The 144,179-nt window shown below is 41.4% G+C and overlaps 2 protein-coding genes across 3 annotated transcripts; both read left to right on the forward strand.

Moving 5' to 3' along the window:
* The first annotated feature begins 495 nt into the window (after positions 1-495).
* On the forward strand, positions 496-90,748 carry LOC148014563 (dihydroflavonol 4-reductase/flavanone protein). Of its 2 annotated transcripts, XM_087667068.1 has the most exons (9): positions 497-813; positions 41,764-41,857; positions 41,956-42,068; positions 67,463-67,588; positions 72,950-73,070; positions 73,212-73,296; positions 78,696-78,809; positions 89,722-89,761; positions 89,958-90,745. In XM_087667068.1, exons 1-9 carry the CDS (start codon positions 646-648, stop codon positions 90,108-90,110), a joined length of 1,014 nt encoding a protein of 337 aa, XP_087523194.1. In that variant the 5' UTR covers positions 497-645; the 3' UTR covers positions 90,111-90,745. The 2 variants fall into 2 exon arrangements, with proteins under 2 accessions (XP_087523195.1, XP_087523194.1); XM_087667069.1 differs by lacking the exon at positions 67,463-67,588 and having other exon boundaries at positions 496-813; positions 89,958-90,748.
* On the forward strand, positions 67,598-72,937 carry LOC148014564 (uncharacterized). Its single transcript, XM_087667070.1, has 2 exons — positions 67,598-70,582; positions 70,701-72,937. Exons 1-2 carry the CDS (start codon positions 69,998-70,000, stop codon positions 71,064-71,066), a joined length of 951 nt encoding a protein of 316 aa, XP_087523196.1. The 5' UTR covers positions 67,598-69,997; the 3' UTR covers positions 71,067-72,937.
* Positions 90,749-144,179: the final 53,431 nt, after the last annotated feature.

The following is a 144,179-nucleotide window of genomic DNA, read 5'->3' on the forward strand; positions in this document are numbered from 1 at the left end:
GGTCTATAGATTCACTGCCGTTATCCCTCAAGCGGAGCAATGTTGCTATGCAACAACTTAGGATAAGTATTTTGAGAGGTCTGATGGTAACATAACCTCTGTGTGTGTGTGTGTGTGCATCTCGCACGCACATGTGTGCACACAAAATGAGATCATTATAAGCAATCTAAGTAGCCATAGGCTAAGGATGGTTACATACCAAGCCATACCCCTTGCCCAACCTTCTAAATACAGGGGTGCAACAGTACGCGTTAAGTTTTGAGCTGTGAACAAATTTGGACAGGCAGTAGCCCCTGCCCGAGTGAGAAATCTGCTCCCAAGGTGCATAAGACAAAGAATATCCTTAATGAAAAAGTGAAACACATCGTATGGTGTTTGAACTCCCAACATTTGTGTCAAAGCCAATTGGCATAACTTATAAGAACTAAACCATCATAACCTTTTTGATAGTCTTTGGCCGTTTCTATATGTATTGAACTTGTGCCCAGCTTATTAGTTCTTTCAAGTGGGCGGCTGGCGGTGTGTAACCACTCTCAGTAATCGAATAACGATACACGAGAAGGATGTGCAAGAGCATAACGAAAAGGTCACATAGAAGGGAGTAGATCGAGAACTTCGAAGAACAGCAGGGGAGAGAGAGAGGCCATGTCGAGAGATACTCAGGCACTGAAGAAAGCGGCCGCCCTCGCGTATGATTACGACAGTGACCCGCGCTGGGCCGAGTACTGGTCCAACATCCTCATCCCTGCCGACCGCGCCGCCAATCCTGACGTTGTACGGCACTACAAGTTCAAGTACTATCAACGTAAAGTCGTACGTATCGTTCCCTCCCTTCCTTGCCTTACCTGAGCAGGCTTGCCGGAATCACAACAAGACACGGCTTCATCTTCTTTTAGTTTATGTGTTACTTCGTCAAGAGCTCGTACCAATTGCGTTTGAAGTGTAGCACCTTGAATCAAGAAAGGCATGACTCTTTCGTTGCATTAGCAGCTGCCATAGTATGCTGATCTTCGCATTATGATCAATTCAGAAAGAGTATGGGGTCTTTTTGCTATAATGCCTCTGATTGTTTGCATGACGCCGATTCGGAAAGGATATGAGATGCTATAAATTTGTCGCTCCCCTTTAGAGATTCATAATCTGCAGCTGGATGTATGTCCAACCATGTTTTGCTTCATGCAATATGTTTATTTTATGAAGAGAGGATATGATGTGCTGATCGCATTTGCAGCTGGGGTGCAAGGATACTTGTCTCTACAATTATTTTGTATTGAATGCTATGGTCTAATTTTAACATGTGAGAACTTGGTATTGGTTTTCCTGCTGTAATTTGCAGCCGAATGTAGTAGTAGGAGTGTGGTTTGATGGTTGTTCTTTGACCCTTGGTCTTCAGGGTGAAATTTGTTAGTAAGAGCAATGTGGAGACTAATGCTGCTGTGCAACAAGGCACATAGACCGTTCAGATCCTTGAAACCTTAAATATCTGAAGGAAAGGAGAAATGAGATGGATTCTATCCCACAACCTTGCAAATACCGAAGTCTATTTTCAGTGCAGCATCCTGTTATTGTACAACATGGAAATGAATTCCAGCTGAAAGTAGAAGTATTTGCTGTTTCAAGAGATGCTCTGTAGTCCCATATGAGGCAAAAGACAAAGCAGACAAAACAGCTTGTCTGTCAAGAAAGACACTTGAAAGTGGTTTAGCATTTCCACATCCATTTGTCCTTTATAAAAAGGACACTTCCAACCTACTCAATTGTCCTAACCTCCATTCGTCTCAAATGATTGTTTTGGATTCTATGACCCACCCATCTCATTGACATGAGCCTGTATATAGAAGTAGAGTGCATAGGCAGCAATATTGCGGTTGCCCCACAATTACAAGTCCATGAAACATAAAATTGTTTGAATCTTAAATCTTGATCCATATGTGTATAAAAAACTTATTATCGGAGCCTAGTTGACAAGGTTATTGTAATCGCTAGAATGTGAAAAATACTAATTTATTAGTTTCTAAAATATTTTGTTAGCACTTTTGCAACAAAAATCCACTAAGCTATTCTTTCTTATTTGTTTTGCCTCGTAGCACTTTTGAATTCATTGTCTACTCTTGAAAATGTTACTGAGAGTGTGTGCTTTTGAGTTAGGTCTAGGGCTTGGGTTGGCTAACTAGATGGTGGGTCCAAATCCAAGACTTTGGTTGGATTAGTCTTGTTTCAAGCCTATATATGCATGAAGATTGTACACATTTTTATGTTACTTCATTGTATTTCTTAGAAATTTATATGCTATCCTATAAAGCACTATTGGGGTTGCTTCCATCAGGTGCTCATGGTGAGTCCTCTTTGTTAGAAGTCGTCATATCACAGGTTTACAGGCGCCCACAACCTAATTTATGGGCACTCTCTTTATTCTTTATCTGGTAATTGGCTATCCTATTTTGTGGTAGAAGAACTTCTTCATTTTTGTCTATAAAAGCAGGGAATGTAGCCACAGTTCATTATATATTCATTCATGTACTAGGAGGTTCTTGGTGTGGAGAGAGGAAGCTTGTGGAGTGTGAGCTAGCACTCAACCATTGTACTCTTGTCATAGTGGATTCCTATTCCTGGTTACATCTTGCTCATTGTCTCTTTCATCGATCTTGTGTCTTTCATTACTTCACTGTTTGTTTTGCTATTCTAACATGGTATCAAATGTTTAGGTTTGCTTGAAGGAGTTCTTATCATTTGTACACATGGATGTGGGACCACTCGTGTGTGTGACTATTGGCCGCTTCCATTGGATTGGCCTTGTGTTTTGTGATTGGCATAGGTGTTGATTTGACATGCACGTGCTGATTTAGCTGTTGCATATTTTGACCCTTGATGTAGCTAGGACTATTGATGTTGATGCTTATTTGCTACTGTTGATTCTGTTTGTTGCTGCTGTTATTATCCCAAATAATTTGGATTTGGTGGCAAACTCCTAGCCTATTGACTCACCAACTTTTTGATACTATTGACCTATGTATTGTTGTTGCTGTGATGCGACTTGTCTATCAATGTGATATGGTAGAGTAGTTGACTACCGTACTTGCCCATAATGCATTTGCGATCGATGATTGTCCTCTTTGTTGCAACTCTATGACTGGTGCTTTGCCGTTTAATGTAGTGTGCCATTGATGTTACCAAGGGTGGTTGTTTGACTGTATTGCTACTGTTGCCACCATATTTGTTTTGTCACGTGTGCGTTTTTGTTGTTGACATATATCATTTGATTGTCTTGCGTTGACATGCAGCATTAACACTAAACGAGTTGCGTTGACATTGGCTTGTTGCTATTGTAAGAAATCTTTTGTATTTTAATTGTTATAAAGACATATTGACTCAATGATTCCAAATTAATTTGATGCTCATGTACTTTGAAAGGTGATTAGTATTATTTAAGTGTTTCGAAATATGATTAAATGTTCATTTTTCTATTTAAGGGTGGTCAATGGCCAGAATATCTTATAATTTTACTTAGATTGTTATTGATGAGATGCCCAAGAGAAATTAAAAGTGAAGTCAAGCAGTTAGATAGAGCAGAAATCTTAGAGATCTAAGACTTTTACATTTAGATAGTCACATTGACTAAAAGTTCATATAGTGTGTGGTTTTAGAAAGTAAAACTAGATGCTCATGACGAAAGAAATAAACCATGAACCGGTGAACCTATATAATGAAGCTCTCCAGTCGCCAAATTTGGCGACTAGGAGGTTACTATTTTTAGAAGTTGCTCAAATGGAAATTTTGTTCGTTTCAAAGGTCGGAATTTCGCAAGAGATAATTTTGTCTTTAGCAACTATGTTAAATTCTCAACATTTTGAGAGATTTTTAGAGCAGAAGGTTTATAAGCTTCTTTCTGTAGGAAAGTGACATGCGGCATCTAGAAGAGGACATGTGTCATTGTGAAGAGACAAGTGTCCCTATGCTTATCATTTTCAACAAACACTTGTCATATGTAGCCTTTACTTTTTACTTTTGAGCACCTAAGCCTCACACCTCTCTCTTCATTTGGAATAAGCTCTCATATTGAAATTTGAGCTATATGCTTTGTACTCTCTTATCTATCTCTTATCCAAGAAGGAGTTTCTACTTAGCTTGATCTGATTCAACTTCCAAGCACTAAAGAGGAAAATCAGCTTGCTGCTCAGGGTTTGCGGAAATTAGGATTTGAAATTCCTAACTTTTAGAATTGTAGCAAATTAGGCTTTTTGTAAATGTTTAGGCAGTTGGTGTCTGTGGTTTTGTTTCAATAAATTCTTGTAAATGGAGAGAGGCCAATTCTCCTCTCAACGTGGTGTCAACTCTTCTCTCTCTCTCTCTCTCTCTCTCTCTCTCTATCATCTAATTTTCATGGTGATATGTGATCGAGTTGGTTAAGTTCAAAGTATTGTCATTCTTATGTTCTTCCTAGCGCTTGCACTATTCATGTGATGTCTTATCGTGCGTGTTTACTAGTGTGGTTGCATACGTGTCCTCTTTGGCTGTTTGCTTTTATCATGTCTCTTAAGGTCGATTCCTTCTTTAATGGTGGTTTATATGTGGTGTCTATGTGATTTGTTTTTACCTTGCCTTTGTCACACGTTTAAAGATTTTTGTAGGCTTCTCACACTCCCTTTGCTACTCTCTCCCGATTGAGGTAACACGCAAGTACTCTTTTCTCTCATTTCACTTCATTATGATCGTACATGTTTCTTGTGATTGCAAGATCTACTATCCTAATGTATCTTATGGAGTTGTGGTTGAGTGTTCATGTGCTCATGAGTGCTTTTCAGAGAAGGTGTTGGATTGCTTCCGTCTTAGGAGGATGAATCTTTGCCTCCATCACAATGTGGCACAATAGCGGTCATAGTGTTACATATGAAGAGAAGGAAGATGCAAAAGACATGTCATTGCTTAGTGTGGTGGATCTCATGGTCATGCTTAGCGGAGCATGAGACTGCATACATGTTTATATCATCGTGGTTCACTCGATACCTACTGATGGCTTGAGTAGATGGTTCTTCTTTGCTTTAGTGATATTTCACGCCTGCATATGCTTCTAGCTAGAAGAGGCGAGTGTGTGGATAGAGAGAGGGCATATTGATGCTCTTTTGTTATTGGTGTATTTAATGTGTGTCGTCAAGTTCACATTTTTTGGCGATTCACACCTTTGTTAGAGTGAAGCAATGCGGAAGTGAATGACCAAGACAAAGAGTGAACACATACACACACACACAGAGAATTGTAGAAAATCTGCAGTGAAGAATGTTGTATAAGGATACAGTGTTGGAGTGCGCGGGTAGCGGAAGCGTGAAGATTTGCAGTAGAGAAGTGAGCAGGCGAGTGAGAGTGAGAGTCCGAGAGAGTACGAGCTGATTTCGGTGTACCAACAATGTGTTGGTACACAAAGAATAAAATGTATTTATACTTAGGGCCCCGTAAGGGTGCATTCACATGTACAACATAACAATACACGTGTAAAATACACGGAGGTGAATAAAGGACCTTTACATCCCAACAACCTCCCACTTAAAGGTCTAGAGTGAACCTTTAACCAACTCCCACTAGTTGTATGCAATGCTCATGCTGAGCCTTGCCTAGACTTTTAGTGAGAACATCTGCAGGGTTGCCTTGTGTTTTGATCTTGGTCAATGTGATTAGACCATCTTCCAGAATCTGTCTGATAAAGTGATATCGCACATCAATATGCTTTGTGCATGAATGATACATGGCATTTTTAGCCAGATCCACAGCACTCTGGCTATCACATCTCAACACTGGAGTACTCATAGACACGTCGAGATCCTCTGCAGTCTGCTCAACCATATAGCTTCCTTAGAAGCTTCAGTAGTTGATATGTATTCAGCTTCAGTAGTACTCAGTGCTACGATGTTCTGCAACCTGGAGCACCAAGAGACGGCCCCTCTAGCAAACTGTAAAGACATACCCGCTAGTGGACCTGCGAGTGTCTAAGTCACCTGCCATGTCTGCATCACAATAACCCTGCAGATTAAGTGGACCTTGCCCATAGCAAATACATTTTCTTTGTGTACCCTTTAGATATCTAAGAATACACTTGACAGCCTCCCAATGTGGTTTGCCAGGATTTGACATAAACCTGCTGACAGCTCCCACTGCATGAACAATGTCTGGACGAGTAGCCACCATAGCATACATAAGAGAGCCACAAGCTGATGCATAAGGGACTCCCTTCATAGCATTGGCTTCCATGTCATCTTTTGGGCTGTTGGCTTTACTAAGCTTAAGGTATGGAGGTAAGGGTACTCCGAGAGGCTTAGCTTCAGCCATGTTAAATCTGTCTAGTACCTTTTCAATGTACTTTTCTTGAGATAAGAATAGCAATTTCTGCGTTCTATCCCTATGAATCCTCATGCCCAATATATGCTATGCATTCCCCAAATCTTTCATGGAAAAAGCTGATTTCAGCTGATCTTTGAGAGCATCCAAGCTAGTCTTTCTCTTGTCAGAGTGCAGCGGTGCGGAAGCGTAGGACTGAGAGAGTACGTAGAGAGAGAGAAGAGAGAGAAAGAGAGTGGAAGATGATCTGCTGTATAAAGTGTGCTGTATACAAAGATATGCAGATATATACACAGGCGCAGTGCACTGGACTGCGTGTCTCCACCTTGACGATGCAACCTGCTGTTCATCTCGAAGTCCGCTACAGTTTGCACGATCTCCTATCTGAAATCTGCGAACAGAGACGGAATCTGCGCGAGCCTCCAGCCTGTATTCTGCGAGCAGAAGAATGTGGGCAGACTGCTGAAAACTCGGCTGTAAATAGCCAAAATTTGGGCGCCAAATAACTGCCTGTTGGCTGCACTGCATTAAATGCAGCCGACTGTACGGAAGTAGGTCGGATTGCCACGTGGCAGTCCGACTGTACAGTCCGACTGGACTGTGGACTGTGCAGTCTGACAAGGGCGATTGATCTCTAACACCCCCTCTCAGAGCTTGGGCGGGGCAAAAGCCTGAGGGATCTGGTATGTCTTCGAAGGAGAGCTTGGGGAAGCGCCTTCGTAAACAAATCTGCAAGATTGTCCTCCTTCTTGCAGTACTCCACAGTGATGGTCTCATCCAGAAGCTTCTCTCTGATAAAGTGGTACTGGATCTCTACGTGCTTCGACCGGGCATGAAAAACAGGTTTCCGTGCTAAGGCAATGCAACTCTCATTGTCGCATTGTAGCAAAGTAGGACGAGTTTGGGGGCAGCCAAGCTCCTCCAACAATCTCCGAAGCCACATAGCCTCACATGTGGAAGACGCGGCCTGATACTCCGCCTCGGTAAGACGAAAGGGCTACCGTGGGCTGCTTCTTGCTACTCCATGAGATAAGACCTGCACCCAAGGTAAAACAGTAACCTGTAGTAGACCGCCTGTGGTCCATATCACCGGCCCAATCCGAGTCGCTCCAACCTGCAAGTACAAGATATGAACCACCTGTGCGTGCTGGATAATGAATCCCTAACTCAGATGTCTCCCTCAAATACCGAAGTATCCTCTGGGCAGCCTGCCAATGCACCATCTGAGGTTCACTCATGAACCCTGCCAAAAGCCCAACAGCAAAACAAAGATCAACACGAGTGTTGAGGAGTCAAATCAATGATCCAATCAACTGACGATAGCGGGAAGCATCTGCCATAGAAGAAGCTGAATGTGAAGTGGCCTTCCAGTGCGGATCCATAGGAGTAGAAAGGGTCCGACAATCCTCCATCGCAAAAGAAACCAAGAGCTCCTGTACATATATCTGCTGAGAGATGAAGATCCCCCTCTGAGACAGATAAATCTCATGGCCCAAGAAGAAATGGAGTAGACCCAAATCCGTCATCTCGAATGTCCGATGTAAAGCTGCCTTCGTCTCTTGGACCTTCTGTGCATGAGTACTTGTGACAATCAAATCATCAACATACAACACAAAAAGCACACAACCAGCCTCGGAAGTGTGTACATAAAGCTGCGGATCGGCCTTGGAATGCCGATATCCCAACTGTGACTGAAGAAACGAATCAATCTTCTCGTTCCATGCATGCGGAGCCTGCTTGAGGCCATACAAGGCCTTCTTCAACCTGTAGACTTTCCCATCTGAAGATCCAAAGCCAGGAGGCTGCTCGACATAGATCTCCTCCTTCAAATCACCATTGAGGAAGGCCGACTTCACATCCAACTGGTAGACAGGCCATCTCTTATGGCCAGCCAAGGCAAAAACAGCTTGAATAGTCGCCATACGAGCAGTGGGGGCAAAAGTGTCATGACAATCAATCCCTGGGCGCAGTGCAAAACCTTCAGCAACAAGGCGAGCCTTGTGCTTGTCCAAAGAACCATCACTAAGGTACTTGGTCTTGAAGACCCATTTGACGCGAATCACCTTCTTATTCGGGGGGTGAGGCACGAGTAACCAAGTGCCATTTCTCTCAACAGCCTCCAACTCGGCTTCCATAGTTTTCTTCCATGGTGCGGACTGTAAAGCCTCCTTCACGGAGGTGGGCTCTCGATCCTGTATAACACGGGTCATCAAACAATAGTTAGAGCAAATAAGCTTCGAAGAATGTGCCTGGTGCCGCCGTGACCGCCGCGGACCATCCTACGGTCCCCACTCCTCAGGGACCCCCTCGATCCCTGAATCACGGAGTGTGACACGGGCCCGACGAGGAGGAGGCCAGACCTCTCCTCGTCGTTCTCCATCAGCTGAAGACTCGGGGATATCCACCGGTGGTAACTCCTCGGGGGTGACCGGTGGAACAGTAGACTCTGTATCAGAAACAGAATCAGAATCAAAAGGCGCGGGCTCCAAAGGAACTGTCGCGGGAGCCCAACTCTCCCCTGGATCTCCAAGAACGGGATGCTCCTCACCCGCTGCTATGGTCGGAACCTCCATAAACCGCACATCTCAATTGGTGTACACATCCCGCTTAACGGGATTATACAAACGATAGTCTTGGGACTGGGAGCTGTAGCCAACAAATACGTGTCTTCGGGAAGTTGCTTTAAATTTATCACGATGAGCCTTGGGAATGTGAACATAGGCATCATACCCAAAAACCCTAAAATAAGAAACATCGGGCTTAGTTCCAAAGTAAGCCTCAAAAGGTGTCATCCCATCAACGGCTGAAGTGGGGGATTGGTTAAGGATGTGGACTGCAGTAGCCACAGCCTCGGCCCACATAAACTGAGGTGTCTGTCGGTGCTCCATCATGTTGCACGCCATCTCGATCACACTTCGGTTCTTCCGTTCAAGAATGCCATTTTCTTGAGGAGTGTTGGTATTAGCAAACTCCTGGTGAATACCTTTATCTGCACAAAAACGAGCAAACTCATTAGAAACAAACTCACCACCCTTGTCGGATCGCAAGGTCTTCAATCTCCGGCCTGATCGGTTCTCCTCAAAGAGAAGCCAATCCTTGAAGTGGTAGAAAGCCAAGAAAGAGACCCATGTCATCCTGCTGTAGTCATCTACGATCAACATGAAGTGGTAGAAAGAGAAGCCAATCCTTGAAGTGGTAGAAAGCTTTCTACCACTTCAACGCCAAGAAAGAGACCCATGTCATCCTGCTGTAGTCATCTACGATCAACATGAAGTACGAGCTTCCTCTCAAGGACTCGTTCCTTATAGGGCCACAGATCCGTAGATACAAGCTCCATCGGTGAAGTAGACCGCCGCGAAGCTGTGGTGGGAATCGCATCCCTATGTTGTTTCCCACGAATGCAGGAGATGCATGGCTGCTGGCTCACTACTATGTCCGGCAATCCTCGAACCAGCTGTCCACGTGATGCCCTCTGAAGATAATCATAGTTGAGGTGACCAAACCGAGCATGCCATAGCTCTGACTGTATCTGAGAGGTAAGAAGAAGAGTAGAGAGGGCGGTAGAAGACTTCAATTTGTAGATGCCGTTCTCCTCATATCCAGATGAGAGAAGCTTCCTAGACCCATGATCAAGGACTCGCATTGAATCACTGTCAAACTTCACCAAAAGTCCAAGGGAAGAAATCTTATGAACTGACAGTAGATGATACCCTAATCCTGGTACATGCAAGACCTCTGAGGTATGGATACCACCACGTCCATCTGGAATAAGCTGCATCTCACCCCGTCCTGCAATAGACACCGAAGAGCTATCTCCAATGAGAATCTGCCCACGCAAAGGTCATAGCTGGGCAACACCATCTGATGAAGGAGTCATGTGTCGGGAGGCACCACTGTTAACGATCCACTCGCGAGCCTGGGGAGTTGTCATCGGAGCATCAGAAGCATTCAATGTAGAGTCCTCAATGACAGCTAGATGAAGAAACGCAGCTGATGAGGGTGCAGCCACCGCTCCAGAATCCTTTGTGCCCTTCTTGTTGGTGTCCTTCTTGTCTTTGTCAGGGCAATCCTTCTTCCGATGGCCGGTCTTTCCACAAATATGGCATGTGGAGTCTTTGTCCTTGTCCTTGTTCTTCTTTGACTTGTTATCCCCCTTCTTCTTCTTTTGGTCCTTTCCCTTCTTCTGAGAGGCTTGACCTGTCAATGCCTCCCACTTGGAAGCATTCTGTCCCTTCAATTGTTCCTCTTGGTCCAAGACCATAGGAACCAACTCTTTCCATGGAAGAGTGGACTCTTGCCCCGAAGCAATGAGGGCGGAGTAGAAAGCACCGAATCGTGGTGGCAACTGGGACAAGAGTGTGATCGCCATGTCTTCGAAGAAAATCGGCTTCCCCGCATTCTGAACCTGCATCTGAAGCTGTCTAAGCTTGTTGATGTGCTTTCGCAACGAAGAAGACTTGTTCACGGACAAGGTCCGCATCTGCACCTCCAAAGAAACCCGCTTCATAAGGGTCATCCGGTTATACATCTGATCAAGCTCCAGCTATATCTCTCGAGCCACCGTCAAGTGCTCAATGTGAGCTATCACGGCTGTAGTACAAGACAGAAAAAGAAAGGAACGAATCCTGGCATTCAGTTTGTCCCAGTGAGGTTGTGCCTTGGCCAACTCCGCACGTGAAAGGTGAGAAGGATCGAAGCTTGCACACGAGCTATGGCGGGAGAGCAAGAGCAAGAAAGAGAGACAAGAAATGGGAACTCCAACAGTCACAATGTGTGACCGGGCCTTCCTTTATTTACTAGTCACTAAAAAATGAATGTAAAGAATAAAGTGACGTGACGGGCGCCCACCACCTGTAGTGTGCAGTGGTGGGTACTGTCAGTGTAGTAATACACGGGGCGGCACGGCAGAGGTGCCTTTACCCCAACCACCTCCCACTTAAAGGCGAATCTGCCCCAGTGAGAGAGAGAGAGAGAAGAAAAAGACAGTACAACTGTACATAGGTACAAGGGATGAGGAAAGGCAACATCTCATCCAACGCCCATCAATCTCCTGAGGAAGGCAAAGTGCTCAGTAGTGAGGCTTTTCGTGAGCAGATCTGTAGGATTCTCGTCAGTGGAGATCTTGACAAGGTCAACAGACTTGTCCTCCACGATACTACGTATGAAGTGATACCTCATCTCAATGTGTTTTGTCTTCGCATGGAAGACCGGATTCTTAGCCAACTGAATGGCACTCATAGAATCTGAATGCAGTGTAGGTATAGCATCAATCCCAAGGTCAGCAACTAGACGGTCTAGCCATATGGCCTCCTTGCAAGCCTCAGTGGCTGCAACATACTCGGCCTCAGTGGTAGACAAAGCCGTACACTTCTGAACCCTGGACATCCAAGAGACAGCACCTCCAGCATAGGTGAATACATAGCCAGAAGTGGACTTTCTACTATTTGCATGTCCTGCATAATCGGAGTCAGTGTACCCCACGACCCCTGTATCCTGAATGCCATAGCAAATACACATATCTGTTGTGTCCTTCAGGTACTTCATGATACCCTTCACTGCATCCCAATGTTTCCTACCAGATGTATCCATATAGCGTGCCACAACACTAACTGCAAAGGCAATATCTGGACGAGTGGCTATCATGGCATACATCAAACTACCCACGGCTGAAGCATAAGGGATCTGGGCCATCTCGGCCCCTCTGCTCATCTGTCTGCAGACAATCGGCCTGTGATACCTTCACATAAGAAGGCAATGGACAACCAATAGGCTTTATGTCCTGCATGCGGAAGCGCTCAAGGACTTTATGAATATACTCCCTCTGTGACAAGTAGAGGAGTCCCTGATGCCTGTCGCATCTAATGCGCATACCAAGTATGTGAGAGGCCTGTCCCAAATCCTTCATCTCAAAGCTCTTTTTCAGCTGAGATTTAAGAGCATCTAACTCATCATGAGCTTTCCTTGCTATCAGCATATCATCCACATAGAGTACCAAAATAAGCAATGAACCATCACGGGCTTTCTTCGTGTAAAGACACGGATCCATAGCACTCCTGTTGTAGCCCTGTGACTGCATACGGGCATCAAATAGCACAACCGGAATGGAGTATAAGCAACAAATGCTTCAAGCCATAAAGACTTTTCTTCAACTTGCACACTAGGTGCTCCCTGCCAGGTTTTGCAAAGCCCTTAGGCTGCTCCATATAGATCTCATCATGCAAGTCTCCATGTAAGAAAGCCGTCTTGACATCCATCTGATATAGATCTAAGTCAAGCTGAGCAACCAAAGCCAAGACCAAGCGCAGGGTGGTCATCTTAACCACAGGAGAAAAGACCTCATCAAAGTCTACACCATGCTCCTGCTTAAAACCCTTTGCTACCAATCTAGCCTTGTATGCCGGCTTGGGGTGTCCAGGGATACTTTTCAGCTTGTACACCCACTTGCATGGCAAAGCCTTTTTGCCCTTAGGCAAGGCAACCAAATCCCAAGTCTCATTCTTATGCAAGGAGTCGATCTCAGACTGCATAGCCCTCTCCCAGGAGTGACTGTCACCCCTACGCATAGCCTCATCATAAGTGAAAGGCTCTCTTGCATCTGTAATTAAAATATAATGCATAGAGGGCTGAAATCTATCAGGTGGACATCTATCTCTAGCAGACCGTCTCACTGCAGGCGCTGCTGCTTGCCCAGCTGCCTGTCCAACACCCTGACCATGAGCATCTGCTGCAGCTGTAGGCTGTCCAACTGGCTGTGCAGGAGCTTTAGGCTCCTCCTGAAAGATCACTTTGCGGATCTCAACCACTTTCTCAGGCTGCCTGTGCATCTTGTCTTCATGGAAGACTACATCATGGCTGCGTACTATTTTCCGCGCCTGCGGATCCCATAGGCGATAGCCCATCTCTCCTGAATCACCATAACCAAGAAAGATGCATTTAATGCTCTTTGAATCCAACTTACTCCTCTTGTCCTTGGGCACATGGCAGAATGCCTCACATCCAAAGACACGGAGATGCGCATAAGAGGGTGGCTTACCAGCCCAAGACTGCACCTAACCAAGGCAGGGAATAGGGGAAAAACCAAGGCCAATGAAGATGTTCAGCAACAAATCAATGATGCACGAGGACCAAGGACTAAGAAAAACCTTGAAATGGATTACAAGGAGTATCCTCATGACATTGGAAGCCTCAATGCTCTTAATGACACTCTATGCAGGCATGAGACAAGGCATAATCAAAGACATGAGGCTATTTTGGAAAGACAGGAGGCTATACTTGCAAGCATAGAAACAAACACAGAAAATCATGCTGAGATGATGAAGAAAATGTGTCAAATGAGAGCCATCATGGACACACTTAATGCCAATTTCTCTAAGTAGTTGGAGATTCAAATGAAGGGAAAAGAGCAAGAAGATCGGTCACATGTACATGCTAAAAGAACCACCTTCCCATCAGTTAATGCAAATTCTTAGGGCATTTTAGGAATGTTAGAATATCAAGCTCCCGTTACTCTTTAGTCAGTATATCTTTACGTGTGTGACTGACATTATCTGGATACAGTTGTACATGTGTGTGATATTCAATAAGTCAGTGTAGTCAATGACTTAACCATAGTTAGCCTTGGTTAATCATACCTATGTGTGTAAGTCTCCTTCAGTTTAGTATGATGAAAGAATAATGGAAGAAGAACAACAATGAGCTGTGACTCATCTTATGCTCCACTCTGTCTCTCTCCATCTCTTCCAACATGGTATTGGATCTTGAACGCCTCAAGCTTGAAGGCTTGGCAGTGGCCATTTGACATCAAGGCATCAGATCTGAAGCTTTCTCTGCAACCTGGAAATCCAACCCACTAGAAGGCGATCAGTTTATGACATGCATTGCCGTACTAACTGCCTCAGCCCAAAAGCTTTGTGGTAGGCCTGCATGGCTAAGCATAGAGCGGACACGCTCTCGAATAGTCCTGTTCATGCGCTCAGCCAAACCATTCTGGGCGGGGGTGTAAGGGGCGGTCAACTGACGCTTAATACCCCTGTCATCACAAAACTGCTCAAAAGCACGTGAGACATATTTTCCCCCATTGTCAGTCCTAAGGCATTTCAACCTATACCCAGACTGGTTCTCAACAAGAGCAAGCCAACGTTGAAAGACTGCCAAGACATCGGACTTTTGCTTTATGGGATAAGCCCACACTTTCCTAGAAAAATCATCAATGAAGTTAACAAAGTACTTCGCGCTACCCATAGACATACACGGCATGGGCCCACAAACATCTGAATGCAACAAAGCCAAGGGCTCACTCATGCATGGCCTACCCGATTTCTTATGCGTAGACCTATTCTGCTTACCATAAAGACAATGATCACACGAGTCAAAACGTGCATAGTCCAAAGGCGGAAGATACTGCAAACAAGATAACATTTTCATTCCCTTCAAAGACATATGCCCCAAACGGGCATGCCAAAGTGATACATGTGGGATAGAGCCCACTGCCAAAACATGGTCTACAGAAGACCTAGATACAACAAGAGGATAGAGGCTGCCAGCCTTGGCGCCTCTAGCAAGCACAAGTCTGCCTTTGGTAATCTTCCAGGCAGAATCCCCAAAACAGACATGAAACCCTGCATCATCCAACTGTCCTGTAGACATAAGATTGCACGTAAGCGCATGTACATGACGTACATCCCTGAGCAAAAAGGAACTGCCAGTGGAAAACTGCAACTGAATATCTCCACAGCCCACAATATCAAGAGACCTGTCATCTCTAAGTCTGACTGATCCAGATACAGTACGGTAAGAGTGAAACCACTCATAGTAAGGCGTCACATGGAAGGACGCACCTGAATCCAATAACCAGCACTGTGCATACATGCTAGGTCGTCTCAGTCAAGTGTGAAGCATCAGAAGAACTAGCTGCAAGTATGAACTCATCACTACCATCGGAATCCTCGGTCTGCATGACATTAATTTCTTCAATCTTGACGCTGGACTTCGCAGGTACTATGCTGCGATCAGAGGACTTCTCTTGCACTTTCTCTTTGCCCTTATCCTTGCGCTTCTCATTGCGCAACTCATGACACTGTGGTCTGATATGCAGGCTGCTCCCCACTCAACCGAAGTGGCTTAATCTGAGATTTCTGCACCAAGACCTGCCAAATTTGACTCTTCCAATAAGAGTAGTTGGTACCATCCAACTTTGTGATGTTAAATATGGCATTATCAGTCGAAGAGGATGCCATAATGCAGGCTGGAAATGCACAGACAATGTAAAACTACTGGCTGTTTTACTGCAGAAAATGCCCAAAATCCACTGAAATGAGCTCCAAATGGCGAGAAAAGTGTGCCAAAAGATGCTGCCCACTTAGTACTAGGTGCGGTACACCAAATCAGGATATTTCAGCATAAAAAATACTGCTCAGTCTACCAATAAATGCTTGCTGTAATAAATTTCAGAATTGCAATAATGAGAGCAAACTGTCCCAAAACTGGATCTAATGTCAACTAAACAATGCTAGGTCCAAAGCCGGCATAAAGAGGACAAAGCAAAGCCAAATGACAGTGAAAATACATGAGCATAACATCGAGAGATGTCAAATAGCATCTGCCAGTAAGAGACACACTCGAGACAATCTAGGCAAAATATAGAACCAACTGCCAAAACCTGACACAAATAGGTGCCTGCTCAAAAGAAAGCGGATCCAAAATTGAGACTCAGCTCATAAGCATCCTGTGAACCAAGACATATACTCAATGCAACATCCAATTGTCGGAATATAATCCCAAAGTCTCAATACATCCATAATTGCTCAATGACATAGATTGCTCCAATAGCATGTAATCCCTGCTCAAGGTCAAGTAAGCATGCAAGATGCTCCCACTGGCACAAAAGGCGTACAATCGAGTTAAGGGCTCAAGCAACCCAAGACAAAGTACCAGTGACAAGTGACCAAGTCAATGCGTCATACGCTTCCCAAGAGCATGACATACATGAAGCAACTGATGTAGCAACCACTAAGCAAGATATAATCCCAATGGCAAGATCTCTGTCAAGTCAATACATCCAGTAGCAATCCAAAGTCAATATCCCTGTGAGTCAGAAGTGCTCAAAACATCCAAATCGGAGCTCCAAAATATCTGTCAAGCATGGACGAACTAAGAGGCATCAACCACGAACCAAAGCATGTAATGCATAGAGCTTATCCGTCAAGTACAGACAATAGGCATAAGCGGCCCAAATGCCAGTCAAGTCAACCAAACTGCCAATGACAAACCAATAACAATGGAGCAAATGCGATGGTCAAAAGCATTCCGGAATCACAATCATGAGTTCGAATTCGATCCCCAAAGTGTAATACATCATGACATAACCCATAGCATACATTCGGTATCGATAGAGAAGCAATACATGTGACAAATGAGCTTCAGCCCGCTCATGTACAGCAGCTCTAGACAGTCCAAAACTGTCAATTTCCAGCCCAAAAACAATGCGAAATCATGGGCAAATCGAATGCATACATTCCCAAGACATTAGGCATCATGTAGACCGCATACGGGCATCAAACAAGGTAACCGGAGTAGAGTATAAGCATCAAATGCCAATGCCAAGTGTGGCTGCCCTGTTTCCAGCACTGTATAACAGTAAATAACAGTCCCAAATCAGCCAATATTTCAGGCCAAAATCATGGCATAATCATGTGCATACATTCCCAAGGCACTAGGCATCATGTAGACCGCATACGGGCATCAAATATGAAGTCTATAGCCCTCTTGATCAAGGTAGAGAGCAAGAAGCAATGGCCAAGTGTGGAGCTGAAGTAGACGAGTGCTAACAGCCTGGAAAAAAATGGTGCAATCTGCCCTGTTGGTGCTGAACTTGCTGCTGCTCCACATGGGCTGAAAATGGGGTAATGGGAGGCTCAAGAAGGGCCTATCAAAGTCCTATGACAAGCCTCTTTGAGCCTTGATAGGTGTAAGGCACAATATGAGGAGAATAAGCTTCAAGGGTTTGAAGCCATGGCTGCCCTTGTTGTTTGCAACCTGTAGACTGAAATAAAACCCTGAAAGAATGATCAAATACCTTAATATCAATGCCTTGAAGGTGCCTCAATAGGCCGTGAAGGTGCTCGGGAAGTCGGGGAGTGACGGGGGCTCGGGGAGATTGGATATGGCTGCCGGGATGGAGATCCAATGTGTGAAGGGAGTCGATGTGAATGTAGAGAAGCATCGAGTTGAGCTCGAGCAAGAGGAAGCCAAGCTCTGATACCAGTTGAAAGGTGAGAAGGATCGAAGCTTGCACACGAGCTATGGCGGGAGAGCAAGAGCAAGAAAGAGAGAGACAAGAAATGGGAACTCCAACAGTCACAATGTGTGATCAGGCCTCCCTTTATTTACTAGTCACTAAAAAATGAATGTAAAGAATAAAGTGATGTGACGGGCGTCCGCCACCTGCAGTGCAGTGGCGGGTACTGTCAGTGTAGTAATACACGGGGCAGCACGGCGGAGGCGCCTTTACCCCAACAGCACGAGCATCGGAAGAGAGTTTGGACTCATCTCTCACCGAGGGCCGGTCGATCTCCTATACAAGCTCCGCCAAATCGTAGGACTCAAGGATGGCCATCATCATCACGCGCCAGATGCGGTAGTTGTCGCCATCGAGCTTCTGATTTGCGGGAAGAGCTCGTAAGACAGGCACCTTCCGGTCCATAATCGTCCGGAACTCCAAGTCAATCTCTGTAGACATCTTCACCCGCCGCCGGAGGCGATGAAAAAGCAAAACCTACACTTGAAAGCTGAAAACTCAAACTTCCTCCCCGTCAAACAGCAGTAAACAGCAGCAAATTCACAACCTGGACTCCTTTCCCGCGCGCCCATGCTCGCTTCAGCCTTGTTCCGAGGCGCAGCCCTCCTGCCTGCCCTCAAACGCTGAAAACGCAGCCTTGTGTCGCGATAGAAACTCATCTTCAGGTTGGTTCTGCACTCAGTTTGCCCTTCTACACTGCTCTGATACCATGTCAGAGTGCAGCGGTGCGGAAGCGTAGGACTGAGAGAGTACGCAGAGAGAGAGAGGAGAGAGAGAGAGTGGAAGATGAAGATCTGCTGTATAAAGTGTGCTGTATACAAAGATATGCAGATATATACACAGGCGCAGTGCGCTGGACTGCGTGTCTCCACCTCGACGATGCAACTTGCTGTTCACCTCGAAGTCCGTTGCAGTCTGCACGATCTCCTGTCTGAAATCTACGAACAGAGACGGAATTTGCGCGAGCCTCCAGCTTGTAATCTGCGAGTAGAAGAAGGTGGGCAGACTGCTGAAAACTCAGCTATAAATAGCCAAAATCTGGGCGCCAAATAATTGCCTGTCGACTGCATTAAATGCAGCCGACTGTACGGAAGCAGGTCGGACTGCCACGTGGCAGTCCGACTGTACAGTCCGACTGGACTGTGGATTGTGCAGTCCAACCAGGGCGACTGATCTCTAACATCTCTTCCCAGCTAGCAACATATCATCCACATACAAAACAAGTATGATAGGGCTGCCATCTGTATCCTTTTTCATATACAAACAATGATCTGCATGGCTGCGTGTAAACCCATGAGAGCATAAAAGTGTCAAACTTTTTGTACCACTGCCATGGTGCTTGTTTCAGCCCATATAAGCTGCGTTTTAGTTTACACACCAACTGCTCTTTTCCAGGAACTACAAAACCCTCGGGCCGTTTCATGTAGATCTCCTCATCAATGTCACCATGCAGAAAAGCTGTTTTCACATCCATTTGGTACAGCTCTAAATCCAATACAACAGTGAGGGCAAAAAGCACACGTAGTGTGGTCATCTTCACGATAGGTGAGAAGACCTCCTGGAAGTCAATCCCTTCCTTCTGTGCATACCCTTTGGCAACCAATCTTGCCTTGTACTTGGGTTTCCCATCAACTGTCTTTACTTTGTAAACCCATTTGTTTGGAAGAGGCTTTCTTCCTTTGGGCAACGACACAAGATCCCAAGTATCATTAGCATACAGAGATTTAATCTCTTCTTGCATAGCTAGCTCCCACTTATCGCTGAATTTGCATGACTTGGCCTCTTTATATGTCAGAGGCTCACCCTCATCAGTAAGCATCACATAATGCAAAGAGGGGTCATACCTATGTGGCTGCCTTCTTAGGCGTGTAGACCTGCGTACCCAATGATCTACATTCTCAGAAATCGGATTTACATCTGGAGGCATGTTATTTTCAGCATTTATTGGCTGCTGTAAGCCATTTTCAGCATGCTGTTCATGCTGTACAGCACCTTCATTTTCATTTCCAGCACCTGCATTTTCATAATCAGCAAGTCTATCTTGCTGTCCATGACCTCCCTGTGCTTCTATTTGCTGTCCATCATCATCTGGCTCAAAGATAACTGGCTGATCATTAGTTTCAGCTTGTCGTACAACACCATGAGGCTCATCATTTGAAGTAATAGGTGGCTGCAAATTCTGAAATTTGACCTTTTTCATGTCTTCATCAGAGGCTAAAGTACTTTTCAGCAACTTTGTCTCATTAAACACAACATTACGGCTGCGAACAATTTTCTTAGACTGAGGTAGCCACACTCTATATTCAAATTCACCCTCATCACCATAGCCCATGAAAATGCCTTTGGTGGATTTCGGGTCAAGTTTATTCCTTAGCTCATTTCTAACATGCACAAAAGTATCACAGCCAAATATTCGTAAATGGTCATATGAGGCCGGTTTGCCAGACCAAACCTCCTCAGGGATGCCATTTTTAAGGACCTGTTTGGAGAGCGGTTGCAAATGTGAACCGCGGTTTTAAGTGCCTCTCCCCAAAATTCATGAGGGAGATTAGCAGTGGACAGCATGCACGGCACTCTCTCACATAGGGTCCTATTGTATCTTTCAGCCACACCATTTGAAGAAGGGCTGTAAGGGGCTGTAAGCTCTCTCTTGATCCCATGCAAGTCACAAAAGGACTTAAATTCATTAGATGTGAACTCACCCCCATTATCAGTTCTCAAGCATTTCAACTTTCTACCCTGTCTGAGTGGTCACGAATGCACGAAAAGTTTTAAAAACAGCAAACACTTCACTTTTCTTTTTCAACAAATAAACCCAAATCTTCCTGGAACAATCATTAATAAAAGAGGCAAAGTATGTAGCACCACCCAACGATTTCACAGGCATGCTACATACATCAGAATGCACTAAGTCCAAGACATTTGACTTACGGGAGACACCAGAGTAAAATGAATTTTTCATTTGCTTTCCAAACTGACAGTCATTACAAAAATCAAGTTTAGAGCCTTTTCCATCAACCCTCTTCAAAGAGGTAAGGACATCAAGTCCTTTCTGGCTCATATGGCCTAATCTCTTATGCCATAACTCCAAATGACAGCCAATTTCAGCAACTGCAAGAAACTTGCTATTCAAGGCTTTACAGTGCAGACAATACAAAGTGCCCTTCTTGGTTCCTTTAGCAATCAGCATGGAACCCCTTTTTAATTTCCACAAACCACCGCCAAACAGTGTGGTGTAACCATCCAAGTCAAGCTGTCCAACAGATAGTAAACTCTTCTTGATGCTAGGCACATATTTGACATCTTTTAACACAAGTTCTTGCCCATTATCCAAAGACAAGTGTATGGTGCCAATTCCATCAATGCTGCAAGCATGATTATTTCCAAGGTAAACCTTGTCATAACAGCCTGCATCAAAAGTAGCAAAGCACTCCAAGCATGGAGTCACATGAAAAGAGGCACCAGAGTCTACAATCCAAGTCTGAGTGACACCATCATCAACTGACAAAAGTGCATCAATCACATCAGCCTTGGTGATCTGCATATTCTGCATGTGACATACAAGGGCATCATAATCCACTGCACATAATACATCAGCCTCTGCATCCGAGAGCTCCTCTATGGCAACACTGGAGGCCACATTGGCCTTTTCCTTGCCTTTGCCTGCCTCAGATGCATCTGTCTTTTCCTCTTTCTTTTTTTTGTTTCCTGCATTCTTCTTTCTCTCTTGTTTCTTCTTGTAATACCTGCAATCAGGCTTCTTGTGGCCCTTCCGACCACATGTAACATCACTCTTTTCTTTTCCTTTGCTCTTGCTCCTGCTTCTCTGTCCAGCATTTGCATTTTTCTTTTCAGCCTTGCCTCTAACATTATAAGCTGAGTTGCTGCCTTCTCCACTAGACTTACGTCTAATTTCTTCATTCAAGATCGAACCCCTCACACCATCATACGTGAGATTGGGGTTATTATTGAGAGAAATAACAAAAGGCTCCCAAGAGTTAGGCAATGTCATGATCAAAAAGATCGCCCTCAACTTATCATCAAAATCCAAATTAGCATCCTTGAGCTGCTTTAAAATACCAGTAAATGCACTCAAGTGCTTAGCTGCAGGCTTGGACTCATCCAGTTGCATATCCACTAACTTGCGCATTAAATGTATCTGATTAACAGGTGTGGTGATCTCATAGGTAGTTTTCAACTTCTCCCATATTGCATGACCAGTGTCTAAACCCTTAATGTCTGTCAAAATGTCATCAGTGACATCCATCTTTATATAAGCCACAACCTTTGTATTGACTTTGGCCCAATCTGCCTCAGACATTTGTGCGGGTTTATCCTTCTGCAAAGCATCCTCACAATCCTTTAAGAACAATATGCCCTCCATACGATCTTTCCAAAGATCAAAACCCTGACCATCAAACCGTTTGATTTCCATCAAACTCTTAATGTCAGAACTGGAAGAAGTTGCAGCCATTTTTATCACAAGTACAAGTGTAAATGCACTGAACTGCAAGAGCACAAAGCTAAATCAGCAAATACACTGCTGTTCTTGCATAAGCAGCAATAATCCTCTGCTGTTTTTACATAAACTAGCCACTGCACAGGCAAATAATGCAGAAATTTATCAAATTCTGCACAAAATCCCAAATTTCCAGGTTCAAATGTGTGCAAATGTCAGCCAAACTGACTCAGCTGAGCAAAATTACATCAATACATGAAAAGCCCCAAATTTTATTGGTCCAATGCCAAGAAATTTTACTAGGATGAGCAAAATTCCAACAAATTTGGCAAAATCCCCAATTTATTTGAGGTCAATGCGCACAATGTCTGCAATTTCTGACACAGACGCCACTGTCAAGCATAAACAACGTCAAATCTGGGAAAAGCCCCAAATTTCCAGGCTCAAAATTGCACAAATTTGCAAACTGTGCCTGCGCGCATGAACCGGGGCTTGTGTAAGTGTGAAAAATCACACAAAATATTAAATAAATTGTTGTGACCTGGTTTTGCAGGTGAAATCTGACTGCCGCCTGTTTGCGTGAGCTGTCGCTTGACGATTTTGACCTGCCGCCTACAAGAAAACTGTCGCCTCAGCTGTTGCTTCACTTTCGTGACCTGCCGCCTGCAGGGAAACTGTCGCCTGCACTCCTGTGAGCTGTCGCTTGTAGTCGCCTGGTCAGACACGACCTGTGTGAGCTGTCGCTTGCAGTCGCCTGGTCAGACACGACCTGCTGTCGCCTGGTTAGACACAACCTGTGGATTTCGCGCAAGCGAACACTGGCGATGTCTCGTGCGGGCTCCGAGGAGCGTGAGCACCTTAGCCGAAGCTCTGATACCAGTTGTTGAAGTGCGCAGGTAGCGGAAGGGTGAAGATTTGTAGCAGAGAAGTGAGCAAGTGAGTGAGAGTGAGAGTCCGAGAGAGTACGAGCTGATTTGGGTGTACCAACAAAGCGTTGGTACACAAAGAATAAAATGTATTTATACTTAGGGCCTGTAAGGGTGCATTCACATGTACAACATAACAATACACGTGTAAAATACACGGAGGTGAATAAAGGACCTTTACATCCCAACATATAGAAATATACACGGGTGTAGAGAGAGTGTCTTTGTATGTCTCCACCTTGAAGATCTCATTCTTCGTCATCCCCAAGTGTAGTCTCCACGGTGTCGAAGCGTTTGGGGTCGAAAGTCTACCACGGGGTAAGAGATAGTAGGGTGAAGGGAGATTCAGGGAGAGGAGTAGACGAAAGAGAAGGGGTTTAAATAAATAGAAGATATAGAAGAATACTCATAGAGGTGAAGCCTATCGATTTATTTCTGCATCTTGAGAAGATAAATCCCTTGTAGACAAAAAATGTTCATCAAATAGTAGCTTCTTGTCTACTGCCTAGACCACCAATCTGATGCTTCTGTTGGCTCCAAAAGGGGGGTAAAATACTAGGACGCTTGGTCAGAATTCTCCTAGATCACTCCTTATTCTCCCAGTATGGAGTGCTGTTTGCTGCCTGTAAACTGGATTGCGCGTCTCGCGATTTCGCCAATCCTTCTTTTTGCATAAAATCTCCTAGAAATGGTTGAAAGCCACTTGCTTTTTTTTTACATGTTATCCTATTCTAGAAGTTGTCTATAGCTTTTGATATTTGCAAGAGATAATATCTAAAAGATCAAAAATAGGCTAAACTTGTCCAAAATTCTAGTATTTTTGAACCATCCATTCTACGGATAGTGGCACTAATGACTAATATGGCATTGACTCTCTAGATCAATAAGAAAGCCGAGTGACGATACACTCTAGAGGTTTTCACACAGTGTCCGCGTAGTGGCACAACATCCATCCCCTCTTAACTTGCACATCCTTTGGCATGTGCCATAGTCTTATGGATCTGCAGTGTTAGAAAAAGTATGCTCTACCATGCCAATGCCTTCATCTTCCATATTCTCATTTTCATGCTCAGTATCCAACTCCTTCAATTCATATGCTGAAGACTCCCTACATTTAAACTTTAAAGAGCTTGATATGCTTTCCAACCACTAGAATCCTTAGAGCCGTCCCATCCATCTCATTTAATGCATAGATAGCATTGTCAAAAACAAACCTTACCACATATGGACCAAACCACCGCTTTGCCATCTTTCGACTGACACTATACTGATTTTCCAAGCTGCTGTCATAAACCAACACCCAGTCCCCTTCTTGTATAGCTCATGGTCGAAGTCTGCGTCGCTTGTCAAACCTCTTTTTGTTCTTGATCCTTGTAGTCTTCAGCTTTTTCATGGCTGTCTCAATGTCTTCAAGCCTTCTTTCTAACTGTCTAATGCGTAGGACTAGCAACTCTTCTCTATTCAAACCCTCTTCCCATGGTAGAACACTCCAAGTAGCAATAGTCTCCTCAATAGGCGTGATTGGCTGTTGTCCATATATTGATTCAGTAGGCATATAACTTGTAACTGCACTATGAGTGGTTCTATCAGCCCATAAAGCAAAGGGTAATATTCTTGGCCACTCTTTCATCCTGCCTTTGCATGACTTTGCTAATGCCTTAATGATGATAGGCTGATGACCTCTTTTACTTTTGCTATTTGCTTCAAGATTATAGGCTGAAGTTAAAGCCAGCTTAATACCCAATCGTGAAAAGAAGTCATGAGCCTCATCCACATCCAATTCTCCTCTATCTGCAACCACTTTACCAACACAACCATACCTGCAAAAGACTTCTTCCAATAAGAACCTGCAAACTGCTTGAGTAGTCTTTGTTCTAAGAGCTCGACCTTTCACTTGATTTGTCAAGTCTTCTTGTTCAAGCACGAGATATCTTATATTCCATAAACCTATAGGCATGGTAACCAAATCAACTATCCATTTGTAATGCATAGACAATGGATAGGTCGATTGCAACCCATCTCTATGCTTTACCATGGAATACATTTGACAGTCACTGTATAATTCCACATAATGCTCCACATCTTTATACATGTTCTGCCACCAATACTTCTCTTTGATCTTGCCAAATGTGCCCCAAACTCCTCTATGTCCAGCCCATAAACTTTCATGAAACTCTTGCATCACCTAATGCTGAGAAGCCCTATCTCCCTGTTGGGTTGTAAAGTCCCTTCGTCTCCGTGTAAATTGCCTTACGGGTGTGAACACACCCTTATTGTACCTTGTACCCTAATATATAAATACATTCTTTTATTCTTTGTGTACCATCACGATCAGGTACACCTATCTCTACGTTCACTCTCTCTAACTCTCAGCTGTGCAGCTCAGGTCTTACTCTCGCACTCCATTGCGCACTCTCCCCCCTTCAAACTGGTATCAGAGCATAGAGTGTACGCTTCCCAAGGTCAAAGGCAGCTCGTGAACAGGACCAGGAGGTCGGTCCAGCGTGACCAGCGTGGACCAGCAAGAGCAAGTAGATGTGGGGCAGGCAGTCGATGGGACTGCAGACTGACGGGCGCTAGGTGTAACTCACCAGCGTATAGGAACTGCACGTGACAAAGACCAGAGAGACGGACACTGTGGTGCTTAAAGTTGAGCGAGCAAACGACAACCAGTGTGGGTGAGATCAGGCAATTGACGAGATTGCTAGGCGACAGCTTTGCGATAGTCGACAAGCGACTTGGACAAGTCACAGGTGACAGACCTAGTCGAGAGATGGGCGACAAGGCGGCAGGGTTCTAGGAACGTGATTGACGGGTCACACGTTTGGCACGCGGGGTTGGACGACGGATAGACGTAGTCTGACGGGCAGGTCAACGGACCTTGTCACTTCATTTTTCCTTAAGGTCACAAATTCATTTTTTTTCAAAATTCTCCTTGAATTTCCCCTTGGCCTGATGGGGGTTCACATGCATAAGCATAGAGTTCAGATTTGTGCATATTTATGCCTAGAAATTTGGGGATTTTCAAATTGAGTGTTGTTCATGCAAAATTGAGGCATCAGTGTCAGAAATTGCAGACATTGTGCGCGTTTGGATTGGGGATTTCGCCAAATTTACTGAAATTTTACTCATTTGAGTGAAATTTTTTAACATTGGACCCATAAAATTTGGGGCTTTTGCTGTATTGGTGAAATTTTGTTCAATTGAGTCAAATTGGTTGACATTCATGCACACTTGGACCCGGAAATTTTGGGGCTTTTGCAAAATTTTGTGAAATTTTGCTAAATTTGCCAATTTTATGCTTTCGGGAACATGTATTAATGCAATTGGGCAGATTTGATAATGAAATTTTGGGGCTTTTGCTGAAATCTGTGGATTTTGGCAAAGTCAATGCGTGAAATGCACTTTGGGAATATTGTTGAAGCAATCTTGTGGTTATAAGTAGAGTGATTTGAGCATTTTTTATCTCCCGCTTGTGCGATTTTGGAGAAATTGCAGAGATTTCTTGGTGTTTTGGGTATCAAAAGATGATACGAGCACATATGATTATTCATGTTGCAGCAGTCTTAGTGATCATTTGTAGATGTGGGATTGGTGTAGATGTATTTTTGGTGATATTGCTGAAGTCGGAGTTATCTGGCAGTGATGTATGCATTTAATGTATGCTGAAATTGCAGTCATACTACTGAAAGTCATTCGTTCTACTGCTGTACATGTACTTGGATTAAATCTTGCTATTATTTGCTGAAAAATTGGGTTGTAATCAGCTGAATATCAAGCTCATTTTTGCTGTCATAAATTGCAGCATTGAAACTCTGGTTTGTTGCTGAAAAATGGCTGCAAATGCTTCTACTAGCAACGACACTAAATCCCTCTTTGAAATCAAGAGGTTTGATGGCACTGACTTTGACTTGTGGAAGGATAGGATGCAAGGCATTTTGTTTCTCAAGGACTGTGAAGATGCTCTCTTGGAGACTAAGCCTGCAGCTATGACAGATGTGGATTGGGCTAGACTTAGTAAGAAGGCTATTGCATACATTAAGAAGGTAGTATCTGATGATGTACTTATAGACATCAAGCGACTTGTTATGCTATATGGAAAAAGCTTAAGGATACTTATGAAAATACAACTCCTGTGAATCAAGTGCATCTTATACGTAAACTTGTGAACATGGAGTTGGATGAGTCTAAGCCAGCATTTGAGCATTTGAGTGCTTTCACAGGGGTTTTGAGTCAGTTTTGCAAGATTCTGGTTTGGCGGCTTTCGATGACAAATTGAAAGCTATTTTCTTATTCATGACTTTGCGTGACAGCTAGGAATCTTTGGTTGTGTCACTTAGTAACAATCCTGCTTTGACTTTTAATGGCGTAAGAGGTTCAATCCTTAATGAAGAAATCAAAAGAAAGTCTAGTGGTGAAAGCAGTGGCTTAGCTTACTATGTGAGAGGCAGGTTTGAAAAGAGGGGTGATGCAGCCAGTAAGGGGAAAAGCAGAAGCAAAAGCAAGGGCAAATAACATGATGTCACATGTTATTAATGTGGGCATAAAGGGCATAAAAAGCCTGATTGTTGGTACTTCAAGAAAGAGCAAGAAAGAAAGAAATAGCAGGGCAAGAAAAAGAAGGATGATAATAAAGCCCGATTGCCGGTACTTAAAGAAAGAGCAAGAAAGAAAGAAACAACAAGGTAAGAAAAAGAAGGATGATAAGAAAGATGATGACAGCTCTTTCTCAAAAGAAGCTGCAAAGGCAAATGTTGTATCTAGTGTGGTGATTAAAGAGCTTCTTGACATTGAAGAGATACTTGTTGTAGCCTCATGTAATGATGTAGATATTATGGCAGCAATAGGTGATATGCACATCACCAAAAAAGGAGGTAATTGATGCCTTAGTTTCAGCTCATGATGGGTTGTCACAATCACGGATAGTGGACAGCAGTGTCTCTTTTCATGTTACTCCCTGTTTAGAGTCATTTTCTGAATACATTGTAGGTTGTCTAGGCAAGGTTTATTTGGGTAATAACTATGCATGTGAGATAGAGGGTGTTGGCACCATTCACTTGGCTCTTGAAAATGGCCAAGAGCTGATTTTGCAGGATGTCAAATTTGTACCTGGCATAAAGAAAAGTCTACTATCAGTTGGGCAGCTTGATGCTAAAGGGTATTTTACTATCTTTGGTGGTGGATCTTGGAAGGTCTATAAGGGCTCTATGCTGATTGTTAAAGGCAGCAAAAGGGGGACTTTATATTACTTGCATTGTAAAGCATTACCTGGCAAGTTCTTGGCCGTGGTTGAAGTCCATTCACAGATGGAGCTTTGGCATAAAAGACTTGGTTATATGAGCTAGAAAGGCCTTTAGGTTCTCTCCTCTTTAGGGAGATTTGATGTAAAAAGATCTAGTCTCGAATTTTGTAATGATTGCTTATATGGAAAACATGTGAAGTCTTCTTATTACTTTGCATTACCTGGCAAGTTCTTGGCCGTGGTTGAAGTCCATTCACAGATGGAGCTTTGGCATAAAAGACTTGGTTATATGAGCTAGAAAGGCCTTTAGGTTCTCTCCTCTTTAGGGAGATTTGATGTAAAAAGCTCTAGTCTCGAATTTTGTAATGATTGCTTATATGGAAAACATGTGAAGTCTTCTTATTACTTTGGTGTCATTAAGAAGTCTAATGCTCTTGACTTAGTACACTCTGATGTGTGCACTATGCTTGTTAATTCGTATGGGGGTGCATGGTACTTTGTTACTTTTATTGATGATTTCAGTAGAAAGTCATGGGTGTATATACTTAAGAGCAAAAAGGAAGTGGTGGATGCTTTTAAAAAGTTTCATGCTTTTGTTACCACACAAAAAGAGCTTAAGTTGAAAGCCGTAAGAACAGATAATGGGGGTGAGTATGTCTCAAATGAATTTAACAAATTTTGTGAGATGCATGGCATTAAGAGAGAGTTGACAGCCCCTTATAATCCTGCATCAAATGGCATGGCTGAAAGATTTAATCGCACACTTTGTGAGAGAGTTAGATGTATGTTGTCCACAGCTAATCTCCCGAAGCAGTGTTGGGGAGAGACTCTTAAAACTGCAGTTCATATATGTAATTGCTCTCCCAGTTGTGCATTGGAAAATGGCATTCCTGAAGAGATTTGGTATGGCAAACTGTTTCATATGACCATTTGCGTGTCTTTGGTTGTGATGTCTTTGTGCATGTACCTATAGAATAGAGGACCAAACTAGATATGAAATCCATCAAGGGCATCTTCATGGGATATGGAGATGAGGGAGAGATGGGTTATAGAGTTTAGCTTCCTCTGGGCAGGAAGATAGTACGCAGGTGAGATGTAGTATTTAATGAGGCAAAGTTGCTGAAAAATGCTACATATAGTGATCTTGACAAAAAGAAGGTCAAATTTCAGCATGAACAGCCAGCCATTCAGCAGCCATTAGCTGAAAATTCTGTCCCTTTTGATGCTGAAAATGAGTAGCAACCTATTGTGCTACAGCCAGAAGATCATGGACAGCAAATAGATGCACAGGATTAAATAGGACAGCAAGAAGAACATGCCGAAAACAGATTACAGCAGCAAGAAATTGCTGAAAATCAGCCACTTGGTGATGGTGTGCATATTCCTCAAGATGTAGGCCCAGTGCCTGATAATATAGATCATTGGGTAAGAAGGTCTACATGTGTTAGAAGGCAGCCACAGAGGTTTCAGCCATCTTTGGATTGCATTTTGTTGACTGATGAGGGTGAGCCTCTGACATTTAAAGAGGCACAGCATGTGAAAACAAGAGAGTGGGAGCTTGCTATGCAGAAAGAGATGAAGTCTCTAGATGCAAATAACACATGAGAGCTTGTACCTTTGCCCAAGGATAGGAAAGCTATTTCTAATAAATGGCTTTACAAAAGGAAATGTATTGATGGGAAGCCCAAGTACAAGGTATGACTCGTTGCTAAGGGCTATACACAGAAGGAAGGCATAGACTTCCAAGAGGTCTTTTCACCAGTGGTGAAGATGACTACGCTCCGTGTTTTGTTTGCTCTCATTGCATCCTTGGATTTAGAGTTGGATCAGATGGATGTGAAGACTGCTTTTCTTCATGGTGACTTGGATGAAGAGCTGTACATGACGCAACTAGAAGGATTTGCTATTCCAAGTAAAGAGCATTTGGTTTGTAAGTTGAAACGCAACTTATATGGGCGAAGAAACGCTTGGCTGCTCGGTTATGGCGACTACATGGTCACGCACACTAGATACATGCAAAGGATACAATGTATCACTTTTGGACCCCTTGGCAACAATGTGAGAGTCCTTACAGATTTTTCATTTGCTATCCCAAAGGTGGTGTGATAGCCTTCATCATCTAGTTGCCCTGTGCTTATTAAGTTTTTCTTGAGCTGAGGTACATGTCTCATATTATGCAAAACAAACACCAAGCTATGCTGAAATTCCAGTTTCACACTACTAATGCCTGCAATTGTATATGCATAGTTATCCCCCAAGTGGACAACACCATGTACACCACCATTGTAGTTAGAGAACCACTCATGATGTGGTGTGATATGAAAGGATGCACCTGAATCAAGTATCCAAGTTGCATATCATTCTCAAAATCTGCAATCAATGCATGTGCACTCAAAGAAGAAGCAAGAAGTACATCACCATCATTGCCATTATCATGAGTGACTACATTAACCTCTTCTATTTTCACATTGCTCTTCTTTGCAGGCTGGTTGTCCTTTTTTTCAACCTTGTTGTCTTCAGTGTTTTTGTTATTGCCTTTCTCTTTCCTCAATTGAAAACAGTCCCGTTTGTAGTGCTCTTTTTCGCCACAACGATGGCTACTCCACATTTTTGCCACGAGACTTGTTGCGTGCTCTATTTTTAGAATTGCTCTTTTGCTGAAATTTACTTCTAGCGTGCAATGCATTAGAAGTTTTGTTTGCTGAATTATTTTGCTTGTTGAGTCCTTCCATCAACAAAGAACTCTCCACATCTGAATATAACAACTGAGCATTCGAGTTACTCAAAGCTGTCCTGAAAGTATCCCAACTTTCAAGCACAATGCACAGCAAGAAAGTAGCCTTGAACTCATCATCAATATGAAAATCCAAAGCAATCAGTTGATTGAAAATTGAGTTTGCTGATTGCACTTTTCTGAGCATACAATTCTTCAAGCCTTTGCCACAACGCATATGTTGAATTCAGCTTCTCAATGTTAAAGAGCAAGTTGTTTGACACTGAGAGCTCAATGTTAGAGTATGCAAGCTCATCCAAGTCATCCCACTCGTCTTGTTCCATGTCTGCTGGTTTTAATTCCCTTTGTTTTGATGGGCTTCTCTTTTTTCTTCGACACCAAGACATTGTAGCATTGGTTTTGCCATATTGCAAAATTATGTGCACCCTCAAGCTTCTTGATGTGCAAAAGATTGTTGCTGTCATTTTTTTCAGCCATAATTTGTAGTACTAAATTAACTAACCAATAACCGAAGGCAAGCCCAAATGTTACATAAGTAGCCACGGTACACTAAAGTACCAACCAACAGTGAAAATCCCAAGATTGTAGAGATTTCAGATATGCAAATAGATTTTCAAAAAATAAAATGTATCTTACTCCACTCCTTAGGCAATTATTGACATATTTAGGTACCAAGGTACCGATTACATGTGAAATCCCCAAAATTTCATTGCAATTTTTGTACCAAAGGCATTCCTGGCTACAAATTTAACATTTTTGGTCGAAAGCCCTAAATTATTAGAGGGTAATCCGTCTAGATTGCATCAATATATGTACCCAGGTGCATGTACCAAAGATTTTCAGCACAAATTGAAGGGATTTTTCAAAAGCCCCAAATTTCTTGGGTTCAAAGTGCACAAATTTTAGTGAAATTGAAGAAATTCCACTAAAATGTGAAAAGCCCCAAAATTTTTCGTGAAGATGTGCACCAAATGTGCAATTTCTAAGTTGGATTGTCTTATCTTGTGGTGAAGTTCCCAAATTAGAGAAAAGCCCCAGTTTTCTTGGGCAAAAATTCACGTTGTGCCTGTGCGTTGTCGTGATGTTGCACGTCCACCACTGCAAAGTCACTTTGAAGTCTCCTAATTCTGTCACTTTTCTTTTGTGCTTAAAAGCTGTTGGTGTTACAAAAGATCTTTTACATGCTGAAACAATCAAATGGGGTTTGGAAAGAGCTACTTTGGTTGGCAATATACTTGTGGACAATTTAAGCTTGTGCCTTATTACAAGGGAGAAATTACAGTCTTTGATGTTTCACTTGCTTCCATTGAAGTAGTTGTTAGTTATGACAATGTTGTTATCACTGAGCCGTTTTAGGTAACTGGGATATGTGTTGGTGGCCGAGTTGTAGACAATCAAGGCTCAGAAGCCTCACTATAAATTTAGTACATTACATTGAGTGTTTTGGCCTCTAAAGTATTAAAGCAAACAAAGGAAGTCACGCCAGTATCAGTTGATGGCAATGATAGCAAGGCAAATTTGCTAACTGGCTTGCTATCATGTGCATCTAAAAGCCAAGGTGGCAATGCAGTTGCGAATACAATAAAGAGCTATTTGTATGAGCCTGATATAATCACAAGAAGAGCTGTTATGGATAGAGGGTCAACTAAGCAGTTTCAACAATCTAAAAGGAGAGAGAGATCAAAAGATTACAGAGTTGTCTATTTTGGACCACAAATATAAGTCAGGTGAGAAGTTTAAAGCAAATCACATCAGGAACCTTGTGAGTACAATAATGCTATTGCAACAATGGAGAGCATTTCTATTGCCTATTATCCAAAGCCATGCAACTAGAGCTACAGAATTGTGCGAGCTTCGATCTAAAAGCATTACACCTTGCTCGTGAGTACAGCCTGTAGGAATCGTTGAAGGATACTTAGCTTGATGGTTTCTTGGTTAAGATGAGAGCAGCAGTGTCGGTTTGCCATAGTAAACAGTCATGCCCACTATGAGGACACTAATTTGAGGCTTGCTTTAGTGAAGACAAAAAAGCAACGAAGTTTACTGTCAATGTGTTTGCATGTGGTCTTTTTCACAATAAGCTAGTAGTTTGGTACAACAAGTTCAAGTGTTGAAATGAAACAAACTTCGCTTATTCTTATTATGATTGATCACACAAACAACCGCATGGAATTTGTCGTTATCAGAGATGTTGTAGGGCTTCGCTGTAGCAAAAGAGAGAGAGAAGACATGGCTAGCTAACCTCTCGTCACTATGTAGAGCGCATATGGAGATGGCATGATAGAGTTTACATCCCTTCCTAATTGCTCCAATGACCCCGACGAGTGCCCCCCCCCCCCCCCCCCCCCCCCCCCCCCCCCAACCACCCCCTCCCTCCCTTGGAGCATGACCTTTTCTTTGATTGTGACGATGGTGACGAAAGGACTGCAAGGAGGTTGCCTAGAACAAGGCCGTCCCCCTTGTTGCCGGCTGCTCCGAGGAATAGGCCACGACGATCCTGCAAGAGGTGCAGTTGTTGAAGGGGCTCAATTACGAGGGCATCATAAGGCTTTACTGTGCTTGGGTTGATCAGGAAACCAGAGACACCAACTTCATCATTGAGCTCTGCTCCTCAACCCTGCTCAGGTACCGCATGAAGCACAAGCATGTGAGCCGAAAGGCACTGGAGAGCTGGGGTACCGGCTGCGCCATGTCTCGTATTTCCTCGTGTTCCTGGTAGAGGCACTTGTCGCGCCGACCAGTGAGACTTCAGCAATATATGTAGAGGTGGGAGGATATTTACCTCGACCAAGATTTGGGCGCTGATGGCACCGTGAGATCAGCATCAACCAGAAGAGGTTGACTCTTTGGAAACATGAGCGTACAATGGCGGCTTAATCGACGACACTATTAATATTTGACTAAGCAATGTGGCGGCCTGATTGAACTAAAGGTAATAATGACAGATCGATGATCATCATCATCATCGCAACCAAAAGCTGCTTGCAAATCATATGGATGAGAGCATTCATTGCTGCCAATTTGTGTTCATAAGCTTCTGTATTGACAGAGGCTTTAGAGGCAGTTGCAGGAGCCAAGGTTCGAGCTATATGTGGATTGCAGTCGTGATGACGAAGTTGACGGACAAGTCGGCGATTGTTTTGAAAAGTCTTCAAATTTAACCGTAAGATAAAAGCTTTTAAGCTTTTAGGCTTTAAATGCTATAAGGAGAAAAGCAAAGCTGTAATGTGCTAAACTTTTGAAAAAGCTAAAAACTCTAAAGCTTAAAGCTTTTTGAATACCCAACACAAGAGAAAAACTATAAAAGGGAGGCACTAGAGGAGCCTTGCCTTGTCCTCCTTGATCTCTTCATGAAGACCACACATGAGTAGGCTTGAGGTTGAGTTTGTATCCCTCGCCTTCTTCGAAGAGCACCATTGAATTTTGGAGAGAAGGCTTGAGGTCGAGCTTTAAGCCCCTCAACTATATTGAAGTTTCCGTCATCGCGAGTTGCTATGAAGATTGGCTTGAGTTCGAGCTTGATGCTCCTCGCCTTCCTTGAAGATTTTTCCACAAATCACAACATTCCACCTTCTTGAGTTCTCTCTCAGTTCGAGATTTCGACTTTGTCTTTTCCAAAACTTTTATGCTCAAATCCGAAAGTCTTTTGAGTATCTTGTCTATATTTTTAATCAAGAATTTGTTTTCCTCATTCAAAAATTCTTTTGAATAAGTTTTATTTCGTTACATTCTCCCGTCTCAAAGTGTCCTTGAGGCGAGCGACTTCATGAATCCCCAGGCAAATCCTGTGCGATAGCGTGTGAATGTCCGGCAAAGGAATGACAGAAATTAAGGAAAAATTTTGAAGAGAAAGAAAAAAATGAGATGAGCCTGTCTTGGCGTTGACCAAGGCCCCACGTCGGTTCTGACGCTTGGCGGCATACAATATGCTCGTTGCTTGCCGATCGTCGCGGGTTTGACCCTTGTGATGCCTACGACTTGCCGCATGCAACCTGTTGTGCCCGCATGCAACTTGTTTGTCGTGCCTGTCTATGGTGTACTTGACTCGCCCTGATTGTCGCACGCTTTGATTGTCGTTTGTCACGTTAGGTGTGTCACCTCACGCCAGCTACCTCACACTAGTCACTTGCTTTGATGCGAGTTTGTTAGAGCATGTTGGATCGAGACTGAGTGAGCTGAGGGTGAGAGTGTCAGATATCAAGCAAAGAGTAGAGAGCAGTAGAGATAAGAAGTGTAAGCACGACACAATGGGTATATCGAACAATAATGAAAGTACCACTTTTTTGGTTTAGATAGTATATAAAGTACAAGAGTGTAAGGGTCTGTTCACACCTGAACATTGAAGAAAAGCACAGTAAGAATGCCGTGGACCATCCTGTGGCTGCCACTCCTATTAGGAACCCCCTCAATCCTTGCATCATGAAGAGTGTCACGAGCCCAACAAGGAGGTTGGTTCTCGCCCCATTACTCTCGATCTGTTGAAGTTTTTTGGAAGGTCCACGAACGAGTGGGTAGAATTGGTAAATGTGGTGGTTGAGAACCGAGCTCCTCATGTAAAGAAGAGTCCTCAAGAGGCATAGGCTCTAGAGGAATAGTCACTGGCGCCCAACTATCACCGGGATCTCCAAGAATAGGGTGTACCACATCTCCCTTTGAAGCTCGACTTCCACAAACCTAACATCACCGCTCGTGTAGACATCCCACTTAACAGGATCATACAATTGGTAGCCTTGAGATTGTGAGCTATAGCGGACAAACACTTGTCGTTTGGAATGTTGTGGCTTTGGGATGTGAACATAGGTATCACACCCAAAACCCTGAAATAAGAAACATCTAGCTTAGACCCAAAGTATGCCTCATAAGGAGTCATACCAACAACAGTAGAACTAGGGGAAGGATGTGAATTGCAGTAGCCACAGCCTCAGCGCATAGACATTGAGATGTCTAATGATGCTTCATCATGGTACGGGCCATCTTGATCACACAATGATTCTTCCGCTCCAATATGCCATTCTCCTGAGGGGTGTTTGTATTGACAAACTCTTAGTGAATACCATGATTTGCACAAAAACGAGCAAGCTCATTAGAAACAAATTCTTTACCCTTATCCGATCGTAAGGTCTTCAGTTTGCGGCCCGATCAGTTCTTCTCAAAGAGCAACCAATCCTTAAAGTCGGAGAAAGCCTTCGACTTCAACTTTAGAAAATAAGCCCATGTTATCCTGTTGTAATCATCTATGATTAGTATGAAGCACAAGCTCCCTCGAAGGGACTTTGCCCATATTGGTCCACAAAGATTGGTAGAAACAAGCTCCAAGGGTGTTGAAGACCTTCTCAAAGCCTTGCTGGGAACAACATCACGAGTCTGCTTTCCATAAATGCAAGATACACAAGGTTGCTGGCTCATCACAATGTTTGGCAAACCTCGAACAAGCTGTCTCTTTAATGCCTTCCGAAGGTAATCATAATTGAGGTGGCCAAATTGAGCATGCCAAAGCTCGGAGCGAGTTTGGGAGGTAATAAGAAGAGAAGTCAAGGTAGAAGAAGTCCACAACTTGTAGACTCCATTCTCCTTATAATGTGAAGAAAGAACCTGTCTCGATCCATGAACAAGAATCCAAAAAGAATCCACATCAAATTTGACCAAGAGGCCAAGGGTACAAATCTTGTGCACTGAAAGGAGATGGTATCCCAAGCCCGGTACATAAAGCACCTCAGATATATAGGCACCACATCGCCCATCTGGAATAAGATGCATGTCTCCCCGTCCCTATATAGGAATAGACGAATTGTCATCAATGAGAATTTGGCCATGCGAAGGCCACAAATGAGTAGCACCTGCTAAAGGAGTCATGTGCGGAGAGGTATCACTATCAACAATCCACTCTCGAGTATATGGGGCCGTCAACATAGCATTCGAAGCCATGAGGGTCGAATCCTCAACTACCTCCAAGTGAAGGAAAGCAACTGATGAGGGAGCAGCCATTGCTCCGGAATCCTTTGAAGATTTCTTCTTCTTCTCCTTGTTGGGGCAATCCTTCTTCTAGTGACTGGTTTTGCCATAAATGTGATAGGTGGACTGCTTGTCTTTGTCCTTCTTGGTTTTGTCCTCCTCCTTCTTTTGGTCCTTCCCCTTCTTTTGAGAGTATTGACCAACCAAAGCCTCAGATTTAGAAGCATTGGTTCCTTTCAATTGATCCTCTTGGTCCAAGACCATAGGAACCAACTCTTTCCACTGAAGAGTATTAGACCGCCTTGAAGCAATCAAGGCAGAATAAAAACCATTGAAACGAGGCGATAACTGAGAAAAAAGAGTTATCGCCACGTCTTTTGAAGTGATCACCTTCCTTGCGTTTTATACCTGCATTTGAAGCTACCTCAACTTGTTAAGATGCTCCCTCATAGAAGATGACTTGTTGACACTCATGGTCCACATCTGCACTTCCAAAGAAACTTGCTTCATGACGGTCATATGATTGTGCATCTGATCAAGCTCCAACCATATCTTCCAGGCCACCATCAAATGCTCAATATGAGAGAGAACAACTGTGGTACATGAAAGAAATAAAAACGAGTGGATGCGAGCATTGAGTTTATTCCAATGTGCTTGAGCCTTTGCCAACTCCACTTATCACTGGAAGAGAGTTTGGACTCGTCTCACGAAGAAGGATGATGAATAGCCTCTATAACAAGCTCTGCTAAATCATAGGACCCCAAAATGGCAAGCATCATGACCTGCCAGATGCGGCGATTCTCGCCATGGAGCTTTTGATTTGATGTAAGAGCCGGTAAGACGGGCACCTTCCAGTCCATGATCACCTGAAACTCTGTCTTGGCCTTCGAAGACATCTTCACCTTCAATGCCTGCACAAAACACAAAAGGTAGTCTCTCTGACTGTGAAAATATAGTGTGCTAGGGCTCTTGACCGCTCTTCCTTTTCCTTCTTCACTCGCTAGAGGCAATGAAAAGGTCAAATCTGCACTTGAAGGCCCAAAACTCAGCCTTCTTTCTTCTTTAATAGCAACAGCTTCAACAAATCTTCTCCTTGCTCGCATGCCCACGCTTGGCTCAGCCTTGTTCTGATGCATAGCCCTTCTGCTTGCCCTTGAACGTTGAAAATGCACCCTTGTGTCGCATTGAAATCTCCTCTTCAGATGAGTCCACCCTAGGTTATCCTTCAATCCTCTGATACCATGTCAAAGTGAAGCAATGCAGAAGTGAATAACCAAGACAAAGAGTGAACAGAGAGAGAAGAGAGAGCGAGAAAGAGACAATGAAACACAGAAAATCTGCAGTGAAGAATGTTGTATAAGGATGCATAAATATACACAGGTTCGGAAAGGATGTTTGCGTATGTCTTTACCTCCAAGATCTTAGTCTCTGTTAGCCCTGAGGGCAGTCTCCACAGTCTGCAGCTTGAAAACTGGGAGTACAACTAAGAAAGACTGCAAAAACCAGGGCCAATAAACAGGCCAGCTGAAAATGCCAAAAAATACTAGGTTCAAGTGGTATTGGCCGACCACCAGCCTGAAAAACTGCTGTCGCTTAACACGTCAACTGCCATGTGGCACTCCTACTGCACCTGTCGCCTGTTGTACCTGCTATTCTTGCTGCTCCTACTACTCTTACTTGTCCAAGGAATGTTTAGCTCTAACAACCTTGGACTAGTGTGTCCAGCACCAAGTTCATGTTGGGATGAGTGACATGATATGTTTGTATGGTCTCGCATGAGGAGACTTGAAGGGCACGTTGATGCTCTAGTGGAGGAATCTTGGTGTCATGGCGAGCTACCCATGGAGCTTGTGGTGTTACAAGAGGTGCAAGGTGGCTAGCTCGACTACTTTGCTTTCAAAGAGGGCTTATGGCATTTGAACTTCTTCTTCAAGGCGCTTTTTTACTAAGGCGCAACTAGCGGAGTGCACGCTGCTAGAGTATCCATGGTGCATCTTGGGTATTGTTGTCCATTGCTTGTTCACCTGTGCTTTGTGAAACCAGCCTTCCTTCTTGGATAGGGTGGTTTAACCTGATCAAGCACTTAATTACAGCAATTAGCAAATGAACATAAACTGAAATGCTCACTTTACCTTCATAGACTTGGACAGTGGACACCCTGTTGGCCCCAAAATTGGCACCCCTTTCGGTATTTCTTTAATTTCAATTGCTAATGGATAAATTACAAGCCAAGATTTCATGATCTCCTTGGCTGATTCAAAAGCCCCTTGCTGTTCCAATAATCAGCAAAGCATTTGGGTAAATTGCCCCTTGATTTTCACCCAGGACTAGCTCTAATAGAACCCCAACTGGTCAAACACTGCCCCAAATTCACAATAGATGGGTTGGCATCTGAAATCCTTACAATTCCATGAATTTTCGGTGCTGATTTCAGTGTACAATGCCTTCGACTGATGGCACGGGTCCCAAGGTGGCTGCTAAACCCTAATTACTATTGTAATTTAGGGTTTACAGCAGTAAACTCTTTGCTGTCCACCAAATTTGGCTGTACTCTGCTACCAATGGCTGAGAATTACTGAGAATGCTTGAGCATAGATTGGAGGAGATGAGAGAATGCTGTAGAGAGAGAGAAAATCAGCTGAAATGTATCTTTTGATTTGTAGCTTTGATGACAAATTTGATGGCACCAACAACTTTAAAAGGGGGGTAAAACACTAGCTCGGTTGGCGAGCCCTCCTCTCCTACCGCCGCCTCTCTTGAGGCGGAAGAGAAAACTTGCTGCCCCCTGTCCTGTCGCGGCATGCGATCAGTCGTCATCGCCTCTCAGAGCCCAATCTGATCACCTCCTCTCCCTCCACCAAGCTCAGAATGGCTGCAATTCAGCTTCCACCACCCTCCAACAGCCTTTTCCCTAGTTGCATGGGAAAGTTTTGCCAAGTGGCAGCCTTCCTAATGCATTTTCAGCCATTAAATTAAATTTTCAAAATTAATTAATTCTGAAAATTAATTTCAGCCCTTTTGACCCTGCCCAAAATCAAACATGCCCATCTGTAATGAAATTGGCTAGGCCATTTGCAACTTGGAGTGGTTCCCAACCTCTGTTGACCCTTAGACTAGCATTAATTAATTAATCAATGCTAGTCCCTAGTGTCACCACTGACACTTAATGGCCAAACAATTGTCCTAGGGTCCAACCTGGCACCAACTGACCACCAAAACCCAGTTGGCATAACTTAACACAACTTTTGCCTTTTTAACACCCACTGCATCCTCGGGGTCCTTGGCCCGTTCCCATGAAATAACTGCCATGTGCATCACATGTGCTAAACAACCTTGCACATTTGATTAATAACTTAATCAAATGTTACTAGCAAGATTAAAGCATCTCAAAATTTCACGTCCCGGTGACACTTTGAGAGAGGGTGTTAGAAGCGGTCATATCACATGTTCATAGGCGCCCACGGCCTAATTTATGGGCACTCTCTTTATATCCATTCATGTACTTGCAAGTTCTTGGAGAGGAGAGAGGGAGCTTGTGGAGTGTGTGAGCTAGCGCTCAACCATTGTACTCTTGTCATAGTGGATCCCCACTCTTGGTTACATCTTGCGCATTGTCTTTTTCATTGATCTTGTGTCTTTCATTATTCTTCTGCGTGTTTTGCTCTTCTAACATCTCAACTTTCATCCATATGACTCTCGAGTCTTATCGCACTTATAGCCTATATAAAGGCATCCCTATTGGGCTCCCTACATATTGTGTGCTATACACATTTTTCCCTTGCTCTTGGTTGGTGCTCCACTATTGGATTTAGGTATTTGTGAGCGTTCTTCATTGCACACTTTGGGCTAAATTTTGCATGATCCTCATCATTATTTAGCTGCTTTCCATTTGCCCTCCTTGCTCTTTTTCATGCTTTACATTGTCTTGTTACCAACTAAGTGCATGATCTTGTGAGGTAGTAGACATATGCTTTCTCTTTTAGTCTCAACCTCTCTTGAGCCCACCACAACTTCCAACAGCACCAAGGTCTAGATCTTGCCTAGGCAAGATCGGAGATGAGGTGTGACTCGTGAGAATGGGTTTATAGAGAAAACGCAGAGTATGAACCATGATCAACACAATGAACTCAAACAAAGTGCAAATGAAGCTGGAAGTAGAATGAACGTCAAATGTTGAATGAATAATGAATGAGGGAGGAGGAGATACAAGTTTAGGCTCAAGGAGCTGAGGCTGTCCAATAGGCACTCCCTTTTGTGGGGGAGCCTTATTATTATCAATTAATTATTTGGATTGGGGTGTTTGCAGTGACATGCTGCAATTAAGCTTTCTTGACAGTACTTGCCTCTATTTCCATTTGTTTCCAAAACAGTCCTAAGCACTCCTATCATTCAAGTTAAATGCACATTTGAAGTTGTCTATCATGGCAAAAACTTTCAGCACAATAAGTATGATTCTTCATAATGATTGCAGATAAATATGTATAGAATAGATGTGAAGTGTCAATTTCTTAAACAACAGAAAAGAACAGAAAAGAAAAGAAAAAAATCAGGAGTAATATGCACAGGTGTAAAGAGGAATAAAATCCTTAGGCCATAACAGTGAAAGATAAGGGAAGCAAAAGATATGAAAGATTCACCTTGTCTGTCTGATGAAGCCCTAGTTTCATCCACACTCAAGTAGACTAGAGCCAACCAGGCATATTCATAGGTCGCATATGGCAACCTAGAGACCCTCTCAAGAATTTTCCAGTTTCCATATAGGTGGCAGATTTGCAAATGCTCACCTTATTTATTCTATCATAGACTGATTAGTGTATGTTATTGCAGGATCCTGACTTTCATGTTGAACCTTTGTCTTCAACATCCTCGACTTCAGCATCACCATCTGCAAGTTCATCATACAGGGGACCTGTGCAGTCAGGTAAGTGTGCAAACATGTCAGAGTGACCACATGGAGTCTGATTGAGTTGTGATGTGTTTCCTGTTGATTATACATCCTCTTATGGGTTTTTCCAACAGGTGAGCGAGCAAATGGCACAGCCAGTACCACACGCTCTGTACCACGTGAAGCTGCCAGGAATACTTCTTATAGGATGGATCAGCAGTCAATTGAGTTTCTTGGAAACGCTTTGGTAACTTTGTTAAAGCATAGATGAATTTGGTGCATGCTTGTGTTGGTAATGTTTTAGTGAAGCTGCTACTGATACCGTTGTAGATCATTTGGCACAATGTGTAGTTGTGTGTAAGCTCTAGTTTGAAGTGATGGTAACTGGTGGCGAAAAGAAGATGGCTTGTTTGTGCTAAATCATGGATTGGTGATGGCTGTCATTGCACTCAAATGTTGTTTGTTCACAATAATGTGCTGCTAATACTCTCCGCCCTTTAAATGCCAATTGTCTTGTCTTAAAAGACAATTTTGTTGTTGCAAGTATCTTTTGAAAAATCATGTAGAGGAAGGTGTGTGAGTTTGTTTTGTTGGATACAAAGCCCTTTCTGTTGGATCCTCAAAGTGAACATCTTACTCTTGTCAAGTATTGGCTGATTGGTCTTCATGTTTAAGAGCAAGTTCAGTATTTGCTAATGCACCATGTTGTATACTTTTTAGAATCCACTATGATGTTTCCATTTTTTTGATGGGTGTAGGCCAAATGTAACCTTAGATCTATCCTAGTCATAGCTTATAGACTCTATTCACAAAAATATAGTTCTCAGGGACACCTTTCAAGCAAGTTCTTGGGCTGTGCAGAAATAGAAGCAATAGTATTCATAAGATTTGTTTTGCAAAATGATTTGTTGATCGATATAGAGATGCAAAGGAGTGGACAGCGTATGAACATGGAAGAGAGGGAAGGAAGAAGTGAGGAAAAATTAGAATTTCTTGGGGAAAGAAAAAGAAGCGAGGAAAAATGACAATTGATTGGAGCAGGTCCAACTTGTAGACCTGAAAAGTGGAAATATGGCTATTGAGCTGGTTGGCCATAAAAAGGTTTCGACATGTTGGGAATAAAGGGTCATTGTGCCTTTTATTGTGTTCGGGTGTGAATGCACCCTTACACTTTGTACTTTATATATATTCAAAACCTAAAATGTGGTACACTAGTCATTGTGCCGAACATCAAGTGTCTGGCTCACTCTCTCACTCTCTACTGCTCTCAACTCTCTGCATCTGCACTCTTAGCTTAGCTCGTGACCATACCTTCACAACAAACTGGTATCAGAGCTAGGTTGTGCACGTTTCCCAAAGCTAGTGACAGGCATCAGGCCGCGTGACAGGTGAGCAGGAACTTCAGGCATCAGTTGTCAGTGTTTGATACGTGCAGAAGAGGCAGGTGGACTAGACAGGCATCAGCCGTCAGTGTTTGACACGTGCAGAAGAGACAAACAGACAAGATGGGCGGCAGGTCGCAAACGCTGCAAGCAACCAGGCTGCAGGCGATCAGGTTGTAGGTGACACGCTGCATGCTGCAGGCGACCAGGCCTATGTGACACGACGACAAGGCTCCGGACGTGACGGGCAGACACGTGACAACTAGACGGGCTACCTCACGTGGCAGGCGGCGACCTGTCGGACAGGTCACACTGGTCACGAACTTGACGTGTTAGTTATCATTCTTTTTTCTTTTCCTTAACTTCTGCAGTCATTTTATCGAGTGTTCACATGCAAAGGGACAAAGTCAAAATTTGCCCAAGAAAATTGGGTCTTTTCTCGGATCTAGGTATTTTAATGTAGAAGTGGACAATCTGACTCAGATTTTGTGAAATCAGTACACAATTGCCTGTGAACAAAGTTAAATTTTGCCCAAGAAAATTGGGGCTTTTCCCGGATTTGGGGATTTTAATGCAAAAGTGGACAATCGGACTCAGAAATTGCGAAATCAGTGCACAATTGCCCATGAAATTTTGGGATTTTTTCACATTTCGGTGAAATTTCTTCAATTTTAGTGAAATTTGTGCACACCGGATCTGAAAAATTTGGGCCTTTTGTAGAATTTCATCAATTTGTGCAAGAATTGTCTGGTATATGCATTTGGGTACTTAAATTGATGCAATTTGAACAGATTATCTTCTTAAAATTTAGGGCTTTTGACCCAAATTGTCAAATTTGTGCTTGGGAATGCCTTTGGAGCAGAAATTGCAGTGAAATTTTGGGGATTTCACATGTAATTGGTGGCTTGGACTCTAATTGTGTCAGAAATTGCTTGAAGAGTGCAGCAAACGAATTTGGGGAGGGGGAGTTCCCCAAGAAGCATGGTCGGGCAAGCCACCTTCGTATGCACACTTGAAAATGTTTGGTTGCGAGGCATTTGTGCACACACGTAAGGAAGAACACAGCAAACTTAAGCCAAAGTCGTGTAAATGTATTTTTCTAGGATATGGTGATGAAGGTGAAATGGGGTATAGATTATGGGATCCCGAGGAAAGAAAAGTAGTATGCATCAATGATGTCATCTTCCAGGAAGATCGCATGCACAAACATCCTGAAAGAATAGAGGAAGTCAAAAGGGTTGTATTGCGGGAGGATGTACCAATAGGATAGCAAAAAATGCTTGTTAGACAGCAGCAAATACCTGCTGAAAACGTCTCTAAAAATGCAAGGAATGATGCTGTAAATGATTAGCAAGATCTTGCCCATGATGTCCCACAAATTCAGCAAGAACATGTGCACCTGGAACAACTTGAACCAGTTATTCAGTAAGCTGTACCTGCAGAATAGGAAGCTGTTAATGCAGATTTATAGGCTAAACAACCAGCAAATATTGACCTCTGGGTCCGTAGGTTGACCAGAGTGCAAAAACAACCAAGTAGATTTGTTCATGGAGTAAACTATGTGGCTGATTATGTCATGTTAACAGATTGTGGTGAACTGTCATGCTTCCAGGAAGTAATGGACAGACAAGATGGTAAGAAATGGCAAAAAGCAATGCTATCAGAGATGGAATCTCTCATGAAGAATGACACTTGGGATTTGGTGCTTTTGCCAAAAGGACAAAAAGTGCTACCTTGCAAATGGGTTTACAAAATGAAAGTCACTTCTGGTTCTTTGCCCAAGTATAAGGCATGCTTGGTTGCTAAAGGGTACAAGCAAGAACATGGAATTGATTTTGATGAAATCTTTTCTCTTGTAGTCAAAATGACTACTTTGCGAACCATCTTGGGCTTGGTTGCATTTGAGGACATGGAACTCATACAGATGGATGTAAAGACTGCCTTCTTACACGGTGATCTACATGAGGAAATCTATATGCAGCAGCCTGATGGTTATGTTGCAAAGGAAAAAGAGCACATGGTATGTAAACTCAGCAAAAGTTTATATGGGCTGAAGTAGGCAAAACCTAAAATGTGATACACTAGTCATTGTACCGAACATCAAGTGTTAGACTCACTCTCTCACTCTCTATTGCTCTCAACTCTTCGTATTTGCACTCTTAGCTTAGCTTGCGACCATACCTTCACAACACGACAAAAGACAAGGTCATAAAGGGACTAGAATAAATGCTAGAAAAGTGCCTAGACATGAAAGGCATCAATTAATTAATTAATGCCTAGTTTCTAAAGTCACCACTGACATTAATGGCCAATAAAATCTTTGAGGCCAAAATTTGTTACAAGATACTAGGTGTTGCTTGATAAATATAACTTGTTACAACTTTTGCCAGTGGTAACTGATATCTCAAGCTTGTGGGTCCCACATTATGAAATAATTATATTGCAGCTCACATGTACAACTCACATTTATACATTTAATTAACTTTTAATCCAATGCTAAGCAAAGCATTAAAATTCCATGTCCTCATAACAACGATTGTCATGAGATAGGGCAAGTCGTTGGCAAGAAATTTTGAGCAGTGTGGTGGACAGAGAATGCATGGGTTGTTAGGTGATTTTTAGGGGTAGGCAACTGACATGTTATGGAAAGAGTGTCAAGAATTGACAAGTAGAGGGCGAGAAGATTGAAGTAAGCATGAGTAGGCTACACAAGATGGGAAGCTTGATGGATAGACTCCGCAAGTAGATTTCCAATGCAGATAGACCACAAACAGTAGTAGCTAAGTTCGAGGCTCGAGGGCAATTGAAACAATAGCGGCTTGTGAGCAAAGTGGCAGTGATGTCCTTGGACATCTAGATGGGCACTAATAGCATTGGTCACGGTGGTTACGAAAGGTGCGGGCAAAATAGGTTTAGTGATGGGAGGGGTATAATTGCCGTGTTCACCTTATGGGTGGTGTTCCGAAGTGGAGGATGTAAAGAAAGCTTAGGGAAACCATAAGACCACTTTGAGAGGATATGAAGAAGCATCAGGGTTTGCAAAAGAGAAGTGGAATGCATGGCAAATATGAACAATGAATGAACTTAGAGATCATGGAATGAATGAAGCGATGAATGATGCACAATGATGATACAATGGGGGCCTCAAGCTTCTGTGTTTTTGAGACTGGGGCTAAGATGTGAACTTCAGAGTTTGGAGTTGATGGAGTGGCTTAGGATGGCTGCACCGTCCTTGTTGATCAAGCCAAGACATGGAAACCCTAAGATGCTTTCGAAGTAGAGAGTGTAAAGAATGGATGGGAAAACCTTGAGACCACTTCAAGAGAACACGAAGAAGCAGCAAGATTTGTAGTAGAGAAGCAAAATCTATAGCAAAGATGAATAGTGAATGAACTTAGAGGTTAGAGAATGAATGAAATGATGAACGATATATAGTGATGATATAATGGAGGCCTCAAGCTATTGTGTCTTTGGGACTAGAGTCTAGGGCTAAGGCGTGAACCTTGGAGTCTGCTGTCATGGGGACTTGGATTTTTAATGCTTAGCTTTGGCTTTATTAAGTTGTGCACATGTGAGGTGCACATGTGAAGTGCAAGCTAGTTAAGTCATCATGACAGTCTAAGAAACCCAAGTGACATTGGCTAAAGTTGTGTAAAGTTCTGTTGGACAGGTACTTGTGGGTGCCTGTTGTCAGTTTGGGTCTGGTGGTGACAAATGAGGACCATGTATTAATTGATTAATTAATACTAGTCCTAAGCCAATTGATATTTGGAACAATTAGATGTTCCATGGGGGTTAGAATAGTAATGTGAATGGGCACTAGTGACAAGTTTTTCTTGGGTAGGGACAAAGTATAAATTTATTTATTTTCAAAAATGAAAATTTGAAAATTAATGAATTGAAGTTGGAAATTACATTTAGAAGATTGCAAAGTGGGAAACTTTTCCATGCAAGGCTGAGAAAGGGATGTTGGGGCTGGCTGAGGCTGATTCCGACTGTTTTGGAGTTGTGGAGATTGAGAGAGACAAAAGAGAGGTTGTTGAATCAGGTACCAGCTGACAAGGGCTTTTCTAGCTAGCACAGAGCAGCCCAAGGCCAGGTGACAGCAAAGAGAAGTCCTCTGGCTGTAGGTGATTGCATTTTTGGCCCATCCTGGCAAAAAGCATTGGGAAGCAATGAAGGGTATCATGAGATACTATAAGGGCACAAAGGATTTGTGTATCTGCTTTGGTAAGCAGAAGTCATCTGTTGTTGGGTTCACAGATGCAAACTATGCTGGCCACCCTGACTGCAGAAAGTCTACTTCAAGATATGTGTTCACGTTCATAGGTGGAGTAGTCTCTTGGATATCTAGGCTGTAAAAGTGTCGCGCATTGTCTACTACAGAGGTAGAGTATGTGGCTGCCACTGAGGGATGCAAAGAGGCTTTATGGCTCTCACATCCTGTGAGGGAGCTTGGTATTACAGAGGCTCCTATCCTCCAATGTGACAAGCAGAGTGCTATCATGCTAGCATGGAATCCTGTCTTTCACGCAAAGACAAAGCATGTACAGGTGAAGTATCATTTTATTAGGGATGTACTTGATAGCAAGAGCATTGAGCTTGTCAAGGTACATACAGATGATAACCCTGCAGACCTTCTCATAAAGGGTCTTCAAGCAGAGCAATTTGCTCATTGCCGCTAGATGATGGGGGTTGGAGAGAGTATGTGTATTTTGGCTTTGTACATACATAGAGTTAGTTGATTCTTTTCTCTACCTTTAGGCACATTGCCTTTAGGTGGGAGGTTGTTTGGAATGAAGGCAAATCGTGGCTTTTACAGTGTTCAGGTGTGAACGTACCCTTACACTCTTGTACTTTATATATTATCTAAGCCTAAAGTGGTACACCCGTCATTGTACCAAATACTGATTGTGTCGTGTACTCACTTCTTCAACTCACTCTTCTTTTTGCGCTCGGTCTGTATTGTATTCTATCTCGATCCTAGCAAGTGCTTTCAGCTTGACCTCCACTCTCTCATTGTTCCTCTTTGACTAGAGAACATGTGAGGAGTGCCACCCTACTACTAAAGCACAACATCCTTGCTCTATGCAAATGCATATGTTGGAGGAGGAGAAAAGTCATAGTAAAGGAGTCAAGGATGGAAATGCACTTACAATAGCATATGGCTACCCAAGGATTAAACATGTACCATGTTGTAGGAGTTGTATCATTAACATCCTCTCTCTATGCAACTACATGTGTTGGAGGAGGAGGAAAGTCATAGTAAAGGAGTCAAGAATGGAAATGCACTTGCAATAGCATATGGCTATCCAAGGATTAAACATGTACCATGTTGTAGGAGTTGTATCAGTTCTCTTTGTTATGGAAGCCACCATGGCACAAATTCTTTGACATTGAACTAAAAACATCTAAAGTTGGGCCAAGGAGTTAAAATGCAACATAGTAGCAATTTGTCCACCAACGAAATAGAACTATCCATGTTAATAAAGAACCAAATGACTCTATCTAAAGTCATCAGCATCATTAATGCTTTTGCATGATCATTATCAAGTAAAGTGGATAATACATCAGGTGATTGAGCAGCAATGCAAGACTGTGCAATTCATCTCATGTAAAGAGGTACTCATCTATAGATAACAAATGTTACTGTATGTCAAAGCACAAGTTGATGAAAGAACTTAGTAGCCATGAATATGGTGCATCTATAGTTGACCACTCTCTAAGTGAAAAAAGATAAATGTGCATAGATGCATTCTTGGAAGAACAAAATGCCAATGCATGGGAAAATGCAAGATGTCATGCTCAAGAAAACTATAATGCAATTGTGGCACTTGGACAGTGTCCTCGCAAGGGATTTATTCACTTGTCGAGGTGTCCTTTTACAATCATAATCATCTTGATGATATGGATAATGATACAAAGTATAATAATAATAATGTCCATGAAGTGAAATGTAATCAAAGCCCTGTAAACACCAAGAGAAGAAAGCCGTCCCCTCTCACCCTTGGACAGGGGGAAGGGAAAGCTAAGAGGGAATCCGTTCTTCCCATTAGGGTGAAGTAGTAGGAGAGGGAGCACCCATGCTGATCTTGGGTGGTAAGTACTAAAGGACCGTTGAGCTTGGTCAAAATGTTTGCAAAGCTATTTGATGATGGCACAAACTCTAGGTAGTTGGCGCCTAGCTCAACCTACCCTTTGGTGAAATTGTAGTGCAGTCGTATGTGCTTCATCTTCATACTTATGATGAGACTACTAGCAAGTGTAATGCCACTTTTGTGCCTTTTGTTATTGCAAAATATTATAGTCAAAATGTCACATGGAAATTGAATTGCCACTAGTAAGCTTCTTAGGTAGACAACCTCAGTGGTGCCATCATAAAGCGCCTTGTACTTTGCTTCGATAGTGGAGACAACCATCATCTCCTATTAATGGTTGGACCAAACAATGGGAGTCGTATCTAGGGAGAAGATATGACTGCCATGGGAGCACCAGGTGTTGGGATGGCATGCCTAAGCATAATTAGTAAAACCTTTCAAAATTGCTAAGCTGATTGAAGGGCGTATTCATAGTTGTCAGGTACGAAAGGTATGATACGATACGGTACAATAAAATACGATACTAATTGGTATCTTCTGATTTTGTAAGGTATGGCATGATATTAGTACGAAAAAAAATTAAGATGATTTTTTAAATAATAAAAATCATAAATCATTAAATGATAGATCATAGAATACATGTTTAAAGTGGAAATAGCCATTTCATTACAAAATAAGATGAATATATGAGGGTGACCATTGCGGTTGCACGGGCTACGCTGCTACGCAAAACATGCGAGACAACTACAGTCTAGTATATTCGATACAAGAAAAAAAGAGACCTATGTCATATAAATCTATGATGAGGCATCACTATCATCATCATTAGAACCATCTGAGTGCTTATCAAGAAAGTTTAAAGATGACTCCTCGGTATCCGATGATGAGACACACTCATACTCATCCTCACTGATGAGGTTGCCATCATCATCAAATGATGGCTCCCTAGGTGGCGGCTGTGTTGGCAAGGGGGGGATGCCATCATGAGGCACAGGATGTGAGCTATTAGAGCCCCGCCTTACACATGTCTGCAAGCCAATCGAACCACCTCTTTTTGATGATGGAGGGTGTCAAATGACCATGCCCCTACTACCACCTACTTGAACTCCTCGCCCACAAGCACGCTGAGTGTGAGTGTCATGAGTATTTGTTGTTATAAGCTCTCTATAGAGATATGCAAAAATCATCTCCTCCTCCTCGTCCATCTCCTTATGTATACTCGGAAGAGTATCGCCCATCAACTTGAATGTATCAACATTCACCTACACAATGCAGCGATGCATGTAAGATTGATCATTGTAAATGCTAAAGTCTAAATTATAAAGTATAAAGTTTAAACTTCAAAGTTCAAAGTTTAAAAGTTAAAACAACAAATTTTAAATGTTATGGTTACGTGTTTAAACTTTACCTGCTTCGGACTACCCATGCTCATCATAGCCCTCATCATGCATAAGTTAGTGTGGTAATAGACTAGCTGCTCTAACTGTCGTGTGCTAAGCCGATTACGAATCTTTGTGTGAATGAGAGAATAGGCACTCTAGTTTCTCTCACATGTACTCGAAGAGCAATCCTGGGCAAGGACCCTCATGGCTAAGGGCTGAAGGGTCACCAATGCGTGTAACCGGCCTGTTCATTGGGAAGGGCGGTAGTGTACAACCAAAATATATAAATGCTTTCACCCAATTCACAGCCGCCCACTTTACCTGAACTTAAGACACAGAAATAAGAAGAAATATAGGAAGCTAGAATGCTCCTGTTGCCACACAGACACCCTGTTGGCCCCTAAGTTAGGCACCCCTTGTGGTATTTCTTTATCTTTAGAAAGAGAGAAAGTACAATGGGCTGTCTTTCACCTATTCTGGGTGAAATTTGGCAGCATAACAGTACAATTACTGACCCAAAACAAGCCGACCAGGAGGGGAAACTCTGCCCAAGTCTGAATCTTCTGGTTGGAGTGCAGAATTGACCATTTCAGCCTGCTGTATTTACTGGCTCAGACCTGTTCTGAAACCTGTTTTCAACTCATACTGTTCCCTATACTGTTCAGCCCACTGTAATTACTGGTTTAGACTTGTTCTGAAACCTGTTTTCAGCTCATATTGTTTCCTGCACTGTTCTGCATCATCTGTGCCAAGTGCCCCTTGATTCTGACATCAATTGGGCTTTGAAATGCCCTCTGAACAGTCCAGAATCAGTTCTGGTTTAGTGCTGTTTCAGGCACTTGCTAGGTGAGGTTACCACCCTCACCTGTTCCTGCTTGTGGGCAGCAAACAACTGCTCCTGTTCTTGGAGAAAGGAGGCTCTTGCCTCATGCAAAAATAGCATATTCCACACAGCTGTACCTGGATTAGAAGAAAGGCCCTTGATTCTGTAGCATAACCATATTGTCAAGGAGAGAAAGAGAGAGAGTGGGAAGCAAGCTCAGCCCTCTGTGTACCATAGACAAGGTAGACCAGCTCTCAAGAGCTCTCCATCTGCAGCTGTTCATCACAAATGAGCCCCTAACCATAAAAAAACTGCACGCCAGCCCTCTTTAAAGAGGTAAGTGTACCAATTTGTGCCAAGTGGTAGCACTGGACGATATTTCCCGTTCCAGCCTTCCGGTCTAAAATTCTCCATGCTCGGTGCAGAATTTGACCTCGGCATAGACCAAAGGATTGATCCTCGTGCAAAAACGAAGATAATGACGCGAACAAATTCTGGGGTCCAAAAATAGTAGCTCCCTAAATTTTAGAAGTTGCTTCCATTGCATCCCCACTAGTTTTCTGACCATCTTTGCTAACCATGGCTACATTCAAATTTGCAATGTAGCTCAACTGAAAGTGAATTTTCACTGATGACCCTACATGGACTAATCTCTTGAAGATTTGTCCATCTTCACTTTGAACTAGTCTCTTCCAGGCTAGTTCTTCAACACACTTGTCCATATACACTTTCATAAGTCTCTTCCAAGCTTGTAAATCTACAGTGCCATTAGTCTCTTCCAGACTTGTACTGGACCTTAACTGTCTAGTCTTGACTCACTGGACATTCTTGTCTGTTTCACATACTGGCCATACAACTCAGGCGTTTAGATTTCAAGAGGGATCATTGCAAAAAGAAAAACCAAATAAAATATGTAATAAAGGCAACTCAGGCTTTTAGATTTCAAGAGGAATCATTCCAAAAAGAAAAACCAAATAAAATATGTAATAAAGAAATCAACAAAAAGGTAATAGTTGTCTCAGTCTTGTGACAATGCGTATCCAAAGTTTTGCCACCAAAATAAAGGCTTCATAGGTGACTCTCTCCTCCAACAAGTGGGAGAAGCAAAAGACACATGCCCTCTCTAATCAGCATAGTATCCTAGCTCCTCTAGCACTACATTGTGGTCATCCACAGGGACCATACGAGTCAAATAAGCAAGACGGTCTAAACAGAACTCTCTATCATCCATGACCGCCAGTGACTTGTAGGCCGGATGTATCAATGCGGCAAAACCATGGATGGGCTTATGCATCCACACCCATCTCCTCTCTGCTATCTCTAAAACATGTGCACGTTGTGTCTCTGTGATCACTGTATAAGCACATGCCTCCGTCAATGCCGCTCTAAAGAAGTGAACGAGAAGGCCTATGGTGGACCCCTCGCAACATCACTCATATGTAACACTCTATAAAAGGGAGTCATGACAATGACAATGGCACAAAATTTTTGCCAAAACTGCTCATTAAGGCCCAAGCGTTGCATGCTTTGGCCTCCTCTCTCTCATGCTCATCCCACTCATTCCATAGAGTGGACACCACTATTTGGCGTAAGGCCGGACTGCACCTCATAAAGGCGCTCATGCAATAATCACATGTAAGCAAAGCGAGTTGAAGAAGGCTTCTTCAACTTCAGTGTGCTATGCTCACGATGCATCGCAAGCACCTTTATCTTTACCGTCAAGAATGTGACAATTGATGTAGTTTTGCGGACCACCCTCTTCACCCACTTGAGCTTCCCAATGTCCTCCATGAGCAAGTCCAAACAATGACTTGTACATGGAGTCCACACAATTGTAGGGAACTCGGCCTCAAGCAAACGGCCCATACGCTGACAATTCCATGCATTGTCGGTAACAACTTGAACCAGATTTGAGGGGCCCACCTACAACCACAATTTACAAATTACAAGTTATGTATAAATCAAATTTCAATTATGAATCATGATATTATCATAATGAAAGAAAGTGAAACAAATTAAAAATGCAAATTGCAACGTATACCGCAATGATAGTTTGTCGAATGTGGCGCTGGATGAATCCGCCCGTCATTTTTCTCCCCCTCTCGCCGGTATCTACGGCTCGCAAAAAGTAAGTGCCGAGTGAACATGAGACGAGTATGTTGATGATGCCCCGTTTCTTACGATCACTCCATCCATGAGTGAGAATGGAGCAACCATATTTTATCCATGTGGCCCGAATAGGATCAAGGGCTCTATCAATCCTCTCCTTCTCTTCATCAATCTTTCTCGTCCTCATGTGGTTGTATGTGACACTGGTCCATCCTTCACATGGACCCCATTGGCAATGGCTTTTACCATATTCTTCCATTGCTCTTGCTTTAGGACATTGAATCCACATTGGATACTTCCTTGTTAGTAGGCATAGGTGTTGGTGTCGATAAGCCACTTCCTCCTCCTCTTGTGGATCCTCCTCTCATCTTGGCGAAAATCTCCTCCGCAATGTTTTGTGGGATCTCCTTGCATGGAGCAACTTGCCGTGAAGAAGCGGAGTTGCACCACTTGTATAGCACTTTCTGCAATACTTGCATGTCCAATGGTGGGAGTTGAACTTCTTTGTGTCCCTCTTCACATGGATCACATGCAAATTGAAGGCCTCGTGCTAGTCATGGTGCCGATGACGGATAAAGAGGCCTGAGAGAGAGAGAGAGAGAGAGAGAGAGAGAGAGAGAGAGAGAGAGAGAGATGCTTGAGTCTTGACTCTTGAAAGTTGAGTGAGAGACTTGAGTGGCCCGAGGGTTGGGGTAAAAGTTGAAAGAGCAAGAGTGAGAGAGAGGGGATGGGAGATGAGAATGGTAAATGATTTGATAGGTTATGGGATAGAGGGGATGGGAGATGAGATTTGAGAATGGCAAATGCTTCGATAGGGTGTAGGAAAAGGGGATGTGAGGCGGGATTCGAGAATGACAAATCACAAGTCCATTCAAGAATCAAGATCCAAGAGAGCAAGATGAGAATGCCAAGTCACAAGTGCTTGTTGAATTGGTGTGGGAGCATTGAGGAGAGGAGCACCTTTTGTAGATGAGAGAAGGGTCAAAGTTCAAACAGTCAAAGAGGGGTCAACGGTCAAAGAGAGGGCTGCTAGCTAGAAGGAATCCAAAGAGGGTTGGGGTGGGGAGTGCATGGCTGGAAAAGGGGGTGGGGTGAGGTATCCAAGGCTTCCCACCCCCCAAAAAGTGCCATGCAGGCAAGTGGAGGCGCAGAAAACGTGTGACTCGAGATCGATGACGCGCAGGCGATGTGTTCCTAATAGGCCCAAAATCTCGTTCAAATTCGTACGGATATGTACCGTACAAAGTTGTCCGTACGACATACGAAGGCAACTATGGGCGTATTTTTGTTGAGGTATAAAGATCTCATTTGTAGATCTAACAAGCCCCATGCCCAAAAAATAGAACTAACCGAGGTTAGTCATCTCAAATATGGTCCAAAGTTGGGCCTTTAAATTTGCAATAGTAATAGAATCTAAGTTGTAAGAAATAAGTCATCTACGCACAAAAAGATATAGCTAATCCCCTTTGAAGTAGTCTTCACATGCAAATTTGGGTTACATGCGGTGGAATGGTAACCATGAGTCTTGAAGAACTCATCTATCCTATAGAGCTATGAATGCGGTGCTTGCTTCAGCCCACAAAGAGCTTTCTACAAGCAAGAGACCTCATTCTAACGGTTCGAATGAGAAAACTTGGGAGGCTCCTCCATAGATTTCTCATCCTAACAACCATTTAGAAAGGCACTTTTGCCATCTATTTAATAGTGGAAAATTGTGGTGAGAGGGTAGTGCAACTAATAGGGAAAATGATGTTAACCGTGCAGTTGGAGCAAAGTCTCAGAGATAAGCAATGCGGAAGCGGACCATGACCAAGAGTGAACAAAGAGAGAATAGAGAGAGTAAGACAGTGAAACACAGAAAATCTGCAGTGAAGAATACTGTATAAGGATACAGAATTATACACAGGTGCAAAGAGAATATGCGCGTATGTCTCCGCCTTGAGGACCTTGATCTCCGTCAGCCCCGAGTGCTGTCTCCGTCACCATGAGGCTGAAATCTGTCAAATACAAGTGTGGAAGTCTGCTGGAAACTCAGCCTTATAAAGGCTAAAAAGAATGCCTGAACAATACCCGAAATAACCGGGTCGACTGCATTTAATGCAGTCGACTGCAGTCGGACAGTCCGAATGCAGCCATGTGGGAAAACTGCCATGTGGGACTGTTGACGTGGCAAGAGATGACTCTCAACACCCCCTCTTAGATTCCGGGCAAGGCAGCAGACAGAGGGATTTGGAATGTCGATGAAGTAAAGCCTGGGGTAGTGCCTTCGTAAACTTATCTGCAAGATTGTCTTCAGTCTTATAGTACTCCACATCAATGGTCGCATCCAGAAGCTTCTCCTTGATGAAGTGATATTGGATCTCTATGTGCTTCGTCCGGGCATGGAATACGGGATTTTGTGCCAAGGCAATGCAATTCTCATTGTTGCACAGCAAAATAGTTGGACGAGTCTGGGGGCAGCCAAGCTCCTCCAACAATCGCCGAAGCCACACAGTCTCACATGTGGTAGAAGACGTAGCTCGATACTCTGCCTCAGTCAAAGATAGGGCTACCGTGGGCTGCTTCTTGCTACTCCAAGAGATAGCACCAACACCCAAGGTAAAACAATAACCTGTAGTAGACTGCCTTTGATCCACATCGCCAGCCCAATTTGAATCACTCCAACCTACAAGAACACGATCAGAAGCACTTATACTGTTGGATAGAAAATCCCGAGGTCAGAGGTCCCCCTCAGAAACTGAAGTATCCTTTGAGCAGCCTACCAATGCACTTGTTGAGGTGCACTCACAAATCCAACCAAAAGATCTATAGCAAAACATAGATCAACCCGTGTGTTGAGGAACCAAATCAATGAGCCAATCAAGTGACAGTAGCGAGTATCATTTGCCAAAGGAGAATTTGTGTGTGAAGTAGCCTTCCAGTTCGAATCCATAGGAGTAGAAATGGACCGACAATCCTCCATCTCAAAAGACACCAAGAGCTCATGTACATATCTCTACTGAGAGATGAAAATCCCCCTCTGAGACTAACAAATCTCATGGCCCAAAAAGAAATGGAGAAGTCCTAAATTTGTCATCTCGAACTTCTGATGTAGGGTTGCCTTCGTCTCGTTGACCTTTTGGGTATGATCACCTGCAACAATCAAGTCATCAATGTACAAAACAAACAATACACAACCTCCCTCGGAAGTGTGTACATAAAGTTGCGGATCAGCCCTAGAGTGCTAATATCCCAACTTAGTCTGGAGAAACGAATCAATCTTCTTGTTTCAAGTGTTGGCAAACCTCGAACAAGCGATCCTTGCGACGCCTTCAGAAGATACTCATAGTTTAAACCGAGCATGCCATAGTGCGGATTGTGTTTGAGAGGTAAGAAGAAGAGAGGTAAGAGCGGAAGAAGACTTCAATTTGTAGATGCCATTCTCCTCATACCCTGAAGAGAGAACCTTCCTTGATCCACGGTCAAGAACGCGAACATCATCACTATCAAACTCCACCAAGGGACCAAGAGAACAAATCTTATGAACCAAAAGCAAATGATACCCTAAACCAAGCACATGTAACACCTCGGAAGTGTGGGTACCACCACGCCCATCTGGAATTAGCTGCATCTCACCCCGTGCAGCAATAGGCACACAAGAGCTGTCTCCTATGAGAATCTGCCCATGCAAGGGTTGTAAATGGGCAACACCAACAGTCGAAGGAGTCATGTGCCGTGAGGCACCACTGTCCACAATCTACTCTCGAGCACGGGGAGTTGTCATTGCAACATCAGAAGTCTTTTGTGTAGAGTCCTCAATGACCGCTAAGTGTAGAAAGGCAGCTGATGAGGGTGCAGCCACCACTCTAGAATCCTTCGTGTCCTTCTTCTTGGTGTCCTTCTTGTCCTTGTCGAGGTAATCCTTCTTCCAATGGCTGGTCTTACCACAAATATGGCTTGTCGATTCTTTCTCTTTGTCCTTCTTAGATTTTCTTGCATGCCCACGCTCGCCTTAGCCTTGTTTTGATGCACAGCCTAGCTGCTCGCACTTGAACGTTGAAAACGCAACCTTGTGTCGTGCTGAAAACTCCTCTTTAGATAGGTCCACCTCAATGCTTTGATACCATGTCAGAGTGACGCAATGTGGAAGCGAATGACCATGACAAAGAGTGAACACACACACACACACACACACACACACACACACACACACACACACAGAGAGAGAGAGAGAGAGAGAGAGAGAGAGAGAGAGAGAGAGAGAGAGAGAGAGAGAAAGAAAGTTATATTAACGTCCACAATAGGCAAAGTTGGCCTATGAGACCAAAATGTTGCATACAAAATGTTTGGGAGATTTCAAAAGTCCCACACACAGAGAGAGAGAGAGAGAGAGAGAGAGAGAGAGAGAGAGAGAGAGAGAGAGAGAATCAGTAGTGAAGAATACTGTATAAGGATGCAGAATTTTACATGGGTGCAGAGAGAATATTTGCGTATGTCTCCACCTTGAGGACCTCGGTCTCCGTCAGCCTTGAGTGCTGTCTCCGTCACCAACAGGCTGAAATCTGTCAAATACAAGTATGGAAGTTTGCTGGAAACTCAGCCTTATAAAGGATGAAAAGAATGCTTGAAAATACCCGAAATAACCAGGTCGATTGCATTTAATGCAGTCAACTGTAGTTGGACAGTCCGCTGACTGCAGCCACATGGCAAAGCTGCCACGCGGCAAGAGATGACTCTCAACACAAAGCTCTCTTCAAAGTCAACATTGTGCTTCTATCGAAACCCTCACATTTCAAGACAAGCCTTGTATTTGTCCAAAGCCCCATTAAGTTTCAATTTAGTCCACTTCGTCCAAATGACCTTCTTGTGGCTTGGACGATCCACCAAGGTTTAGGTTCTGTTCTGGTCAAGCTCCTTTTCCATTGCGAGTGATGGACAACTCCTCGAATTGAGATATTCTTTGGAAGACATGGGCTCGGAGGGGTTGGGGCGGGGGGACGACAGTGATAGGGTGCCAACAATTTGCAAAACAAGATGTGCCTGAGTGGTGGATGACCTTTTTATTTATAGATGAGCGGTTTCTCCCAAATTAAGGTTTGGCTTATGGGACACAAACACTCTCTAGGAACACTTTTCTTTTTCATGAAAGTTTGGTCATTGGAGTTTTGGGAATGTAATATAGAGCTGATAAGTTTATAATGCATTTTTTAGCTTAACATCTTAGGGCTCAAATCCTTTTGTGGAATTGTTGCCAGGGCTTGGACACAATTGCTTGTCCAAGAATTTGATCCTTCTTTGGTGTGTGATGGTCACATTTGCAGGGCTGGGCACTACTTGGGCAAAGTAGGCTGTTGTGCTGTCAAACGTCATGCTTTGTGTTCAATGCCCATCGAAATTTGTCAAGGGTTCTTGTTGGTGGGAGTGTTGGTGTCTTTTTGCAAGGTATTTGGTGCATTATGGAGTGATATGGCTGGAATAGTGCTTATGGATCTGTGTGAAGCTATGATGATTCGGGGTTTTTACCGATTGGATAAGGTGATTAGTGCGTAGTGGTGTGTGCTTGGTGCCAAAGCCTATATGCACGAGTTGGATTAGGACCTTACTAGCTGTGATACCTCATGAAGATAATGCAAGGAGGTTTGTCAAGTAGTTCTTGCCATGAGTCAGGGTCATTTTATGAAACCAGGCTTCCTTCTTGGAATGGGTGGTGATAACCTGATTTAAGAGTTAATTACAACAGTAACTAAATGCACATAAAATGAAATACACACTTTACCATAACATTCTTGGACAGTAGACACCATGTTGGCTCCAAAATTGGCGTCCCTTGCGGTATTTCTTTAGCTTTCATTCAATTGGAAGGAGTACAACTTGAGATTCTTCAATCTCCTCATGCTAACCAATTGCTCTTGCTGTCATAAATGTCCAGCAAGCCTTTTGGGTCATTTGCCTCTTGATTCACCTATGACTTCTTCTCCAATTTGACCCTTGGCTGGCCAAATGCTGCCCCAAATCAATTCGGGATGGGTTGGCTCCTGAAATCCCTTGATAATCTTCAATTATCAGTTGCTAATTTCAGTCCCTTGAGCCTTCAATCTTTGGCACGGATCCCAAGATGGCTGCTAAACCCTAATTTCTGTTGTGAATTAGGGTTTACCGCAGAAATTGCAGATCAGCCCACTAAGAATGGCTGAAATCTCCTCCAAATGGCTGAGAATTGTTGAGAATGGCTGAACATAGGCTGAAGGAGATGAGAGAATGCTGTAAAGAGAGAAAATTTTGAGATTTGTCGCGAAGAACTGATCAAAATTAGCAACTGCCCTGCTGTACCAGCCCCAAACGGATGCACCAACAACAATAGGAGCATCAGAGACTGTGATCTTCAGGAGAAAGTGCATCAGCAGCAATTGCCAGCTTCCCAAGGTCAAGAATATGCAATCTCCATCACCAAAATGGTCTCTAATGGCTGGGAAATGGCCCCAAAAGTTGGTAGCAACAGTCCAACACCTCTTCCCAACAGCTCCAAAATGAAAAAACGAGATTTCCCTCTCTCTTCAGCCCTATTTAGCCTTTCCCCCACGTGCATGGGAAAGTTTTGCCAAGTGGCAGCTTCCTTAATCCATTTTCAGCAATTTCAAGCCATTTAATTAATTTTCAGAATTAATTAATTCTGAAAATTAATTCAGCCTTTAATCCATGCCCAAAAAATTGACCTTGCCCATCCAAAAATTAATTGGCTAGGCCATTTGCAACTCAAAGTGGTCCCATGCATTAATTGACCCTTGGACAAGCATTAATCCATTAATTAATGCCTAGTCCCTAGTGTCACCACTGACACTTAATGGCCAATTAATGGTCCTAGGGGCAAATTGACACCAAAAATCACCTAGAATCTAACAAGTGTAACTTGTTACAACTTTTGCCTTTGACACCCATCTTTTTCATAGGGTCCTTCGGTCTTCAACTGTGAGAAAGTAGCTTGCACCTCACATGTGCAACACATGTGCATCTTTTAATTGCACATTTGATTAATCCTTTAATCAAATGTCAATTAAACATAAGCAAAGCATCAAATTTCCATGTCCTCGTGACATTTTATCAAACCAAGACAACTATCCAGCACCCTGTCTATACACTCCCATTGCTTATTCATGGCACCATCGACGACTCCTTTAGCATCCCTTAGCTGCACCACCAAATGATTGTGGCTTGAGGTGGCCCTTTCTCATCTACCTTTGCTTTTAGCCTCTTTTGCTCCACCTATATTGCATTTGGCCTCTTTGCTCCTTTAATATGCTTTATATTGTTTATTTCACTAGTTCATTTAGTGCATTCCATTTGATTCTATTCCCTAATGTTGGATTTTACTCATGCCTACGCTCACACAGGAGTATCAGTGATCCGCATGAAGGACATTGGGGCACTTTTTTACTCTCCATAAGAGAGTTTTTCCCCCCAATCACATTATTCCTTGTCTGTATATTTATGTTACACATTTTGGTCACTTACCGCATATTACACAAATCTGTGTGTTAATGCACTTTAAGTCACTTACACAACCCTAAAGTCTAAGGGTTGTACTTTGTACTTTGTACTTTGTATCTCACTTTTCAATCAATTGAGTATGGAGTTGTGACTGCACACACACACACACACACACACACTCTCTCTCTCTCTCTCTCTCCTGTCGTGTTCACTCTGTGAAGCTGAGCTGCTGTCCATCACACTCAACAAGTGGTATCAAAGCCACCTTGGCCACCCTGCAGCCAGCCGCTGCCAACTCAGTCCTCTGCCAGCTCAGCACGAGCTCTGCCTGCCTGCTCAGTTCCAGATCTGCCCGCCGGTTTTGCGTCAGCTCCGGCAGCTGTTCCGACGGCTCTGCCCTGCCACGTCACCCTGGTTCCTGCGCAGTAACAGTCTCCAGTAGATTGCCATGTCAGCATCCTTCCAGCTCTGCAGTCATCTTCTGAACAGTCCCGGACTGCCACAGGTATATTTTATTATTTTATTTGAAATATCAGATCCAAAGCAAAGGGTTTTTGTAGGGAAAGGTCAATCTCTGCTTCAGCAAGTCCTTTAGTACACAAATTGCAGAAATTTGCAGGCGTTTGGGTCAGCGAATTTGGGGCTTTTGTGTCTTTGGCAGACATTGGTACATGTATTGTGGTTTCAGTCTGAAATTGACTGAAATTACGCACATGAAATTTTGGGGCTTTTGTGTTTTTAGTGCTGCTGAGCACTCTTATTGCATTGGGCAGCGTGTTGCTTGCTGAAATCTGAAACATTTCAGCACATTTCAGCGTGCTGCTTGCTGAGCACTCTTATTGCTTGGGCAGCGTGTTGCTTGCTGAAATCTGAAACATTTCAGCACATTGAGGTAGTAGTGGTCAAGTGGGACGCGATTTAGTTGATTATACCTTGGCATTTGCTGATTTTTGGAGATTTGTAGATTTCTAGGTCAGGTCAGCTTTTGTTATCGCTCTTGTGCATTTGGAAGAGTGACATTTATTGTGGCAAATCAAGGACAAAGTGATGTCTTCACTTATGTATCAAAAGAGGATAGATTGGATGGCAATAACTATTCTTTGTGGTCTTTCATGATGAAGAATGTGCTTGTTGCAAAAAATCTTTGGAATTATGTTAGTGTGGAATAAGTACATCTTGGTGATTTGGCTCTTGCAACTCTTGCATAAGGAGGTCCTAGTCAAAGGGCTACCATTCAGCCACCACCCAAAGAACAACTGCACAGAAGGCTTGGGACATTAGGGATGCCCAAGCATTGTCACTTATTGCATTGGCAGTTCAGCAGTCAATAATCCCACATATCCGCTTTGCTACTACTTCATGAGTAGCATGGCTTACACTTGCAAAATATGCTTGTTAGAAAAAATAATACTTGCATTTTTTTTTTGAAGAAGCTTGAAAATGTGAAGATGGAATAAGGTGATGCTATGCAAGATCAACTTCATAAAATTCAAGACTTGTGCTAGCAGTTGATGAATGTAGATGAGTATTATTTTGATGCTCAAATGATTTTGCCATATTCTTATTCGGCGTATTATACAGCATTGAATCTTACAATGCGGGTTTTCACGCAGCCACTTTTCTTCAATTGGTTAGCTTATTGCTGCAAGAAGAGCAAACAAGGAAGAATAGTGGGGTGGATGTTGTAGCTTTTGAACAAGCTTTTATGGCGAGACAGAAGGGGAAGGGCAATCAGTCCAAGAATGCTCGGCAGAGTTTTGGAAGTTTTGAACTTCACAGAACAATAAGAAACAAGGGGGCATACAAGCCAAGAAGGGCAAGTGCCATTATTGTTACAAAAGAAGCCAGATCATTATATCATAGAACGCAAGAAATGCATTGCCAAGGAAAAAAAGGAGTCTGGGATGGCAGTTTAAGATGCACCTTCTATTGTTACTGCTATATAGTATAGACTCTGCATTGGTTGTCATTGACTATGACTATTGTTTTAATACTTGCAATTATGATTCTTCTTGGGTAGATAGAGCATTCAACTCTATAGAGGATACCAATACTTGGTTTATTGACAGTGGTGCTTCTAAGCACATTACATCTTGTAGGGATTTATTTACTTTTATTGTTGTAGCTCCTATTGGCAAATTAGGGCAATGTGCCAACAATGCATCTTCTCTTGTTAGGGGTGTTGGAGAGATTGTTTTGAAAGTCATTGATGGCTCTACTCTCCGTTTGCAGGTTGCTTTATATGTGCAAGGGATAAAGAAGAATTTGCTGTCCATTTCTTCTTTGGCAAAATGTGAATGCATGCCACTTTTGATGATGATAAATGCATGGTTAAGGATAAGGAATTCTTGACTTTGGTACTCACTGACACATTATGTCATGGACTTTATGAGTTAGATGCTCACTCGGTTGATCAATTAGTTTATTTGGCATGTATTCTTATTTCTGCTATGTCATAGACAGAGTTATGGCATGCTTGTATGGGGCATGTGAATTATGGCAGTTTGATGCTTATGCAACGTACTTAGATATTATAAGACTTACCTCTCTTGGAGAGACCTCTTGAGCACATTTGTGAGGTTTTTTTTTCCCTCTTGATGTTACTTTTAAAACTACGGCCAAGTTGCAGATTGTGCATTTAGATGTATGTGGACCCATGCAAACAAAGTCATTGAGTGGATATTATTACTGTCACCTTCATTGATAACTTTACACGTTTTTGTTGGGTTTATTGATTGGTTAAAAAGTAAGAAGTGTATGATACATTTTTGGCGTTTACTGCACTTGTGGAAAATCAATCTGGCTGTCAGATTAAGACTCTCCGTTTGGATCAAGGGGAAAAATATGTCTTCCTTGTTGAATATTTTTTAAAGCAAAAAGGCATTGCATATCAATATACTACTGCATATACTCCATAGCAGAATGGGGTTGCAGAAAGGAAGAATTGGTCAATCATGGAGATGGCTAGATGTATGTTGGAAGCTAAAAAATTGCCACATGGATTTTGGATGGAAGTAGTTATGTGTGCTTGTCACGTTTTGAATAGGTGTCCTACTAAGGCATTGATAAATATAACGCCTTTTGAGGCTTGGAACAGTCTTAAACCTTCAATTGGTCACTTTCGTACTTTTGGGCGTCTTGTATATGCTCATATTTCCGAAATATTGAAAAAAAAGTTAGACAATAAGGCTATCAAGTGCATGTTTGTGGGATACAATAGTGAAAGCAAAGGGTACAGATTGTAGATCTTGTTTCCAAGAAAGTTTTTGTTAGTAGGATGTGATATTTGATTGCCTATTTCTTTTGATGATATAGCTGGAGCTTCATTAAACGAAGGAAGTGTTCAGCCAATTGCTCCATTACATAATGCATAAATTTAGCCTATGGTTGATCTGAATATTTAGCAAGATGTTGAGGTGTCACTGGACGTGGAGGCACTGGGACACATAAGCCCTGTCCAAATGTCGGCTGGGACACAACATAATGACTAGAGGATCCATTGGATAATGTCATGGAGGCAAATTGTGGCACCAATTGATCCACACTTGGGAGAGACTGGGGGGAATACCCATGCTGCAATGATTCCGAAAGTGTGTGAGGAAAAGGTGGAACACCACCTGGCTGAGAAAGAGACTAGGTCCTAACGACTGTGTCTAAGTTTGAAGAACCTTAGGTGTGGTGAATGAAAACACGTGATTCTACATGAGATGCAACATGTCGTGCACTTAATGGAGAGTGAAAGGATGTGGCACTGGAATAAGAGGGTGGGATGGAAGGGAGATTAAATGGATTTGTGATAGGTTTAGATGTGGGAAATACTTTGGATTCCTTTTGTCCATTAAATGCATTAAATTGAAATGATGATGATGAAGATGCACTACTTCATTTTGACTTTTGAAAACAAAATTGTATGAAGAAAAAGAAGGGGAAGGAGTACTTACAATTTCTTGTTTCAACTGCTTAGTTAGTTTTGAGTTCATAAAGAAATATTTGTCTTCCTCATTACTCATAAACTAGAAATTATTTTGCATACGTCCTTCATCATGAAATTCATCCAAATCAATAGAAGAAGGAGAATTACCATTAATAGAATCTGAAATGGTAGATATACTTGGAACCGGAGAGAATAAGTATGAAGGTAATGGAGTGTACTTTGTCTAGTTTTCACTAGCGGATGGCTAGTCCTAAGTGGAGATTTTGCTATTCCTGCATAGTTAGTAGATCAGTGCACCGAATCTAAAGGGTGAAATTCAGACTTATCTTCTATTTGTTGCTGGACTCTATGCATCAAAATGAGATTGTACTCAACTGCAGCGATCTCGTAAGGTTGTGGAACTCCATGGTAGTTCAATGTTTGTCCAGCCATGTTGAGAGCTTGTGAATCAAGTTGTGAGGCCCACTCCAACACGCTCTTGTTAGCAGTCATGTTTGTCATGCCTTGTCATCTCTTGCCTGTGAGCCTCAGTTTGAGTCAGACAAGGACTTTAGGAGCTCTTACTTCTCTATCACTTGTTTTGATGGAGGAGGTAGCTCATTCTAGAGCACTTAGTTTATTGCATTTTAGTGCATTTTCTCCTCTAGCTGGGATTTTATGTGCATTTCTCGGGGCAATTTTTGCATTCTTCAGCCTGTCTCACCTGCCGGACATTGTCCATCCTTTTCGGGATTTTTCTGAGCATTCTTGGCATTTTTACCAGCATTAAGTGCTGGCGGACATATTTTTGGCCTCAAATTTCAAGTTAGCCAGTTTTTGGGTTTTTTGGCTATTTATAGCCATTTCCCACTTGGCAGTCAGTTGTATTATCATCTTCCCTCCTTCCTTGGTAGGTGCACACTTCGACTCCGTCATCTTCTTGCGTCTTTGGTGCTGCCTACATCATCAGCCTGATCTGGTGCCCTCACTAACGCTCTGGGCTGCGTGCAGGGACTGATCAGTCCACTACTTTGTATTCAGCATTCATTTCAGTCAGTGTAATATTTCTTCCTTCATTTTCTGCTTCCTTTCTGTGTGTGTGTGTGTGTGTGTGTGTGTTCCTTCTTCCATTGCGCACTCTGACAGTTGATGGATTTAGCATGAATGTGAGAAGTGGTGCGGAAGTAGTGTTCGAAGTCAACTGCCCTTTTTTTGTTCCTGCTTCTTGTGTAGAGCTTTTAGATCAAGTCTTAGGTTTCTGTCAAAGAACTCGACTTTGATACCATGGGAAGAAAATACCCTAACATAGAAACATAAATAACACCATACGACAAAGCACAGACTGATAGAAGAACACAATTAGGGTTAGGGTAACTCAGAGACAATGAACACAGAGTTTATGAGTCCAAGCTAATCTATCTTGGAACCAAATTCACTTGAGTTACAATCTCTTCTCTCTATCATGTATTGGTTCTATGATTTGCGTCCATCATAGCCAACTAACTCTAGATCCATGTTTATTGACACAATTGGGGCCCGGGGGTCTCTATAGTGAGTATACTTTTGAATGGACCTCAAAAGCTCATCACATAGTCCCAAATGGATTCATTTTACTTTTCTTTAAAGGTTAATGAGGTTAACTATCTATGAGACATCTCCATAGCCTACTTTGGAAAGCTGTTGAATAAACAAGTTTAGTAGTTTCCATAATCCATTTATGTATTGAATATTTGACAAGGTTCATGAGGTTTGGCAGTGACACCTTGTTACTTCTATGATTCTATTCATGTTTGTTACTTGTATCCTTGCTTTAAAATGATATTTAATGTTTCCTTTTAAATATTATGCTGACATTTATTGATAATGAATCATGATGTTAATAGTTATAAACTGAAATGTGGTTTAGAAATGGTCAGTAATGGCTATTTTCTTGAAAATTTGGCATTGTTTTGCATGCTTACATTGTACAATTTGATCGTTGGCCATGTAGATAATGGATAGCTAGAATTATTTCTTTGAGTATTTCATGTGTATTCTATAACCCATATTTTTTACTATATAGGTAAGAAATGGTTTTCAGACGTTTCCTAAAAATTAATACTGTAGGAAACTTGTTTGAAACCCGTTTCCTACCTTGCTGTTTCCGAAACTCCTGGCTGCTATGCGTGCAAAGAATATAGACATTAAAAATAACAGTACTTTTACGGTTGTATAATTGCAAGTACTAATGCTTCTGAATTCTAAAGCAAATGAAGATAGGGTTTAGTTCCATCATTTTCTTTGCCTAATTAGTAGTAGTTATGTTTTGAATTAACCTTTCTAGACTTTTAGAATGTGTACTTGCAGAACTAAGAGATTTTGGCTCTCTAAAATTATCGAACAACTATGCTACCATTTTTTGATGTTAATGTATCCAACTTTTCATGTCTCTTTGTGGCACTTTCAAATGATATCAAATTTGTCAATGCAGATTGTGGTGATTGCAACATTTGCCATTTTTCCATTTACACCTCGAGGGCTTAGTGACAAATCTTATAGATTTATATTCATAGTTACACTTATCGCATGCGGGCATTCCATTTGTCTACAATACGGGGTAAGTACTTTGTATTTCGTTCTTGACATCATCTTATCGCATGCAGACATTCCATTTATCTACAATACGGGGCATTCCGTTCTCGACATCATCTTCTACATTCTTCAATAAGTTTGCAAATCAATGATGGAAATTGCAATGATGGACAATGTCGTGTCACATTTGCAAGAGGATATAAATTTAGATTATTATTCAATAGATATAAGCAATGCCACAGGAATTCGGAATGTTTCTACTTAGTGTGCCTGTCAGATTCTGCAGGCAGGTTGCGGGCCTCCGTTCTAGTATTGATTTGGTGCTGTCAAAAATCATGTTCCATGTGCCTCTAAGGCTCTATAGCCAGATCGTTTGCTGTTGGTTGTAGTGCACTCTGGTATGAAATGTAATGTCTTTGTTTATACACTACTCATACCACTGACTAGTCTTTGAAAGGTTGAAAAGATGAGATGTATGCTGAAATATGGCTCTCTGTGTGAAGGGAGAGAGAGAAAAAAGGTGGTTCTGACTATCAATGAAATAGACAGGAAAGAAAGAAAGAAAGAGGGCTGAGATTGAACAGATTCATCTCTTATTTGTGGATAGACTAAAGTTTAGAGTGGGAAAGAGACAGAAAAGAAAGAAGAAGAGGGCCAGGATTAAATAGATTCACCTCTTCTTTGTGGATAGACTGGGACCTTAGAGTGGGAAAGGATTAACCATCAATTTCATTTGTAGTAGGGCTGGAATTCCATGTTAACTATGCCTGAAATCAGCTATAATTCAATTCTTAAGGGAAACTGAATGTGATTATAACAGAACAAAGCCTGAGAAACTAGGGTGGAATAGTTTCTTAGTGCCTTGATAAGAGGCCAACTGTAGCATCTGTCAATGATTCTCTTCTTTGCACACAGGGATGAACTGATCAGTAGGCTGATGAGACTGTCACATTTTCTGCTGAATGGTTGGTGCTTAAGATATTTAGTGGTAAACCAAACCTGCATGAGGAGACATACTTTGAGCTTATGGAGAATTTATTAGAGGGTATATCATGGGGTTTTTGCATGTCTTGCTGCTGGTAGTTGGATCTCGGCAATCTTTTTGCAGATTTCAAGTTCTTCCTTCTTCTTGTTCCTCTCTGAATCTAGTTGTTGGTGGGACATCAAGTCATGTTGTGCTTATTTGTATCCAAGGTGGCAATTCTTTAGAAATGGACATAACTCTTCTTCAGTTTAACAAACAATAATCAGGCGGGGGAAGCTTGATCACATGGAATGCGTGGGTCCTCTGTTTGAAGGATGAGCAAACGTGAGGTCCTGATAGCCATAACTTGGCCACACCTTGATATTATAGATTTGATGCTGTGTCACCTTAGATCTGCACTCAAATCTTGTATTAAAAAAAATATTGCACCATCATAGTTGCATTCGTACATCATACGGACAAGTTCGTATGGTACGAACTGTACGGTACCGTACAGTATGTATCTGTATGAATTCGTACGACTTTTTGGGCTATTTGGGCCACGTCGCTTGTGCGTCATCGATCCCGCGTCACATGTTTTTTGCGCCCCCGCTTTTACTCTGCTTGCCTGCGTGGCACTTTTTGGGGGGTGGGAAGCCTTGGATACCTCACCCCACCCCCTTTTCCAGCCATGCACTCCCCTCCCCAGCCCTCCTTGGATTCCTTCTAGCTGGCAGCCCTCTTTGACCGTTGACCCTTCTTTGACTGTTTGAACTTTGACCCTTCTCTCATCTACAAAAGGTGCTCCTCTCCTTCATGCTTCCACACCAATTCAGCAAGCACTTTTGAGTTACCATTCTCATCTTCCTCTCTTGGATCTTGATTCTTGAATGGACTTGTGATTTGTCATTCTCGAATCTCACCTCCCATCCCCTCTTTCCTGCACCCTATCATAGCATTTGCCATGCTCAAATCTCATCTCCCATCCCCTCTATGCCGCACCCTATCAAAGCATTTGCCATTCTCATCTCCCATCCCCTCTTTCTCACTCTTGCTCTTTCAACTTTACCCCAATCCTCGGGCCTCTTAAGTCTCCCCTCTCAACTTTCAAGAGTCGAGACTCTCTCTCTCTCTCTCTCTCTCTCTCGTGGGCCTCTTTATCCGTCATCGGCACCATGACTCGTGAGAAGTACGAGGCCTTCAATTTGCATGCGATCCTTGTGGAGAGGGACACAAAGAAGTCCAACTCTCACCATTGGATATGCAAGTATTGTGGGAAGCACTATACAAGTGGTGCAATTCCGCTTCTCCAACATCTTTCCAAGACCAAGGGGTAAGTTGCTCCATGCAAGGAGATCTCTCAAAACATTGCGGAGGAGATTCTCGCCGAGATGAGAGGGGGATCCACAAGAGGAGGAGCAAGTGGCTTATTGGTACCACCACCTATGCCTACTAACGAGGAAGTATCCAATGTGGGTGTATCTTCAACCGATGCGGGAGAGGTCTCTACCATTGGTGGTGGGGGCTTCATATCCGCATCCGGCTCCGGTAAAAGACAAAGAGTGGAGGCTCATGTGGTGTCGGAGAGACAATCGTCTCTCTCAAGGTCCTGGTTATGTGCGTGGATCGGTTGCCTTTCTTAGAGAAAGGCAACGACTTGTGGACACTGAAATCGCACGCACGGTGATTGAGTGCAATCTTGCATTCAATGTCCTAAAGCAAGAGCAATGGAAGAAGATGGTAAAAGCCATTGCCAATGTGGGTCCATGTGAAGGATGGACCGGTGTCACATACAACGACATGAGGACGAGAAAGATTGATGAAGAGAAGGAGAGGATTGATAGAGCCCTTGATCCTATTCGGGCCGCATGGATAAAATATGGTTGCTCCATTCTCAGTCATGGATGGAGTGATCGTAAGAAATGGGGCATCATCAACATACTCGTCTCATGTTCTCTTGGCACTTACTTTTTGCGAGCCGTAGATACCGACGAGAGGGGGAGAAAAACGACGGGCGGATTCATCCAGTGCCACATTCGACAAGCTATCATTGAGGTATACGTTGCAATTTGCATTTTAAATTTGTTTCACTTTCTTTCATTTTGATAATATCATGATACATAATTGAAATTTGATTTATACATAACTTGTAATTTGTAAATTGTGGTTGTAGGTGGGCCCCTCAAATGTGGTTCAAGTTGTTATCGACAATGCATCGAATTGTTGGCGCATGGGGCGTTTGCTTGAGGCCAAGTTCTCTATGATTGTGTGGACTCTATGTGCAAGTCATTGTTTGGACTTGCTCATGGAGGACATTGGGAAGCTCAAGTGGGTGAAGAGGGTGGTCTGCAAAACTACATCAATTGTCACATTCTTGACGGTAAAGATAAAGGTGCTTGTGATGTATTGTGAGCATAGCACATTGGAGTTGAAGAAGCCTTCTTCAACTCGCTTTGCTTACATATGGTTATTGCATGAGCGCCTTTATGAGGTGCGGTCCGGTCTTACGCCAGATAGTGGTGTCCACTCTATGGAATGAGTGGGATGAGTATGAGAGAGAGGAGGCCAAGCTATGCAGCGTTTGTATCTTAATGAGCAGTTTTGGCAAAAAGTTTGTGCCATTGTCATTGTCGTGACTTCCTTTTATAGAGTGTTACGTATGAGTGATGTTGCGAGGGGTCCACTATGGGCCTTCTTGTTCACTTCTTTAGAGCGGCATTGACGGAGGCATATGCTTGTACAGTGATCATAGAGACACAGTGTGCACATGTTTTAGAGATAGCAGAGAGGAGATGAGCGTGGATGCATAAGCCCATTCATGGTTTTGCCGCATTGGTACATCCGGCCTACAAGTCACTAGCAGTCATGGATGATAGAGAGTTCCGTTTAGACCGTCTTGCTTATTTGACTAGTGTGGTCCCTGTGGATGACCACAATGTAGTGCTAGAGAAGCTAGGATGCTATGCTGATCAGAGAGGGCATGTGGCTTTTGCTTCTCCCACTTGTTGGAGGAGAGAGTCACTTGTGAAGCCTTTATTTTGTGGCAAAACTTTGGATACGCATTGGTGACCCTTCAGCCCTTAGCCATGAGGATCCTTGCCCAGGATTGCTCTTCTGGTGCATGTGAGAGAAACTAGAGTGCCTATTCTCTGACACAAAGATTCGTAATCGGCTTAGCACACGGCAGTTAGAGCGGCTAGTGTATTGCCGCACTAACTTACCCATGATGAGGGCTATGATGAGCATGGGTAGTCCGAAGCAGGTAAAGTTAAGACACTTAACCATAACATTTAAAATTTGTTGTTTTAACTTTTAAACTTTGAACTTTAAAGTTTAAACTTTATACTTTACAATTTAGACTTTAGCATTTACAATGATCAATCTTACGTGCATCATTGCATTGTGTAGGTGAATGTTGATACATTTAAGTTGACGGGCAACACTCTTTCGAGTATATATAAGGAGGTGGAGGAGGAGGAGGAGATGATTTTTACAGAGCTCTATAGGGAGCTTATAGCAGCAGATACACGTGACGCTCGCAGTCAGCATGCTCGTGGGCGAGGAGTTCGAGTAGATGGTAGTAGGGGAATGGTCATTCCACTCCCTCCATCATCGAGGAGTGGTTCGAGTGGCTTGCAGACATATGTAAGGCGGGGCTCAAGTAGCTCACATCCTGTGACTCATGATGACATCCCCCCCTTGCCTACACAGCCGCCACCTAGGGAGCCATCATTTGATGATGATGGTAACCTCATCAGTGAGGATGAGTATGAGTGTGTCTCATCATCGGATGCCGAGGAGTCATCTTTAGAGTCTCTTGATGAGCACTTCGATGGTTCTGATGATGATGATAGTGATGCTTGATCATAGATTCATAAGTCTCTTTTTTTTTGTATCAGATATACTAGACTGTAGTTGTATCACATGTTTTGCATAGCGGCATAGCCCATGCGACCGTGATGGTCAACCTCATGTATTCATCTTATTCTGTAATGAAATGGCTATTTCTAGTTTAACTGTGTATTCTATGATTTATCATTTAATGATTTATGATGTTTGTTATTTAAAGAATCATCTTAATTTTTTTTTGTACTAATATCGTACTGTACCTTATTAAATCATATGGTACCAATTAATACCGTATTTTATGGTATGGTATTGTATCGTATCCTAGGTTTTGTACCTGACAGCTATGTGCACCGTCTAATTGAAGTTATGCCAAGTGGTAGATGCCCATGATGATTATTATTTGACCTGTTTGCTTTGGTTTTTGTATCAAAGAACATTGTACCATTCTCCTCGGTGTCAATTAATTTATGTCTAGTTGTTTTTGGTAAGCAGTTTTCGTCGTATACTCCTTTCTAAAGAATTGTGGTTCTTATATGTTTGCTGAGTTGCATGAGGTGTGTGTGGCATGTGCAGCGACCTAGGGGTTTGAATCTACAAGCAATTCAAACATGGCTTCAATCTGTAGTTGCTGGAAAGGATTTCCTTTATATACTGTACTCCCTTGTGTTTATATCGACACCTGTGCCCATAAAGTGTAAGTACATAGCCAGTTTCATTTTTGTTCTCAGTGGTTATATATATGATTGGATTTGTGTGCTTTTTAGTTTTATCAGATGATGCAAACATTCCTATCTAGCTGTTAAAAGTGAAGTGTTTGTCCTCATTATGATTGCAGTTGCTACAATACCTGTCCTTTGCCAATCTCTTATGTTTGTGGCACGGTTTTTGAGGAGAAATTTTAACAATACTCATCTATACAGGTAACATAATTTATCTCCTTGGAAGTTTTTACTAGAGAAATTTAACAATACTCATGACTTCATGACAATTATTGTTTTATATATGTCAGACGAATTCTTTTGACATGCACAGGGATTTGTTCTGACATTTGATTTTCAAGTTATTGTGGTCCTGCTTTTAGCGAAATAAAAATTCTTGATGGAAAATTATTTTTTGTACAAACTCACTGAAAAGTCAAAGGACAAAAAGGGAAATGCCAGAATATGGTACATATCAACTGAAAGTTTAAGGACAAAAGGGAAATGCCAGAATATGGTACATATCAACTCAAAGTCAAAGGACAAAAGGGAAATGCCAGAACATGGTACCTATCTATTTGTTTCTTCTTCACAGATCTAAAGAATCCATGGGTTTGCTTTTATCAGGATCACATGTTTATTGCAGCCATCTACAGAGGTTGGGAATGTTGCAAGCTGTCTCTCTTTCAGCACACCACACAGACTGTGGAGGATATTCAGTGTAGACCACTTGTATGGAAGCCATCTTGGTCCCTTATCTAGGTGCATACTTGATGCTTGCTTTTGTTACACTTGTTGCCCTCCTCTCCTTTGGATCCACTTCCTCTTATACGGCATGTTCTCACCATTTGCCACTTGCATGTACATTCAAACTTCCATGGTTAACCAGAGATTGTTGCAGACATTCAAGATGCTATGCCAGCAGATGCGTTGGATAGATCTCATTTACATCCATTGGAATTGCAATATAGAATATATCAAGGGATGCATCTGACTGCCTTCATGAGTAATTAGATATGACCTCTTCTAGACCAATTATGGGAGTACCATGCTCAAGGATGGCTATTTCCTCCTCTCACTGTATAGTCATGTGGATAGAATAGCAACCACATGGAGTGGCCAGTCAAGCATGGTCTAGCTGTTTTGCTCTTTCAAGTTTCTTTATCTAACCATTCTTCATACTTTTCTTGTCGACTAATGCAAATAATATTTTCTTACAATAACAGGAAAAGAGAAAGGCCCGAGCACTTGCAGGACAGCCATGCACAACATTATCTGATTCTGCAAGTTCATTACTTGAGCTGCATAGGTGAAATACTAAAATGTAGATCATCCGTTTCCTGCAAGATCTGATATCGTAAGCTGTTCCTGAGCAAAATGAGAAGTTCTGAACAATGTGAAATGAGGTGTGGTGGTTTGCTAAATCATAATTACCACCCATCAAGGCTGCTGAGATGGTCTGGTGTTCCTCACACTACTTGAGGGGCTGGGGTCATATTCAAGCAAAAGGTTTCCTTTCTGAAGCTTCCATCACATGGAAATTTTGTTGCTATGCTCCAGGAGTCCAGTGGATCTGAGTGGCTTAGTATTAAAAGAAGTGGTTTATAGACCTCTGCCCAACCTTGGTTCTGATCTTCTCCCTACCACATTCATGTTTTCTCAAGCATTGTCTGCTATGCTGTGTAGAATGGAACTATGGGTATGGTCTTGCAGATCACCCCATACTTATTGATAATCTTGGGTTTCTATTCTTCTGACCACTCAAGTGTTAGAGATATGGTTACCTGGTCATCCCCTGGACAGGCAGCCACGTCAGCAGTGCCACATCAGATCGTCACGTCAGCAGCAGTCAGACAGTGGAGATACGCAGACATGAACTGCACCCATATACATATCTGTATTTCTTACTCAGCATTCTTCATACAGATCTGTGTTCTCTTCTCTCTCTCTCTCTCTCTCTCTCTCTCTCTCTCTCTCTCTCTCTCTTTCTTTCTCTCTCTTGTTCACTCTATCTTTTAGTCTCGGGCACACACTTCCGCACTTCTGCACTTTGACATGGTATCAGAGCAGTTTGAGAGGGGGCACATGCCTTATTTGTGCTTTATGTGGATGATTTGATTTTGAGAGGTGATGATGTATAGATAGTTAAGACAACCAAGGTAGCATTTCACGAGCAATTTGAGATGACAAACATGGGACTTCTCCATTTCTTCTTAGGGCATGAGATTTATCAGACTTTGCTCGGGATCTTCATCTCTCAGCAGTGGTATGTGCTAGAGCTCTTGACTACGTTTGAGATGGATGGATGCAAGTCTCTATTGAATTTTATGGATCCGAACTGGAAGGTCACGACCCATATTGATTCTCCTTTGGCAGATGCTGCCCGTTACAAGTACCTTATTGGGTTTGTGATTTGGCTTCTCAACACTAGTCTTGATTTGTGTTATGCTATTAGTTTGTTGGTTGGGTTCATGACGGAACCTAAAGAGGTACATTGGCAGGCTGCTTTGAGGATTTTGCAATTCTTGAGGGGGACCCTTGATCTAGGGCTCTTGTATCTAACAAGTATAGATGGTTTAGATCTTATGCTTACTAGTTGGAGTGATTCAGATTGGGCTGGCAATGTGTACCACTCGCTGTCCACGACAGGTTATTGCTTTACATTGGTTGTAGGTATTACTTCATGGAGCAATAAGAAGCAACCCATGGTTTTCTTATCTTCGGAGGTAGAGTATTGAGCAGTGGCTTCTACCACATGCGAGATGGTGTGGCTTCGGAGGTGGTTGGAGGAGCTTGGTTGTCCGCCAACCAGTCCTACTACACTTCATTGCGATAATGAAAGTTGCATTGCCTTGGCCCGGGACCCTGTGTTTCATGCTAGGATGAAGCATGTTGAGATATAGTACCATTTCCTTCGGGAAAAGTTTCCAGATGAGACTATCGATGTGGTTTATTGCAAGATAGAGGACAACTTAGCAGATTTGTTTACGAAGGCGTTTCCCCAGGTTTTACTTTGGCAGCATTCTAGATCCCTCAATCTATTGCTGTGTCCAGGGTTTGAGAGGGGGTGTTTGAGATATGGTTTAGTCATCCCTTAGACAGTCAGCCATGTCAGCAGCCACATCAGATCGTCACGTGGCACTGCTAATGTGCCACGTCAGCAGCCATGTCACATTGTCACATCAGCAGCAGTTGGACAGGCAGTTGGCCAGTTTTGGTGTAGTTGGCCAGATTTGGCAGGCCGACTGCTATTTTTGCTGCCTATTTTTTTGCTATAAATAGCAGATATCCAGCACACTTTGGCATTATTCTGATTGCAGATTCAGGCTCAGTTCAGGGCAGAGATCGTGCTGGCTGCTGCAGACTTTGAGGTGTACAGCAAGGTGACATCATTGAGGTGGAGATACGTAGACATATGAACTGCGTCTGTGTACATATCTGTATTCCTTACTCAGCATTCTTCAACAGATCTGCGATCTCTCTCTCTTTTTTTCGTAAATGCGATCTCTCTCTCTCTCTCTCTCTCTCTCTTCATGTTCACTCTATCTCGTTGTTGCGGTCATACATTTCCGCACCACTGCACCCTCCATCCATTGGCATTCTCAAGGTGTAATTGATATTATTGAGAGCGACTTTTGTGAAGTTGGCAATGTCTCCATGTTCTTTTGGTTGGTGAACCACTATAGCTTTGCAGCAAGCACTAGTTCATTCATCAACGTGGCACTCTGATAGAGAACTCATCACACTGACTTTGGGTTTGCACTCAGGCTTAACAGATTTGCCAATACTTCTGTCCTTACTTGGGGCTTGGTTGACAGTTGAGGGCTTTGCCTTAGCTTAGCTGAACACCCCTGCTTCTGCTGCTCATGTTGGATTGCAATCTAATAGCACTCAAGATGCCTATGATAATAACTGATTGCCTACTTATTGCATGAGTATTTCGAGAGCGTAGTCCAGCGCAATCATCAAACTCTCTTCATAATTCTACACCATATGTTGTACCACGCTCCTTTAAGGCATTGGGGTGCTTGAAAGTGAACTGTTGGATGTCAACGCTGGCCATATGGATTCATCAGCCAGCCAGAATTGAAGTGGGGGGTATAGTCCTTGTTGGTAGTTTTGAAACCCCAAATTTATTTTCAATGTTTTCCATTGTGGATACAGAACAACTTGCAGAGCAGCCAGCTAGGAGCAGATCGGAAGAGCTTTCCATTATGTTTTATATAGTGTGTATTTCGTGATTGATGCATAGATTTTCTAGATTCATCAAGAGTGTGTGTTACTATGAAGAAGCAGTGCTGGACTATTTGAAAGAAACCACTTGGTCGCCACTTGCCTCATCACATCAAAGTACCTAGTGGCTACTCTCAAAGAGCTCTTAGAAATAGGAAGGTGACTATGGTGCCCATGTAATGTGTTTGTGGTCAGTTATGCTCTAACCCATTGATATGATGTCCTTGTAGGACAGGCAATCACAAGCAATATGCTGCATGTAGAAAAAAGAATTGGCTTCCACACAAAGGTTCCCAATGCTAGGCTCACGGAAGGCTTGGAAGAAGGAAGAGTGGTTCATTGAATGCCAAATTTGAGCAGTATTTTCTCCAAAGAATGCTAGAGTTGTTTGGAGAGTTTGATTCTGAGAATCTAAACTTTTGAGCGTAATGTCTTGTGTTAGGATGCCCTGTTCTTCAGCAAGATGATTATGAAAGAAGGGCTTGGGGACCTTTCATGTTGGTATTGGTGTCGAGGAATCAAATTTCAGCAGCACATGCTGATTAGTTATTATTTTAAGAGTGAATTAATTCTACATGCCAGAATCTTCCATCTTATTGTGAGGTTTCCGACTTTTATGGGTAAAGTAGCTTTGGGCATCATGGAATGGTTTCCAAATGGTTGCACTGTTGTGATTTTCCTGCATAGATTGACAAAGGTTTTGACACTACTACTAGTTTTCATTAGCTACATTAGTGATGGAGCTTTCATGTTTTAGGGACACTATAATGGGTGTAAATGATGCTGGTTAGATTGCTGCTCCTGGTTCTCATTGATGGCTTGCATTCTGCTGCCATGCAAACCAGCTTCTAGAATCTCAGGTGTAACTCTTGGGTGACTGATTCTAAGATGTACCTTGTAGCATGTGATCTAGCAACCAGAAAACTCCTGGTGTGTGCAATGCACATGGCATGGTGTCTTTTTGTGCATTCAGGCATGCATGCATGCAATTGGGCATGTAGGTTCGATGCAGTGATCTATGCATGTATGTGGGGATTGTGTCTGAGAATGCCACTATGACGAATACATGCTTGAACCCTGCACTCTTTCTCAAAAGTTGAGTCTATATCAGTAGTTCAGCACAGTCTTACTACAGACTAATCAAAATTAAAACTACTGGTTTAGGATCTGTTTGCAAAATTGTGTGGTAATCTCAACTTCATAGTGTATCAACTATATACCCTTGCTTATTCTTGCAAGTATTTGGGAAAGGTTTTTGCTGTGAATTAATCAAAAGAAGCAGAATAATTTAGCAGTTGAAATTTAGACAACATTGATGGAACCTGACGCTTTAAATTTGAAAACGTACACTCTTTTTAGGCTTTAAATCTTACTTATCTTCTGATCAGGAAATTCTTGGAGAAGCCATGTCTGTGGCTAGACACAAATAATACAACAATTCGAATGCTCAGTGCAAATTGTGAAGTAGCACTGGGTTTTCTTCTGATATTTTTATTATTCACGTAAGTGCTTCCTGAAGGTGCCAAAACTCATCAATTGTTGAGGATTAAAGCATTCTGCCAATTGTCTGTTGAGGAAGCATCTCTTGAAATTTTTTATTGTGTTAAATGTGTATCGAGATATGTTCACTCGTGTATAAGTGATTGGAGCAGTTCTCTTTTTAAGTCTTCAAAGAGTCAGCACATTATCCCCATACTAGAAAAGTTTTCAAAGACTTGGCACATTCTTGTGCATGCTGTATCCCCATATTAGGAATGTATATAGGCATCTAATGATCATGTGAAGTGAGTTGGTAATCCTACTGATCTGAGCTGCCTGCTGCTGCTGGCACCTGCACTCCATGCACAGCCTTTCCCCACTGCACCCCTCCTTATTGCTGCTGCTCTTCATTGTGCCTCATCTCCTTCTTGATCTCCCATTTCCATCATGGCAAATCTCCTTCTGGATTATTCTCCTCTTCCTGCACCTGCCCCCTTCTGTATCCAGCATGTTTTCTGTGTGGATGCTCACCCTCTCTACTCCGCCCATTATCCCATCCACCACCTTCTTCACCATGCTCGTGCCATGGCGCTGTGCATAGCACCGCCTCCAGTTTTCATTGTCTTTGCACTCTCCCCCTCTTCTTTCACGGCTTTCCTTGCTGCACCTTCTTGTCACTGGTCCCTTAAAATACTCTCGTGCTACATGCCCTTGGCATGGAAGCACTCCTCAAGTGTGTGCAATGGAAACCTCTGGTCCAATGCTGGCACAATGAACCCTAGAAAAGAACTTATACCAGAAAACTTGTTACTGCCAAAATATATCAAACCAGCTGTTCCACCCAAGTCATATATCTTGAAGTGAGTGCTTTTTATGGAGCAGCTTTAGTCAGTGCTGGCTATGGAGGAGTATGAGAAGACAGGGGTGTTCAGACAAGTGATCGGTCACTCCCCCTCCTGTGCTCAAGCATTTTCTCTGCACCACTCTGCACATGGGTCCTTCAGGCTTCTCATCCCCTCTTCCTCCCACCTATTCCTTCCCCGTCTCCCTGCATGGATGACCGATATCCACCTAGACAGCAGCAGTGCCCGAACCGGAAGTCCAGATCCACAGGCTACTCTGCTCCATCTTCATCTGCTAGGATCTTCCCTCAGCATGCCCAGCTCCTACTACAGGAGTCCTTCCACAATAGACGCTCATTGTACGTGAGGGCTGTGCAATATGGTGGTGTTTCACTTTCCTCCAAAGGTGGCAACCTTTCTCACTTGTATATCCAGGGACAACAAGCCTGCAAGGTGTGCCTCTATTGGTCCCCTTGACTGACAGACTTTCTTCTCTAGATAGATGTACTAGCAAGCAGATCGAGCAGCAGATAATGGAAATGGTTAGAGCTAGGTGGTGGAGCATATATTGGAAAGATTGGGCATCAGAGGAGATACAAAAGTAGAATATATAGAATGGTTGAATCAAAATCTGTAAGCAGCACCCCATTGCCAACAAGAGAAGAAAGCCACCCCCTCTCAAATTGGAAGGGAAAGTTGGAGGGAAGGACCCTCTCCCCATCAATTTGAAGTGGGGTAGGAAGCACCCAAGCCAAGCTTAGGTAGGAAGTACCGTAGCATCGGCCAATTGACATCCTTGGTCAACATGTTTGCAAAATTGTTTGCTGAAGGCACAAACTCTAGGCGAATAGTGCCTAGCTTAACTTGCTCTCTGGTAAAGTGAAAACATAATGCAACATACTATGATGGGGGGACTACCAGCTAGTGCAATCTCACTCTAGTTGTCATAGTAGAGGATAACTGGTGTAGCACATGGGAATTGAAGCACTGCCAACACGCTCCTCAGGTAGATGGCCTTCATGGCACAATCAAAGAGAGTCCTATACTCAGTCTAGGCCGCATAAGTTTCCATCATCTCTTGCTTATGGCGGCTGGCCCAAGAGATGGGAGGTCTGTCCACCAAGGTAAAGAGGTAGTCACCATGGGAACACTGGGTGTCAAGATCTCTTGCCCAATTTGAATCTGTGTACCCTCGCAAACATAAACTAGAACCATAAGTTAGGCCACAAGAATAGGTACACCTCAAATATCTCAAAACATGAAGACGTGCAATCCAATGTGATATCCTAGGTGCAGTGAAATATTGACTGAGGAAGCTAATTAACTATGCTAAATCTGGCCTAGTGTGAATTAACGAAAGCATTTTCCCTACTACAGATTTATAGGTGTGTCATTGAGGGGTTATCCTAGGGTATCCTTAGATATGTGGACAATGGGATCGAGATGTGTGGCCATAGACCGTATTTGATCCAAGCAATAATGTTCCACCAACAGAAGAGCGTATTTCTATTGTGATACAAGAATACATCCCCTAGATTGAGCTACCTCCATTCCCAAAAAGTAAGTTAACAAATCAAGGACGGTCGTATCAAAAGTAGCATAAAGCTTGGCCTTCATGTTTGCTATGGCAACAGAATTTGAGCTTGTGATAAGTAAGTCATCTACATATAGTAGGATATAGCTGACCCCTTGCGAAGTGATGCAAACATATAAGGTCATAAGGGGTAGAATAGTATCCTTGAGTTCGAAGGAACTCATCCATTTGGATCCAAGAGTGTGATTCTTGCTTCAGCCCATAAAAAACTTTTTGCAGGTGATATACTTGATCTTTTCGGTTAGCAGAAGAAAACCTAGGTGGCTTCTCCACGTAGACTTTCTTCTCTAGATAACTGAAACCGACATTCCTTCTCGGATAGGGTGGTAAATAATCTTATTCATCACTTAATTACAACAATTAACAAATTTATAAAATTGAAATGCATACTTTACCATACAATCTTGGACATTGGACAACCTGTTGGCTCCAAAACTAGCGCCCCTTGTGGTATTTCTTTAACTTTTATTGCAAATCGATTGAGTACAAAGAGATCCTGCGATCTCGTCTACTAATCCAAGTGCCTCTTGCTGTCCAAATTGACTAGCAAGCCTCCAAATCAATATGCCGCTTGGTTTGCTAGGAATTGGCCTTCACCTTGCTTCTAGAAAGACAAATTCAGTTTCAAATCTGATACTGGCCAGTTGGCCTCTTGAATCTCCTTGAAATTCCTCAATTTCAGCTGTTGGAATTAAGTCCTAGGCTCTCAATTTTGAGCATGCATCTTGAGGCGGTTGTTAAAACCCTAATTTTTGCTGTAAATTAGAATTTACCGCAGAGATTGATTGAGATCTCTTTCTTTGATGGCTCAAATAATTGGAAAATGTTGAGATAACTTGAGAGAGGGTTGGGGGATGAGACAGAATGTTGTAGAGAGACAGTTCAGAGTTCACGAGAAACACTGAAAAATTGTTGTCCTACTCAAATAGCCATGGAAGCTGTCGCCTATAGCTTAGCACCACAAGAAAGATTGATGCTCCCTTCTAATTGCTGTCGTTTGCACTAGAAGAACCTTGGGCTGCTCTCACTTGTTCTTGGAGGGCTCCAAATTACTATCACGTGCTGTAGGATTGATCCCTGGTGGTTGAAATCACACTAGCAGCCTCTCCTTGCTCTCCAACAACCTCGTTCTCTCTCACAATGATTGGAATAGACTTCACTAGCTCCTAAAAACGTTTTTTTCACTTACATTGGCAAGTTTTGCAAAATAGCAATCTTCTAATCTCATTTTTCAGCATTATCTAGCTTATTAAATTAATGTTAAAAATATTAATTTTAAAATTTAATTTAATATTTATTCTAGTGTTTAAAAAATTAATTTCACAAATCAATAATTAGATTGACTAGGTCAATTTATCTTCCAAGTATTGCTGAGCAGTTGACCTTTAGACTCTTTAATGTCACCATTGACATTAGTGGCCAATAAATTGATCTAGGCCCAAATCTAACAGCGACGAGTAAACCTAGTACTTGTTAGGTATAACTTATTACAACTTTTGCCTTTGACACCCACTGTATTCTTGGGGTCCTTGGCCTGTTACCATGAAATAACTTCCATGTGTATCACATGTGCTAAACAACCTTGCACATTTGATTAATATCCTAATCAAATGTTATTGACAAGATTAAAGCATCTCAGAATTTCACATTCCCGTGACGATAACTGTTTGGAAAGACACTTTTTGATATCCATCTAATAGATCGGCCAATCGTGGTGAGCGGCTAGCACAACCAATAAACAGGATGATTTCAATTGTATAGTAGAAGCAAAGGTCTCTTCATAGTCAACGCCTTGCTTTTGTCGAAACCCTTGCACTATAAGACAAGCCTTGTATTTATCTAAAATTCTATCAACTTTTAGCTTAGTCCTAAAGATCCATTTCGTCTTGATGACTTTCTTGTGACTCAAACAGTCCATCAGGGTCGAAGTCTCATTTTGGTTAGTATTCTCTAGCTCTTTTTCCATGGCCTCTGGCTATTGGAGGTGTTGAAGAGCCTTTTGTCAACTATTTAGCTCAGAATGTGCTATATAAGCATTTGTAAATAGCGACACAAATGAAGTCTGAGATGCAAGTCGTGTGGATTTTCTAGGGTCCTTTGGAGTGGAATTTGGTGGAAGGATCTCCAAATCCCGCATGATTTGCTAGTATTGGTGAGGTAATGGGTCTTGGAAAGGAGCTTGCGAGCTAAAGAATCTGTGGGAAGGTCAGGAGTACGCGATAGACCAGGCTTAGGTGGCACGATCTCCGATGGAATAATCTTAGGAAACAGTGCAGAGTCCGGTGTAGAAGATTGCAAAGTATCCCTCTTATCAAAAACTACCTCTCTCCTAATGATTATCTTGTTTGCTTGAGGATTGAGCAAATAATAGACTTTTGCTTTGGAGGAGTAACTGCTAGAGTGTGATAGCTCCGGGACAAGCAGGGTGCCGCATGGCGGGTCAGCGAGTCGCAAGTGCCACATGGCAAGCAGTCGGATTGGAGCCAGTCGGACAACATTTAATGGAGCCGACATGCATTTGCTGGGGTATTTTTTTCCAGCCTATTTATAGGCTTTGTTTTTAGCAGCTTCAGTTAGTTGTTTTCACAGTTTTTAGGTTGCAGACTAGGGGGACTGCCCTTGGGGCCGACAAAGATTGGGATTTTCGAGGTGGAGACACACGCAAATATTCTCTCTGCAACTGCATCCTTATACAGCATTCTTCATTGCAGATTTTTTGCGTTTCACTCTCTCTCTCTCTCTCTCTCTCTCTCTCAGTTCACTATTTGTCTTGGTCATTCACTTCCGCATTGCTTCACTTTGACATGGTATTAGAGCATTGAAGGATTGATCTAAGGTGGATCCATCTGAAGAGGAGATTTCAACGCGACACAAGGCTGCATTTTCAGCGTTCAAGTGTGAGTATGTGAGCTGCACATCAAAACAAGGCTGAGGTGAGCGTGGATGTGCGAGAAAGGAGAAGATTCGCTAAATCTGCTTTTGGTTTTTGTTGTTAGAGAAGGAAGAAGGCTGCGTTTTGGGCCTTCAAGTGCAAATTTTACCTTTTCATTGCCCCTGATGGGTAAAGGAGCGGGACGAACAAACCATAGCTCTAACATGCTGTATTTTCATAGTCAGAGGGGATTACTCTCTGTGTTTTGTGTAGACATTGTAGGTGGAGATGTCTTCTGAGGCTGAGACAGAGTTTCAGGCGATCATGGACCGAAAGGTGCCCGTCTTACCGGCTCTTCCATTAGATCAAAAGCTCGATGGCGAGAACTACCGCATCTGGCGGGTCATGATGCTTGCCATCCTGGAGTCCTATGATTTGGCGGAGCTTGTTACGGAGACTATTCATCGTACTTCTTCGGGAGACAAGTCCAGACTCTCTTCCAATGAAAAGGTGGAGTTGGCAAAGGCTCAGGCACATTGGGATAAACTCAATGCTCGCATTCGCTCGTTTTTATTTCTCTCATGTACTACAGCTGTTCTCTCTCATATTGAGTATTTAACGGTGCCTCAGTGCATAGTTGGAAAAGGGGGTGAGATGAGGTATCCAAAGCTTTCCAAACACCCCCCAACCAAAAAAAAGTGCCACGTAGGTAGAATGTGCCAAATTAAAGGCAACAGAACACGGGAGGATGCAGCGGCAAAAGTGGCTGCGTTTTATTTTACGAATCCGTAGGGATACATACCGTATGGTACTGTATGGATCGTACAGTATGATCTGTACCATACAACGTACGGAGACAACTATTGTCATATTTTTTGGCATTAAAATCAAAAACTTTCTCACACTTTAAGGATGGGCTTATCTTCGAGGAGAATTCTTCAAGCATGAATCTTAGGATAGTGAGATTCGACAAGGGTGGAGAGTTTGCTATGAATAAATTAGCATGGTTTTGTGCGTATTGAGGGATTCATCAAGAGTTTGCTAACACTAACACTCCTCAAGGGAATTTTTTGGAGCAAAAGAATAGGAGTGTGATTGAGATGGGTGCTCAAACTATGATGGAGCATTGACAGATACCCTAGTGTCTTTGTGCCAAAGCAATGGCCAATGTAGTTCATATCCTAAATCGGTTACCCACATCTACCATTGCTAGTATGACTCTTTTGAGGTATATTTTGGATTAGAGCTGGATGTTTTCTATTTTAGGGTGTTTGGATGTGATGCCTATGTTCACATTCCAAAGAAGCAAAAGGATAGGTTGGAGTCGGCTTGGAAGAGACATTTTTTGGCTATAGCTCTTAGTCACAGGGGTATAGGATATATGATCCTATCTTATGAGATGTCTATAGAGTCGAGATGTGTGGATCATGGAGTTTTCAGCTTTAAAGGGGCAGGAGCACCCTATTCTTGGCAATCTATGTGGTAGCTGGGCATTTGAGCCAATTTCCGTGGAGCCTATGCCCTTTGAGGCTCCATCTACGGAGGAGGAAATTACTTCTCCATTGGATTTCCTGCCAATCAATGTTCCGGAGACTACGGCCGAGCAGGTAGTGAGGTGAGTATTAGCCTTCTTCTCATTGGGCTTTTGAGACTCTGTGATGCATGGATTGAGGGGCTTCTCGAGGAGTGGTAGCCATACCATGGCCCACAATGATCTTGGAGAAACCATACACGTCACTGAGCTTCTTTATACTAACTATGATTTGATTGCCCGTGCCATGCATGGTAGGGAGTTGACATTGGGAATGGAGGTGCTGCAACCTGATCATTGGCGGAAGGCCATGGAATAGGAGTTGGAGTCTATCGATTGAAATGACACTTGGTATCTCATGCTTCAACTTGCTTATCGCAAGGTGATTGGAGTTAAGTGGGTCTTTAAGATCAAATATCTCAATGATGACACATTGGACAAGCGTAAATCACAATTGGTTGCCAAGGGCTTTGTGCAGAAGCGAGATGTTGACTTCCATCATACCTTTTCCACCATAGCTTGTATGGCCACCATTTTGAGAGTACTTGCTCTTGCTAGCCATAGGAGATGGCTAGTTTACCAGTTGGAGGTCAAGTCCGTGTTCTTGAACGACGACTTAATAGAGGAGATCTATGTAGAGCAATGTCCTAGCTTTTCTTCCTTGGATGGTAAGGTATATAGGTTAAAGAAGGTCCTTTGTGGTCTAAAACAAGTTTCTCATGCTTGGAATGAGAAGAGAGACTCATTTCTTTGAGATAGGTCAAGGTATTAGAGATCTACATCCGATCCAAATTTTGTATGTCCACATCTTAGCTAGAGGGCACGTGCTGTTTGTGCTCTCTGTGGACAATCTCATCTTAATAGTGAAGCATGCGCAGATGGTCAAGCAGACTACAGCAACACCCCATGAGATGTTTGAGATGATGGATATGGGGCTTTTTTATTTCTTTCTAGATCATGAGATATGGCAGATTGAGAGGGGAATCATTTTCTCCCAATAGTGGTATGTGCAGAAGCGCTTGACCACTTTTGAGATGTAGGATTGTTGGACCATTTCTACTCCCATGGATTTGAATTGGAAGGCTATGGCTCATACAAATTGACCGTTGTTAGATGCTTCTCGCTATAGATAGTTGATTGGGTCATTGATTTGGCTTCTAATACTAGGATTGATTTGTGCTTTCCAGTTGGTCAGCTTGCAATTTTTATGAGTGAACCTAAGAAGGTTTAGTGGTAGGCTACCTTATGGATACTGCAGTTCTTGATGGGGATGCACAACCTTGGCCTATTTTATCCAACAGGTGTAGATGGTTTGGCTTTGGTGTTACGAGGTTGGATGGGCTTAGATTGGGTTGGAGATGTTGATCATGGGAGATAAGAGGACATGCTATTGTTTTCTAGGTGCAAGTGTGATTTCTCAGAGCAGCAGTAAGCAGTCTACAGTTGCCATTTCATCTGCAGAGGCTGAGTATTAAGCATCTTGTGCTACCACTTGGGAGACTGTTTGGCTTCTGAGGTTATTGGAGGAGCTTCACTGTTCATAGATAGGAGCAACCACACTTTTGTGCAACAATGAGAGCTGCATAGCCTTGGCATAGAATCCTGTTTTCCATGCTAGGACGAAGCCCATAGAGATGGAGTATTCGTGAGAAGCTCTTGGATGGGATCATTGACGAGTAATATTGCAAGACTGAGGATAATGTGGCAGATTTGTTTACCAAATCACTTCCTCAGGCCGTTCTTTGTTAGCATTCCAAATCCCTGAGCGTTATGTCCTGTCCAGGATCTGAGGGGGGTAGTTAGAGATCTAGTCATCCCTAGTATGGGCACAGGCATGTACATGGCAGTTTATGTAGGTCGGGCAGTAGTACATGCAGTTGCCAGCAGATTGGGCACAATTCCAGGCAGGACATGCAGGCTGGACTGCGCGGACAGGCTGTGGCACGTAGTAGGAAGCTGATCGCTGCATTATTATTATTATTTTGTTTCAGTTGACCATTTAAAGCATGCAGTTGGCCAGTTTTTTACCGGTTGACCTGATGTATTCATTTTCCTCAGCCTATTTATGGCTGGCCTGCTTGGGGGTCACATTCACTTTAATTTCTTGCAAGTGAGAGAGGACTGCGGCTGGTGATACTCTGACAACCTATTTAATATATCTGCCTTCAGTATTCAGCATTTATACTCTGCAATCTTTAGTGTTGTTCTCTCCTCTCTCTCTCTCTCTCTCTCTCATGTTTACCTCTTTATTTTATGGTTTTATGCTTCTGCATTTGCTGCACTCTTAACAATAGCGTCCATGCCACCCTTGTTGGGAGGGGAATGTGCCTGTTAGGCAAGGACCATCACAATATTATGAGCTTCTAGTGTTTTTGAGCATGTCACCATGTCACATGGTAGAGAGTAGGTGGTTGCTCTGATACCAACAGAATGCCCCCATAGGTCTCGAACTTGTACACATGACAAGACAAAAGCCATAGAAGCCATAGCTAAAATGCCCCCATAGATCTCGAACTTGCACACATGACAAGACAGAAGACATAGAAGCATAAAGAGAAATATAGAGGATGGACATCAAGCTCGTCTCCCAGCCATAGTGCCTAATCAGGCTCAACACTAAGCCTATGGCCAGGAGCATGTCCACTCCCAAGCTCCATCTTAAGGGTAGATGTCCCATACCATCAGTCCACACAATCCTATGTGTGGATGCATCCACCTAGGGTCTTGAGCCCAAGTGTGATGACGCAAGAGATCTCGCACAAATGACCCTTTAGTGCTACTAACTCAACCTCCCTAGGATGTGTTCACATTGCATGACCCTTCGGTGTCCTAACTTCTAGGATGCATTCACACCTAGTGATCAAATGGTCAGTGGTCAACAGCCAATGCTGCAAGTGCCCATCCAGGACGTCCAAGGACGCAACCCGTGCTAGACATCCTAGACCTCTTGGGAGATACTGCTATTACCCACCACATGCTGGAGCACTGATCTTACTGCACAAAGCACCCATGGAGAAGACTTTATTTACCCTTGACATGATGGAGCAGAGGTTGCCACCTTCCACGAGATGGATATTGGGGCCGAGCCCAACATTTTGACACCATCACTTCAGTATATCTTTGGGTTTAAGTTAGATTTGTTACTATTTACCTTTTCATAGAGATGGGTACTTTCATGTTTACTGCTGCATCTGGTTTTCCATGGTCCTTTTAGATCCCACAAGACCAGTAGATGTGACCTGGTTTGAGATTTTTTTTGTACTCTGACAACATTATACTATCTGTTCAGGTCTCATCTATGTTTCATTCATTCATTCATCCTATTTGGTACATGTTATCGAATTGAGACTATTAGATGTGCGAGTGGCCATTTGGCGCCATTTGGCAAGCACGAAACAGCTTCACAGTTTAATAAACAGTCAGAAAAGCCACACGCCTTGTATCCTAAACACTGAAAGCATTGTCCATTGTCATGCGCAAACCATGACAGAAGTTGTGTGAATAACCTCAAGACACAAAGCCACTCATATTATATAGAAGCCTGCCAAAGTAATAAGCATCTAATGTGATCTATGACCATGAGTTCCCAGGAAATGAGTCGAATGAAAGGTATTTCGAGTAGGCAACATGTCCAAAGTTCAATCCAACTCAAGAAATAAAACAATTGAGAATGTTGTGGCTAGTGCCTGCCTGAGGCATTCTTCCCAGGGCCATGCTTATGTAGTGGTTCTTGGCTGTCACTGAAGTCTAGACCCTGGATATGAAATTTTATATCTGTCTAGACTATTGGACAGGAAACGAAAAGATGAGATGCAGTCTCCATACATGTAGTAGGGAAGACATGATGGCCATGAGCAATCTTGTGTCATGTGAGATCAGTGGGTCTCCCTTTTTGGTTTGATATCACCTTTTGTAACCTTTTAGGGGGAGTCCAAGAATTCTAGCTGTATAATATATTCTTTTAAAGGGAAAAGGGAAAAAGAAATGACCGAAATGGTCTAATAGATGGAAAAGAGAGAATTTTAATTTGATGATACAAAACAAATGTGAGAAATCTATGGTTGCTAACTTATCCCTTGCTGTTTTGCTTCTGCAGGCCACAAAAGAGTTTAATACAAATGCTTGTGTATTGGCAGGCAAGAAACACTTCCTGTAAAGATTTTTGCTCGCAACAAAGAACCATAGCTGACCTTCCCTATGCTTACAATGAGTGCTTATGTAGAGTTATGATTTGTAGTTTCAAGGCTCTTGATAGATCTTAATGATGACTGTGATGAAGTATTTAGAGTGAGATTTTCTGATGACATTAAATGCACTGGTCTATTCTTGCAGTTGCTCAGACTCATGCATCATGCTCCAACAACAGCTTCATTCCACAGAAGTACATGGTCTATGATTGGAGCCAAAGTGAACCCTCTGATACGTCAATATGCTCCTTTCTTGGAAAGTCCCTTGAGATTTGCACAGCGGTGGTTTCATACTTGATTGGATCAGTGTCGGATTCTTTTCTTTAAGGATACCTGTCACTTCACAGCCCTAGTGATTTGCTGTCACATCACAATCTGCCATCACATTACAGGCTCGTGATCTAACAGTAACTGATACACCTCAGACACTTGGAGCTAACCTCATAATGTTGAAGGCTTTGGCCTCAGCTTACATATCAGCTCTTTGACAGGAAGTTTCTGATTTAAGCCTGTATACAGGAGTTCCCTAAAAGTACTCATATGTCAAAGCAGCTTTGGTTGATTGTGCACATAAATATGGCAGACATTAAGGCTCTGCAGTTGCTCATATTAACAGGTTCACAGCAGAAAATCAGGATTGCTAAATTAGTAATGAGATAAGCTTAAGCTGGATCGCAATGCCCATATAGATGGTATTGTGTGACTGATCCACTGAAGGATTAAAATCATGTCTGCTGGAGTGCCAAATTTGCTTAATGAAGGCTACAATAGTGGCTACAACATGTGCTTTTTCCTATGGTTATGTTGACATAGCATTGTAATTTATTTGGGAACTAAGATACATGTCTAGAAAGATCATTTCACAGGTAAGTAAATATTTGTTACAAGCATGCCATGCATTGTTTTGTATCAATGGAAGCAGAGGATGCCTATCTCGAGTATTCATATCACAATTTAATATTTTAGTACTCAAGAATTTAGATTTTGAAAGTGGTTTCCATGCATAAAAGATGAACTTCTGTGGAAGTTCAATGAAGTCCTCACTTTGAATGTGTCATCAGGAGAGGTTTCGTGTGCATCCAGCAAGTCCATGGTTTAACTTCTGAGTAATGATAATGCTGCCCTGTCAAAAGCTGAATTCTGTTTCTAGAAGAGAAGGATACCATGGGCCACAGCTTGGCTGGGGCTGACCATGAATGGGTTCCTGCACCTGAACCCTTTGGCCAGGGGGTATATAGAGGATTGATGTTACCCATGTGTTGGAGGACAGGACACCCAGCAGATGCAGCCTGAAAGTTCAAGGCATTGTAAAAGGCATCATGGTTTAAGTTGAAGGGGCTATGATGCCCAGGCTGTAGGCTAGAGCTACCCTAATGTATGAAGCTCCGGTTGTGGGCTAGAGCTACCCTAATGCAAACCTCTTGAGAAGCCATTGTGAAAACCCTTGCCAAGGAACTTGAAAATCCACAGAATGAAATGCTAAGGCTACCAGAATCCTTTCGAAGAAAAGGGGCGCGCATCGTAAAAGGCTTCAAACTACTTTACAAATATGGTTCACACACACACGCGCGCGCGCGCGCACATTCTCTCTCTCCCCCCAAAATGCTTGTTTAAGTGCGTGATGAATTGTGGGAGAACCTCCCATTGTCATCAAAAGGGGTGGTTCCCATTGGCTTATCACTTGCTACCTTAGCAACAAAGTAGATTGCCTTCTAGTGCTTGGATTTGAATGGCTTGTGTATGATATTCATGCCTTGTGCACCATGAGATGTGTTGAGTCAATTGGGCAAGAGGGTATGCTTGCTAGTATTAATGGTTGCAAGTTGGTGTGCGTCAAATCAAGTCTTGCAACACAAAGGTCATGATATTTGGAGCAATATCTTGAAGTTAACCCCTTTGATAGTGAGACCAATTCTATGTTGCCCATTTGCAAGTGTCTTTTGGAATGTCCTTGACTCTCATTTAGCTCCACCCTTGTACGATGTTGAAGGCCTAGCTTGTCACCCCCTCATTGCTATCCCAGGAAGAGGGCATATTGTTTCATAATTGCCTCCAATAGTCTTACTAACTTAGGCACAAGTTTATGCCACCGACTTGTAGACCAACGTTAATCAAGGCCATTATTGGCATGTAGGAATCGAGTTTGCAAAGAGCATTGCCATTGTTTTAATCAATAGTGAGTGTTGCTATTGCCATTGCCTAGGAAAGCAAGGGGCCATCACAAGAAAAACAGCTAGATCTATACGTAGTATGACAACAATGTCATAAAATAAGATGCTATTGTAGGCCATACATGTTAGGAGTGACTCATTGTCTCATAGAATGGTTTAAACAATTTAGCACAGTCAAGATATAATCATGATCATGGTTGCATCTTGGTATGCTTGGTTGTAGAAATGTTTTTCGAGTTCATTGATAGTATCAAGCCTAATGTCTTTGCCAAACTTCACCAATTTTTTTTTTACTAGATACAGTGATACATTCAGAGTGAACACTTTGTAGTACCTTCGAATAGTCCCTCAACAAAAAGTTTTTACTAGTTTGGAACTAATGGGAGTGATCTCTCAGTAATATTTTGAAATCATTTCTTAATCAAAAGTATTTTCTAGGTATGGAGCAAATCTTATTTGTTGTGTGGGGTTAATTCAGAAATATTCTTGATATGGATAGAAGAGAGAATACTAAGCACAAGGTACTTATAATTTAGGGGCTTATAAGATAGGAATGCTATCATAGGTTTGCCTCCAATTTTGGGTCTCCTTTTCATAAGGTTGGCTTTTCTAGTTGGCAAGTAAAGAGAGTTAACCTTACTTGAATGATTAAAATGTTTTCATTAAAAATATACCTAAAGAAGGTTGATGTGTGTCTCATATGCTAGAAAGATCTAATTGGAAACATTGTACTTTCAAGGTATCTTGAAAATTTACTTTGATGAGATTTGTAGACTTTAAAGAGGGTGGTCATGATCCATCATAGTTGAGAAAAGCAACACAATTGACTTTTGAGTAATTGGAAAATTCATAATTGAAAATTTAGTAAGTGCCTTATGAATATATTCACTACAAATTATGTCAAAAGAGCTTCTCTGTAAATTTATATTATCATCTATAATAGTAAGATGCCTTTTTATAATGGTAGGGTATTAGAGAAGTTTGCCTATTGTTACAAAAGATATTCCATAGTAAATATCATGATTAATTGTAATAACCTTAGCAAATTGATGTCATACTAAATTGTAAGCCTTGTTATAATAAAAATCACAAGGATCTTGTAAAAACTATAGGGGTGATTGGTTGCCATCTCCACCCTTCAATTTTTGTTACTTCCACCATGTGCATACACCCATTTCCAACCTAGTTATTTCAAACATTTCGGGAGAAACCATTAATCATACATGTATTACCTGGGTGCATTATACTATAAAAACCATTACATTATGAAAGGCGATACATTTTAAAATTGTGAGCTAACTCAAACAAGCTTGTAGATGATCCATGATAATGTGAAGAGGATTGAACATAAGGCCCAATACCTCACCCTAAAAGACACTTACTGAAGATACTAGAGATGCATCTTTGATTTATTAACTAAACCTTTGATAAAAAAGCTTTACACACAATTATAATGGGAATATTTTGATAAAAAAGCTTTACACAATTATAATGGGAAGCTTTTGATAATTAAAGGTTGGTGCTTTTGATTTCCATGTCCAAAATTCAATATTATAATTTTTCTATCAAAGATGAGCGATAAGTGGTAGTTGTGATTTCTACATCAAAGATTCCCATAAGAATTGTGCATACAATGCCTTGTGATCAAGGTGTGTAAAAACCACCCCAAATCTTGAACCTTACCCATACAACGATCCAAAGTTTGTTGATCATAAATATGCATATCCTTGGCAAGTTTGACCCTTCAAGACCATTAGTATTTTTGACTTCAGGAAGCCATTGACTATCATTATTTGCAACAATGGGAACACGATGACTTCTTTGACACAATGACATGATTGTTTCATTTTAGGCTTCATAAATCTTGCTAATGTATTGAGATAAATCATGTATTCCTTATGGACATTTTTTTGTTGTGATGTACATATTTTAAACAAGTTTTGAATGCAAATTCCTAACTTTAAAAATGGGTTTTAAAAAATGTGAAAATATATCAAAACATCTCTCAACTATGCTATACAAAGTTATGAAAAAGAGTTAAATCTAGTTTTCTCCAAATTGCAATGATCTCAATGCAAAGGTATATTGCATATATCAAATTATCTCATAAATGTTTCAATTTGATAAGAATTATCGGAGATGAGTTTGACTAGGATCACTAACATTTTCATATTTTTTATAAACATGATCCTAAAGGTGTCCATAAAAATATACACTTTCTAATGTTTGTTGCAAGGTGTGGTACCCTAATACAAGATGTAAGAACAAAACCATCAATTTCTTAAAAGTATTAGAGCATTGACCCTTGTTAATCATCTTCAAGCCTCTATTTTCTCTCTTTCATCAAGCTTAACTTTAAATTCTCCACCCTTCATGCCAAACTTAGTCTCAATTTGTTGCATTACTTAGCATCTACCCATTGCATGCACGTTTGGAATTCACAATTTTCCTTAATATTGCACACCATTCACGGTGAGGTTTTGGTTGTCACTATTCCCTTAAAGGTCATGCCAATCCATTGATTGCTCCTTGCAAGATGGCGGGACTAGAATGAAACATACTAGTAACTTGTACTTTTGATAATTATCTTAGTTCTTAAGGCTTCATAACGTTTATTCTTATTCACAATACATAGTATTAATCTTGTTATTTTTGAACTAATTTTTGTGTGTTACAAGCTGCAATTGGTTCAATTTCTTATATATTCACACTGCCAAGTTCTAAACTTGATACTTCTAACCGAATTTAGAGAAGCCTTATTCACATTAGGTTACATTAAGAAATGTATTATTTACAATGTTTTTCTCCTTTTCCATGATAACTTAAGACTTAGGTATGTCTTAAATGTTATGTAAGGAGTAAGATAATGCTCAAGCATAATCATATTCTTGTGGTAAGATGTTCCAAATGGCCATGGAAACTCAAAAGCTTGTGATCAAGAAGTTTGCAAAGAAAAAAATTCATGCATTGCAAACTAAAGTAATTATGCTCATGAACAAATACGTATGCAAGGCAATAAGTGGGGAAGAAAAGGTTGATGGATCCAAAGGGTAACTCAAAAAAGATAAGAAACCTCTTAATCATTAGTTTTCATTCAGGTGATAAAATTTGAATCGTCAGTGAGATCAATCTTTGAATAGAGCTCTATGACCTTAAAATGAATGTATAAGACTCGTTTATTCAACCTATGGACTATGTAAAAAAATGCATAGAAGTATCATGTCATGATTAGCACATTCTACACATTATGTAAATAGGGTTCTATGAGCAGGTGACATCAACCCTTATCCTATCTCAAGTTCATCATCTAGTCTATTACAATGCCCATTGGCCTTCAAGGTTTCCTGTGGCATGAATTTTTACATCAATTGATAAACTTGCCTATGGATCCACATTACTTGTGGGTGTTTTGTGCACACATGAAGTAACGTAACATTGAGATATATTACAATGTGCATAGGAGTGACCTCCACTCTCACTTGTTTATAGCAATAGTTTAGTAGAATATTGGAATTTGATTGTGATGACTTGCCTAATGATTTTGATGCCTAAGATTAGGTTTAAAAATCCAAAATTTTGATCAATCATTTTCCACACATCATTGATTTACTTTTCTTTGACTATCTAGTCTCTATTGACTCCTTTGACTTTGCGTTTGGTTGCCTTTTACCAACTTTTTTTTGTAGCTTTTGTAATTAATATTTTTCTTTGTGTTGCAACCTTGCCATTTTGGGATCAACAACCTTCAACCTTCAAGCTTGGAAGATTCCTCAAGGTGATAGCAATTTCCTTGAATTCAAGATTAGGCATGTTTTCAATCAAGATAGCAATAACATCATTATTGCATGTTGCCAAGTCACTTATTCTATAGAATCTATATAAACCAAATTTACTTGTTTCTTTGATAAAGAAGATTGATTTTTCTTATTACTCTATATGATAAACCTCTTTTAAAATAGATATTGATTTTTCTTACTCGTACAGATTAGAAATTAACTAGATTACAAGCTTGCTTCAAAAAATTTATAATCCCAAGATATGAGCATGGCATATTAACAATTTCCCATATCACATGAAAGAAAACCATTCTCCACATAAAACAAGAAGCCTCCAAAAAATTTTACAATGCAATGATTGAGCCTAGAATGCAATTAGTCCTTTCAATTGGAAGCGTAAGTGTTGCTTGCATGGTTATCTTCCTCTTTGTCAAATGCTTGGGATCATATTTGATGTAACCTACTCTTATTTTACATGTGATATTCTCTTCCAATTAAAGTCTTCTACATTGGATATAAGAATCTCTCAATCTTTTGTATGTAAGTGTTAGAGCTCTTGGTTCCATCTTCTCCCTTCTTGATTTCACCATAGCCAAAGCTTGAAAGAGTGTGAGAGAAGAGAGGGCCTGCACGTAAAATGCTAAGAATGTAGGGTGCCAAATGAGAAGAATATCTCATTCATGTGGGTACTTGAGAGCTCTTGCTTCCATATTCTCTCTTCTTGTTTTCACCATAGCCAAAGCTTGAGATGGTGTGAGAGGAAGAAAAGGGTTGTGAGGGAGAGAGTGAGACCATGGGGGCGAAGCTCTGTACTCAATCTTCTTGCCTTCTTCTTCTTCTTCTCCTCTTGCCATGATTACATGGAAATTTAAGACGGCCTTTTGCCATACCATATGAGAGAGAGAATGAGTGAGTGTGAGAGAAAGAGCAAGGAACTATGGGAAGATGCTTTCTTTTCTATCATTGATTCTATTCTTCTTCCTCTTGCTTTTATTCTCATCACAAAAACTTTGGAGGTGAATATAGACTTGATGGGAGATGTGATTTTTGGGATCCAAGAAGGAAGCATCAGTTGGATCATGAGGCCATTAATCTTGTTCTTTCACATTTACAAGATTGAGTGGAGAGAGCATATTTGCTTTATGCCAAAAGTCTATATACTTTATTTCGCATGAAAGGAAGAAATGAGAATTCAATAATTCAATCTTTCTCTCTCCTCAAACTCATCCTTCTCTCTTGCCTTCTATAGTCCCAAATGGGTGTTCATAGAGAGGAGGATGGAGAATTGAGAGCTAGAGAGGTGTGATGGGTAGAAATTGATTGTTACCATATGTTACTGAGGTATAATGTAGGGACTCCAAGTGCATTAGTGACTATTGGATGTGACAACGGCATTGGAGCATCAATATCATCATGTGCATGTTTAAACAATTTTGGGATCTACATGTAAGATGGTAAATTTGGTGCATGGTTTGGTTTTAAAATGATTGGCTATGTTCTCATCGATTAAATATGATTGAATTCTCTGATTGGATATCTATTTTTGGCCTATTTTGAATATTCTTGATTTTTCATGCAAAAAAGTCAAAACTAGGAAATATATCTTAAATGTAAGATAAATGCCAAAACATACAAATAAATTAGGAAAATTTAGGAGAACATTTTTGAACATGAAATACATCAATTTACATCCATAAGAGATCAGACATAATGAGAAACACACATTTATTGTGAGAATTACTTGCCCTTGGGATGCCAAATGCTATTTAGTTCGATGCTTATGATGTCCATGAGTAGTAGATAAGATCCAATGGTAAACCAAGGGGCCATCTAGTTGGCAACCCCACTAATAATAGTGAAACTGAATGTGGGGGAAGCTATGGAGGCTGCTGATTATCAGTATTCTATGTCTCATATCATAGAAAAAGTGAGTGATATGATGAAATATTATATTGACATGATTAGGAGCAATGCCATTAGATCGTAGTAGATGTAAATTATTTTAAATGTTTGTAGAACTTGATGGGAACTAGGAAGGCTAATGATGGAGGCCCATCAAGATTTAGGTGCAAGTGGTGCAATGGTTAGCACCTTCCACACAAACGTCCACATGTGAAATGTAATATCTGTGGAAAAGTCAAGGCACATGGCTAACACATGTTGGAGTAGAATAAGCTTACTCCAATAGGATAATCAACAACTTGGGTCAATAAATGATCATTTAAATGATGGAAACACTCGAAGGAAGGTTCGTAAGTACATTTTGTAGAGGGGAAAAGCCACTCTTGAAGAGATGCCTGGTGGGATTAGTTGGGTTGAGATGCTATCAAACAATGGGGATGATGGTTCTAACAATATTAGGGTAGTTATTAGGCATTAGAAAGTGAAAGAGGATCAAAAGGTCAACCCCACTATTAGTAAAATTGACCCTAGATCAAGTGTTGGTGACAAGAAAGTAATAGATGCAAACACTCAAGTAGATTCTCTTAAACATGATGGTGACTTTGAGGAGCCTATGGTTAAGAGTAAGCATAAGAAAAAGGCAAAGGAGGCTACTAACACCATTAGAAGGCCAAAAGAGAGGATGGCTTGGAAAGGAAAGAAGGCGATATCTAACTTGTGAGAGTGTAACTTAGCAAACTCTCTATCTAAAGTCAAACCAAATGTAAAGTTGATGTAATTAAATTGATTGTCATTGAATGCTTGCAAGGAATTCAAGAAGATCCAAGGAAGAGGTTATGTTGTGGAGCTTCTAAGTGTCAATGGAGTGGGCAGTGAATGGTGGGAACATGTCAAGAGACACTGTGCTAGGGTGCAAAAATATGTGGATTGCATTTTGATTGAAAGTGTAGTGCTAGATGCAGACTCATCGATAAATATAATGATCATAGACTTGTTGGAGAGAGACTAGGCCTACCCATTTAGTAAGATGTTACCACTATTTTGAAGATGGTTGATGGTAGTCAAAGACAATCTAAAGAAATGGTATATTAAGTACATGTGATGGTAGCTCACATTCAGTGCATTTTTTGATTGCTGTGTGATTCGATTTACTAGGAGGCCAAGCTATCTGCTGTTGCTTGGAAAATCATGGATCTTGCATACAAATTGTTTAAATTGATTTCCTAACCACTCGATTAATCTTTGGGCATGGTTTAAGAAGTACAATTTTACATACTTACCTTGAATCCTCATTAAATTAAAGGTCTTTACCTCCCGCTATAGAATGGGAGGTACTCGAGTGGACCTCCGTAATTGGAACCTCTAGTTCTAGCAAAGTTGATGAGGATTCTACCATGAAGGGAGTCTATCAAGTATATTTAAATGAGCTAATTAAGGCAAAAGATGAGATTCATGATGCTGATGTGGTAAAGTTGGATCTTGGGACTCCCCATGATCCTTGGCCAATTAAATAATATAGGAGTTTAGGGACATATATTCATGGAGCTATGATGAATTGAAGGGGATTTCCCCTTATTATTGTAGTACATACAATCTTGTCAAAAGAAGAAAGTAAACTAGTGAGATAGAAGGTCAGACAAATCTCTTTTGAGCTCAAAGAGCCTCTTTTTGAGGATTTGATGCATTTAAGAAATGCCGCATTGATCTTCCCCATGGAATACATTGAATGGTGCTCACCGATTGTGATTAGCAAGAAGAAGAATAACCAAATTGAATGGTTCTTGCTAGTTGTTGTTAGATATGCTCAATGTCCCACCCTTGTAATATGCTACCAATGATCCATGGTGCTTAAAGTTATAAGGATCCCACTATTAAGAGCAGCCATGTGTGAGTTTGGGACATTAGTTGGATCCTAACTTGTATGCCCAGATGAGGTCTATGTGGTTGGATGGTAAAAGTGTGACCTTTATGGATCTAACTTTTGGATTAGATAAAGTCATTAAGCTAATAGGAAGTCAAGGTAGAGTGCATTGAGTTTAGAGGGTATGAAAGTTATCTAGCATCCTTATTTCAGGATCCAAGGGTGTAAAAGTTATTTGGAACCCTTATTTTAGGATCTAAGGGCCCAACAATAAATGGAATATTCCTTGGCAGACTACGAATGTTCATAATATGGTCAGACAAGTCGACTAGATTACCCTTTTGAGCTATATAAAGACCTCTCAAAAACCATCTTCAATCTATCTTTCACCTCATTAGATTCCTTCCAGCTAGCATTAAGTTGTTGTTGTGATACAACTGTAGCTTTAGAAGATAGTGGAATCCATTTGTCACATAAAACCCGTATCAAGATAATGACATGCTTCTACCATTGAGGGATGCAGTTCTTGTAGAAAGTGGCTTTGGCAATGAAGATATCCAGTTCTTCAACAGTAGTAGGGATTCTCCAATATTCCATTACTTTTCTTACTCTTCAACAATGCCACTTCTTCCATTTTTCAGTCTTTGTTGATGCTTATTGACGGCAATTTTCCCTGGTTATGCAACAAAAACATGGAGCCCCAAGAGGAACAGTAAGAAAAAAGGGAAATCTACTACCAGAAAATCTATCTTGTATCATCAACAAGCATGTTCTTCATAATTTAATCCACCACAAGAAGAAAAACAACATCAATCTGCTCAAATATTCACACATCATATAGCAATTCTCCCACGGATTTATCACAACAAATCTTGAACACATTCTTTATATTCCTCATAGAAACCATTAAAAGAACAAGAGAAAATAAGAGAAAGATCAACTTTGAATGAAAATAATCACATCATATTCATCTTTCATCATCTTCATAGTCTGTCTCATGTAGATATAATGTTTCACATAGAAAATTGGCTATCTTTCATACTCTATCTCTCTCATATGCTCTCTCACAATAGTACATTAGAATAATGAAGAATAAACATCCATAATCCCTCTTTGGTCATGGATACCCCTCCCAAGAGGTATGTCTGATATGAAGGGCCACCAGAGCCACTATAGTGCCCTTTTGTAGCTCAATAGTGTCACTATCACTTCAGTCTTTACTTGAATCTTCAACAACAGCTACTTCTTTTACTTCTTCGAGCTATTTTGAACTTGTATTAATCTCTTTCCAAAACTAAAAATCTTTCCTATGCTACGCATTCATCCCACAAAACACTTTTGCAGAGGCATACATAACAAAAACAGAACAGACGAAGGCTTTACATAAGGTCAATTGAAGGTCTAACACTATATTAGGGATTTTGGAAATTTCCTTGCACTTTGGGAATCACCAATACCTTTATTATTTGACCACATGGTCAAATCTTGTTCTCTTACTTAAAGTTGGAGTCTACCCTAAATGCTTATAAGATATCTTTCCCAATTCCACATTTGAATATGAATCAAGATTTAGCCACGTGGTCAAATATTTATCACTTATTTGAAATTGAAACTTGGAAAATTCTCAAATTCTCTAATATGGTGTTGTCTACAATACCATACAGAATATCATCAGAAAGCATTCAACTCAACTAAAACCATTCAAAACCATCAATAATAATTCAATAAGCTTCCAAACACTCTTAAACTTCATCAATCATCATTTGAACCTCTCATACAGAAATAACAAAATAGAAGCTAAACAGAATCAATTAGAACTTATCGGGCACTTAATAGAACCTTTCAGCATATTATATCTCCACTGAAAAATATCATGAGCTTCTCAAACCTATCAAATCTTATCCAAAACTCTCTCAAAAACTTCCAAACCAATAAATCATCATTCAAATTATACAAAAATCACCCAAAATTCCAACAAAAAATAGCAAAAAACATAGTCATATCAACACTCCCTTTTGAAGGAGTTTGATCTTTATCCAAAAGCAACACGAGGCACGTTTATCAAAGAGTGGAAGGTGAAAAGAAATCGACCTTTATGGATACAGATGGCACTAAACGCTATCTAAAGGTGGGCAATAGTCTTCTTTATGAAGAATTAGTAGTCATTTGTGACATAATAAAGGAGACCTTGGACGTGTTTGCTTGGTTGTAGAAAGACTTGAAGGAGATTGATCCCACTGTGTGTCAACATCACATCAACTTGGAGCCTGATGCTGAACTAGTAAGGTAATGCCAAAGGCATATGAATCCTAACTATTCAACCCTAGTTAAAAAAGAGTTGCTGAAGCTCTTAAAAGTTGATTTTATCTACCCAATGACCAACTGTGAATGGGTTTCACCCATCATGGTCGTACCAAAGAAGAATGGAAAGCTCCAAATCTATGTGGACTTTTGGAAGCTCAATTCCAATACAAAGAAATATAATTTTCCTATCCCCTTCACCAACAAATTTTTGCTAGGCATAGTGGTAGCTCATGAACTCTTTCTTGCTAGACGGTTTTAGTGGGTACAATTAGGTGCAGATTGCAAAAGAAGACCACTCCAAAAAAACCTTCACCATAGAATGGGGGATCTATGCCTACAAAGGGATGCCATTTGGGCTCTATAACACCCCTACTACTTTTCAACGAGTCATGAGTGGCTACATTCCAAAACCACTTGCATGATTTTATGGAGGTATAATTAGATGATTTCTATGTCTTGTGTATGCTCTCCAAGCATTGGGAACACCTAGAGTAGTGCTTTGAGTGATCCCAAGAGTATGGGATCTCCCTCAACCCTAAAAAATTCATCTTTGTGGTCTCTTTAAGAGTTTTGTTGGGCAACATTGTCTCTGCACAAGGGATAGCCACAAACCTTACAAAGATTGAGAAGATTGCCACTTTGACTTCACCAGCTAACCTCAAATAGATAAGGGATTTCTTGGCCATGTAGGCTACTATAGGAGGTTCATAGCACATTTTACAACTAAGATAACACACACACACACACACACACACACACACACACACACACACACACACACACACACACACACACACACACACACACACACACACACACACACACACACACACACACACACACACACACAAGCTCTTGAGAAAAGAGGCAAAGTTCATTTGGACGACAAATGACTATGAAGAAGCCTTTAATGCCTTGAAGGAGTGCTTGATTAAAGTACTATTCTACAACCTCTTGATTAGATGAAGAAATTCATTTTTTATATTGATGCATTGATGGAAGGGCTAAGTGCAGCTCTATGTCAATAAGGCTCCTTAAAGATAGACCAATCAATTTATTATATAAGTAAAAAAGTAACTGATAGAGAGTGCAACTATACAATGATAGAGATTGATTATTGAGCAATGGTATTTACCTTGGAAAAGTTTTGACACTACTTGCTATCAATCCACTTCAAATTTTATGTAGATCATGAAGCACTGTCCTTTTTTGTGAATGAGGCAGGCGTCAAAGGACAAATGATGAGATGGCAACTCTTATTCCGAGAGTTTAACTTTGAAGTGGTTACCAAGCATGGTCGCTCCCATGTCTTGGCTAATCATCATTTGTAAATCCCTCAGAGTGAAGTAGAGGAGTAAGATGATCCATACCTCCCAGATGCTTATCTATTTCTAGTGAAAATTATAACTCCCTAGTATGCAGAGTTTGCTAGCCTCTTGGTGACTCAATAGTACCCTCCTAGCATCTCTAGCAGAGAGAAGAAAAAGCTTTTGTGTTGAAATCACTCTCCTATATACCCTGCTAGGTGGTGCATTGTATAAGAAAGGTAAATATGAAGTATTGCAGAGAAGCAACAACCATGAAAGCTCTACTTGCAGGATATTGGTAGTTGACCCTCCACAAGGATGTCTATGATTATTGTAAGTGCTATGATGCCTATCAATGAATTTAAAATCCCACAAAAACTAGTGTAACGATATTGCAGTTAATCCTTCCCTTGAAGCCATTCAAGAAATAGGGCATTGGCTTTGTGAAACCAATCAACCCTCCAACCAAACAAAAGTGGAATAAATACATTCTTGTATGTATAGACTATGTGACGAAGTGGTGTGAAGCCAAAGCTCTCAAGTGAGATGATAGCAACATCGTAGTTCTATTCCCATATGATAACATTATCACCCATTTTGGTAATCATTTAGAGCTTGTTAGACTGAGGTACTCACTTTTTAAACAAGATCATGGAAGAACTAACAAAGATCTACAAGATCTACATGAAAGCCACTTGAATTCCTTCCTTGGGTGCAAGTAATTTCAACCTGTGTGTCATTGTTAAGATTGTTGTAAAAGTTGTTCAGTTCATAGCCTAGGAGGATTCTGAGAGATGTAATGTAAATCCTTCTTACCATGATGTATCTTTATCATATTTTCCTTAGTTGGTCTATTATATTCTTCTTGTGGAAACGGGGTAGGAATGATGTATATTGTGTTGCATGGATCTGAAGCTCAGACTTAAGTGGCCATTGTTAATGGGATGCACTTGTTGCTTTCTCCTTTCTTACTTAAGGGTGCTTATAAGTGGAGTATGAACATCATTCTAGCTAGCTTGATGGTCAATAGGTGGCAACCTTTTGTTTACAAGGTAGCTAGCCTAGATGTGAATTGCTAGTTAGGTTTCTAATGTGACAAAGTACCCTAATGGGTGAGGGGATGGCTTGTAAGTGTGGTCTATGGGCTAAAAGTGATTAACAATACCATCATGAAATAAAAATATAAGTGCTAGATGATAGTTGTTGCCTTGCAAGGGCTTGGTAGATTCTTGGGTTTGAGACAAGGCCCAAGGCTGATGCTCTCTCCTCCTTGGCATGAGACCTAGCCACAGGTATAAAGAATGAAAAAAGGAAGAAAAAAAAATCTATATATTACCTTGCTTAGTCCTTGTAGGTTCATGGGTTTGAGACAAATGTCTTGATCTCCTAGGGACATGATAGAAAAAGAATGGGAAATGTGTCATCCCCACTAAATAAATATATATGTGTAATGATGATAGACTTTAAAAAGAAGGGGAACAATGGACTTAGTATTTGTCTTTTACACTAGTGGGTCCCAAGTGATAGGGATCTAGCTTGGGGTTTCGAGTAGTATTAGTGTGCCTTATATGGGGTGGTTTGACTCCTAGTGCTTGTCGGGATAGACTAGGATATTCTTTAGGTTAACTTAGGTTCACTTGAGAGTGAGGATAGTAATTGAGTGCTATCTCCTTAGGGCACACTCGTTCTTGGTCTTAGTCTTGGCTATTGGATGCATGCTTGTGGGGCAAAACATTTTTCCTTTTCTATTTTTAGTTATTGTATCTTTTCTTGTATGTATTTTATTTTCTGTTTCAGTTTTGCAAGATTTGATCATGGATTCGATTGGCTACGTCACCCTTTTCCATAATGATTAATGAGATTAGAATGTAAAGGACCACTTATGGTTTGTTTTGCAAGGAAATTAAGGGAGAACACCCGTAGCATTTTGAAGTTGAAAGTGAATTGGAGTGCAAAGTTGACTCGCCTTTGCGAGTAGCAAATGAGTGAGTGCCCTTGATATTCTCATTATTACTACTTTTATCAGGAGTAAAATTTCATGCCAACATATCTTTGTTTGCATAGGAAAGCATGTGGCCAGCCAAAAGGATAAAAAATTAGCCAAAAATAAAGTAGAAATACTCAAAATTTGAAGGGGCACATTAGTCACAAGATGAAAAGGGGCACAATGACCATTCATGGGAAGAAGAGGATCATCAAAGGTGTGAGAAAATAGGGGCATCATGTTTCACGGCTTGTGATGGTAATCTCTCCTCCCTTCTTTTCCCTCCACGACATGTAACAAGTGAAATAGAATCTCCTTTGTAAGGGCTTCATGCTATGTAGTGTTTTTAACATGAAATAAAGAAATGAGTCCTAAAAATGAGTCTTGTTTCTCTCCCCTTCCAAAGCCACAATGAGTGTTCAGATGAGAAATAGGGGATGGGGAATTGAAATCGAGAGAGGTGTGATGGGTGAAAAACAATCTTTAGAGCATTTTGTTGAGGTATAATGGACATGTTGGATGCATCAATGGTCTTGGAGTGTCAACATTATCACGGTCGTGTTTTGGCAATTTAGGGTTCTGCATGTAAGATGATAAATTTGCAGCATGGTTTGGTTATGACATGATTTGCAGTATTCTCATAGATAGTTGGGGTTTGAAAAATTAGTGGATGGGGAGGAGCTAGATGACAAAGGGGTGTGTAGCTAGGAGATGATATTGTGGTATACGGAGGTCATCCTAGATGATAGAGGTAGCTTATGGCTCCATGCTAAGAAGTGCTAGCAGTTATCACCCATGAAGGCATTGGAAGATTGTCCATTGACCTTGAAAAATGGTAGTTTTTGTCTTCAAGAAGGAGCCTCTTAATTTTCCTCTTGAAGAATATGCCAAATGTTGGCTCAAAATATGAAATCAACTACTTGGAAATCCAGCAAGGACTAGCGCATCGCTACTCCACCAAGATCTATTTTCCCAAGGAGCTCTTATAGATACAATCATATGGACTTTTACACAAATGCCAAGCACTCACACCTATTCCAAGCATTGGTACTTCTCAACATGGAGGCATAGGAGACTACTCACAAATTGACAAGCCCTAGTGCACTCCTACACCACCAAGCTCCATGTGATCAACATACTGACATAGTCCCATATTGGAATACGTAGATATAGTGACTAAGTGATCAATAGTTCCATCTTGGAATACATATAGACAATGACACAATGATCTTGAAATTCATCAAGTGTTGATGCACCCCTACTCTGCCAAGATCCACGTTTCTAAGAGAACCGCTTATACATACAATCATGTAGACTCTTATACGTGTGCCAAATTTTCACCCCTATGCCAAGTAGTGGCACTTCTCATCATGGAGGCATAGGAGACTTAACACAATCTACCAAGCATTGGCACACCCTTGCTCCACCAAGGAGTGGTGCTTCATGTAGGCCTAGTAGACTACCTACATGAGCACAAAGTTAGCCAACTAGCCAAATAGGAGACAATCTTGAATATGGCAAGTGTTGATGCACCCTTTGTAAGGAGGTTGGCAAGAGCCAAGTAAGACCCAAGGTGTTGAATCCATAATTTTCAAGACACCCACTACTCATGAGACTAAAGTCCTAAGCTCCATGGCCATGCAAATCAACTACTCATCTTCCTTCCCTCTCTTATCCATCACCTATATGTTTGCATCGTATTATGCCCATGACATTTGGATTATTCTTCCTTTACTTTTACTAGTGTCCTTCTAATATTGATAGCCTTTCCTCCTGAAGTTGCAATCCCCCATAGTTCTAAACCTTTCATAGCATCTAATTATAGTAACTTTGTACATTGTACTACATCAAGCGAGTAGTTTTGTATTTGCTCAAACATGCCAAGTGCTAGGTTACCATCAAAAAGTATATGCTAGTAGTTTGTATATTGGGAGTTTTCCATTTTTCCAAATATGCTAATTGGTGCACCATCCGGGATGAAAGATAGATTGACGATGGCTTTGGAGGGGTCTTCATTTCATAGCATGGGAAGATATTATGGTTGGCAAGTTCAATAATCTTATGAACCTTCCCTGGTTGGCCAATGAATATTCTTTTTATCGACGCCTTGACCCCCGTTAAGGGGGCTGCTAGCTCCCCTGAGACCCCCCTCTCCCCCAAAGCTAGGGGCCGCTGCTTTAATTTAGGGCCTTGAATGATAGAGATACATGCTTTATTGTCAGCGAATATTGGAATTTGTTGAGGTTGATATCCTCCAAGAGTTTCTTAAGGTAGCAACCAATAGACTATATGCCACATATTCGACTTTCATAGTAGAAAGTGCTACTCAGTGTTGTTGTTTGGCATTCCATGTGATAGAACCTTCTACGCTAGAGTAACAATAAAACCAGTGAGAGGTATTTGGGTAGCAAGATTGCCACCCCAATCTGCATTTGAATATGTTCTTAAAACAAAATAAGTGTTATCTTTGGTAAAACATAGCCCCACATGAGACGTGGCCTTGAGGTATCTTAAGACACGTTTTAGCTGCTTCCAATGTTCATAAGTGGGTTGATGCATGGCTTTGGAAAGAATATGTCCTACATAAGACAAATCTGGATGGGTACAAGTAATTAGATACCAGAGATATACAAGCGCTTCCATATAAGGGATAGTTTCCATTTCATGAGCCTGCTCATTTGAAAGAGAGTGAGATGAGGATGTATTTAGTTGGAGATTTTGGGCAAGTGGAGTGACCATGGGGTTATAGTGGAGCATGGAGTAATGTGAGAGAATAGACATAATATAGGTATGTTGATGCATTTTGATAGATGTGGGTGATTGTTTAATTTCAATGCCAATACAATAATGCATAGGGCCATAATCTGTTATAGAAAATTGGGAGGATATAATGGATTTGGCTTTGGACATGGCATGAGGAGAGTTGGTGAGAATTGGAATGTCATCAACATAGAGACTTAGGATAATAACGGTGTTGCCTTTGAAGAAGAACATAAATGTTGTGTTCAATGTCTAGCCGTCTAAAGCCATGGTGTATTAAGTGGGAATGAATGCGAGTGTACCATTGCCTTGGTTCTTGTTTCAGGCCATAGAGGGCTTTATGCAATAAACAGACATGAATAGGGAATTTTGGATCAACAAAGTTTGGGGGTTGGGACATATAGATTTTCTCTTCTAAGTGACCATGTAAGAAGGAAATTTTGACATCAACATGATGGAGAATAAATTTGAAATGAGCAGCCATGGAAGCTAATACTTGTAAGGAGGTCAAAGATAGTATGGGAGAGAATGTACTTTCATAGTGGAGGCCTTCAATTTCTTCAAAGCCACGATCTACAAGTCAGTCTTTGTATTTGTCAATAGTGCCATCTGGTTTGAGCTTTTTTCAAAGTACCCATTTGCACAACTGATTGCAAATTCTCTAGGAGGAAGTGGGACCAATGTTTAGGTATTGTTGTGAAGAAGAGCCTTGTATTATTTGAGCATTGCAACTTGCCATTGAGAGGCTTCATGACTCCTAAGTGCTTGAGTGACAAAAGGGCAATTGGGTGGCTTAGGAATGGTGTTTCGAGGCGAGTGTCAATCTTGTCCAAGGGCAATGTTGGCTTGGAGATTGAAGGTCATGTAAGCTCTTGTAACATGGAGTTGGTAGGGAGATAACTTCATCATTCTTAGAGTCGGAAGAGTTGAAGAGAGTAATGGGCATAGTAGGGGAAATTGGAGATGGGGGTTTGAGAGTGGTTACAATGAGATCAATAGGAGAAGAGTTACTTGAACTAGAGGACATTGCAGCTATGCGAGCAAACCTTTGAAGGTTGGAAAGGGAGTTTGAGGGTGTTTGATTTGTGGGAACTTTACTGGGGACCGTTTAGGGATGAATGGAGAATATTTTTGAGAAGAGGAGGCATTTTGTGTGGATTGAGAGAGGCTAATTTAGCTATAGGATTTTGCACCTTGGAAAATGGAATGATAGGAGCTTGGGACTACTGAGATATATATAGTTCTGAATATTCAGTTGGAGAGATGGTACTGGGAATTGCAAAGAGAGAAGAGGCTTCAGTTGATTTCTTAGGAGTTGGATGAGAAGTGAACTTGGTGGTGGATAGTGTGGATAACTGACATGGCAGTTGTGTCTTTAAATGTGGTGCCTTGTGATTTGACGAGGGCTATTGTGGCTACATGGTGTGTTGAGCAGGGTGGGACAATAGCTGTTGTAGGTGAGATTTGCGCTAATTTTACCGTAGAGAAAGGTGCCAAGTTGCCAGCATGGTGCTGTAAATGTGAGTTGGAAGGTTTATTAGATTTTGCAAAGTTAGAATAATTAGTTTTGGTGGGATTTAGAGCCTGTCCACATGTGGCAAGTGGTGAGGGAAAGTTAAAATGGGATAAGAGAGAGGAGCATAGGATTGTGTTGGAGAAGATATAATGGGCCCGTCAAGAGTATTGTTGGACATTGATTGGGAAGATGTGGTGGGGCAAATGGAGCAACTGGATAAAGGGTTAGAGATTGAGGTTGTGCGACACTGGAACCTACGGGAAGGAGATTAAATTCATGAAATATGGCACTCCTGCCATAAATGAGGATCTTGTTGTGTGGATCATAAAATCGATAAACTTTGTGACCATAGGGCTTACCATATCTTATAAAGATTAATTGTGTGGCTATGGGAGAGAATTTGGATTTGTGATTTGTATTTACAAGAAAAGAAGTGCATCCAAAAACCTTTAAATGTGATAGGTTAGGAGGGTGACCAAACCATAATTCGTAAGGAGTGTTATTGTGTAGAGAGTTTGACTACAAACTATTTTGAAGATATGTTACCATAGCAATTGCTTCTTCCCAATATTATTTTCCAAGACGAGCTAGTGATAGCATAGATCTTGCGGTATTTAGTAGAGTATGATATTTATGTTTAGCAAATCCATTTTGCTGTGGATGATGTGGTATGGTAAGCTCATGTTGAATGCCAGAAGCTTTGCAATAATCTTTGAGCTCATTTGATGTGTATTCTCCTCCATTGTCTGTACGAAGAGCTTTGAGTCATAACTCCTACTTATTTTCAACTTCTTCCTTGTATTCTTGGAACTTGGAGAAGACTTGTGACTTCCTTGTGAGAAAATGTACCACAATATATCTGGATAATAATCATCAATGAGCACCATGAAGTATTTTTCTCCAGCGAGAGATATAGGATTGATAGGACCGCAAATGCCAGAGTGTACTAATTGAAGAGGTTGAGTTGTAATGTAGCATTTGGGGTAAGGAAGATTTGTGGCTTCACTCAGAGCACATGCTTGACAAAATGGAATTTGAGAGAGGGAAGTTGGAATGTCAAGGTCAATATTTTTATGAATAAGTTGTTGGAGAACATTTTGAGAGGCATGACCAAGTTGAGAGTTCCATAGGAGAGTGTGTTGTGGTGTACTTGTGAGTGAGGTAGAGTTAGTAGAAGCATTTGTAGAAGGTTATAGAAGGCCAAGTGTGTAAAGACAACCTAGTTTTGGGAAAGTGAGTTTGAGAGAAGGTGAGAGTAGCAGCAAGATGCATTGGTCTTTGTAGAAGTGAGTAGTGAGAGAGGATTGAGAAGTGAGCTCATTGATTGCCACATATTCAAGGTACATAAAGTCTATTATGGTTTCATCTAGCAGGGATTGCCACTATTCTAAGAACTTAGTGGCAGACTAATCTTCATGCATAGTGGCAATAGATAGTTATCTAAACATGGTCATTTGATAAAAACAATATCTATTTGTTCATAGGTATTGTTGAAGAAATACCAAATACCTTTTGCAATGGGTATTGTCCTTACTAGTTGTACTTGTCGATCTCCACAATGGACAAGTATTTCCATTCTCGCAGTTGCATCTCTTTGCATCCAATCTTCCTTGTTTACTTCTTCTTGTTCAAGGAAATCTTCCTTGCCATTGATAATATTCCATGGGTTCGCTTGAGATAGGTAAAGTTTCATCCTTAGCTTCCATACTTGATAGTTGCTGCCATTGAGTTTGTCGATCTTGATGTGTTGGTTGTAAGAGGTAGTGGCATTGATGAAAGTCATTGGAAGAATGAGAGTAAAGGAGGACGAATAACTTGTGATTTTGAGGAGAATGTGATAAGCTAGAGAACTAGGACCTAGGCTCTGATACCATGTAGTGAAAACCATGAATTAGAGGATTTTTAGAGGAAATAACACTGTGCACAATAAGAGAAAGAGAAAGAGACAATGTAGAAAATGGAGTGAATTGTAGTTGATCATTTCATTGCTAGTAGCCGTATATATACATGGTACATTAAATTTGATAGGTGAGCTTCTTCTCTAAATATCTGAGATATTTGCAAGGTGGATATGAAAGTACATATTCATTGTGCATGTCAAATATCAATCAAGTTCCACTACTAGAGGGTGGAATGGATGATCCCTAACAAAGTCTAGGATTGAACCATTGAAGTGTGCTAGCTCAGTCAAGTAGGGAAGCATGTGCTCCAAGAGGACAGTGCCCATGGGGTTTCCTTCAAATGGGGGTGGGTATATAAAGGCATTGGGTGAGTTCCTTTGCATCTTCTCCATACTGCCATCCACAAATAGCATTGTTGTTGGGCTAAAGTGTGTGGGATAAAGTGTGGCCAATCAATGTCATCAAAATGTTTCAAAAAAGGGGCTTTGTGTAACTCCTCTTAAAATAAGTGGTTGCAAGAGTTTCTTTGTAGCTACGTTATCCATATAGAAATCCAAAGGTTGACACTTGCTTTGATGACTTCACATATTTACTTCTAACAAGTTGGAGTAGCTCAATCAATTGTCCTCCTTTATTGCATTCCAAATGGAAATGTCAAACAATGTGGATATTTCGTTCAAAAACTTGGTGAGTCCTGGTGGAAAAATCACCCAATACCCTCCCACTTTTAGGGGCTTCAGTTGTAATGATCCCTTCTGCTTTGGCCGTCCATGCAGAAGCACCCTATTCACATCAAACAATTAATTTTTGAGTTGTGGGAGGAAGTTGTACATGTGCATGTGGAAAGGTGAGCATGCATGTATTGATACGATGAAAAAGAGAACTACATTATGGTTAAATATTATACAAGTTTATGTAAACATGTTACCTTTGCACTTAGAAATCTTCCATCTTCAGCAAAGTGGTACAAACATGCAAGCTGCCTATTGAAATCTAACGCTATTGATGCAAGCTCACCACATCCTGTAATTGCAATCTAAAATGGTGTCCCCTTATTTTGTGTAGCTCCAAAAGGCCCTAGCACATTGTATACCACATATAATACGTGGTATTGATATAAGAAATTAGGAATCTAATAAATACCTAGAAAACAACTTTGTAGTAGACTAACAATATTGGATCTCATATTGAACTCTTACTGGGGATCATTATGTATCTTGCATCCACTCATCCATAGTAATATCATCTTTTGTGAATTCCAAAGTGATAATTCTATCGTAACTGATGCCCAATCGCATGTACACTAGAATATATATCACATGTACTTGTATTTAAAGCATGAAATACTAATTTTAGCAATTATGCTTATTGAATGGAGCCAGCAAGTGTGATACATAAACAGTAACCAACATGACCATATATTGACTTTAAAACTCTCACCTCTCTACCTTCAATGACACAAACAGGTGTCTTGCAATGAACAACCTGCACCATGTGTAAGGCCTAGTACTTCTACTAGCCCTGACTTCATTTGTCGGCATCCATCCTCCACAACTTGCTTGATGAGCTCTACCATGGAGTGTGTTGTGGTAAGGAAAATTAACATCCCTATGTCCTTGAGCATGCGATTAGACATATATGTATAGCATCGATTGACTCCATCTTATTATGGGAGTTCCATGATGAAATTCCATCCCCCAATCCATGCATGACTTTCAGGACCAAAAACGGGCCGAAAAGTAGTTCTAAGGATCTAGTCAGGCTCCTATACACACCAAACAACCCACACGGCCTCACGACCCCAAGGGCTTATGGATGCTACAAAATGGTTAATCTAACAAATATGTTTGTAGACATGAGTTTTCAAAAAGTGTAGTCCAACGTACTACCCATCTTGACTCCAACAAAGCAAAGGGAGTATCCCATACATATAGGTAACTAATGCCTCGTTATACACACAAATAGAGTACCCCCAAGTTGATTGATGTGGCTCCTATGGCCCATCTTGACTCCAAGCAGAGGGAGTATTCCATACATATAGGTGACTAACACCTTATTATACACACAAATAGAGCACTTCCTAGTTGATTGATGTGGCTCCTACATCTCTTCTACATCCTAAGGATTGGCCCTGGGATGCGTTGTCCCAACATAAAGAACAAGTATGATAAAATCCTCTCATGATGTATGTAATGATCTAGGAATATTTCAACCTCACATAATGTCTCCTAAAATATCACCATACTACCCTATAGCAAAGGAATCTCAAATACTCAATGTTGGTTACAACTAGACATAGATGTACTATGCATCTAGGAGTTTTCCTTTTGATACCATGCTTAAATGCAAATACAATGTGTACGATTCATTGTGCTCAAACAATTTTAACTATAAATCAGCCAAGTGTTATGCAAAAATAGTCTTTTTATAAATTCTTTTCTCTAACATTATGCTGTGTTGTAAAGGGATAGTACTGGGCTAAGCTATACTACTATTCCTTTTCAAACTTAAATAAACTAAAACCTATATGTCATAATATGCAATGAAATCAAAACTTATTCAAATCTTATATCTTTTCAGCCCTTTTTCCCTTACCACTTAGATTTTGCTTTCATGCATAGGTGTGAAAGAGTTTTATTGCCATTTTTTGGTATGAATAAGCACTAAATACACACTTTTCACACATAAATGGAGGTAGACTGAGACAAATCCTCATGTCCTACCCTTATTACACATCCATATACACACTCTTAATTTTTGATAAATTTTGGAATATTAAAACTAAAGTTTCCATATTTTTCTCTTCAAAAATAATATTTTTCATGGTTTTTATTTATTTAAACATAAATTACTGATTTCTTCTAATCTTTTGATTTATGTGACTGGTATGGACTACGGTCCATTAGCACATCAATTATTATTTCATGTGAACAATATTGAACCCTCAAAACCCAACAAAATCCTCATATTCGCATTAACTACATCTCGAATTTTGTGGTTTTAATATTTTTTATGTAAGTGATTGAAAGTAACTAAAGTTTCTATGATTTTAACAACTAGAAAATATAACTCAAGCATTTTCAATCATTTTTCACGATAGACATAAGAGAAACGACATAATATGCAATAAATAAACACTTATGTGAAATCCCACACACATGACACATTGTATTTAAAAAAAACGGAGCTGCTGATGCCATTACACTGCCGCTGACACTTCCTTCATGCTTTCTTGCTCCATTCCTTGCATTTTGCCCCACGATCCAACACCCATTCTTCCTAATCCTCTCAGCCCATATGAAGAGCAATTATGGCAAGAGAGAAAGAGGATAGAGAAAAAAGTAAAAGCTAAATTTTGCATAGAATTTCTCTTATTGTTTGCATGGAAACAAAGCGTCCAAATTAGAGTCTCACAATTAGAAGGAGAAGGTATGATCGAGAGGGATGCAAAACTTCATTTTTAAATCAAAAAATGAGACGTTGAAAAAAAGTGTCCCCTTCCCCCCATCTCGTTGATTCTTTCTTCATTTGAAGCTTCCTAAGCTTCATTAATAACTAACTTGCCAATTATCTAGTTTATCTCCTTCGCATTTGCACAAGTGATTTTGGGCCAAAGGGAGGGGAAAACGGCCTCAGATTTACAATCTAATTAGACAGGAGGCTTTCTGGCATTGAAAACTTTTTCCTTGGCCTTCCTCACTCCCTTTTTGGCTTCTCGATATAGTAGCTACTTTATGGTATTAAACCTTGTAGTCATTAAATGGGGGGTCAAATAGACTCTGATCGATGAGAACGGACACTTGTGTTGGATTCTTGGTGTCGAAATCCACCTAGGAAAACTCTATCTCCTCAATCTATGATCTACATATTTTCCACCAAAACCACCAATTTTACAACATGTGGGCCACTTTTGCACTTTAAATTCAATCTTAAAATCAGCTCTCTCAACAATACTATCTTTGGAAATATGAATCACCATGATATTGCATGTTGTGTTTGTGGTTTCTTTGTCAACCTTGATCATTTTGTATTGATTGATCTCCTCCAAAGCCTTTGCCAATCAGGAGAATGCATTACTTGGCTAATCATGAATTTCTTGTCTCAAATGGGTTGCAGAGAATAGTATGCTACTTCATCTTTGCCATCATAGCAGTGTGTGGAAGATAACATCTTGCAAGGGGGCACCTCTGCACGTAGACCTCATTATTAGCAACATATTATTCTTTTTGAATGTTACTATAGATAATATTCTTGAGGCACGTTTATTCACCTGTGTGTGTGGTTGGCACATCCTCCACCATTGTAGGTTCATAATTTCGAATCGTGTCTCCCTTGCAAAAAGACAGATCATCCTTATTGACATTGTATTGTGGGAAAAGAAAAACCACAACTCACCCTTGTTTATCGATAGCTACCATGTTCCTTGGCACTACTATTCCATGTTCTTGTATTCTTTTCTCCCTTGCACAGGACAAAACATCACTATTGATATCATGTAATGATAGAATATTTATAAGCTCTCACGTCATTTGATCATGGCATGTGAAATTCATGTGCATTGTTTCTTTATCTCTATGCGTGCATGCTATGTCTACTATCACGTACAGATCCAAGACCTTTAGTTCTTTCACCCTTTAGACAATACAAAATATTGTTGTTGTTACTTCAATGATGAAGAAGGTTTAAATGCTTTCATATCATGAGTTTACTACACTAGCAATGGGATGTGATGCTGTTTCCTTAGCTATCCCCTCATCGCTTTCCGTTGTGTTGTCATGTATCTCTCTACAGTGGTATGTAAGGTAGGCCTCTCCATCATAAGAATTGGAGAAACATGCTCCATCCTTCTATCCATGCCAATGATGAGGACCTCCTCGGTGGTGGATTCCACTACAAATCAAGTCCATTGGAAACATGTCAAGAGATGGAACAATACAGATCCTTTGGATGAATATGTAATAGACAACAAACTTGCAGCTTCTTGTTGTCTTACCTCTACTGCTTGAGTGCATTGTTTGTTGCACCGGTGGGATTGTGATATGCTCTTTAGAGGTATAAATCACAGGGCCTACATGGTCATGTGGTCCTCATATATGCATTGATAATCCTATAGGTCCACCTAGTCCTTGTATCTCTTAGCAAAGTTTGTATATCCCCCCTTTCCATCTATATGTACATGAACCTATCGAACAAAGTCACCATTGCATTTTTGGATTCGATTGGCAAGACAACATTGCAAATATGCTATTAGAGAAGGATATTGCAATTTACACATATAGAAGCCTCCATGTTGCCAAGTTGGATGACTTATGTGACTCTATATCTTCATATGGCTTGAAATCATGGAAGATGATGCAAAACATTTGCTCTCTATGTTTTCTCTTTATCTTTTACATGTATTGGAAGAATAAACCATGTTCCACTAAGATGTTATAATAGTTCTCCCAACTCAAGGTCTATTATCTCACCCAACTTTGAAAATGTATAGTTTTATATACTCAAATCAAAGTTATATAATTTAATAATAATGTGTTAGACTTACGATGCAGATAGTATAGACGAATGAGAATAACCTATGTTTAGGCATGCCCATCAAAGTTTGAATTTTCTTGTCAGAACTCTCCATGGCCTTCAATATCCTTAAGTGATCTGCCTCATTCAGCTTTGAGAATGCCAATGTGCATACTCTCCCCTCATTCAAAATGCCCCTAATCTTGGAGTCCCACTCCAAGTATGAGATAGTTCTACAATGATAAAAACATTGTTACTTTGTTGGACCAAATTAGCTTGAATATATATGATAGGCAAGTATAGAGAGGTAGCAACTTATTGATACCACTTCTCTTCAAGGCTAGGGTCTACAACTCTGAGCAAACATTGAGTTTTCTTAACAAAATTTTCATTAGCACTATAGTATGCCTTGCTCCACTTGGTTCTAAACTCATACTTAGAGAGTTGTGTCCATTTCTATTCGATTGGCCACACTGTCATATCATACTCATCCTGCACTGGTAATTAAGGACAATGTTAATATTGAGGAAAAATACATTAGGGTGAAATGAATAGTTGAATTATCTTGAAGAACTATCTACCTTCCATATGACATGGGCAAGAAAGATCAGAAGTATCTACTTTCCATTGACATGGGCATGAAAGATCAATGGTGCCTTGTACCATGCAAGAATGGATGCTGGCTTTCTATGCACTTGTATCGATGCCTTTGCATCATTTGTTAACTTGTCAAAAGTAGATGTGTGGTTAGCTTGAGCTAGCATTCTATATCAAGGTCTCAAGTATATTTACTTAGGATGGTGACATTTAGCATATAAAGGCATTCCAAGCATATGAGAAAATGGTCCACTACATATCTATTTGTATGAGATATAATTGACAAAATCTCCCCCTCTACCATGCTTGTCACTTTCATGAGGCAACAATCAACACACACATATTTCCTCATGTTATATAAAAAGGTTGTTGTAAAAAATTAAATATACTAGCAATGACAGAGACAAATTGAAAAATATTAAGGGCCTATGGTTTAGGGCCACTCACATATATGTGTATCTCAATCATCCATGATATTTACTGATGGTTACCATCCCAAATATAAAACATGTAATTTGAAAAAAAGGCCCAATTGGTGCCATTGATTTTTGCCTCCAAATCCTCATGCTTCTTTAGCCAATGGGGGTCCCACTCCTTTGTAATTGAATCATCAACCACCTTACATTAGTGCCTTGGAGTCTCTAATGATACTATGAATATACCCATCCATCTATTGTACCCAATCCTGAAAAAGGTCTTAGAGAGGTGCTCGTACCTCGATGTAACTTGTCTTATCATATGTATGGCAACCAAATGACACAATGGAATATTCGACAAAGGGACTCCCTATCTATATGAAACAATATTGTAATACCGACATTAACATTAAAAATAGAAGCCATATTAAGTAACACATCACCATCTCTTATAATTACTCACAGTCAATGTTTCCAACTGGTCTTCAATGCAAGCTTGCACAATATGTTTATCGCAAGTGACTGTGAGAGGAGTCTTGCCAATCATATCTCCAACCTCTATCATGCACTCCTTTTATATTCTTTGAATTCACTTCTTCCTGCTTTGCATGTGGCCATGCCCTTGTTGTGCACTAAATGACTCGATATTTTGTTAGTCGTCGTTCTTCTCGTCTCGGTGTCACTCTCTGATACTACAATCTTCAATTTTGTGGGGTGAAAGGTGAGTGGGGTGTTGTGCCATAGTCAAAGGTTTCAGGGGTGCGTCCATTAACACTCAAAGAGAGAGAGAGAGAGAGAGAGAGAGAGAGAGAGAGAGAGAGAGAGAGAGAGAGAGAGAGAGAGAGAGAGAGAGAGAGAGAGAGAGAGAGAGAGAGAGAGAGAGAGAGAGAGAGAGAGAGAGAGAGAGAGAGAGAGAACCGTATGATGGGGTGGGGACAGAAATCACAAATTGGAATTGGAAGGGTCGAGGGATCCTTTTATAGACAAAGGAGAGAGAGGGAGGGAGAGAGAGAGAGAGCCACATATTGAGAGTTGTGAAAACAAATCATAATGTGGATAGGGGGGAGAGAAAGAGAGGATGTGATATGTGGACTTTTTTTCCACCAAGAAGGGGTCATTGATAGCCCCTTCTCAAGCCAAAAATAAATTCACAAGTTTCTTCTCGAACTTATGAATTTAGTTTTTGTCCAAGAAGGGGCTGTCTATGACCCCTTCTTGGTGAATGAAAACTTCGCTAGGCCCATCCTTCATCTCTTGGAGGAGAGAGAGGGATAGAGATAGAGAGAGAGGGCGATATGTATATTTTTTCCCCTAGGAAGGCAGCCCCTTCTCCAGTGAAGAATGATTCCACAAGTCCCCTCCTAGATAAAAGAGGGTGCATGTGGATTTATTTTTCACTCTTGAAGGACCTCTAGAAGTTTTTTTTGCCTAGAAGAGGTGCCACTAGAACCTTATTCGACAAAAAATAAATCAATATAACCTTTTTTATTTCGGAGAGGGGACTTATGGGGGTTGTAAAAAAAGACATTTATTGTTCTCTCTCTCTCTCTCTCTCTCTCTCTCTCTCTCTCTCTCTCAACAACTAACTAAACTTGCAATTAGCTTTAATTAGTGCTAACTTGGTTAGTATGTGATATCTCGACTTTGATTTAAAATCTTATTGACTTCTCACAAAATGGACTTGAAGAACTCTAAAATCATTAAATAGAGAAGATCTCAAGCAAAAAAACACAAGGATCGTAACCCGACATTTTTTTCAGATTGACAAGGATTGTAGCCACCCATCATGGAAGTTACCACGTGAACGAGAGTTATGATCCATACTAGTCATTAGTGTTAGTGTCCATAGTATGAATGGTCCAAAAAAAAACTAGATTTTTGGACAAAAATAGCATATTTTTGATATTTTGGATATTATTTACTGTAAATATCCCAAAAAAAGATGTGGAAACTTTTAAAACAAGGTGTCATATAAGAAAAACAGGTGGATTTTTAAGCCAGTTTTCGAGATTTAACGTAAAAAGAAGGATTGGTGAAATCACACACATCACAGTCACAAATTACAGGCAGCAAACAACACTTCAATGGGAAGAAGGAGTGATTTGGAAGATTTCTGACCAAGCATCTTGCAAGCATCCCAAGGTTTTGCCCCCCTTTTGGAGCCAACAGAATCATCAGATTTGCAATTTGAGCATCATATTGCATCTTAGAAGCTTCAGATTGCTGATTTTGCTAATATCCCCTCCATAAAGAGCTCTTCTTCTTAGCCACAACCCCGCTTCTCTAATTTAGCTATAAATAAGAGGCATGGGGAGTAGTTGAGAGAGGTTCGAGCAAGAGGGGAGAGGCCCTTCTCAAGAGTATAGAGCAAGAGGAAGGAAAAGAGAGGGAGATAGAAGGTTGCATGCCAGTGGGAGTTAGAGAGGGGGAGAATTAGAAAGAGAGAGAGAGAGGGAAGAAGATATCGAGAAGTTGTGAGAGAGGGAATTAGAGAGGGGCTTAGAGAGGAAATGAATTAACTCAACCTCCCCCTATCTCGATCTTCAACTTGGCAAGTTTCTCTCACGCTCTTCCATCACGAATTCATTCTACCTTCTCTATCTCTCGAACCCGCTCACGAATTCATTCTACCTTCTCTATCTCTCGAACCCGCTCACGAATGATGGGTCCAAAGCAATGAGGTGGAAAGACCATGAAATCCACTGCAATTGGTCAAAGAATGGATATTGCCAAAGATACGGGAATGCTTGAGGTTGTCGAAATTGCCACTACCAAACGGAACATTGGGTGTGGCAAATGCAAGCACAAGCAAAGACAAAATTCCCAATGACGTCCTGCCAAACTAGATTGTTCACAACTCAGAAATAGGCTATTATTTTTATATTGCCACAGAAAATAATAAGTTTTTTCCAAAATTAAGTACATAAATGTTAGCTTTTTTATTTTTACTTACACAAGATGTCAGTTTCATCTAGAGAGTGTATTAATAGATGCACAAATTGTTAATTGCTACCTATGATTTCTAGATAGATTAATCGAGATTATATTTCGTAGAATCATGATGGAAATAGTTGCAGGAGGTTATTGCATGAAATAAGTAAAGGACGTTATGCACACTCAAGATTATGAAAATAACTTGATATATTTATTTCGAAATGCGGCAATGGTTAGGAGTTGATTAACACTTAAAAAGTGAAAGTCTATTAAAAGAATCTTGTAAATCATCTCATTAAATTATTGTCGCAATATTTTTCTAAGTACCAACTAAAGGAAATTCGCTTATGTTGGGTAAGTTAGCCACCCTAAATGGGATATTTGTGTCTTTCTTAACAATGTTGAAAGATTTGTACTCAACACTCCTTTATGGGAAGAAGAATCCTTGTTAGAATGTAAGGTTACCTTGGGTTAAGGTTCTACTTTGGCTATGTGAAGTTGTGAACTGCATGATGGTGTGATTGTCATTGTTTGAAAGGATAGTTTGTGTTTGCTAGAATCTAGATCTCTGATTAAAAAAATTTGTAAACAGGATAAAAGGAAAGATCGCGCTAGGCTACCTCCAAGCTACTTGCAAGACCCTACTCCAAGGGGGTCATGATTATCGCTTCGAGAGGCTTAGATCGGGTCCATATAGCGGAAAGGTCTATCCCTACGGATAGTCTCAAGCAGTAGGAAACGTGGATGCCATGGGGGAGATTTGGTCGTAAATTTTGCATTACTCCCAGAATCTGACGAGCCCCTTCGGGACACAGGATGGAATCTTGGAACCCTAATACTAGTTACAAGGGAGGAACCTTGGTGGACAGAATACCCTCGTGGAATTTTGTATATCTTATGCACGATCAAAAAAAAAATAAAAAATAAAATTCCAATGTAATAAAAGGATTTTTTTAAAATTCAAGGGTTGTTTGAATTGTATGTGTGTCCGTAAAATAAACTATGTGAAGAAATCTGTGATTTAACGGACTAATTAAGGAAGTTGGTTGTATATATTTCAATAAATATATTGTAGGTAATAAAAAAACTAAAGATGATACCGTCATCAAAGGAAAGCACTGGGTGTGACCTCTAACGGGTCTGTCCAATGGTAGGGTATGTCAAGAATTGCGTGGTGGGGGGACTTGCTCAAGATGCTGTGTCGAACACACACAGAATACACAAGGAGAAGCTCACCCAAGAGACAAGAAGAGAGATGGAGGCCAAAACGTTTTCTTGCTAGTTTCTTCTTCTTCTTCCACACACTTTACAATGTACACAAAGTATAGATAAGATACAATATAAAGGAAAGTGGCCTATTAAGTCAAACAATGCATAACTGACTACACTAGTCAACTGATGCTATAACTATGCCAGCTGTAAATAGGTGTAACAACCTGAATATAATAAGTAATGAGTCAGTGCCCATGTGAGAGTCATAACGACCACCGACGTGCTAAGTGTAGATGTGTGGACCCATCTAACCAGGTGGTCCATCATTAATGTCCGCATGTGTTGAGCTTGCCATCTCAACACTCCCCCTCAAGCTCAACTGCATCTCTGCAACTCCAAGTAAGCTTCGAAACTTTTGAAGCTTCTCTATACCCAATGTCTTCGTGAAGATGTCAGCTATCTAATCTTGTGTGCTGACATATACCAAGTCAATCTCACCTGCTAGTACCTTCTCTCTCACAAAGTGGTAGTATACCTCAATATGTTTTGTCTTGGCATGGAACACAGGATTCCTAGCCAACTGTATACTGCTCATGTTGTCACAATAAATGACAACTGGACCTTCCACCTACACATCTAAATGATCTAATAACTTTTGCAGTCATACTACCTCACATGCTGCAACAGTAGCACCTCTATACTCAGCCTTTGTACTCGACAAAGCAAATGTAGATTGCTTTTTGCTGCTCCAAGTAATTGCTGCACTACCAAGAGAGAACATGCATCCACCACTGGTAGATCTTCTATCAGACATACTACTAGCCCAATCTGCATTTGTGTATCCAAACACCTGTACATCTGTACCTATCTCATAGAAAAGTCCATAATGTAATGTGGACTTCACATATCTCAAGATTACATCCAAATGTGGCTTTCTAGGTACTTGCATAAACTGACTCACAAGACCAACAACGTAGCTCAAGTCTGGCCTTGTAATGGTCATGTAGATCAAACTCCCCACTATCCTCCTGAACATAGTAGGGTCTTCTATCTCATCCCCAACATCATCGCTCAACTTTACATTCTGCTCCAATGAGACTGAAAGTGGTTTGCATGCTGTCATACCATACTTGGACAACATATCCAAGCCATACTGTCTTTGGGATAGCCATATACCATCATCACATCTGATCACCTCAATGCCAAGGAAATACCTTAGCTCACCTAAATCCTTCATCTCAAACTTCTTCTTCAAAAAATCCTTGACTTCAGCAATCCCACCATCACTATCACCTGTAATAATCAAGTCATCCACATAGATGACTATGATGACCAAACCTGCATCTCCCTTTCTCATATAAAGTGAGTGATCAGCATCAGAAACATGAAAGCCAATATTAACAAGATACTCTCTGATCTTGTCAGACCATGCTCTAGGTGCTTGCTTGAGCCCATAGAGTGCCTTCTTCAATCTACACACATACGTGAGATGCTCTAAATCTTCATAACCTGTTGGATGATCCATATACACTTCTTCCTACAAATCACCATGCAAGAAGACATTCTTCACATCCATTTGCTACAACCTCCAACCTTTGGCTGCTGCCAAAGCAATCACACATCTGATAGTGGCCATCCTAGCAACTGGACTTAAGGTTTCTTTATAATCTATGCCATATGTTTGGGCATAGCCTTTTGCAACCAGCCTAACTTTGTACCTACTAATAGAACCATCTGCATTGTGCTTAATCTTATAAACCCACTTACATCCAATAGCTTTCTTGCCCTTCGGCAATGATACTAGATCCCAAGTTTTATTGGCCTCTAATGCAGCTATCTCCTCATCCATTGTTGCATCCTAATGAGTATGACCAACAGCATCCTCAAAACAAGCGGGCTCAACATTCTCAACTAGTTTCACCATATAAGTATAATGGTGAGCTGCATAACCTTCAAAACCAAATCTTTTAAGAGGGTATCTGACCCTACTAGATCTGCGTACCACTGGATCACTCAATGGAGCCTTTACATTACTATGAGCTTTGTGTACACCTGGTGTCCTAACAGTAGGAATACTAAGCTCATCATCCAAGCTCTTTGAGCCACTGAAGTCTCCATCAAGAACTGCATAAATTCCATCTGACGCTTTATTCTTTCCTTTGTCTTTACCTATAGTGCTACTAGATGCACTTGAAGATGTAGAGCTACTCCTTAGTCTCCCAGACCAAGGACTACCAGATGATGTCTCTGGTCCATTAAGAGTCCATGATTCTTGTTTTTCAGCCTGCACACGAGTGTCATGATCATCATCATCATCCAATGCATCACCACTAGATGCATACCAACTGCTCATTTCATCAAAGATGACATCCCTGCTCACTCTGAACTTACATGTGACAGGGTTATAATAGCGATACCCTTTTTGCTCTAAATAGTATCCAATAAAGACACATTTTTATGCCTTTGGATCAAGCTTCTTCCGTAGCTCATCTGGCACATGAACATATGCAACACAGCCAATTACCTTCAAGTGCGATACATCAGGCTTCTTGCCACTAAAGCATTCTTCAGGAGTCATCCCATGAACTGCAGCTGTGGGAGCTCTATTCATAATGTAGATAGCAGTATGGACAGCCTCAGACAAAAAATGTTTGCGCATATTCTTTTCAGCCATTAATGCCCGTGCAACTTCTGCAATATGCCTGTTTTTTCTTTCTGCAACACCATTTTGCTGTGGGGTATACCTGCATGTGAACTGTCTCTTTATCCCATGAGACCTCAGAAAATCACTGAACTCATTCGAGAGGTATTCTCCCCCTCCATCTGACCTCAAGCACTTTACTTTCAAGCCTTTTTCTCTTTCAACTGCAGCCTTGAAAGTTCTAAAGTGCTCAAACGCTTTACTCTTTTTCTTCATAAAATATACCCACAGCTTTCTAGAACAATCATCAATGAACGTGACAAAGTATGAACTGCCTCCAAGAGATACATTTTGTGTAGGCCCCTAAATATCTGTATGCACAACATCAAGGATATTTCTGCTTACATCTCTGTCATGTGAAAAGGGTTGTCTTGCCTGCTTACCAAACTGACATGCTTGTATACCTTATGAAAATCTGCAATTCTAAATGTAGGCAAACCTGTAACCAACCCTTTGGACTGCATTAATTTCAGCCTTTGTACATTTGCATGTCTAATGCGTTTGTGCCAGATTTCAATATCTGCAACAACACCTTTTCCTTTAGCATACATAGTAGCATTCATAGTAGGAATTCCAGCATCCAGAGTAAGCATACGTCCAACTCTACTTCCCTTTGCAACCAACCTGGACTTGTCATTGAAGTCTTCTACAAAGCAGTCATTTGCATTAAATCTGACTTGCAGTCCTTGCTCTACCATCTGATCGGTTGACACCAAGTTCTTTGTAATGGATGGCACGTGTAATACATCTAAAAGACCATTTGACTTACCATCATGCAAGGACAAGAGAACTTTTCCAATGTGCAAGATTGGGTGGCATGAATCATCACCCATCTGCACATAACCTGTATTTTGCAAATCCTGCATCTCTCCAAACCATTCTGCATGGCTCGACATATGATTGGATGCACCTGAATCAACATACCAAACATCATCATGTGTTCCCTTTTCTGTAACAGCATTCAGCATATGCTGCATAACAAACATACATTTATTTTTGTCTTCATTCTATCGTGAAGACGATGCATAGTTTCCTTGCTGCAACTTACCACTGCGAATATCATCTTTCTTAGCATAACATTGGGCTGCAATATGACCTGTTTTGCCATAGTAGTGACACATAATACCAGAGTTGTTAGAACCTCTGTTCTGCCATCCACCTCTTCCTCTAAAGCTCCCCCTGCCTCTAAAGTTATCACGACCTCCTGAAACCTACATATTGCCAAATTGCTGATTCAATCTGTTTTGTTGGTTGTCACTACCACGTCCTATACCATGGTCTCTTAAAGAGGACCTGCCACATCCCCTTCCTGAACTGGAGTAGAAATCTTGGACCTGTTCACCACTTTTTTCAGATGTCTCACTCTGCATGTTGATCTCTTCAGTGATCATAAGGGAGACCAACTCATCGAAACCTGGAAATGGCTTTCTGACATATACGGAAGTTACAAAAAACTTCCAAGTCTTTTTATTGTTAAGTCTACCCAAGGTAGACGACACTAAATCATTATCATCGGGCATTGCATCAATCGCTGCCAAGGCATCTGCAATGCTTCTTACCTTTAGTGCATACTCATTGATAGACATCTTCCCTTTCTTCAATGTAGTTAACTCTTGCTTGAGTTGAATCTTTCGTGCTTTTGTATTTATGGAAAACATACTTTCAAGTATGGTCCAAGCTGCATATGAATTCTTTGCATTTCTAATATGTCCTAGCATATTATTGTCAATTACTGCAGACAGCTAATACATGACCTTTTTGTATTTTGCATTCCACTGCTTTCGTGCCTTTGTCTCTTCTGTAGTTGGAGGATCACTCACCTCCGGCTCCTTTTCTTCACCTGAAACAAACTCATAGAGACCTTTTCCAAAAAGGAAGTTCGTGACACGAAACTTCCATGAAGGGTAGTTGTTGTTGTCAAGCTTCTCAATGATGGGGTTTCCACTGTTCTTTGCCATTATTACAAAACTAATACCAAACAACAAGCAAATCTTCTGCAACCCTCAACCTTTAATGCACAGCAATACAACAAACAACAATTTTCACTATATAAAATCTGCAACCAGTTTGTAGATAAACCTTGTGTTTATTCCCTGGTAAACACCTTTGAACTTACAGATCTGAAATTTGTAACCTGTGCACCTGTATACGACAGACACAGCTGAAAGTACAAGATACCTCGAACTGTTGTCCACAATCTTGCGAGTTAAAACGGGGCTTGAAATGACCTCGGATGGCCAAAATAGCAGCGGCAAGCCTTAAAGGGCTCATTTACAGAATACGCAGCACTCTTCGCGTACACCAAATCTCACTGCAATCTGAGATTTTTGCTCTGCCCTGCTTTCGGTGCCTCCACAAGCACTGTCCAAGAGAAGACGAAGAGAATGGAATAGCTTCTTACCCATTGCTTGCTTGCTCGAATCCTTGGCTCCTCTCATTCACTTTAGCCTTCAAGATCAGCCTCAATCAGTGGTGCAGCTCTGATACCATGTCAAGAATCACGTGGTGGGGAGACTTGCTCAAGATGCTGCGCCGAACACACACAGAATGCACAAGGAGAAGCTCACTCAAGAGACAAGAAGAGAGATGGAGGCCAAAACGTTTTCTTGCTGGTTTCTTCTTCTTCTTCCACACACTTTACAATGTACACAAAGCATAGATAAGATACACCATAAAAGATAGTGGCCTACTAAGTCAAACAATGCATAATCGACTACACTAGTTGATTGGTGCTATAACTATGCCAGCTGTAAATAGGTGTAACAACCTGAATATAATAATTAATGAGTCAGTGGCCATGTGAGTCATAATGGCCACCGATGTGCTAAGTGTAGACGTGTGGACCTATCTAACCAGGCGGTCCATCATTAATGTCCGCATATGTTGGGCTTGTCATCTCAATAGGGTAGTCTCGATTAGCTGGGATCTTTTCTAAATTGGTGATAGAAATAGGAAGATGATAAATTGACCAACTAGTCGTTAGGTAGAACCGACTTGCATTGTTTTAGGGGAGTGGAATGGAATTTTACCTTATGGGTAGAAGGGTTGACATACCACACTTCCCTCCGTCTCCCATTCTCTTTGGACCAAGTGTAATGGAAAGTCCACTTTAGTTTAAGTTATCCTCTAGGAAGTGGGAACTCAAAATTATTGACGCTAGCTGGTTGTTAGGAGACCCATTTGATTTTAGGAATTGCATGAAAATTTAGGTCGATCCTAATGGGTTTGGTTGAAACTCCTCCATTGCAATATAGACTCAGTAGGACATAAGTGACAAACCCCGTGATACTCCAAGGGAGTGCCAGGCAGCATCATTTTTGAAAACCTACTAATGGACTACTAAAAGGTGTGCCTTGGATTGAGACTGGAAGACACCTCACAGTTGGTATTAGAGTGCTCATTAGAATAGAATACGACGTAAGCTTAAGAAACTTTTTTCCTTGAATAGTAAATATAGCCTAGGACATGTTTTCTTGTCTTTGTCAATGTATATTTTTGAATTATGGCAAAATAAAAAATCTTGGATATGATTCTTGATCTTCCAAGTAATGTTTATGTCAGCTATGCATTCATCCAATCTTGCATGGAGGAATTAGATGATGCCTCTTTATCATGAAAGACAGTGGATGATTAGAGGAGGATACTACTATATCGATGCAACCCGTGTAAATTATCTTTAGAATAATTTAAAAAGGGTAAAATGGATGGAAGCTCTTAAAGTTATCAAGATCTATCTATTTTGTGACGCTAATGTAAACTCAACCTTGTATTCTAGGGGCAAGAAGATCAAACTAAACAGAATATCTATGAGGAAGTTAGAAAGATCCTTCCCATCGATAGAATAAAAGTCCTAGGTCGCTCTAGTCGCCACAACTACAAAAATGATGGATTTCCCGAACTCCCTCAGAAATATAGGTTCTGAGATATCTACTCTTAGAATCAAGTTACTTCATAAAGGATGTATCATAGTCATGCTTAGTTTTTAGTCTCTAAAAAAAAAAGATGGATATGTGAGCTATCTAAATAATGTATTTTTTTCCCATTTGGTTAACTTGTACATCCATTGTAATAAAAATTGATTGATACTTTATCAATCAAAGAGAAATAATGGAACCTTATTTTCCCTTGGAACCTCTGAAATTGCAGTTTAACTTTAGCAATGAGAAAATACGTTTATTTGAAATTGTTTCAATAAATTAATTGAGAAATAACTTGAGTATCAAACTCTAATGTTAAGGCTATGTAAATTTTGTAAAGTTTAACTTGGAAATTGTTAAAAAAATTTGCAAAATTTTGCACCCATAATAATTCCCAACGAAGCCCAAGGGAAAAGGACTTTCGAAGTAAGTCAAACCTCAGAAATTTGACGAGAAAGGTGAGAATGTGGAAGCCGATGCAAAAATTTGGATCAAATCCATGGAAGATTAGTTTACTACTGCTAGAACTGTCCCAATGAACCAAACCATGATAGCTAAGCTAAAATTAATTGGCGAAGCTCGACTTTGGTGGAAGCAATGGTGCATGTTGAGATGGCAAGCTTAATACGTGTGGACATTGATGATGGACCACTTGGCTAGATGGGTTCACACATCTACACTTAGAACGTTGATGATCATTATGATACTCACACAGCCACTGACTTATCACTTATTATATTTAGTTTGTTACACCTACCTATAGCTGGCAAAAGATATAATACCGATTAGTGTAGTCTGTTATGCGTTGTTTGACTTATTAGGCCACTTTCCTTTATGTAGTATCTTATCTATACTAGAAAAAATCAGCAAGAAAATGTTTTGGTGTAATGAAGCATTCAACCAAGAAAAGAAATCTAACTAAAACTGGAATAGAAATGAAATAACAAGAGAACTATTGCACCAAGACATCTTTCCATGTATTCATGATAAAAGTTCCAAAAATACATGACAGCCATGGCTGATGCTTCATCTAGCAAGAAGATGTCTTTGCATGATGGTCAGACAAAGAGTCTGACAGATGTATTACATATGCCATCAATCACAAAGAATCTAGTGTCTGTTGGCCAAATGGTAGAGTAGGGGTTGCAGGTATGATTCAATGCAAAAGGCTGTTTTGTAGAAGACTTCAATGATAAGTATAGGTTGGTCACAAAAGGAAGTAGATTTGGCCTCATGTTCACTTTAGATGTTGGAATTCTTGCAATATGGATGCTGCTATGTATGCTAAAGGAAAAGGAGTAGTTGCAAATATTGAAATATGGCATAAACACATTGGACATACAAATGTGCAAAGGTTGAAATCAATGCAATCCAGAGGATTGGTTACATGTTTGCCTTCTTTTAGAGTTGCAGAATTACATAAAGTTTGTGAAGCATGCCAGTTTGGTAAGTAGGTAAGACAACCCTTATCACATGATAGAGAAGTGAGCAGAAAAATACTTGATGTAGTGCATACAGATGTTTGGGGGCCTACACAGAATGTATCTCTTAGTGGCATCAAATACTTTGTTACATTTATTGATGACAGTTCAAGGAAGCTATTGGGTATATTTTATGAAGGAAAAGAGTAATGTATTTGAGCACTTCAAATCTTTCAAGGCTGCTGTTGAAACAGAAACAGGCTTGAAAGTGAAGTGATTGAGATCAGATGGAGGGGGAGAGTACCTCTCTAATGAGTTTAGTGACTTCTTGAGGACTCATGTGATAAAGAGGCAATTTACTTGCAGGTATACCCCACAGCAAAATGGGTTTGCAGAAATAAAAAATAGGCATATTGTAGAAGTTGCACTAGCATTAATGGCTGAAAAGAATATGCCAAAAATGTTTGATCTGAAGCTATCCATACTGTTGTCTATATTATGAACAGAACCCCACAGCTGTAGTTCATGGGATGAATCTTAAAGAATGCTTTACTGGCAAGAAGCCCGATGTATCACACTTGAAAGAATTTGGTTGTGTTGCATATGTTCATGTGCCAAATGAGCTGCGAAAGAAGCTTGATCCAAAGGCTGAAAAATGTATTTTTATTGGATACTCTTTAGAGCAAAAAGGGCATCATTGTTATAACCCTGTCACAGGCGAGTTCAGAGTGAGTAGGGATGTTATTTTTATGAGATGAGCAGTTGGTATGCACATGCTAGTGATGTATTAGATGATGATAATGATCATGATAGCTATGTGCAAAAAGAAAGCAAGAATCATGGAGTCTTAGTGGACTAGAAACATCATCTGGTACTACACCTACAGTGAGTCTTGGTCTAGGAGACTAAGGAGTAGCCCCACATCTTTAGGTGTATCTATAAGTGTTGCAGGCAAAGACAAAGGAAAGAAGAAAGTGCTAGATGGTAATGATGCATCTACCAGTCATTTGGGATTTGATGGAGATTCTAGTGGTTCAAAGAGTTTGGATGATGAGCTTGGTATTCCTTCAATTAGGACACTAGGTGTACAGAGAGCTCATAGTAATGTAAAGGATTCATTGAGTGATCCAGTGGTACGTAGGTCTAGCAGGGTCAGATACCCTCTTAAAAGATTTGGCTTTGAAGGTTATGTAACTCCCCATTATGCTTATATGGTGAAACTAGTTGAGGATATTGAGCCCACTTGTTTTGAAGATGCTATTGGTCATGCTCATTGGGATGCGGCAATGGATGAGGAGATGGCTACATTAGAATCCAATAAGACTTGGGATTTAGTACCCTTGCCTAAGGGTAAGAAAGCTATTGGCTCTTAGTGGGTTTACAAAGTAAAGCATAATGCAGATGGTTCAGTTAATAGGTATAAGGCTAAGCGAGTTGCAAAAGGCTATGCTCAAACATATGGCATAGATTATGAAGAGACATTCAGTCCAGTTGCTAGGGTGGCAACTGTTAGATGTGTGATTGCCTTGGCAGTAGCCAAAGGTTGGATTTTGTAGAAAATTGATGTTAAGAATGCCTTCTTGAATGGTAAATTGCAAGAAGTGTATCTGGAGTAGCCAATAGATTATGAGGATTTAGAGCATCCCACATATATGTGGAGGTTAAAGAAGGCTCTCTATGGGCTAAAGCAAGCACCTAGAGCATGGTCTGACAAGATTGGAGAGTATCTTATCAATATTGGATTTTGTATTTTTGATGTTGATCACTCACTTTATGTGAGAAGGGGAGATGCAGGTTTGGTCATCATAAATGTAGTGGGAGCTTACGCTCAACTGCCAAGACCCACTGACCACTTATTGCTTCAAGCGTTCTCTTGCTCCCTCTGAGACAGGTGCTAGTCCCATGGCACTTCTAGCTGTTTGTTGGGAAAGGGTAGGTGGTGTTGAGATGACAAGCTCAACACATGCGGACATTGATGATGGACCGTCTGGTTAGATGGATCCACACGTCTATACTTAGTACGTTGGTGGTCATTATGACTGTCACATGGCCATTAACTCATTACTTATTATATTCAAGTTGTTACACCTATTTACAGCTGGCATAATTATAGTGCCAGTCGACTAGTGTAGTCAGTTATGCATTGTTTAACTTAATAGGCCACTTTTCTTTATGTTCTATCTTATCTATACTTTGTGTACATTGTAGAGTGTGTGGAAGAAGAAGAAGAAACCAGCAAGAAAACGTTTTGGCCTCCATATCTCTTCTTGTCTCTTGGGTGAGTCTCTCCTTGTGCATTCTGTGTGTGTTCGGCATAGCATCTTGAGCAAGTCTCCCCACCACGTGATTCTTGATATGGTATCAGAGCCGCACCACTGAGAGAGGCTGATTTTGAAGGTTGAAGTGAAGGAGAAGAAGCAAGGCTCGAGTAAGCAAGCCATGGGTAAGAAGCTCTCCCATTCTTTCACTCTTTCTCTTGGACAGTGCCTGTGGAGGCACCAGAAGCAGGGCAGAGCAAGAATCTCCGATTGCAATGAGATTTGGTGTGCGCAAAGAGCGTTGTGTATTCTGTAAATTTTTCCTTTAGGGCTTTTCTGCAGTTATTTTGGGCATATGAGGCCGTTTTAGGCCCCATTTTAGAGCCGCAAGGTTGTGGACAACATTTCGAGATACCCTGCAATTTTAGTTGTGTCTGACGTATACAGGTGCACACGTTACAGATTTCAAATGTCAATTCAAAGGTGTTTACCAGTGAATAAACACAAGGTTTATCTGCAAACCGATTGTAGATTGCATGTATTGTTGAGTAGACAGTGAAAAATGCTGTCTGGTGTATTGCTGTGTATTACAGGTCGAGGGTTGTAAAAGATTTGCTTGCTGTTTGGTATTAGTTTTGTGATAATGACAGAGAACAGTGGAAACCCCATCATTGAGAAGCTTGACAAGAACAACTACCCTTCATGGAAGTTCCATGTCACGAATTTCCTTATTGGAAAAGGCCTCTACGAGTTTGTTTCAGGTGAAGAAAAGGAGCCGGAGGTGAGTGATCCTCCAACTGCAGAAGAGACAAAGGCACGAAAGGAATGGAATGTAAAAGACAAAAAGGTCATGTATTGGCTGTCTACAGTAATTGACAATAATATGCTGGGACATATTAGAAATGTAGATAATTCATATGCAGCTTGGCCCATACTTGAAAGTATGTTTTCCGTCAAGCAAGAGTTGAATACATTGAAGAAAGGGAAGATGTCTATCAATGAGTATACACTGAAGGTAAGGAGCATTGCAGATGCCTTGGCAGCAATTGATGCAATGCTCGATGATGATGTTTTGGTGTTGTCTACCTTGGGTGGACTTAACAATGACAAGGCTTAGAAGTCTTTTGTAACTTCCGTATATGTCAGAAAGCCATTTCTAGATTTCGATGAGTTGGTCTCCTTTATGATCACTGAAGAGATCAACATGCAGAGTGAGACATCTGAAAGAAGTGGTGAACATGTCCAAGCTTTCTACTCCAGTTCAGGAAGGGGATGTGGCAGGTTCTCTTCAAGAGGCCGTGGTACAGGACGTGGTAGTGACAACTAGCAAAACAAATTGAATCAGCAATTTGGCGATATGCAGGTTTCAGGAGGTCGTGGTAACTTTAGAAGCAGGGGGAGCTTTAGAGGAAGAGGTGGATGGTAGAATAGAGGTTCTAACAACTCTAGTATTGTGTGTCACTACTGTGGCAAAACAAGCCATATTGCAGCCCAATGTTATGCTAAGAAAGATGATATTCGCAGTGGTAAGTTGCAGCAAGGAAACTATGCATCGTCTTCACGACAAAATGAAGACAAAAATGAACGTTTGTTTGTTATGCAGCATATGCTGAATGCTATTATAGGAAAGGGAACACATGATGATGTTTGGTATGTTGATTTAGGTGCATCCAATCATACAGCCATGCACAATGGTTTGGAGAGATACATGATTTGCAAAATATAGGTTATGTGCATACGGGTGATGATTCATGCCACCCAATTTCACACATTGAAAAAGTTACATTGTCCTTGCATCATGGTAAGACAAAGAGTCTTTTAGATGTATTATATGTGCCATCTATTACAAAGAACTTGGTGTCAGTTGGCGGTCAAATGGTAGAGCAAGGGCTGCAAGTCAGATTTAATGCAAAGGGTTGCTTTGTAGGAGACTTCAATGACAAGTGTAGGTTGGTTGCAAAGGAAAGTAGAGTTGGACGTATGTTGTTTTACTCTGGATGCTGGAATTCCTACTATGAATGTTGCTATGTATGCTAAAGGAAAATGTGTTGTTGCAGATATTGAAATTTGGCACAAACGCATTGGACATGCAAATGTACAAAGGCTGAAGTTAATGCAGTCCAAAGGGTTGGTTACAGGTTTGCCTACATTTAGAGTTGTAGAATTTCATAAGGTATGTGAAGCATGTCAGTTTGGTAAGTAGGCAAGACAACCCTTTTTACATGATAGAGATGTAAGCAGAAATATCCTTGATGTTGTGCATACGGATATTTGGGGGCCTACACAAAATGTATCTCTTGGAGGCAGTTCATACTTTGTCACATTCATTGATGATTGTTCTAGAAAGCAGTGGGTATATTTTATGAAGGAAAAGAGTGAAGCGTTTGAGCACTTTAGAACTTTCAAGGCTGCACTTGAAAGAGAAATAGGCTTTAAAGTAAAGTGCTTGAGGTCAGATAGAGGGGGAGAGTACCTCTCGAATGAGTTCAATAATTTTCTGAGGTCTCATGGGATAAAGAGACAGTTCACATGCAGGTATACCCCATAGCAAAATGGGGTTGTAGAAAGGAAAAACAAGCATATTGCAGAAGTTGCGTGCGCCTTGATAGTAGCTGAAAAGAATATGCCTAAGCACTTTTGGTCTGACGCTGTTCATACTACTGTTTATATTATGAATAGAACTCCCACAACTGCAGTTCATGAGATGACTCCTAAAGAATGCTTTAGTGGCAAGAAGCCTGATGTATCGCACTTGAAGGTATTTGGCTGTGTTGCATATGTTCATGTGCCAGATGAGCTACGGAAGAAGCTTGATCCAAAGGCATAAAAATGTGTATTTATTGGATACTCTTTAGAGCAGAAAGGGTATCGCTATTATAACCCTGTCACATGTAAGTTCAGAGTGAGCAAGGATGTCATCTTTGATGAAATGAGCAGTTGGTATGCATCTAGCGGTGATGTATTGGATGATGATGATGATCATGACACTCATGTGCAGGCTGAAAAGCAAGAATCACAGACTCTTAGTGGACCAAAGACATCATCTGGTAGTCCATGGTCTGGGAGGCTAAGGAGTAGCTCTACATCTTCAGGTGCATCTAGTAGCACTACAGGTAAAGACAAAGGAAAGAATAAAGTGTGAGATGACATTTATGCAGTTCTTGATGGAGACTCTAGTGGCTCAGAGAGCTTAGATGATGAGCTTGGTATTCCTTCTATCAGGATACCGGGTGTACACAGAGCTCATAATAATGTAAAGGCTCCATTGAGTGATCCGGTGGTACGCAGATCTAGTAGGGTCAGATACCCTCTTAAAAGATTTGGTTTTAAAGGTTATGCAGCTCACCATTATGCTTTTATGGTGAAACTAGTTGAGGATGTTGAGCCCACTTGTTTTGAGGATGCTGTTGGTCATACTCATTGGGATGCAGCAATGGATGGCGAGATGGCTGCATTAGAGACCAATGAGACTTGGGATCTAGTATCATTGCCAAAAGGCAAGAAAGATATTGGATGTAAGTCAGTTTATAAGATTAAGCACAATGCAGATAGTTCTATTAGTAGGTACAAAGCTAGGCCGGTTACAAAAGGCTATGCCCAGACATATGGCATAGATTATGAAGAAAACTTCAGTCAAGTTGCTAGGATGGCAACTATTAGATGTGTGATTTCTTTGGCAGCAGCCAAAGGTTGAAGGTTATAGCAAATGGATGTGAAGAATGCCTTCTTGCATGGTGATTTGCTGGAAGAAGTGTATAGGGATCAACCAGCATGTTATAAATATTTAGAGCATCCCACGTATGTGTGCAAGTTGAAGAAGGCACTCTATGGGCTCAAGTAAGCACCTAGAGCATGGTCTGACAAGATCAGAGAGTATCTTGTCAGTATTGGCTTTTATGTTTTTGATGCTGATCACTCACTTTATGTGAGAAAGGGAGATGCAAGTTTGGTCATCATAGTCATCTATGTGTATGACTTGATTATTACAGGTGATAGTGATAGTGGGATTACTGAAGTCAAGGATTTTTTGAAGAAGAAGTTTGAGATGAAGGATTTAGGTGAGCTAAGGTACTTCCTTGGCATTGAGGTGATCAGATGTGATGATGGTATATGGCTGTGCCACAGACAGTATGGCTTGGATATGTTGTCCAAGTATGGTATGACAGCATGCAAACCACTTTCAATCCCATTGGAGTAGAATGTAAAGTTGAGTGCTGATGTTGGGAATGAGATAGAAGACCCTACTATGTTCAGTAAGATAGTGGGGAGTTTGATCTACATGACCATTACAAGGCCAGACTTGAGCTACGTTGTTGGTCTTGTGAGTTAGTTTATGCAAGTACCTAGAAAGCCACATTTGGATGCAGTCAGACGCATATTGAGATATGTGAAGTCCACATTACATTATGGACTTTTCTATGAGGCAGGTACAGATGTACAGGTGTTTGGATACACAGATGCAGATTGGGCTGGTAGTATGTCTGATAGAAGATCTACCATTGGATACATGTTCTCTCTTGGTAGTGCAACAGTTACTTGGAGCAGCAAAAAGCAATCTACAGTTGCTTTGTCTAGTACAGAGGCTAAGTATAGAGGTGCTGCTGTTGCAGCATGTGAGGTAGTATGGCTACAAAAGTTATTAGTTGATTTAGATGTGCAGGTGGAAGGTCCAGTTGTCATTTATTGTGACAACATGAGCAGTATACAGTTGGCTAGGAACCTTGTGTTCCATGCCAGGACAAAACATATTGAGGTATACTACCACTTTGTAAGAGAGAAGGTACTAGCAAGTGAGATTGACTTGGTGTATGTTAACACACAAGATCAAATAGCTGACATCTTCACGAAGGCATTGGGTATAGAGAAGATTCAAAATTTTTGAAGCTTACTTGGAGTTGCAGAGATGCAGTTGAGCTTGAGGGGGAGTGTTGAGATGACAAGCTCAACACATGCGGACATTGATGATGGACCGCTTGGTTTGATGGGTCCACACATCTACACTTAGCATGTTGGTGGTCATTATGACTCTCACATGGCCACTGACTCATTACTTATTATATTCAGATTGTTACACCTATTTACAACTGGCATAGTTATAGTGCCAGTCGACTAGTGTAGTCGGTTATGCATTGTTTGACTTAGTAGGCCACTTTTCTTTATGTTGTATCTTATCTATACTTTTTGTACATTGTAGAGTGTGTGGAAGAAGAAGAAGAAACCATCAAGAAAACTTTTTGGCCTCCATATCTCTTCTTGTCTCTTGGGTGAGCTTCTCCTTGTGCATTCTGTGTGTGTTCGGCGCAGCATCTTGAGCAAGTCCCCCCATCACACGATTCTTGACAGGTGGTTGGCTATTTGTTGGTTAGGTGATGGTAGGGCCACATGTGAATTCAGATGCTTTGGAGGATTTGGCAATGATGGTTGATGGAAAAACCAATTAGATGTCAAGTGGATGATGGGGCCTCCAAAGTTGGTGGTTTGCCGCATTTTATAGTACATGAAAAGAGAAGGTGTAGTGTGTATAGCATAGGATGACAGGTCTAACCATAGGTGAGTATTACCTCCCTAGGCATGTCCTTCCCTTGTTGTACCCTAAGTGTGAAGTGGGGGGTCAAAAAGGGACTAGGGGGTAGGAGTGGAGCCGGCCGATTGAAGCCACTAGACACGCCTAACTTGAGGACCACTAGGTGCAGTGATTGTGTCCTGTGTGGTCCTGGTTGTGTCTTCATGTGAGTCTTTCTTTCCATGTCTTTTTCTTTTTGTGATGTGTTTTCTTGCCCTTTTTTTTGGCTCGAATGATAGCTAATTTCTAATTTTCATCGTCAGAGTGAGGTGGAGAAGGGGGCCAGATAGATTTTCTCAAAAACTGCTAGCTCTGGATGTATCCCTTGAGATTCATGCAAACATAGAGTGAAGCAGTGGAGAGAAAGGGGTGGTTACATCGAGTGAACTGGATATCGTTCATATCTTCAAGGAGAACTAGGCAAAAAGAAGGTAAAAGGCTAGCTCTCATCATTGAGCGCATCATGGCACAGCTATTGATGGCATTAGGATCAAAAAAGAGGGGTGGGAGGCCACGTTCTTGTGAGGTAGGGTCCTGCTTAAGTAAGAGTTTAAGAAGCCTAAGGTAGTTATAGGTGGTTATGAAGGCTGGATCGAGGCAAGAGGAAAAGTCAGTGAGGAAGCGGGTCATGGAAACGTCTAAGTTTTCAAAGGTGAAGGTGAGAGCTTGTTCAAAAGAGGTAAAGTTAGGATTATAGATAATAGGAAAGGCATAGCATCCATGGAGGTTAGTGTCAAAATCCACTCCTACCCTACGAGGGTACGCCATGAATGTAGGGTTGTTTCTCTTGTAGGGTAAGGTGTTGCAAAAGGCTATCCAGGCAAGCATGCTAATGTTGCACACCCGTCTCCTCCACATGGGGTGGCAGTTATAGCCTTGTACATAATGTGGCATTTCAAAGACCTTATTCTGCCAAAAGTCTGCCTCTTCGGTCCCCCAGAGAGTGGGATTCTTTTCCTTCTCTTCCAGCCATTGCTGGCCTAATCGGCTTCCAATCACAATCACTTCCTCTACTACTTTAAGTGGCATGACTCTCCTCAGGCTGTTGGGGAGAAGGAGAATGGTTTTTTGTCCCTTTCCTGTCGCTCCCTAACTATTAATTCAGCCGTGGAAACCTATTGGGAGGTCATCTGGGCATGGTGGAGTGCGGATGGTTGCGTGATCGGCTTGGCTCTCATTTGTTTCCTAGTTTCTTTCACTAGTTTCTTTCTTCTTTCCTTGAGGGCAGCTTGTCTTTCCGTAGATGTGTCAATTGATGGTTGCACTTGGGAATGTGGTGAGGGGGGTTGTAGGATAACCTCTTCTTTAAATCTACCCATATCAATTTGGAGTCTAGCTTCATCCCTCTATCGGTCTGCTTGCTATGGTTCCTCTTCAAAGCCTAGTGCATCGATCTCCTGGGGGGTTAGGTCGACCATCAATAAGTACTTCCGTTGATCATCAAGGCTCAGCCCCATGACATCGGCTTGGAGTGGCATGTGCAATCCTGCTTTCAGGGCCCTGCAGGCTATGCTTAGTTTCTTCTTTGCCACCTCGAGGGACTCCCCTTCCTCTAAGTGGGTGGTATCCATTAGTGTATTCAAGAAGGCTTTCTGTTGAGTGTTGAAGGCTACTTGGGCAGCCTCTACTTTTCTCTCTGCGAGGATTTTCTCTTTTTCCACTGGAGCTAGGTGACGTGCCAAGGTCTTCATCCTCCGTTTATTCTGTCCTGCCCATTCTTCGGCTCTCTTATTCATTTCCTCTATACCTTCTCTTTGCCTTTGCACCAGAGCCATGAGTCTTTGCTCTTGGTTTTTCAATTCTTTGCTCATTCTCTCCTGCTCTTTTCTTTCTAAGTTCAGCTTATCAGTCATGGTATCCATCTCCTTGTGATGTTCTTCCTCTTGCTTCCTCTCCTCTTCTTTGGCGGTAAACTCCTTCATGCCTTATTCGATCTGATCAATCTTTGTGGTTAGCTCTTCATCTTTTTACCAACTCTTGATTCTCATCTTCCAGCCACTGCCTCCAGCTTTCCTCCCTGCCATCCTTAGCCTTCAGCTCCTGTTTGAGATCAAAGATCTCCTTTTGTTGCATGGCTATCTATCGGGTCTTTTCAAGATGGAAAGCAGCTACACCGACTCTTTTTCTGTAGCTAACTCGACCATAGCTATTTTCCTCTCCTCTTTAGCTTTCTCTAGCTGAGAAAGCAATTCAACAATGTATTCGTTGTAGTTAGCTAGTGGCATCATCATCGTGTGGATCAGAGTGGTTGAGGCCTCCACTTTCTGGCTTTTTGGATCTTGTCTAGATTCGGTGTCTATGACCGCGGCCTCTTCTGCCCCGTGGCCGTGGTTTCCATGCTCTTCCCTTGGGCTAATTCTTTATTGATGAAATATTGCATCCAGGCCACCAAGTTTGAGATGTCAGTACTAGTGGGAATGCTTGGGGTGAGGGTGGTTGCATTGGTGGTAGGCACTAGGAGGGTTGGGATAGGATGAATGGGGGCTTTACCCTTGCCTTTAGAGACGGCTGGCTATATGATCTTTGGCACTTGAGTGCTTGAGCTTGGCCCCTCCTCCCTGGGCAGGTGATGGGACCTAAAATGGGCCGACACTAGCTATGGCACTAGCCGGACCTCATGCATATGAGAGACAACCCCACCACACGGCCTCGCGGGCTAGGATCATCTAAAACTCACTTTGCACTAAATGCTTAATGACGATTTTGCATTTGTATCCAATATGTAGTCCAACGTTCACCTTCTCTTTTCCTCAAAGGGAGATCACATAACATATAGGCATAATGTCTCGTAATACACACATAGGGAAGCACCTCTCGGCTGATTGCCGTGGCTCCACTATGACTCTTCTACACCTTGGGGATTGGCCCCAAGATGCGTCGCTCCAACATATAAAACATAATGCACAAACTCCACTCTTTCACAATTCAACGCTCCAACAGATTTTGATTTGCCTCACAAAACTTTCCCCAATGGAAGCTCCCATCTAGACCTATAGCTTGGGTTTTCTGTCCTCTCGGCGTTGGTCAAAGTTTATCAATCAATTGCAATGCATTCCAGGAGATACCACATGGCATGCTTGATGCAAGATGTGTGATAATTGTGCACAACCATTTTATGATAAAAAAAACTAGCCATGTGAGGTGTGAAAAACAACCCTTTAATGAATTTTAACTAAGCGTTACGTGCTGTGCTGCTTTAGGGACTAGCACCGGAACTTTCGTGCTACTAGTCGCCTATATTTAATTATGGAATGATCCCTAAATGCTATGTAAAAAGAGAGAAATCAGAATTTGTATCTTTTTAGCAATTAAATCGTCGCATAAACTTCCTCTCCCCCTCACCGTTTAGGTGTTGCTGCGGTGCATAGGTATAAATGGTTGTTTTGTGTCATTTTTGTATGTAAAAAGCAATAAACACATAGTATAACACAAAGGATGAGGCCAAATTGAGGCTTGACCTCATGGTTTAACCTCGCCAAACATTCACACACATAAATCTTATTTTTTCATATTTTTTTAGCGCAAAAATTCCAAATTTCTTTATTTTTTACTATTTTTCTCTATTTATTATTCATGGAAAATAGGTATTTTCTAATTTATTTGTGTTGGCTTATTATTTTGACTGAAACTTCACATTTTTTTTGAGTTTATTCTATTTTCACTCCTTTTTTCCAACTCAAAATCGAAAAAACCACTAAATTCCATTAGAAATGACATTTTGCAGGTTTTAAAGAATTAATAACGGCTCTAAATCATTGCGGCTTCTACATTTTTGTAGTTACAGCCCTGAAACATGATGCAAAAAAGGTTCAAATAAAAATTCATCGCATATGAACAACATTTGGACCATGAAACAACAAAAACAAACAAATTTCTTCATAAAGTTGGAGCATACCGCGTGTCTTGCGTGTTGCAGGCTCTTTAATAATTATTTTGGGCAGCCCACAGACCGATCAGCAACCATTCTTCAGTGCTGAACTTCTTTCCTCAGCCTCCTCTTCATCTTGAAGCAATCCGATCACAGCCCGACAAGCATTCTTCAGCCCCTCTTCTTCTTGATTTCTTGCACATGAATTGCCTCTATGCAGGAGAGAGAGGGAGGAGAGAGAAATACTGGTTTTTGATCTCTTTGCTCAATGCATCATTCCTTGATCCATTTGTGGCGATGGAGGGCAAATGATAGAAGCATTTCAGGGCCAGGAGGATTCTCCCTGCCTCCACCGATCAGAAAATGCATGATGAAGAGGAAAAAATGGGGCGCAAAAAACTGACCCCCCCCCAATCATTTCAATTCATGAGCTTTTAAGCTCTTAATTAGAGCTTTAAGCTTTAAGCCCCGATTATCTAGTTCATGCATTTTGCTTTCACACTTCCGGCAAGTGGTTTTTTCTCTTTTGGAGGGGCAAACGACATCGGATTCGAGATCCGTCTGGACAGCTGGCTTCGTGACGTCGAAATCTACAAAGCTGGGCCTCGTCACACTCTTCCCGGCTTCCAGATCTAGTAGCTGCTTTGTAATCCCGAACCTTACATGGATTAAATGGGGGATCAAACGGCCTCGGAACGGAGATCTGACACTTGCGTTGGATTCCTGACATCATTTTACATTTAGAAAAATTCCAGCCCGGCCATCCGCCATCATTTGATTTCCCATGAAAATTAGCACTAACGCTTAGGGACTTACCACTTAAAGTCGTACTAATTGCCATTGCCGCCTTCGACGAAGTCAAATTTTCCCCTAATATTTGTAATTTTTGGCTATTTTTAAGCACTTCTCGACATAAAAAATCATCAGTCAGCGAGCTCAGAGCTCCTAGGTCATCTACCCTGCTTTGTTGCTCTATAGATCGACGTGTGGCTTCGGCCATGTCTTCCTCCTCCTTTTTTCTCAGCTCCTCTTCCTCAGCAGCCCTTCTCTCCCTCTCTTCTTCTACTTTCCTAGATTCTTCCTCCAATTTATCCACTTCTTCTTTTTCTTTCTTCTTCCTCTCTTCGGCCTCCTATTTTGACACCTTCTTGACTTTCTTGGCATTTTTCTTCAACTTTTCTGCTTCCTATTTCTTCTTCTTTTCCCTCTCTTCCACCTCTTTGAGGGATTCCCTTTCCTAGGTCATCTACCCTGCTTTGTTGCTCTATAGATCGACGTGTGGCTTCGGCCACATCTTTCTTCTCAGCTTCTCCTCTTCCTCAGCAGCCCTTCTCTCCCTCTATTCTTCTACTTTCCTAGATTCTTCCTCCAATTTATCTGTTTCTTCTTTTTCTTTCTTATTCCTCTCTTTGGCCTCCTGTTTTGACACCTTCTTGACTTTCTTGGCCTCTTCCTTCAACTTTTCTGCTTCCTGTTTCTTCTTCTTCTCCCTCTCTTCCGCCTCTTTGAGGGATTCCCTTTTTTTCTCTCTCTAAGTTTTTTTTGCGGCCTTCATCCTGATTCTTCTTTTGTGTTGTCCTCTTCTTAGGTTTCTTTGCTTGCTTTTTGCTTGACTGTTCCTTCTATTCTTCCCCTTCTTTGTCACTTTCGGTCCTATCGTTAGATAGCTCTTGGTCCTAGTGAGGGGGTGATCTCTCGAGTGTTTCTCCTTCTCCTTCCTTTGCATCCTATGCCTCTTTTACTGCCTCCTAAATGAGGGCAGTCAAAACACTTTCCTAGCCGATGAAAGAGGCTTTGGATGAGGCTTTCTTCCTCTCAGTGCTTTTGGAGGCTGGGGACTCCCCGCCTATTAGCTTGGTCCCCAAGGCTAGTGCTTTTGCTACTTGGACTATGGTCTTGCACACATAGCCATTCCAGTCAACCTCATCCAGGGTGTAAGTTGCCACGTTCTCCAACACAGGCACACTGATTCGGTTCATGAGAGGGAATTGTAGCACTGGTTGGAGAACAGTGCGTGCACCAGTTTCGCCTGCATGCAGGATTCAGCATCAGGGATATCCTGGATGCTGATGCCATCGTTGGTTAGCACCTCTTTCCTCTTCATCTTAAGCAAGGCATAGACGTCTCTTTTCTGCTTCTTCTCCACCTTAGGCTCTAACCCCAGTGCCTTCTCCACCAAGGCTGGGTTCAAAGGTGCCTGTACATGTTTGGCCTTCTCCCCCCTTTCCACTGTTACAATTCCACATTCCTGATTTGGGTTGCAAGTTCTAAGGAATTCCTCACACTTTGTGTGGTCAGGCTCTTGTGCGAACTTCTTGAGGTACTTAGCGAGGTTGCACTACTCTATGACCCTCTTGGCTGCTTCCTCTTTGGCCACTACTTTCTTGATGTTATGGATGGTTTGAAATTTTAGTTGGTTATAGGCAACACGACTTTCCAAGGAGATGATGTACTGGGTCCTCTCCTCTTTCATGAAGGAGAGTTAGT

The sequence above is a fragment of the Lygodium microphyllum genome, chromosome 25, assembly GCF_053477565.2.
Source record: "Lygodium microphyllum isolate KBCC chromosome 25, Lygodium_microphyllum_v1.1.10, whole genome shotgun sequence".
Classification (NCBI taxonomy): Eukaryota; Viridiplantae; Streptophyta; class Polypodiopsida; order Schizaeales; family Lygodiaceae; genus Lygodium; species Lygodium microphyllum.

Excerpts from the sequence above, each read along its gene's own strand:
- LOC148014563 (XM_087667068.1), top strand. The coding sequence starts at position 646 with ATGTCGAGAGATACTCAGGCACTGAAGAAAGCGGCCGCCCTCGCGTAT. Across the intron at positions 73,071-73,211 it reads GACACCTGTGCCCATAAAGT|TTGCTACAATACCTGTCCTT; the intron begins GTAAGTACATAG and ends TTATGATTGCAG. Across the intron at positions 78,810-89,721 it reads CTGATATTTTTATTATTCAC|GCCACAAAAGAGTTTAATAC; the intron begins GTAAGTGCTTCC and ends TTGCTTCTGCAG.
- LOC148014564 (XM_087667070.1), top strand. The coding sequence starts at position 69,998 with ATGTGGGTGTATCTTCAACCGATGCGGGAGAGGTCTCTACCATTGGTG. Across the intron at positions 70,583-70,700 it reads TTCGACAAGCTATCATTGAG|GTGGGCCCCTCAAATGTGGT; the intron begins GTATACGTTGCA and ends TTGTGGTTGTAG.